The sequence below is a fragment of the Mobula birostris genome, chromosome 2 (genome assembly GCF_030028105.1).
Source record: "Mobula birostris isolate sMobBir1 chromosome 2, sMobBir1.hap1, whole genome shotgun sequence".
NCBI classification, from domain to species: domain Eukaryota; kingdom Metazoa; phylum Chordata; class Chondrichthyes; order Myliobatiformes; family Myliobatidae; genus Mobula; species Mobula birostris.
The window spans coordinates 149,671,260-149,815,438 of record NC_092371.1 but is presented as its reverse complement, the minus strand read 5'-3'; the positions used below and the strand labels follow the sequence as shown (position 1 = coordinate 149,815,438).

Here is a 144,179-nt window from a genome sequence, read left to right as displayed (position 1 = left end):
TGCTCTTGGTTAGTGGACTGTGCATGTGAAACGTTGTTCATGCAAGCAAGAACACTGCAGTCAAAATGTTTTTAATTTTATGAAGTGTTTCAAGATATTTCAATGCAATTTTTTAAAATTACGACAAACTACATACTAGGAATCTGAAATGAAAAGCAGAAATTATGTAAGTGCTGTACATAGGTCAAAGACATTTTACCAGTACTGATAAAAGTTAGAGCTAAACAAGAATTAGAGTATAAATAAAGGAGGAGTGGAATAAGAAAAACAATGACTATAATCAGTTAGATCTTAGTTATCTCTGCTTGAAAAGTATTATGCAGCTTACATAGGAGATTTTTATAATTGTTCTTAATAAACACACAATGTTTTCTGATTGATATCTTATTTTGGTTATCAGAGAAAATATAGCAGCAAAGCCATTACACCACGTTTCACAAAAGCCAAAGATGAAGGCTGGGTTGGCATTCTTGGGGAAATAGACAAAAAGGAATTGGTGGCTTTGAAACGAGTAGGATATGTTCGAAATCAAAGCACTGTTTCTCTAGCCTTCTACACACCTGAAGTCACTGGAAGGTAAGATCTTATCACTCATTACTACCACTGTCAACTCACATCTATGTCATAATTTTAACATTGTAAAAATATTTAAAGTACTTAACAAAACATGAAAAATTGATACTGGGCAACAGATGGAGATGTTAGCATATGTGGCAAAAATCTAGTAGAAGAGGGAAGATTTTAAGGAGGGTTTTGACAGGATAGAGGGAAACAAAGGTGAAAGGTATGAGAACCATGTTCTAGATTATTGACAGGTTAAGGGTCATCACCAATGCACGTATAAATGTTGTGGAAGAGGGGATGTGATGGCAGCTACATGAGAGGCTGGTGAGAAGTGCAGAAAATCCAGAGAGGAACATGAATTGGAGGTGTTTACAGAAACAAGGAGGGCCAAGGTCATAGACAGATTTAAGTTCATGAATAGGACTTGTAAATTTGAGAAACTTGGAGCTAATAATGTAAGCCAGAAAATCAGGAATGAGGGACAAAAGGAACCTGATCGTAGGGAGAGAGGAGGTTGCATATTATAGATAATGCTACTATAATTTATAACATTGCCAAGAATCATCCAAGATCTGTACATGTTTTAAATACATTTTAACAATAAGATAATACAATCAATGGTATTCTGACTGACTGTTATACCAACATGTGAAATAGTGATATCTCAGAGTTACACCTGTAGAGACAGATAGTGTGAATTAATTTGATCTTGTCTAAGCTTACAGAAATAACATTGAAGTGCTCATTGTTTAACGCCTATATTCAAGACTGATCTCACTGTAAATTTAACCTTAGACAGCTATAGAAAGCAGTTCTTAAAGTGAAATATTAGGTTTCAAAATAATTATGAATGCAGTTTTCTGTAATCTGGTTTTACTATAAGTGAAAGCTCCATTTGTTACAGCATGGGAGTCAAGGCAGACTTCAAGTATTTAATCTTCAATTGTCTTCTACTTTTTAAAACTAGCCAAAGGACCCTCGAAATTACTTGAGAAATAAAATATTTGGATATGGTCTGGGTTAACCTGCTGTATTTTTATGATCTTCAATGAAACAAATACCTCCATGTGCACTGCACTGTTATGCACAAGATCCTTCCGATGAGGAGTCTCTGTATGCTTCTGTTATTCAAATGTCAATATTAAAGCTAAATTATAAACAGAATAGTAACTCATAATTTTTGCCCAGGATTTATAAATTTATATCAAAAGATATGACCATTCATCCCATAATCTCTGGAAGCTGGATATTTGAGCAGTCAAAATAATTCTTAGAACCTGTTAGAAAGCCACAATGATATGGAACTGGTGTCTCTTATAGGCCACAACCAAATGTGGGTGGCAGGTTTCCTTCTCAAAAGACATTATTAATGAAAATGGTTTTAAGTTCAAGACTTTTGTTTAAAACTTAATTCCCTAACCAAATGAATTGGTATATTCCTATTTACCTCTTCAAAATCTGTCAAAATTTTGAAAGATTTTATAAAATTTATGAAACTTTCTGCTGCACTGTTGATCGCAAATCTATCTCAAATATTTCCTCATGACCACATGGGATTACATATCAACACAAAAATAGACTAGTTCAGACTGGTGTTTGTGACACACAATATAGAGCTGAAGTGTGATTTAACTGATATCTAAACAGGTTGAACTTGACTTCCTACTTTTCAATTATTTCACTCCAGAAATAAAGCACTATTCTCAATTTGCATTCCTTATAACCTTATTAAACCTTTCCTAGCTTTTAGTGAGTTGAGTGTTCTCCAAGACACATACCTGCAAGCAATTCCTCATTATTTTTTTCAATCTGGTACGCTTTGTTCCTGTTCGGAAAACTTCAACTTCTGCAAGGTTTTAACTAAAAAGATAAGTTATTACATTATCTTAAATACTAGTAGTGGCAGTATAAATACAGGATGCTCCATATTTTCACTCTAAACCGAATAAAGTTTCAGCCGTACTGTTTTTGATGATAAGACAATACCTTTGTAATATTGGTATTAAGGTAAATTGCATATCATCAGTTTTGATAATATTAAGGAAAGGGTGCAAAAGTATGTATTTTAAGGTATAATGTAAAATGCTGAAAATGGCAAGTGTGCAAGATCTGCAATTAATTAATCTGCATTATTTGTTCTTTTCAAAGTGGAGGAGGCGTTTAAATAACTGCACCATTCTTTTTATTTGCTTTCAGGTACATCTACACGTTCTATCTAATGAATGATAGCTACCTGGGGCTGGACCAGCAGTATGACATTTATCTGGACGTGATACCAGCAAGTATTGCTGCTCAGGTCAACATGGAGGTCTCTGATGCCATGAATGACCTGGCTGTGGCCTGACGTGGTGGGTTTAGTGCTGGAAAAACCCAGGAGCAGAGATCCTGCAATACAGATAGTGCTGGAGGGCTGGAGCCGCACTGAAATTCCATGTTATTTGCCTTAGTAGATGCAACTTCTAACCTCAGATTCAAAGGAAATTACAAGTGGCTGCTGAAGGGACTTCCAGCATGAATCTTCTACACAGCCTGGTGGCCTTACGTAAATTTGTATTTTAGATTACTGCTCTACCAAGATCATAAACCTATGCACCAGGGAAAAAGCTGAAAGCTACCATTAAAAGTCACAACTTCCTTTAATAGTACTTTATATTGGTTATGTATTTGTTGTAGAAGTCATTGGCACTTTTTTTAAAAGAGTATCTTATTATTAATTAAAATCACATTCATTCAGTGAATACAAATTTGCCTCTACAACTGGTGTTGGTCAATGTGATTACCTAAATGATAAAAGAAATCAACCTACAGTTTTCTTCATAACTAATAAAGCATGGACTTTATATAGTTCTTGTAATTGATACCAGAGTGTTTAAAAGATTATTCTATATAGTGTAAGTTATTTTGAATGAAGATCAAACTCACCAGGAATATCAGCAGGGCAAAATAGAAGCCTGTACAATCAGTATTAATTTTCTATGAAATAGAAGTATATTTAAAAAAAAAACTATCTGTATGATGAGAAAGAACATAAGGTAATATAAAGGCAAGTTGTGATTGAAAATTCATTCCCATATCAACTGAGTGCAAAGGGTATTCATTTCCATGGTAACATGAAGGCTAAACTTGACACATTCAGAACTATGGGGTCAGGTTAAACCTAGTAACCTTTCTCTGCAGTGAGAGCTGCAGCACTTCATTTGTCAATATCAATTTAGTTGTATCTGTAAAAATTAAGTTGTGGAAAAAATAGTTACTACCACAAGAAAAATTTGATCATTACTGCCAAAAGGGAAACTGGCATTCAATATAAGTTTACAATGCTGCTTGCAAATGTACAAAACTATTAAACTTTATGCAATACCTATATCTGTCTTGTCCTGTTTGTTATATTAAAACACAGTTATTGAGGGATGTATTATAGAATACTTCAAAAGATGCTAAAAGAGCCTCCTTATTTTTTGTCCTTTTTCTGACGAGAGATGTTTTGTATTTCATCCATCCTTACTAAGTAATCCCTTAGTAATAAATTATTTTTTGTTATTTACCAATAATATAAAGGTTGGATGATACAGTATAACTGATTCAACTAAATGAGTTTTCACTGAGTTTATTCCATTGTTTATACAATTCAATACTTCTTTTAATGGAGCAGTTTGTCCAGTGTCTCCCTGTTATTTGCTTGTTATAAAGCAGGATAATGTGAAATCCTTTTGATTGACATGTGCAATAGTAGGAAGGAATAGGCAAAGGAGTGAAGTGTACTTTGAAATAGTTGCTTACAAAATTGCTATTATTGTGGATGTAAGATTCAAATTGCGGAACAATTTTTTAAAGTATAAAATGTCAAATGAGTGAGTAGCAACTGCCATTGAGCGTTAACTGCCAGTAAGACTGAACATAGGTAGGTTAAATGTAGTCGCCATGTTTCTCCTTGATTGTATTTTCAAAGCAGCATGGAATATGATACCAGGAGTAATAGTTCATAGTCTCATCCATTATTTTGTCTAAAATAGTAAATGAGTTCGCTTGAGTTAAGTTTGTAGTAAGTGAACAAGCTATAGAATTTAACGTTCCAGGAGTAAAATGGTTATTTTAAGTGATGCAGTAACCAAGTCAGAAGATTCTTGTTGCTTACCTGAACTGTAACGTTACCTGACATAAGCATAGACAGATCTGAATGATTCTTCCCCTGCTGCGGACTTTGGAAGAGATTAGATTAATAAGATAATTACTAGTGAAAGTGCATAATGTTGAGGTACTCTTTGCAAGAAAATACATTCATTATTATCTTATATTTTAATATTCTATTTAGTGGTTTAGTCGACTGCTTATAATTGCTATTGATAAATCCTTTTATGCAGCATGTGGTTTTTTACCTCCTAACTATTGCATAAAAGGGAATCCTATCAAGTCTGTACAGCTTGCTCTCTGTGAATTATTTAACTGATTTTCAGTGGTGTAATGAAATGTTGGCTCTGAAGGATTTCATTAAAGTATAAGTAATGGTATGGCAGAATGGTAACTTCCTCAGTACTCTGTTATAGACCAAATCAGGGCATCTGTTAGAAGTACTGTCTTGCCCATAATGCAAATGTGATTATACTCAGTGGGTACTTTATTAGGTACACCTATGCACCTGCTCATTAATGCAAATATCTAGTCAACTAATCACATGGCAGCAACTCAATGCATAAAAGCATGCTGACATGGTCAAGAGGTTCAGTTGTTGTTCAGATCAAGCATCAGAATGGGGAAAAAAATTTGATTTAAGTGACTTTGACCGTGGAATGATAGTTGGTGCCAGATAGGGTGGATTGAGTATCTCAGAAACTGCCGATCTTCCAGGATTTTCATGTACAACAGTGTAGAGTTTACAGAAATTGGAGCAAGAAAAAAAAAATCCAGTGAACAGCAGGACTGTGAATGAAAACTTGGGAATGAGAGTGGTCAGAGGAGAACAGCCAGACTGGTTCAAGCTGACAAGAAGGCAACAGTAGCCAAGCATTACAGCAGTGTTGTCCAGGAGACGATACCAGATTCCACTGCTGTACCTAATAAACTGGTCACTGAGTCTATATGTGAATTGAATGTTTGCATAATCTGCCAACCAAAAAATTCATCAAGATATGAATTTTATTTTTAGAACTAATTTCAATCTATCTAGAGATCAAAAGCAACAAAACCAGTTATACGTTTTATATCCTGTTTGTTGATTTTTTTTAAGATTAATGATTTGTCTCCTTATTAATGGAACAGACATAGTGAGATACAGCACACAAACAAGCCATTCATCCCATTGGGCACCCCTTTACAGTAATCACATTTTACTCTCCACTCACCCACTCACTCCCATTAACATCCTTTAAATGTTACCGCTCTTCAACTTATTAAGGTAGTCTACCTACCAACCCCCACACCTCTAGGATTTGGGGGGAAACCAGAACATCCGGAGAAAACCCACAAAGTCACAGGAAAAATGTACAAACTGTACCCGAGATCAGGATCGAACCTGGATTTCTGGAGCCGTGAGGCAACACCTGTACTGTGCCAAACAAAAAATTCACGATAAATGAAGTCAATGCATTGAAACGCAAACAACAGGAATTCTGCAGATGCTGGAAATTCAAGCAACACACATAAAAGTTCTGGTGAACACAGCAGGCCAGGCAGCATCTCTAGGAAGAGGTGCAGTCGACGTTTCAGGCCGAGACCCTTCGTCAGGACTAACTGAAGGAAGAGTGAGTAAGGGATTTGAAAGTTGGAAGGGGAGGGGGAGATCCAAAATGATAGGAGAAGACAGGAGGGGGAGGGATGGAGCCAAGAGCTGGACAGGTGATTGGCAAAAGGGGATACGAGAGGATCATGGGACAGGAAGTCTGGGAAGAAAGACAAGGTGGGGGGGGGGACCCAGAGGATGGGCAAGAGGTATATTCAGAGGGACAGGGGGAGAAAAAGGAGAGTGAGAGAAAGAATGTGTGCATAAAAATAAGTAACAGATGGGGTACGAGGGGGAGGTGGGGCCTAGTGGAAGTTAGAGAAGTCGATGTTCATGCCATCAGGTTGGAGGCTACCCAGATGAAATATAAGGTGTTGTTCCTCCAACCTGAGTGTGGCTTCATCTTTACAGTAGAGGAGGCCGTGGATAGACATGTCAGAATGGGAATGGGATGTGGAATTAAAATGTGTGGCCACTGGGAGATCCTGCTTTCTCTGGCGGACAGAGCGTAGATGTTCAGCAAAGCGGTCTCCCAGTCTGCGTCGCGTCTCGCCAATATATAAAAGGCCACATCGGGAGCACCGGACGCAGTATATCACCCCAGCCGACTCACAGGTGAAGTGTTGCCTCACCTGGAAGGACTGTTTGGGGCCCTGAATGGTGGTAAGGGAGGAAGTGTAAGGGCATGTGTAGCACTTGTTCCACTTACACGGGTAAGTGCCAGGAGGGACATCAGTGGGGAGGGATGGGGGGGACGAATGGACAATGGAGTTGTGTAGGGAGCGATCCCTGCGGAATGCAGAGAGGGGGGGGGGGAGGGAAAGATGTGCTTAGTGGTGGGATCCCGTTGGAGGTGGCGGAAGTTACGGAGAATAATATGTTGGACCCGGAGGCTGGTGGGGTAGTAGGTGAGGACCAGGGGAACCCTATTCCTAGTGGGGTGGCGGGAGGATGGAGTGAGAGCAGATGTACGTGAAATGGGGGAGATGCGTTTAAGAGCAGAGTTGATAGTGGAGGAAGGGAAGCCCCTTTCTTTAAAAAATGAAGACATCTCGCTCGTCCTAGAATGAAAAGCCTCATCCTGAGAGCAGATGCGGTGGAGACGGAGGAATTGCGAGAAGGGGATGGCGTTTTTGCAAGAGACAGGGTGAGAAGAGGAATAGTCCAGATAGCTGTGAGAGTCAGTAGGCTTATAGTAGACATCAGTGGATAAGCTGTCTCCAGAGACAGAGACAGAAAGATCTAGAAAGGGGAGGGAGGTGTCAGAAATGGACCAGGTAAACCTGAGGGCAGGGTGAAAGTTGGAGGCAAAGTTAATAAAGTCAACAAGTTCTGCATCCCCTGCCCTCAAGTTTAAAATGAATAAAGCTTTCTTACTCATTAAATATTTTTGTTCTTTAACAAAATGGGAGAATTAATTATTAGAGTCCAGTTTAAACAAATGACTAATGTTGTTTATTGACTACTGTTTATATTTGATGTTCTCAGAGAAATGTTACAATAGAATATTGATCAAATTGAAAATAGGCAATGGAATAGCAGATGGAATTTAACTCAAACAAGTGTGAAATGATGATTTTGGGAAGTTAAACCAGACCAGGACAAGCACAGTGAATGGCAGGTCCCAGGGGAGTTTTGTTGAACAAAAGAGACATAGCGACGGGTACATAATTCCCTGAAAGTGGCAAATCAGGAAAACAGAAGTGCCTTCATTGCACATGGCATTGAGTTACAATAATGGGGATAGCATGTTGCACTTGAACAAAATTTTAGTTAGACAGCACTTCAATTCTGATAACCATGCTACAGGAAGGATATGATTAAGCTAGTGAGGATGTAAACTACATTTACAAGTGTTTCCCAGACTGGGGTCCTGAGATTTCTTTCTGGAGTAAAGGAGACTGAGAGGTTAGCTCTTACAGAGATTTATAAAATTATGAGAGGCATGAATGGGATAGATAGATACAGCCTTTTCCCCAGCAGAGGAGAGTCTAAAACTAGAGGACTTAAGTTTATGATGGGAAGGAAAGATTTGTAGGGGACCTGAAGGACAACTTTGTAACAGAGGCATATAAAGTTACAACATTTAAAATCCTTTGAACAAATACATGAGTGGGAAAAGGTCACAATATACACAATGCTGGGGGAACTCAGCAGAAGTCCTGCTGAAGGATCTTGGCCAGAAATGTTCACTGTACTCTTTTCTGTAGATGATGCCTGGCCTCCAGCATTTTGTGTGTGTGGCTTGGATTCCAGCATCTACAGATTTTCTCATGTTTGTGAGTACGAAAGGATTAGTGGGATATGGGCAAATGGTATTAGCTTTAATAGACAACTTGGTCAGCATGGATAAGTTGGGTACAATGATCTTTCCATGCTGTATGACTTTATGAATCTAAATATGTCTTACCTGCCGTCAATAATTTAAATATAAGACTTGAAAATTCAGCAGTGAAGTTTGACGGTAGTTTTTTCTTGTTCATAGAAATTTCTTCTTGTGCCAAACAATATTGAAACAAAAGTTGTTTCAGAACGTCTGAAGAATCAATATCAGATTTCTACAAGGACTGTGTGAATCAGGAGTGAAAGGGAGGTACCTAATAGTTTAAATCTATGTTTTTCCTCAATTTCCAAAACAATTTGAAAATTTGAAGGCTTTCCCCGCCACTACCACACTCTCCAAATCTAATAAAACCCAATACTGGCAACTTCTTCCCTCAGGAATGATTTTACCATTCTTGATGTTTATGGGGCTTGTTCCTGAGAAATCACCTATCTTCCCAATATAGAACCATAGAGCATTACAGCGCAGAAACAGGCCTTTTGGCCCTTCTTGACTGTGCCGAACCATTTTTCTGCCTAGTCCCACTGATCTGCACCTGGACCATATTCCACCATGCACATCATGTACCTGTCCAGGTTTTTCTTAAATGGTAAAAGTGAGCCCACATTTACCACTTCATCTGGCAGCTCATTCCACACTCCCACCACTCTCTGTGTGAAGAATCCCCCCCCCCAATGTTTGCTTTAAACTTTTCCCCCTTCACCCTTAACCCATGTCCTCTTTTTTTCTCCCCTTGCCTCTGTGGGAAAAGCCTGCCTGCATTCACTCTATACCCATCATAATTTTATATACCTCTATTAAATCTCCCCTCATTCTTCTACGCTCCAGGGAATAAAGTCCTAACCTATTCAACATTTCTCTGTAACTCAGTTTCTCAAGTCCCGGCAACATCCTTGTAAACCTCTGCACTCTTTCAACCTTATTAATATCCTTCCTGTAATTTGGTGACCAAAACTGTACACAATACTCCAAATTCGGCCTCACTAATGCCTTACACAACCTCACCATAACATTCCAACTCTGATACTCAATACTTTGATTTTTAAAGGCCAATGTACCAAAAGCTCTCTTTGCGACCCTATCTACCTGTGACACCACTTTTTATCTTGAATTTTCTCTATCACCCAAAACTTCTCTTCTATACTCAAGCATTCTGAAACTATATATCTGTTCGTCCTTGATCTCAGAAACATTATCGGTGTTGGTAGACCGGGACATCTCTCTCCATTTCTTTTAATTTCTAGAAACTCATCTCCAAGACAACCCAGAGGCCATAAACAATTACTGCATTTTCTGAACTTAAGGCAAACTTTGTAAACTACATCCCAGTCCAACTGGATTTCCAAACATTTCTTTATCCCCATTGTTAAAGTCAGTGTTGTTTGGTATCAATTTTTAATAACCTCTGATTTGCCACAATCAGAACCAAAGAAAATCACAATAAAATTGAATTCAGACCCTTCAGCATGTGTCACAATACAAATGAAATACATCCTTATTTTAAGGCTTCATGCTTTCATACACCACAAAGCTGTATCTTTAGCATCCTAATTATAGGTCATTAGGAGTTATGAAGGATTCTGTGATTATTCTTGTTCCGTTACCTTTTGTATGGTGCAGCTGACTAAAATTGGGGAAGGAAAGTGCAAACTGTTTTAAAGTGCTAGAATTTTTTGCATGGAATTCAGTTTAAAATAATAATGACTATATATTGCTACAGTAGCTCCACTCGGCAAGAATGCAATTTGTCCAAGTTAATATCTTAGCTGGGTTTTTTAAGCACACTGTGAGGAATTGTAATCTCCCACCTGCTGATGAACACCTGGCTGCACTCCACCCCACCCCACTCACGTCCAGAAGCCACACTCAATATCGTTTCCATGTAACAAATTTAAATGCATTCATACTTGTGCACAGACTGAAAACTTAAATCGTAATGTTTCAGTTGAATTTATGAGAAGCCACAGATTATGTTCCTCTGCTCATTAGATGGTACAACTTAATATTTTTATCTGGTTACAGATGTCATATCCAATTTACCTGCTCCTCTTTAATGGTTTTATCAACAATAGCAAGTATTCTTTTTATCCTTACATCATTCTCAGATAAATTAATTTGCATATTCATCATGCCATGCCTATAGAAATCATATCTTTAATATATGTCTTAATTTTAAATCTAGACCAATAAATCTTGGGGCAGCTTAGATTCCAGTTTATCTAATTGTGTGATGGTTTTAAGTAAATTAAATAACCTGCTTTTTTCACCTTGTGAATTTTCTTTGAAGTATTATAGTTTAATTCCTAGCCCAACTGTCTAATTCCAATTATGAAATGAATTTCCCTCTTTATTTTACTTTCATTGTCTCCATACAGAAAATTTATCAGGTAATTGTTTGTTTAGCATCAGTCTCAGATTGAGTCCACAGCATTCTTAAGGGGAAGGTGAGCAGGCTGAGTTGTGGTGCATATTGGTACCAATGACATAGCTAGGAAAAGGGATGAGATCCTGAGGAACATATAAAGAGCTAGGTAGGAAGCTAAAAAGCAGGACATCAAGGGCAAAAATCTCTGGATTGCTGTCTTTGTCATGCCCCAGTGAGGATAAGAATAGGATGATTTGGCAGATGAATGTGTGGCTGAAGAACTGGTGCAGTGGACACAGTTCCAGAATTGTAGATCATTGGGATCTCTTTTGGATAATTATGGCATGTATAAAAGGAACAGGTTACACCAAATTCGAGAGACCAATGTGCTTGTTTGTAGGTTTGCTGGAACTGTGAAAAAGTGGAACAACCTCCACATTTCCTCGTGGAAGTGTGAAGGTTATTCAGGGAGCACTTGCATGGGATGCTGGACGGATGTGCCTGATTGAGCCAGGGAGGGGATGGTAGGGCAAGAGAGCCATGGTTGACAAGAGAGGTGGAACATTTAGTCAAGATGAAGAAGGAAGCATACTTAAGGTTTATGAGGCAAAGATCTGACAGGGCTCTTGAGGGTTATAAAGTAGTCAGGAAACAACTTGAGAAGAGACTTAGGAGAGCTAAAAGGGGACATGAAAAGGCCTTGGCAAGTAGGATTAAAGAAAACTCCAAGGTACATGAAGAACAGGAGGATGAATATAGTGAGGGTAGAACCAATAAGGGACAAAAGTGGAAGTGTGCCTGGAGTTACGGAAAGTAAGAAAGGTCCTTAATGAATACTTTGCTTCAATATTCATCAGTAAGAGGGCCATTGACAAATGTGAGACAGCATAGAACAGGTTAATATGATGGAATATTTTGAGGTTAAGAAAGAATATGTGCTGGAAATTTTGAAAAACATTTGGATAGGAAAGTCCCCAGTGCTGGATTGGATATATACCCCAAGTTACTCTAAGAAGCAAGAGAAGAGATTACTGCTACATTGGCAATTACCTTTGCATCCTCAGTGGCCACCAGTGGAATAGTACCAGAAGACTGAAGGATAGGAAATGTTATTTCTTTGTTCAAGAAAGGTAATGGAGATATTCCTGGGGATTATAGGCCAGTGAGTCTTATGTCAGTGCTAGACAAAATATTGAATTATGGAGAGGATTCTTAGAGACAAGATTGACAAACATTTGGAGAAACATAGTTTTATTATTTTTTTTCTTTTTTTTTTTATTTTGCCCAGGCCTGTGCCCTGGAGAGTGAAGACTTTCCAGGTGCAGATCCATGGTCTTGCAAGACTAACGGATGCCTAAAAAAAAGTTTCATTGGGATAGTATGGCTTTGTGAGAAGCAGATTATGTGTCACAAGACTGATGAACTTTTTCAAGGAGGTGACAAAAAAAATAATGAATATTGAGTGGTGAATGTTTGTATATGGATTTTAGTAAGGTGTTCAACAAAGTTCCCTATAATAGGCTCATTCAGAAAGTCAGAATGCATAGGATCCAGGGAATTTTGGCTGTTCAGCACTAGCTTACCCATAAAAAGCAGAGAGTGGTAGTAGATGGAGTGTATTCTGCTGGAGTTCCATGGCCAGTGATGTTTTGCAAGGTTCTGTTTTGGGGCCCCTGGTCTTTGTGATTTATATAAATGACTTGTATAAAGAAATGGAAGGTTTGATTATTAAGATTGCAGATGACATGAAGGTTGGTAGTGCTGTGGATAATATAGAAAGTTATCATAGGTTACAATGGGTCATTGGCATGATGCAGCCTGGTCTGAGAAGTGACAGATGGAGTTCAGCATGAAAAAGTGTGAAGTGTTACACTTTGGAAGGTTGAACTTGGAGGAAGAGTACAAGGTTAATGGCAGGATTCCTGGCAGTATGGAGGAACAGAGGGATCTTCAAGTCCAAGTCCAGAGATTCCTCAAAGTTGCCATGCAAGTTGATAGAGTGTTTAAGACAGCATATGGTGTGTTGGCCTTCATTAGTTGGGTGGCTTGAGTTCAAGAGCCACGAGGTAATGTTGCAGTTCTATAAAACTTTGTAAGACCACACTTGGAGTATTGTACTCATTTCTGGTCACCTCACTATAAGAAGGATGTGGATACTTTAAAGAGGGTACAGAGAAGATTAGTCAGGATGCTGCCTGGATTGGAGAACGTATTTTACAAGAAAAGGTTGAGCAAGCTAGGGTTTTGGAGTGAAGGAGGATGAGAGGCAACTTGATAAGTGCGTATAGGAGACATAAGTAGATTGGACAGCCAGCGCCTTTTCCCAGGTTGGCAATGGCTAATATTAGATGACACACTTTTAATGTGATTGTAAAAAATTATAAGGAGTGGGGGATGTCAGAGGTAAATGTTGTACACAGAGAGTGGTGAGTGAGGTAGTAGAGCCAAATACATTAGGGACATTTAAAAGACTCTTAGATAGGCACATGAAAGAGAAATAGAGGGTTATGTGGGAGTGAAGTGTTAGATTGATCTTGGAGAGGGTTAAAAGGATGACACAGCATTGTGAGTTGGCCCCTGTACTATGCTATGTTGTTCTATGTTCTATGCAGATAGGAGATGCTGAATTAATAGCTCCAATTTATATTAGTTTCTTTCTTACTAAGCAATTCTTCATTTTTAAATGGTGACATTTCACCTGTTGGTGATGTTAAGTGAAATCCTTCGCTGTCTTTTGAAGTTTACCTGAAAACTGCAAAGTTACTATTCAAAGAGAAGGGAGCTCTTCTGATGCCCTGGTAATTTTGTTGAATCTGGCTGTGTGGAAATTGGCATGTTTCGTTTAATATCAATGATGACTAGAGTTCAGATGTAATTAATAGTTTAAAACAAAACTGTTACTGTGAATCTAACAACGTTAGTATGCTGAGTGAATCTTCCCAAAGGCATCAATAGCTAAAGAACTGCAGAAGCATGAACAATAGCCTTCCTTGCATCATCCCTTTCTTGTGATTGGTACAAGTGAGAAGGATAAGTGGCAGCATCCGGAAAGCTACTATCATCTCAGTATACATGTGTTGCTTGAATTTCCAGCATCTGTAGATTTTCTCGTGTTTGCATTTATCATCTCAGTATGTTGTGTCATTCAGACACAGACATACACCATCATTTATCATTTCTGAGTTAATGTTCTGGAAATTCCTATCATGATCATGGAGCCATGCGGCACAGAAACAGGACCCACAACTGTGGCCATCTGTGTACATGTTGACCACGAGCGCCCACCTATACTAATCGCACTTACTAGCACTTGGTCTCTTGCCTTCGATACCTTTATGATGCAAGTGCTCAACCGGATACTTTGCTCATCACTGCATCCAATGCAAAAATTAATATTGAGGATAAAAATTGTAATTGAAATATATTCACTATCCCACATGCTAGCCTTCTAGCTTATAGCAGAGATCAATTAATTCAAAAGCTCTATAGTAGCCAGGCTAAACTCAACATTGTAGAGATAATATTCTTTCCCAAAGGTTGATCATTAAATATAGATGATTGATTCCTTTTGATTGCAATTGTGTTTGCAAGATTATTCTACCAAATTATAGATTTAGAGACTAAGGTACACAGTTAGTTGCAAATTTCTGATCAAATAAATTGTCTTTCTGTCAAACGAAGCCACAGTAACTGGAATTAATTATATATATGTGTGTGTGTGTGTGTGTGTGTGTGTGTGTGTGTGTGTGTATATGTATGTATGTATCATGCAGGTTGGATTAAATGATCCTTGATTCAGCTCCACCATTCAAGATCATGGCTGATTTTGTGCCTCATATGTTTCTTTTTACTCAAACTCCACATTCTCCTCTTTAGTTGGAAATATTCATCATTTGAAATTGTTCTGGGTTATATCTGAAAAGTTCCAATGTGTCTTACACACAATGTACACTGCCAATATACAGGATTGGAAAAAAGCTGCAGAGGTTTCTAAACACAGCCAGCTCCATCATGGGCATTATATTGTGGGGGAGGTGGTCATCATGTCTGATCATTTTGGCTGACCAAGGATTTCCCTAAATGTACCAACAGTATTAAGTGTTGACCTTTAAAATATATCCTTCTAGCAAGTACATTTGTCCCTTAATTGGCTTTGGAATGAAGACATTTATTTAAGCCAAGAACGATCAGCAAGGATGATACCCAAACCTATTCCTGAGGTTCCTAGGTAGGGAAATTCTCCCACAAATGTTATTTCTTTTTGTATAGCTCCCGGAGCTAGCTGGATTCCAGAAAATAATAGAAAACATTCATGAGTTAATATCTGAAATAAAGACTTTACTTGTGGTGAGCATTTGAAAAATCAACCAATTTGCATTAACCCTAAACTGTAATACCAAGATTCAAATAACATGCACTGTTGGCAATTCAATATTTCTATGTACCCATGATACAATGAGACAATAGAATTAATTGAGTTTCCTTTTCTTTCCTAGACTCCTCTCAGTGTTTCGCTCTAATTGATTAATAGGTGACCCTTCTTTATCTCTTGATAACTTGTGTGTTATTTTGAAAATCTCTTCTCTTAATCTGGAGACTACTAAAATGAAAATGAGTAATCTGATTTAGACCATAAGATACAGGAGCAGAATCAGGCCATTTGGCCCATCAAGTCTGCTCTGCCATTCTTCATGCCTAATCCATTTCCTTCTCAGCCCCAGTCTCTTGCCTTCTCCTGTCCCTTCATGCCCTGATTAATTAAGAATCTATCAACCTCTGCCTTAAATATATCCAATGACTTGGCCTCCACAGCTGCCTGTGGCAATGAATTCTACAGATTCTCCACTGTCTGGCTAAACAAATTCCTCCTCATCTCTGTTCTAAATTGATATCCCTCTATTCTGAGACTGTGTCTTCTGGTCTTAGACTCCCCCACCATAGGAAACATCCTCCCCACAACCAGTCTTATCGAGGCCTTTCAAGATCCGATAGGCTTCAATGAGATCTCCCCTCAGCTTTCTGAATTCTAGTGAGTAGGAGCCCAGAGCCATCATACGCTCCTCATATGATGAGCCTTTAAATTCTGGAATCATTTTTGTTAACCTCCTTTGAACTCACTCCAATGTCAGCACATCCTTCCTTCGAAGGCCTCACCGATGCATTATAAAGCCTTAACATTACATCCTTGCTTTTATATTCCAGTCCTCTCAAATTGGAAGCTAACATTGCATTTGCCTTCCTCACCATCAATTCAACCTGCAAATTAACCTTTAGGGAATCTTGCACAAAGACCCAAGTCCTTTTGCAACTCAGATTTTTTAAATTTTCTCTCCATTCAGAAAACAGTCTGCCCTTTTATTTCTTCCACCAAAGAGCATGACTATATACTTCTTGAAACTGCATTCCATCTGCCACTTCTTTGCCTATTCCCTATGTCCACACTACGCCGGATAATTTTGAAAACAAAGCTTTTTCTCTTCATTTTGACTCTTTGTGCACACTAAAATGGCGTTTTCATTCCCCGAAAACGAAGATTTTCAGAAATGGTCTCCAGAGTGAATAAATCTGAAAATGCCTAATATCCGTTGCAGTGTGTACGGGGTAACCAGAGCTTTTTAAAACTGCTGTCATGATGTGCCGGAACAGATGGCAGCTGCACAGCATTATTATTATTATTATTATTATTATTATTATTCTCCTCCTCCTCCTCCTCCTCCTCCTCCTCCTCCTTTATTGTCAACAAACAATTGATACTAGAGTGTACAATCATCACAGGAATATTTGATTCTGCGCTTCGCAGAACCTAACCATCTCAGAACAGACGGCAATGAGACTGAAGCCAGAAGAGTTAGAAATGTACTCACTAAATACTTTGACCCATAGCTTACTGAATAAATAAGTATACTCTCTTTGCCCTGTTTTCTGTTCTTGCTTGTATGAAGGTGGTTTACCTATTTATGCAAGTACTTCTCTGACAATAGATGTGTAACAGCTTGTATTTCCATATAATGTAACATTGTATGGAAATACAAGATAACACTGATGCAGACATGTTTTAGACATTTAACAAGGTGCTTTATTAATGCAACAGAGTTAGTCAGTTTTTTAATGTTCGTCATCAGCTAGGTCATACGGTCCGTGAACTCCCTCTCAGTTGCCTCCATACGCTCCAGTATTTGTTTTTTTTTGTTTTAAGTCCTCCTGTGCAAGAGCCAAGAGCAATTCCTTTTAAGTTTTTCTACTCTGTAACTGGACCAACGCGCACCAAGTATACCGTTTCCTCTTCACTTGTTTTCTGTGTGTCCTGCACGTGCCCAGTGGAGGTGATTTGCCCAAATATCTGTGTTAGTGTGGACAGAGATATTTTGAAAAACCTTTAGTGTGTACGCCTGTCGTTTCTACTCGAAACCGGCGTAGTGTGGATGTAGCCTTAGTCTGTCTAAGTCCTGCTGTAGCCTTTCTGCTTCCTCAACACTACCTGCCCCTCCACCTACTTCATATCATCTGCAAATTTTGCAACAAAGCCATCAATTCCACTAATTCCAAATCATTGACAAGTAAAAAGAAGTGGTCCCAATGCAACCTCTGTGGAATAACACTAATCACCAGCAGCCAATGAGAAAGCGTTTCTTTTATTCCCATTTTTTGTCTCCTGCCAATCAGCCAATGTTCTATCCATGCTATAATCTTTCCTGTAATACCACGGGCTCTTAACTTGTTAAGCAGTCTCATGTGTGCCACCTTGTCAAAAGCCTTCTGAAAATCAAGTACACAACATCCACCGATTCTGCTTTGTCTATCCTACTTGTTATTTCTCAAAGAATTCCAAAAGATTTGTTGGGCAAGATTTGCCCTTAAAGAAACCATGCTGACTTTGTCCTGTTTTATCTTGTCACTCTAAGTACCCCCAAAACCACATCCTTAACAATCAACCCCAGCGTCTTCCCAACCACTGAGGTCAGATTAATTAGCCTATAATTTCCTTCTTTCTGCCTCTCTCCCTTCTTGGAGTGATATTTTCAATTTTCCAGTCATTCAGAACCAAGCCAGAATCCACTGAGCCTTGAAAGATCATTACTAATTTCTCCACAATCTCTTCAGCCATCTCTTTCAGAACTCTGGGCTGAGGCCATCTTTTCTACCTCCAGACCTTTCAGTTTCCCAAGCATCTTCTCCCTAGTAATGGTAACTTTACTCACTAATGTCCCCTGATGCTCTCGAACTTCTGGCATTTTGCAAGTGTCTTCCACAGTGAAAACTGATGAAAAGTAGTTATTTAGTTCATACGCCATTCCCTTGTCCACCATCCCTACCTCTCCAGCATCGTTTTCCAGCAGTCTGATACCTACTCTTGTCTCTCTTTTACACTTTATATATCTGAAGAAACTTTTGGTATCCTCTTTAATATTATTGGCCAGCTTACTTTTGTCTTCCATCTTTTCCTTGTTATTGACCTTTTTAGTTACCTTCTGTTGGTTTTTAAAAGCTTCCCAATTCTCTATCTTCGCACTAATCTTTGCTCTATTATATGTCCTCTCTCTTGGCTCTTATGCTGGCTTTGACATCTCTTGTCAGCCATGGTTGTGTCATCCTGCTTTTAGAATACTACTATTTGCTTGGGATGTAATTGTAGGATAAATTCTATCATATTCTGATCACTGGTGCCAAAGTGTTCCTTCCCCTTAAGCTCTCTAATCAATTCTGGTTCATTACACAACACCTAACCCAGAATAGCTGATCCCCTAGTGGGCTCAATGATGAGCTCCTCTAAAAAGTTTTCTCATAGGCATTCTACAAACTCCCCCTCTTGGAATCCAGTGCAAACTTGATTTTCCCAATCAACTTGCAAATTGAAATCCCCCATAATGATTAGAACATTGTCCTTTTGACATAGATTTTCTGTCTCCCATTGCAATTTAGACCTCATCTTTGCTTCTGTTTGGGGGTCTCATCTCTCCCATTATAACTCCCATCAGAATCTTTTTACCCTTGCAGTTTCTTAGCTCTACCCACAACAATTCCACACCTTTCGATCCTATGCCACTTCTAATGATTTGATTTCAATTTTACTAACAGAGCCACACCAAACTCTCTGCCTACCTCATGTCCTTTCAATACAATGTGTATCCTTGGATGTTAAGCTCTCCACTATAACTTTCCTTCAGCCAAGATTCAATGATGCCACAATCTTGTACATACCAATCTGTAACTGTGCTACAAGTCTATCTACCTTATTCCGTATACTGTGTGCATTCAAATATAACACCTTTGGTCCTGTGTTCATCACCTTTTTTTAATTTTGTCGCCTTTCACACTGCAACTCAACCCGTTGACTGCAATTCTGCCCGATCATCTGCCTCTTCTTCTTAGTAGTCCCGCTACACTCTGCCTCAGATTATAAACCAACTAACCCATCCTCAGCCCTATCATTCTGGTTCCTATTCCCAAATTAGTTTAAACTCTTCTAAACAGTTCCAGCAAACCTGCCCGCGTGGATATGGGTTCCCCTCGGGTTCAGGTGTAACCGTACCTTTTGTACTGGTTGTATCTTCCCCAGATTGATCCCAATGATCCAGAAATCTGAACCCCTGCCCCTGCACCAGTTCCTCAGCCACACATTCATCTGCCAAATCAGCCTATTCTTACCTTCAGTGGTGAGCCGTTGATCCCAGGGGACCATAGGTTTGCGCCTCTGGTGGACTGTGTCCTCTCCTGGGTGCAAGCCTGGGTGGGAAGATTTGAAGAATTGGCTGTTGCCCCTGCAGTGGGTTCCCCCTCTCCACGTCACTGATGTAGTCCAAGGGAAGGGCAAGTGCTGACACAGCTTGTCACCAGTGTCATCACGGAGGTTGCCAAAGTGAAGTTGTAAACAACATCAAACGGTCCTAGATACCCCAACTCCGGATTTCTTCCTCGGGGTTTACTCAAGAAGCCTTTCCCATGGGTAGGTATGGCTGCAAGGCAGCGGAGGTTTAAAATCAGAGTTTTCCTTCTCCTAGGCAGCCTGCCTTCCAAGGCTGATGAGCCCCACCTGCCTAAAGCAACTGGTTTTGAGGTGTCAGTGGTCCACCTTTGCCCCTTCTCTTGTCAGTAGAAACCGTTCCATCAGGTCTAGCAGCTAAGCCACAGTGAAGGCCAAGAGCTTTCTACCTAGCCCCCTAAAATCTCTCTTCAGGACCTTCTCGCCTTCCTTACCTGTGTTAATGGTGCCAATGCGTTTGAAGTACAGAGTACATTTATTATCTATGTATGTACACATTATACAACCTTGAGATTTGTCTCTTTGCAGGCAGTCACAGAGCAAAGAAACCCAATGGAAACAGGACTTCTGGCTGCTCGCACTCCCCCTTTTGAATGCCATGGATCCAATCTGAGACATCCCTGGTCTTAGCAACTGGGAGGCAACATACCTTCCAGATCCTCTGTCACGCCTACAGAACCTCGTATCCATTTCTCTAACTATGTAATCTCCTATCACTACTACAGTCCTCCTGACCTCTCTTCTCTTTTGAACCACAGCACCAGAGACCTGATCACTGTGGCTCCCTCCTGGTAGGTTGTCCCCCTGATTAGTATCCAAAGTAGCATACCTATTTTTGAGGGGAATGACCACTGCGGTACTTTACACTGACTGCCCATTTCCCTTCCTTCTCCTGACAGTCACCCAGTTACCTGCCTCCTGCAACCCAGGGATGACTAACCTCCCTGTAGTTCCTATCTACCACCTCCTCATTCTCCTGTATGAGCCGAAGGTCCTCAAGCTGCAACTCCGGTTTCTTTGCACGTCTTCTGAGGAGCTGCAGCTCAGTGCACCTGGTATAGATGTGGTTATCTGGTACATCGGAAGTCTCCAAGAATTCCCACATCTCACACACAGGACAAAACAGTACCCATGAAACCATGCTCATTGCGCAAACTGTGCCCTAACAGATGAGGAATGAAGGAGGAGAAGAAGAAGCTTACCAGACACTTACTTCACCCGAGCCCGATGAGCCAAAGCCACTCCAACACTGGCTCACTCACACCATGTCCATTGATACAAAATGATTAACAAAGAGACAAAAAAAATAATGAATGTAGACGTAACAAGATATAAAACGTACATTTCACAACATTGTTAATGATGGGAAATGCTTTATGAAATTATGTATAATTGATTATAGATTTATAAGAAACTAAATATAAGGTGCTAGGGAGACTAACCAGGGAGTTACAGATTACAGGGATGGACATGGCAGAGCCATCATGTAATTTAATAATAATTTCAAAGCTGAGAAAAATGAGGATTGGAATTAGTGTGGAGCAGAACAGCAGATGGACAAATGAATTTTGAGCAAATTGAAGTTTTTAACGGGTATAAAATTGGAGCTAGTCAAAACATTAGTTAATTCTAGAGGTAGCAAAGTAACAGATTACCTGAGCAAGGAGATCTGTTTCAACCTTAACACGGTAAGACAATAAGACATAGGAGCAGAATTATACATTCAGCCCATTGCGTCCACTCCTGCCATTCCATCATGGCTTGTTTATCATCCCTCTCAACCCCATTCTCCTGCCTTCACCCCATAATCTTGGATGCACTGGCTAATCAAAAACCTATCAAGCTCAACTTTAAATATACCGAACGACTTAGCTTCGGTGGCGGCATGTAGCAATGAATTCCACAAATTCACTACCCTCTAGCTAAAGAAATTCCTCCTCATCTCTTTTCTAAATGGATGTCCACATATTCTGAGGCTGTGGTCTCTCATCCTAAACTCCCCCGCTATAGGAAATATTCTCTTCGTATCCACTCATTTCTCTTTTAACAAATGTTCGCAGGATTTTCTGTATGACACTTCTCCACAGAGCTGTATGGTAGATCAGAAGGGTTTTAAGACAGATTAGTTTCACAATGGGATTTGAATTTGACCTCTGCATTGTTAATCACCATAAATGTGTCCTTGAATAATCAAAGCTTCTATCAGTTTACATTTCTTCAATTTATCCTAATGTAAGGATTTTGAAACCCTTTATAGAAATAATAACTGAAGCTTTTCCAGTCTTGGTACCATTCTGGCAAATATCTTTGCATCTTCTAATTGGATACTATATGCAATAGGGGCCTAGTGCACAGAAGGAATGTAGGGTATAATTTCTGAACGTTAGCCCATACAAGAATCAATTCTTTTATTCATTGACAGGGTTTTGATAAAGCCAGTGTTTATTAGCCATGTCCAATTGTCCCTTTGAGTAGCTGATTCAGCCATTTCAAAGGAGAATTGAGAAGCAACCGAACGGTTAGTTTTGAATCATGTACAGTCCAGATCCAGTCAGAAAGGGTTCACAGTTTCTATTGCTAATATTAGCTTTTTATTCATTACTTGACTTTGAAATCCATAGCTCTCACACCAGGATCTGATCTCACATCCCCAACTCAAATTTCTAGAAACTAATAACAAGATACCAGTCATTCTCCTCTTACCATGATAGTTTTGAATATTATTTTCCTGTTGCTTGATATACATAATGTCTTTTGACTATACAGTCAGTGACTGTAGAGAATAGTGCATTTCATCAACCTATTAAAGAAAAATTGTACTCGTGGGATTTTAAATTAGAAAGAAAACAAAGCAGTGTTTAATCAGTCATTGACACAAAGTGAAATAAATTATCCTTAAGCACCAGAATGTGTTTTCACATTGGGGAAAAAATACATTTTTCAGCACCTGACAGGATTGCAGAAGCTACCATTTTTCTTTCCTTTTAAAGATCCACAGAACCTGCTCTTTCCATTAATTTCTCCTTTTGCTGTCAGTACCAGCAGCAGCAGCAGCACCCAAAAAGCAATTAAGTTTCCAAAGGTTTCCAGGAGAAACTGAGGAAAATATATTTGCTACCCAGGTTTGTTGGAATACAGGACAATACACTTAGATTTGACTTTGAAGATGAAACAGAATTATCTAGAAATTCAGATTAATTGGTGATTTTTGCTTGTTACTTTAATTAATTTATTGTGTGTTCAACTTTCTATATTTTATCTTTAGAACTATACAGGAAGATCCAGGCCAAAGAAAACAATTATTATTAGCTGATCACATGCATTGTTACAAATGAGATCAAAAACATGTTTATTGCTGTACTGTTGTGAACGAAAGCCAGTGCGTTATGGACTACTGGGTTTTGCAATTAAACCACAGGACATCAAGCGAGTAAACAGATTACCTTGTTAGTAATGCCAGGGAGCAAATTAATATAATAAAAAATAAGAAATTATAAGTGGGAGAGACATTGGCTTACTTTAAAGCTGACAAAGCTTTAACGTAAAAAAAAACCTTTTCTTAATGATTGACAGCATTATTAGCTATTCAAAGTGAATGCCATAATGACCCTATCAGTCCTGTGTAATAGACTGAGGGGAAAGTAGTCTTATCTATACTGTGAGAATTGTAAACTCTCAGAGTGACATTGCACTCTGTGAGGTGCTGTCCACCTGTGTCAGATTCATAAAGCGGCATTGATGAAAAAGAGGAATCTGTTAATATTGTCAAGTTTTTCAATCAATGACACAAATGAAATATAGCAGCATTTTAGTTAAAAGCACTAAGCCTCAGATTTCAACACACCTGGACTGCAGAATTGTATTAGAAGCATTTCTAATAAGCATTAATTGATGTGTGAGTAAGTTCAATGCATTTTAAGAGTTAACTAATGGGTCTGTAATAACTTTTATATATGTGTGTATACATATGTTCAGTGAGATCCAAAATAAATTTTGCCCTTGAACTTATTTCCAAACAACTAAATGTCATGATGTTCTAAGTGAAAAGTAACATTCTAATGTTAGGGTTGCTAAGAGGGCTACAATGTTCTGTACTTTATCATAGATATTAATTGCACTAATATAAATGTTAAATACGGAATTCCTTTACCTGCATCTCCTTTAGAAAAAAATATTGATATTCATTAAAGGTGAAAAATAATGACCCCCTAACAGGAAAAAGTGACAAATCAGTACTTCACATTTTAATTACATTAAATGGGCAGGGTTTGCAAGAAATAAATCTAAATACAGAATCAGAAGCTGTCTGCATGAGTAAGTGAAAATGTGGATCTTCAGAGCTTAAAGAAATATTGTGTGCAACTTTAAAAATGTATTTAATCAAAGGTATTCATTTTTTTGAAAACAAGTTATTGTAGATGCTAGAAGTCTAAAATAATACCGCAAATGCTGGAACTATTCAGCAGTTTAGACAGGACGAATGAAAGCTCATCTACCTGAAACTAAATAAATTTTAAAAGTACAATTGAAAAAAGATGAATCAGAATATTTCATTCAGAAAATTCCTGGATTTAATATACTTATAAATATAGTGATGACGGTGCTCATGGCCAAAAGTTAGATGTTACTTCTTAACAATGACCTTCAGGTATCTGTTATTTCTCATGTTCAATATCTCTAATCACTGATCCCAAGCTAATGCAGAGAGAAACTGGATACACTGCAAAGCAAACATTAGACTTTGTACCAACCACCAATTGTACTTTGGGAAAGCTAATGATGCTCTGACATGTGAGCAGGCTGAAAATGTATTTATGTCAATAGTTCAGGAAGATCTTTGGTGTCTTGACAAACTGTGGCAATGTTGTCCTCATATGAATGGCTCCATGTTTCTTTGAAACCAACAATATTACTCCTTACCAGCATTCCTGCAATATGCAACCTGTCAAAAGTATTCATAAGAGCATTCATATAGGAGCAGAATTAGACCACTTGGCCTCTCGAGTCTATTCCACCATTTAATCAAGGCTGATTTTATTTCAACCCCGGTCTACCACCTTCTCCCGAAGATCCTTAACCCCCTTACCAATCAAGAACCTCTCAGTCTCTGCCTTAAATACACTCCACGACTTGGCCTCCACTACTCTTTATGGCAATGAATTCCACAGATCCATTTCCATCTGGTTGAAGAAATTCCTCCTCATCTCAGTTTTAAATGACCATCCCCTTATTCTGAGGCCATGCTTTCCGATCCTAGAATCTCCTACTTTCACTGGACAACAATTTCTTTCTAAAGTATTGCTTCCTCAGAATTTCATTTTTGCTTGTGATAGACCATGAAGCTGAACACAAATATAATTTCAGAATACTTCTATCACATAGGGATTTAAAGAAACAAGACACTAACTTTTATCAGAATTAATGTGTTTAATTGCATAATGGTGCTGATGCTTTGCAATGGTTCAACAAAGCTAAAAATATTTTGTTGATGATTTTTGTTTGTACACAGTGTTTGAGGCTTCCACCTTAAGTGTCCAACAATAATCAGCCTGCATCAATGGATTGCACTTTCCCTTTTATTTTTTTCTCCATGATCACAATGTCCTGGTTAAACCTTTCACCATGCTCATCACTGACAATGGGAGGTAATCTAAATGGGAATACAGAAAAATGAATCTTCAGTGACATGTTGGATTTTATGTTTTTTTTATGATTGAAGCATGTTATCAACCAGCTGAACATAGATTGGTGCTTTGTAGATGCCACAAAATTTTTCAACAACATCCTTGAATGCCTTCCATGAGATTTTCTCCAATCTCACTAGAAGCTCTTCGAATTGCCTATCATTGATGGCCTGTTTGATTTGTGGACCAGCAAAATTGCCTTCATTAATCTTGGCATCAGTTATTCTAGGAAACTTCTGTCTCAAATACCAGTCCTTCACAGAAATGTATAGTCTGTCCTGCTGTGGAGCTTCTGTCCTGCCTAAACATGCCCAAGCATGCCTGGACAAGATAGAAAACACTTCAGTTTATGCTGTGGGCAACATTTTAATTGATTTGTATTATGAATTTGAATAACAAATGTAGATGATTTCAAAATAATGGTGCTTGATAGGGAAATTTCATGATTTTTATGATCAGCAGTTCAAAATCCATAAGACATACCCAAAATCATTCAGGAAGCAAAATCTTTGTTGTCCAGTGCAATGAAACATCCTCTCCACATCCACTCTATCCAGACCTTTTATTATTGAGTAGGTTTCAATGAGATTCCCCACCTCATCCATTGACTACAGGCTCAGAGCCATCAAACATTCTCCACATGTTAAGTCTTTCATTCCTGAAAAAGTCCTCTTGAATGAAGGAAATGTCTGTACTTAATCTTCATCTTTTGCACTTCAATGTTAGAAAATAAAATGAGAAATTAATTTTTGCCAATTCTTTGCATTCTGTAACATGATTAGCCAGTGTCCCTCCACACTGATCCTAGCAGTTATCCCTGCAAGTGTGACAAGTGCTACACCTGTCCCTACACCATCTCCCTCACCACCATTCAGGGCCCCAAACAGTCCTTCCAATGGTGGTGGCTGTCCTTCCAGTTTGTTGCTGCTATCTATCGTACCCAGTGCTCCCAATGCGACCTCCTCTATATCGGTGAGACCCAACGGAGACTGGAAGACGGTTGTCAAGCACCTTCGCTCTGTCCCGCAGAAGGCAAGATCTGGTGCCTATCCATTTCAATTCATCTTCCCATTCCCATTCTGACATGTCTACCCGTGGCCTCCTCTACTGCCGCGATGAGTCCAAACTCAGACTGGAGGAGCAACACCTCATATTCCGTTTGGATAGCCTCTACCCTTATGGCATGAACATCAATTTCTCCAACCTCCAGTAAATTCTTTCTCTTCCTTCCTTCCCTGTTATTTGTTCCTCATTTTGGTTACTCTCTCACCCCTTTTCCTATCCTCATCTGCCCTTTCTTCCTAGAACAGTGTCCTCTCCTCTTAGATTCCTTCTTCTTCATCCCTTTACATCCTCCACACATTCCTTCCCAGATTCTTATTTCACTGCTTGTCCCCCACCCCCCACCCCCATCCCATCTTCCCTCTCACCTGGCCAAACTTATCACCTGAGAACTTGTATTCCTTCCCCTCCTTCCACCTTCTCATTCTGACTTCTACCCCCTTCCTTTTGAGTCCTAATGCAGGGTTTTGGCCCAAAACATTGACTATTTATGCCCCTCTATGGATGCTGTGTGACTTTCTGAGTTCCTCCAGCATTTTGTGTGTGTGTGTGTTGTGAATGAAGGATAGAATAGCATTGGAGGCAGTCAAAATGAGATTCTCTGGGCTAATTACTAGGATGAGACGGTATCCAATCGAGAGAGGCTAGACATTGAGTCTGTATTCCTTGGAGTTTAGAATAATAAAGGGCAACCTTATATAAGCTTGTCAGATCCCAAGGTGGGTTGACAGGGCAGCTGTTAACATATTTTCACCAACAGAAGAGTCATGAAGATGACATAATTGCACAATAAGGGCAAGTCATTTAAACCTCAGATGTGTTGAATTTTTTTCCCTGAGATTAGTGCATTTCTAGAATTTGATGCCCTCACAGGTGGCAGAGCCAGAATACTACTAAATTTGAGGTGAAGGTGGATGAATATTTGAAAGATCAACATATTGAGTCCACACTGGACTGGACAAAAGAGCAACTGAGGCTAGCATAGATCAGTGATAATCATATTGAATAGTTGGGTCAGCTTGTGTTTGTGTGTTTATGTGTGTGTGTGAGGGGGTGGTGGCAAGGGGAATGACATTGTGCAGATGGAGTTGTTGATGAATTCATTCTGGAGCAAGCACAAAGCTGCACACAGCAAGGATAGCACATTTAGTGAGCTGGTCACCCCCAAAATCATTTGTGGCATAGGCAAACCAAGATATTGCAATAGGTACAGACAGGGAGTGCAGGATCCCCTTATGGACATTCTCCTCTCAAATGGAAATACCATTGTTGGATATTCCCAGGGAGAGCAACAGCAGCAACCAGGTCTGTGACTATTGAGCTAGCGTGGCTGTACAGTAATAGGGTGGGGTGGAGGTAAAGTCTATAGGAGGTATAGTGATGGGGATTTCATCAAACAGCTGTTTTGTGGCAAGAAACAAGATTTGTGAATGGGATGAATGCCAGCTATCCACGTCAACAATGTCTCATATGGTAGGATGGGACCTAGCAAATGCAGACGTGGAACTGTTAATTGCAGGTGAATCTACATTTGACAGATGGGAGCCTTTTAAAAGTAATATAATGAAAGTTCAAGGCCAATATGTTCCTGTAAAGGTGAGAGGGTAGGAAAGGCAAGTCTAGGGAATCCTGGATGTCAAAAGATATTAATTGTTTCGTTGAGCAAGAAAGCATGTGAAAGATAGAGAAAACAAGAGAGGTCCTTCATGAGTCTAGAATATGTACAGTGGATGCATATTTGAGAAACAAAATTAGGAAGGCAAAGAGAGGGCATGATACATCACTGGCAATCAATATTAAGTAAATTCCCAAGTATTCTAGGGACAAGATGGTTACCAGGGAAAGATTAGAGAATAAAGCAGCAATGTATGTGTAGAGGATGATGTCTTAATTGAATATTTCTCATTAAGGAGAGAAACATTGTAGTTGCAGGTTTCATGGAGCTGGTTGTAGATATTCTAAAACAGGTTAAAACTATGAAGGAAAATGTATTAGATATCCATTGGACAGAAAGATGGGTGAATCCTCAGGGCTTGTTCAGATATATTGCAATTGGCAAGCATGGAAATTTTTGAGGCCCAGAAATATTTTATAAATCTTCACTGACCAGATGACTGGAAGGAAGTTAAAGTAGTACATTTACCTGAGTTGGGCAGAAGAGTTCAGCTAGATAGCAGGCAGTGAGTCTCACAACAGTGGTAGACATACCAGGAAAAGAAGTTCTGAGGAAGAGGGTTAATCATCACCTGGAAAGACGAGGGTTGATTAGGGATAGTCAGCATGACTTTTTGTTGGGTGATTCTGAGTGACAAATTTGACCAAGTTTATTATGAAAAGAGCAACAAAATATATTAGTGAAGGCAGGATGTTTGATGTAGTCCATATGGAGTTTAGTAAGATTTTTAACAAGGTCCTATATGGAAGGCTAGTCAGAACATCAGAGTACATGGCAAATTAATAACTTGGATACAAAGCTGTCTTTGTAAGAGGAGACAGAGGTTAATTATGGAGGATTGCTTTTGTGATTGTAAGCCTGAGACCATAAGGACAAGGATTGTTACAGAAACCTTTGCTGCTTGTCATATATTTTAATTATTTTGAAATGAATGTTGAATGTTTCATCAGGAAATTTGCAGATAGCATTGTTGATAGTGAGGAGGATATTTAAGATAACAGAATAATGTTGATCAGCTGATAAATTGGGCATAGCAACGGCAATAGAACTTAATCCTGAGGTGATACATTTTAGGAGGTCTAATAAGGGTAGGGCATACTACCTTTGAAATATTAAAGAACAGAGAGACCTTGAAAGTGTTGAGGAACAGAGATCTTGATATACAAAAGGTGACAATACAGTACTGTATTTGTCAACGCGGAGCAGAGATCGAGTTTGTAAATCTGGCGGGAGCAAATCATGTTGGGAATGACGAGGGTGGAGTGACACAGGAGGGGTGTGAGACAGGTGACAGAGAAGGAGTGCTTGACGTGGGGGTAGCACATGTGCAGACACACTCAGCCCAGAGACATCAGACAAGATTGCTTGTTTCCAGACAATTGTTTTATTGATCATTATAGAAAGTCTCTCTTCTGCTTTAAAGGCACATATCATTACTCACGTATGTTATGAAATTTGTTTTTCGTGATAACAGTATAATGCAATACATAAAATTACTACAGTAATATGCAAAAGCCTTAAAAGGCTATATATTGTATATGTGCCTTTTGCACGGTGCTGTATATAAGCTGATGAAGAACTTTGACTAAGCTCAAAGCAGATTAGTCAGAGTAGTCTTTGCAGACCAGTTGCTGGTATGATGTGAATGGACTGGAGAGGGTGTAGAGGAAATTTACTATGAAGTTGCCTGGGATGGAACATTTCAGTATGAAGGAGAAGGGATGTGCTCAGTTTGTTTTTCTTGAGGTAGAAAAGGCTTAAAGGCAAGTGGGCAGGGAGGAAGGTGGGACCTGACTGTGAGAAGCAAAATTATGAGGGGTATAGCGAGGGGGTATATTAAGAATTTTTGCCATATTATGAAAATGCCTAAATCCAGAGGGCATAACTTTAGGGTGAGAAGAGAGTTGGAGGTGATCTATAGAACTTTATTTTCACCTGCAGAATGGTTGTACTCTGAAATATGCTGCCTGAAAAGGTGGTCAAGGCAGGTTGTTAAAAATGTTTACAGGAGAGTGCTTGAAATGCCAAAACATAAAAACTACGGACCAAATTCTGGTTAAAGATATTAGTACAGCCAGATACTTCATTGAGACCATGTACACGATGGGCCAAAGATACCTGTTTCTTTGCTGGTTGATTTTATGAATTGATATCAATGATTGAGTCTTAAGTGTGAGGGTCATGAGTAAGAAGTTTTCAGAACGTGTGCTTGGTAGAGAACTGTAGACTGCAGGCAAGTAAGTGATGTACTGTTCAAATGCGTAAAGACATAGTAAATAGAAGTAAATCCAGTGTGAGATCCTGTATATTTGGAGGAAAGGCAAGGCATGAAGGCATGAGAATGCATGTTAATGGTGTGAAGCAAGAGAGAGTGTCCGACCTTCGACCTTAGATCTTGCATCTGGTAGCACAGGTAAATAATCTACAGGGAGCACTGCCTCGGGAAAGTAAAATCCATCATCAGGGATCCCTCAGCATCCAGGCCATGCTCTCTTCTCACATCTGCCATCGCAAAGGGGTACAGGAGCTTTTGGTCCCTCACTACCAGGTTCAGGAACAATCATTACTCTTTAACAATCAGGCTCCTGAACCATTGTGGATAACTTCACTCACCTCAACACTGAACTGATTTCATAACTTACGAACTCATTTTCAAGACTCTACAACTTATATTCTCAGTATTTATTTATTTATTTGTGGGGTTTTTTTTGGTATTTGCACAGTTTGGCTTATTTTGCATGTTAGCTATTTGTCAGTCTTTGTGTCTAGTTCTTCATTGATTCTATTTTTTTTTTGCTTACTGTGAATACCCCCAAGAAAACGAATCTCTGGGTATTATGTGGTGACATTATATGTATTTTGATAATAAATTTACTTTAAAATTTGAAGAAGACACGCAGGATACTTTATTGGCGGAGACCCTGTATGTATAAGCAGTCAGGTTGTGGTAGATTGGTATACAACATCAGCTAAGCTGGAGTACACTTCAGACCACAGGCTGCGGGGAGGACTCAGTCACAATGGAGAGGGCTCAGAAGAGAGTTTCATGAATGTTGCCATGGATGCAGATTTCTACTTACTAACAAAGATTGATTAGGTTGTTACTATTTTAATCGGATTAGAGGAGGCTGAGGGGAATGTCAACTGATTTGTAGACTGAACCAGTTCTGTAACTGGACACAATTTATTTAAGGTAAGCTTCCCTTGGATTCATGGAATTATGTAATGATTACAGCACAGAAGGAGGCCATTCAGTGTGTTGAGTCAATAAAACACAAAAAATATAACCTTAAGTACGTAGACGGATTATATATACATAAAGTGACACTAGGTACAGGAATATCGGTACATATGGTGACTGGCAGGAGATGATGAAATAGTGGGGGTGGGGTATGTGGTGGGATGAGTTAGTGGGTGGAGATGTTGATCAGCCTGACAACTTGGGGGAAGTAACTGTTTTTGATTCTGGTGGTCCTAGTATTGATTCTGCATAGCCTCTTCCTTGATGGGAGTGGTGGAACCAGTCCACAAGCACGGTGAGTGGGACTTGTCATGATATTGTTGGCTTGTTTCCGGCACCTTTATATAAATAAATGTCCTTGATGCGGGTAGGCTGCTGCCGGTAATGCATTGGGCATTTTTAACTACCCATTGTAGAGCCATCCCGTCTGCTCAAGAAAAAAAAACATCTGCTGGAGGAAATCAGCGGACGAAGCGGCATCTGTGGAGAGCGGAAGTGGGTGGAATTGTTGACGTTTCCAAATGAAACCCTGCATCGGGACCTGACTCTTGGTCCAGATTTAAAGTTCTCTACCCAAAATAACGACTACTTCTTTCCTTCCACAGCTGATGCTCAACCTGCTGAGATCCTCCAACAGTTTTTTTTAACTAGAAAATCCAGCATCCTAAATGTCGTGCCTCCTTAAGACGTTTACCAACTTGACCACAAGATAGAGTATTCATGGATAAATAACTTGTCCATGGCTTGGCATCGTGTTTGGGGCAAACACGAAGTGATGTTTTACAGAGGAGTCTGTTTTCCAGGTGCCAAATCCCATCCCTGGAAATGAGGTCATAGTACCAAACCAATAGCATTGGCCAGAATAGAGGTGGTCGATTTGGGGCAGCACGGTAGTGTGGTGGTTAGCACAACGCTTTACAGTACTAACGACCTGGGTTCAATTCTCTGTACATTTATGTCCTTCCGTGACAGTGTGGGTTTCCTCCAGGTGCTCCGGTTTTCTCCTACCGATTGATAGGTTAATTGGTCCTGTGATTAGGCCAGGTTGTTGGGCGGCGGCGTATCTCAATAAATAAATATACGAAAACGTGAAAATTTTGTTAAGTCGCCAGCAGATCGCATGCATCAACACTGCCCAGTAATACACTCGGGAGGTTAATTTTAGCCTTTGGTTATTACAATACCGCTTTACAAGGAACTTCCGCACTGAAACGTTCAAACGCGCCCTAAAGTTTAACAGAAGAGTAGGTGCCATTTTCCGAATTACTACTTAATATCCCAAGCGACATTACCGCTATTCGCTGAAATGTTCTCCCTGGTTCTGTTCACTTGTGTTTCGGGTAGATACATATTTTTTCTCTCTCAAGTAAAGATGCCAGTCTCTGGACCACTTAGAGAAGTCTTCATATTAAGGCCCATTTCGGTTTCGAGCTTCAGGTCAGCGTTATGCATCCAAACTGGAGCAATACACTTGTCATCGAAGATAAGCGATCATGATTATTTAGGAAAAAAACTGTCCACATCAAAGTTTTCCATTGATTTGTAGATGGATTGCCAACCGAAATATTGAAACTATCTAGTGATCGTGTATGTCACCCCTTCACTCGAGTACTGAGGTGTAGCACTTATTTCCATTGTCAATATCCTCAGAGATTCGGCTTCCCTTTGCCAGTCCGTGCCCATCTACAATAGCGACCCGAATGCAGAAATCACAGAATGTCAAGATGATGAAATATCATTAAAAACAACAGTCTCATGTTAAACAGTTTGAAACTTCTAACTCAGGAAGTGGCGTAGACGTTATGCTCGGAAAGTTTCGCAGAATTCGCTTCTGAAATGCCTTCAATAAAGTGCATCTCGCAAAGTCAAATGCTCAATACTTTGACCCTGACGTTTGTGTATTAAAAGATAATTTTCTTCCGAAAAAAATGCAGCCACGAATACTTGAAGGAAAATGAATAAATGTTCTGTGAGCGAGAGCGGGAGAGTGGCCAACTCTAGTAAAAATCAATACAACTCGGAAGGTGGTATCGCGCGAAATCCTAGCGGTCTTCATCTGTCCAGGATGCCTTAGACATGGCCTTTACAGTATAACCGTGCAGAAAATAACTAAATATGGAAGCTTGGGCCACATTGAGCATCCTGCTCCTAGCAGCCTGTTTGACAGTGTCTGTGCTCGTATTGAGCATGTTTCTCCCCTCTCCTACTCGAAGGTGAAGCATGCTTATTAGAATGATATTGAAATGGGGGATGCCATCCCATTTTAGTATTTTGAAGAAAAAAAGTATGGGTACATTATTCGCTATTTCTGTTATTAGAAGTCTCTCTTTGGCCAACTCCTGGCAAAGAAGAACTAACGGAGCAAGACCAAAATCCAATTTGCAATTTTCCCACGGGTGAGATTTAGATTAGTAACAGAGACGGGGGATGGGTAATCGGAAATATAACATTTTAATTGCATGAGGGTGAACTTCAAGGGGCTGAGAGAAGCTTTGACAAGGGTAAACTGAAACCTAAGATTAGTTGGTATAGTGCGACAGAACTATGGGTGGTCTTAAACTACAGCCGTCTCTAGTGCAGGCTAGGTACATTTTCACCGGTGGAAAAGAACACACAAACACAATAAGGACAGCAATAGGCCGCCCAACCTATCAAGTCTGCCCAACCATTCAATAAGATCATGACTGATTTGCCCCAGGCCTTAATTTCTTTTCTGTTCTAAAGCCTTCAGTTCCCTAATTTTTCAAACGGTACCTATAATGATCTAGTCTCCGCATCACCCATCTGTAAAGAATTCCAGAGGTTCACCACTCTCTATTGGAATACACATCAGTTCCTATGCATCTCCATCACCAATGACCACGGTCGTCACTTTAACTATGTTTCTGTGTTCGAGGCTTTCCCATAATCAGAAGCATTTCAACAGCTACCATGGGATGCTCTCCTAACACTGGCCGTCGTTCTTCCAAACTCCAACGAAATACGTATCTAAACCGCTTGAGCTGATAAAATCGTCCTCTCGTTCCAGGAATCATCCCAGTAAATCTCTTCTGTGCTGCCCCCAATATTATTATACTGTATCCTTTCTTAATTAAGGGAACTGAAACGGTGTACTTCACTCTGTGTACAGCCGCACCAACACCTTGCACAATTAAAACAATGCTTCTCTATTTCTAAACAAGAACGTCTTGCATGTATTCAGTTATTTTTAGAATATCCTTGTGTGAACACCCTCCTTATCAATCCACCCCCCCCCCCCCACCACCACCACCACCATCTGTTAACTCCGTTGCTTCCAGCGGTCTTGAAGTTGGGTGTTATCCTGTTCTTTTCGTAAGCAGGACTGTATGAGGTCTGGACCGCTGCCCAGTTCACTGCCTTTGCCACCAGTCATAACAGTAATCTGATCTCGGTCAACCTAATTGATAAGGAAAAGGTTCTCAAGATGATGACTGTGCTAAAAGTAAATAATTAATTGGGTGTATGGAGAATGTTTTCAAATTACTGAAAGAACAGGGAATGGAGATTATATAAAAGATTGCCATTATCATCCGATTTGCTCTTGATGCAAGAAAAGATCACTGAAGATTGGAAAGTTTCAAATGTGATGCTCTTGTGGCACAAGGTGTGTAATGATACCCTCAGAAATTGCAGTTTAGCTTCATTGTTGAAGAAGACGGGGGGGGGGATTGAAAGCACTTAAGGGAACATAATCCATGAGTTAAGGATAGTAAGGACAGAACAGGAATGGATCTGATTATCTTATATATATGGGGAACCAGCATTGGGTAGGCACGTTGAATGCTGTGGCATACTGGTTCTAAGAACCATATTCTATCAGCCATAGCGCATCTTAGGTGGTGCCTGCTTCGTCAGTTAAACATAAATCAGACCAGGCAACGTTTGTGGAGGAAGAAACGGAGTTAATATTCAAAGTTAAATGTACAAAGCACGTGCATGTCACCATATACTATGTGGGCATTCATAGAAGACACAACGAAGCACAATAGAATCAATGAAAAGCTACACGCAAAGACGGCAAATGAACCAATGTGCAAAAGAAGACAAACTGTGAAAATGCAAAATAATAATAATAATAATAATAATAAATACGTAATGCATAATATTGAGAATTGTAAGTTTCAGAGTCCTTGAAAGTCAGTCCATAAGTTGTGGAAACAGTTCATTGTTGGGGTGAATGAAGTTATCTACGCTGGTGCAGGAGCCTGATGATTGAAGGCTAATTATTGTTCCTGAACCTGAAACTTTCAGTTCAGTCACTTATTATCGGAGCCGAATTTCTCTCTTCATATCTGCTGCCTGACCTACTGAATGTTTCCAGTACTTCCTGTCTTCTAAATATTGTTAACAGGCGTGTCCTCTCAATACCACATCACAGTCTCTCAATAAATCACCATCTGTCTCAATGCCGACACCAAAAAAATTGCGTATTTATTAACTAGAAGTAGCACAACACACAAATATAAAACACCACGAGGTAATGCGTTTAACAAATTTTTAGTGTTTAACTACTTAGCAGAATGTGACAGAGAATTGATAAAAAGATATCAGCGAAAAGCAATAGCATTTAATTAACTCACCCGCGGCAGTGTCTGTACTATGGTTAATACGTTAATCAAAATAACTAAACAGATAATTTTCTCAGCTCGTGGAATAAGTATATAGGCTGGAGATTAATTATTGTTTAAGGTTATGTTGTGGTGTAAGAAACTCTACCAACTAAACCTCTCAGGTTAGTCAACGCTGCGAAGATATGTGGGTGAGCTAGCAGCGAAAAAAATACATCAAAAGCGTATTTACTTTCGCCCTCAGATCCGCAAAATGCTCAGTGCAGTGACAGGATTATATTTCATATGGAAAATATCTTTATTAGCTAGCCATCTCTCCAACTGGCTTAAACTGCAACGTGATAAACGAACCTTCAAAGATAGTTCGCGGCAACGATGAAAGTAGCTTAAATTTCTTACTTGCGCTGTTGTGTGAATAACATTGCTGATTTCACTCACTTACACTCAATTGCGTCGGCTACTTTCTCATCGGTACGCCGCAGCGACCCATACTGTTTCACTTTCACCTGTGGTCTGCCGCTGCATTCGATTTTATTTTAACTAACATCTGTTGAAAGTGCAATAATTCAGCTTTGTTCTCTCTCCGTTCTAAGTTCAGGGTATCAAAGTTATGCAATATGGTAAATCATTTATTAGAAATTTCCCGAATTGGCCTGCTACTTTAAAATGTAACGTTAAATGGTTCCACAATTTGCAAGTGTCAGATTAACCAAGACAAAGCTTCTTGGCGATCGAGAGTTTCAATTTACAATGACTGGCGTATTGGTCACGCTTCGAGACTACGGCGAAGAGAGACTTGGTCAGTCATACTCAGCTACTAGACTATGTACCCGAATGGCTGTAGATTTCAAGTCGTCAGTCCCTACTTGTTTTTTTTTAAGTGCAAATGTTTATTTACTACTACTCTGTCAATATTTTAAATGTTTAACGCAAGCTGGCCAAAACATAATTGGCGGCAGGAAATAATGTGGGGATGAAAATTGCAGATGCTAGAAATCTGAAATAAAACATAAAATGATTATTTATTGATGTTTTGACGGAAAATGATACTACGACAAGGACAGGAACCAGAGTTAAATCTATTCAAACGCGTTAGATATGAAAAAGGTGTCTAATTAAAAAAAAACAACGATGGCACTTAAATGTCTTAACCGCTTTATATCACAGAATAGTTTAGAGGGCGATTTCACACACTACTCGAGTATTCAAAGTAACCACAAGAAGATTCTGCGAGGCTGTACAATGAATGGCCAAGGAGCTTCTGAAACTGCGAGCAGCACCGACCCTTGGGAGAGAGGAGACCGACGGTGATTCGTGATGTGCTGCGGTCAGGCACGATGGTCTCCACTCGTAAAATCAAAGCTCATTGCAAGGTCCACGCCCTTCCCATCACTCGTCAGCGCATTACTGCTCAAATCAATGGAAGGCGATGGCTAATTTTAATTTTTTTTGCCGGTAATGTCCTGCTTTGGACATTAACTGACACAGAAAGCATCCCCACCCACTTCCCCGTTTCCCCGCCTCGCAATTTAGCGCTTGCCTGATAAACAATGGTTGAAGTGAGTGTCTCCTGGTGTCTGGCCGTGCTGGCCAGTCGAATGGCTCAGGTGACTGCAGAACGAATTCAATTCACAGGGTTGTTTTATATGTATGGCCAAATAAATATCTGAATTTCCTTACCACCTAACGCATGTTTACGACATTGGATACACCAGTAAGCAGACAGTGCGTTGTCAAAACGTGACATGAGGCGATGTTTTCAACCCCCGACACCTTAAAGAAATACGTATTTGAAATCAGGAAACTTCGGTTCGACTGTAGGGTAGAACCCATGAGCAATCAAATTCATTAATTCACCAAGTTATATCCATTCATTAATTATTCTTTTATAGAGAACATTTAAAAGTTATAGTATTTAGGATTTTAAAAAAATCTTTGTACATTGACTAAAGTGATGTTGTTGATGCGACTACAAGGAAATCTGCAGATGCTGGAATTTCAAGCAACACACATAAAAATTGATGGCGAACACAGCAGGCCAGGCAGCAACAGGACGAAAGATCTCGGCCCGAAAGGTCGACTATCCCTTTTCCTATATTGCTGCCTGGCCTGCTGCGTTCACCAGCAATTTTTATGTGTGTTGTTATTAATGCGACTGCATGCCTTATCTTTGTCTATATACATCAATGCGGATAATGGTGGTTTTACAAGCCGGTGGGTAAATTGCCAATAAGTTTTCTGACCCCATATTCTTGCTGGCATCGTGTTCGAAATCAGTTAGTTTAATAACCTTGAAAATACTTAAACTCTTTTTACATAACTTTAAGGAATTACTCCGTATTTGCAATAACTGTTATCGAAAACACAAAGAAATAGAAGCAGGAGTTGGCCATTCATCCCCTCCTGTTTGTTCTGCTATTGAGTTGGAACATAGCTCATCCTTGGCACCAACTTCCTGCAGTAATTCGAATGGCTCTTGGTTATCTTGATAACTCAAAATCCATCCATTTGTTTTTCTCTTTCCTCTGTGTGCGTGTTTATGTGGTAAAGAAGATTTTTCGTGCACTTTGGAAACTGACAAGTAGACCCGTGCTCCAAAGTTCCCTTTCACTGTCTCTTAGGTAAAGAAGGGTTGCTCAACCGAAATCGTGCTGTTAACGATTCGCAAAACTTAAGGCTTCGCTTCCCTGAAGAAGTATACGACCGTGGACTGGTGGATTTAAATATCTCACTCATAGTTTAAAGGACTTGCTGGTTGTCGTCCTACGTATTTATCGTTGTTTTTCAACTAGCTATTTTCATTGTTAGAAATATCACATCACCGTGAGCTCTTCGCGTATACTTTAGGGGTAAGTACAGTGCGTCTGTACCAAGTTATTTATTTACATGGAATTTAAGTTTATTTCTACCTCTTCTATTCAAGAACACTGGCAAGCAAAAGAAAAGTAGTGGCGTTTAAGACAAATGCACATGTTTTTTTAATCCTCGAATGGTCAAAGAAAGCACAGAACTTGAAGAAGTTCTGGTTGCCATTTACTTTCTTACAGAATCACATTGTTTTCAATTGACATTAGCCTTTAGAAATGTTTTTTGTGTTTTTGGTAAGATCATAAATTGTTCCTGATAGCATTTTTACAGCATGTATCTCAGAGGTCACTTTAACACTAATATTAAGGTTCATAGTGGTAAGGGCCTGATTTCACAAGGTCATGAAGTTAGACACTTATCATTCGCGTTTTAAGAAACTTTTACAAAACCTTGTGTTTAGTACATCAAAGGAATAAGCACTGGAATTAAAACTGCAAGATGTCTTTCTCTAATAATATAATAATTAATTACATGCCCGCGGGATATCCGTTCAAATTTATTGAGGGACAGAATTATAAAGGGTTAAAAGTAAATTTACTTGTGTGTATGTTGGAATTAAGAGCCCCTGAAAAAAAAACTCGAGATACCTGTTCATTCTACTAAGTATCAATTGAAAATACTACTAGAGTTTTAACGTGTTTTATTTGGTGGCTAAGATTGACTTATACGTTCATCTTTAAAATGATTTTGCAGGCTTCAGTGATGAACAGAACGTGTCTAGACTTTTGTTTCATCGTGAAACATTAAAACCGCTGTTTTGTGATTAGTCTTCATTAGATGAGGTCTCATTAAAGGCATCTTTACTATCACCTTCAAGCTACAGTGTGCCAATAACATGTGTCTTCTATTAGCACTATAAATAAAACAGTGCTTGTGTGGGAAATTAACGTGCAGACAATTATGGAATATGAAAAATGGAATTTATAGTTCTACTTCCGCACACACTCGGGCTGAAATCACCATATTCGCACTGGTGTGTGGAACTTATTTTCACATTCATTCAAACCCGATGGCGAGCAATTAAAAAAATCTGAAACGGTATCTCCGCGATCATCAATGAATGAACGGTGAATATCAGACATCAATTTCCCCCTCTGTTTTGGATCATTTAAGGCGAGGGGGTCACATAAGTTAACGGCATCGCGAACACTTTAGCTTCTGATACTTTGGAATAGTTGGATTGGTTATGTAATTAATAAGTTTTATTAACTCTGATTGTGTAATTGATATTTTGCTCCGGTTATTTTAAATGTGATAAACAGTATTTCATTCCTAAAACTCCAATGACAAATTATAATTGTGATCTAAAGTCACTTGTCGTGTTATTATTCCATTCAAGAAACCAAAAATTATGGTTTTATTTAGCTGTACTTATATGCTCTGTAGGAGGGTAACGCAAGATCGCAATAACTAAGTTTAATTAAACTTTCCTGCCTTACTGTATCTTTATCACTGATGTGATGCGTTTGTCATGTACAATGCTGCAAATTCACCAAATCAATGCAATAGTGTTCAGCTATTCAGTATTTTTATTTAGTTTCAATATTCAGGTATTATTTAGTGAAAAAATGATGTCTTGGAATTATTTATTCGTAACTTGTTTACAATTATGTATTTTATACTTGAACAACTTCTACACTGGGGGAATTTATGATTGTCCTGAACGACAATTTTCTCAGATGCACGGTCATTTCAATCTATTCTAGCCTGGAAATATATATAATATCCGGATGGTCAGGAGGTTTATAAATATTGTATTAGCTCTAGATATTTTCTTATTCATAATTATTTTTACGAAGGTAAATTATTAGGAAAGGAATCACTTTATTATACGTAATCCGTACATAAAAGAATAACTTAATTCTCAAATATAGAAAAAAATGCAGTTTGAGAATCTGTTACAGTCTCAGATTAGTGCGAGAGCAGCAACGTTTTTGCTTTTGGACGAGGTCGGAGGTCAGAATCGACGTCTACCTCTACGCTTCGCGTAAACAGCCGCAGCGGGCGCGTGACCTAAACGAGAAAAGTAGCCAATGGGAGTCACACCGGAGGTGAATGATTGACAGCTGGGCGGGAGCGGCACGCCAGGGTGGCTGGCTGCAGACTGGGAAAAGGCTGGCGGTGAAAAGTTGCGCTGCCCACTGCTCGACAGGCAGCCAAAGTTCAGCGCAGCGAGCAGTCCGCATAGCAGCAGCGGCCCGCCACCTCATAACAACCGAAAGGGAGGGGGAAAAAATAAAGCACAACAACCTGAGGACGGTATTGCCTTTGGCCACTTTCCGACCGTTTGCTGAAGATTGCCCAAGTGCCCCCGAAAATGCAACTTGACTTTTAATGAGTAATCCAAGGTGAGCAGCAAAGACACATGTGGGCAAAAAAAAAGTAGCCATCAGTAAATGCTGTGGTAAAAGTGAAGTAAATAATCTATGAATTGAAACAAACGAACACATGTCGAATTGCAAATTTGGAGGCTTCAATAAAGATAGGCACTGCCTGCAACAGTAATACATGTTTTGTTTGCGTTACCATTTCGTTCACATGCTTATGAATTAAGTTGCAGTTATGCTGAGAATGAAGTCATGAACTACCTGATCGTCGGGCACAGATTTCCTTTTGCTTTCAGACTGAAACATGGTGCCTTTTCGTCTTGTAATGCCTGTGCCTTTCTGTCTTTCTCCAGACCTTTGCCACTTGCGGATATGAACGTGAAGCAGCACTTTGACACTTGCAGCTGAAATAAGAAAGGGAACTTTTGAGGCTGAGGCTGTCTGGATTATGGCACCTTCGCTGCAGAAGCAATCCCTCTCCAGGTATAAAAAACACAGCAGAGAGCGCTTGGCACGCCGCACCACCAGCACAGTAATGACAAACCTTCTGCGAATGTCCTGATCTGCATTGGATGGCTTTCAAAATCTCATAGTCTTACATATAAAGTACACTGACTGCTGCACGACTTTCACATGTCACAGATTTGAACACAGGTTTGGATGTTCTTGAATGTATCGGCGTTAATGCTTTCTTGTGTAATGTTGGTACATTTAGTTTAATTGAAAAGAGGGAGGATAGTTATTCACCACCCCCTAAAAAACAATTTCGATTTTTTTTGTGCTGGCTTCACACGTGGTGTTAAAACCACAACCATTTCTTTTCTTGGGGGAATGAACCTATGGCGGCCGCGCTGTAAGAAAAGGGAAAAGAAATCGAGATGAAGGAAAAATCAAAAAATGCTGCCCGAACGAGACGGGAAAAGGAAAACAGTGAATTTTATGAACTGGCTAAATTGCTGCCACTGCCGTCTGCAATAACCTCACAGCTCGACAAAGCTTCAATCATAAGGCTGACAACCAGCTACTTGAAGATGAGGGTGGTTTTCCCTGAGGGTAAGTAACTATTAAAATTGGTATTCGTCAGGACAAAATCGCGGTTGTTTACAGGATTGAAGTTTATGATTAGGCATTGTATGCAATAAAATGATGTATATATTTAAAAATGAAACACGCATGTTAGGGCATTTGTTGATATACCAGGTGAGCAGCATACGCGGTAGGCAAGTGTCGTTTGGTTAATCGCGTGCTTTCAAAGTCCTAAAGCTGATCATGCACAGTAGGAAACTTGAACGCCATTTCATCAGTAATGTAATCAAGTTTAAATAAGAAAAAGTAACATGAAAACAATATTGTCGGCCATTCCAGTATCTAGGATGTTTTTGTGTTATTTTGTGAACAACGGGCCATCAGTGAGTTTTAAGGGAACTACTAGTAATTAGTGTTAAATTTTCTTACTAATTCATATACGTTTACGACTGTAAAGTTGTAATGAGGTCTGGAAAGCATCGTGCTACCTCATGTTTTCAGTGATAAGTTTGTTTAATGCAAATTGTAGCAGTCAAACGGTTAAGTACAATGATTATGATATAATGGAAATTGAAGAAAACAAAAATAGTAGTTTCATGCACCCTGCTTTAAAATAATTGCATTTATTCATTGGAAATTGCACTGACAGGGTAAAATCACTGGTCAATTCTAAGCAGTTAAAAGAGGAAAAGATCAGGACAGAATGTTAAAGTCCAGTCGGACAGAACGTTGTTTCTGGATGGGGTTACAGCTACAAGAATACTGGTATAGTTATGGTGAAGTGTCATTAAAAGAAATGCATTGTATTTGTAGGTTTATCACCTCGAAATGACGTTACAGCCACACAGAGGTTTATTTTAAGAGACATTTCGACCGCAGGATGTCTCGGTGGTTGAATCCCATAGTCAGCCGTGGGCCCACGATGACTGCATGCCATTATTGTTTACATTTTCGTGTGAAATCTGTTCGTTGTAACTCATAATTAGGATAATCTGCAAATTGTGAGTTGGCGAAGTGTTGGCAGTTACTCAGTTAAACATCGAGGATGCTGCTCTTGTGTGGCCCTGTACTCAGAGGAAAAGACATAATGCGAGGAACAATATGAACATTGGCTTGTAGTTTTTAACACAGAGATTGTTCCAGGGATTGCAAGCTCTGCTAATTATTCAACTGTTTCACATTCTGGCTGTTTCAATATAAAAAAAACGCTCGATTCCACCCCTCCCCCTCCCTTTCCTCCCCAACACACTTCTCTGAGATGATTTACCAGCCCCAATGGGCTACTTTCCTGCGTGCTTTCAGGACAGACTTGTCAATTATGTTTTTGCATATCTGACGAGTTGTTTGATCAGTTGAAGCATATGGTGCTTCTTGTAAGGCGCCGAGTAATCTATAAGGTTTCAGAGCGAGAGAGAGAGAGCGAGAGGGGGAGAGAGAGAGAGAGAGAGAGAGAGAGAGAGAGAGAGAGAGAGAGAGAGAGAGAGAGAGAGAGAGAGAGAGAGATTGAGTCTATCAGTCAGCAACTCTCTCTGAACAAAACATTTTAAAACCCTGGGGAAGCTCGAGCGCAAAGTGCAGTGTAGAAACAACTGCTAACCGAGCGGCGCCCTAACGGTTAGGAAATAACGTGTGTTCGACTCTCGCCTTATGCACTGTCTATCCCAACCGTCCTTTCGTGTTTTAATACACGCCGCGTGTATTTTCGTGTCAAACGCAATTGTCGGCCGACACTTCCAGTTCTCTTCTCGGCTCAAGGTGATAAGGGGCTGAGCTGTACTTGTGTATTGTCCGATATCCCTTCAAAATTATTCGCGCCCACTGTAATACTTGTGCTCTTGCGAGACTTTCGCTTCAGGATTGAGAGGGATTGCCAAATCACCAAACAATATGAAACATTTATTACTCTGATAGCTAAGATCCTCGCAGCTGAAGCCCAGTGTAGATACCACCATTGTCAATACCGCTGATGAGAACTGTAAATTCATTATAACATTTTAGGTGTATAACAGATCCGAATGGATTATGAGCGAGGTTATTTTCTTGTGTGATTTAAAGATATGTAATTATAGGTCGCAGAGATTCACCCTTCAGCAGAGATTATTGGTCCTCCACAGTGCCATACTAAAACAGCAATTTTTGCAAGTACATCGGAGCACAAATGCCTTAACTGTGAGATCGAAATGTGCTCACCCTGTTTTGAAAAGCTCCTGAATATTTGGCACAGCTTAATAAGATGTTTAGTTTTTCCATGTACTGCTGTATGGTTGCTGAGGCAGGGGGAAACAGCACTAAATATAATTTCATTGTGACGCATTGTAGAAGTATTCAGTACCCAGCCATTAAGGAACCTTCTGAGGTTTCGGAGGCAGTTGCTTGAAGCGTTCCATTAGTCTTGTGTGATTGGTTTGCCGTCCAGATACAGTACTCTCAATAGCTCGGTTCCCCTATAAACAGTTCATTTCATTTTGAAGGCTGGTTTGCGGCATGAAATGGAAAGGGAGAGCATTTGTTTAACATAGAGAGAGGGAGAGAGGGAGAGAGAGAGAGGGGGGGGTGAGAGAGAGAGAGAGAGGTATTTTTTTTTCAAAAGATAATTTACTCAAATGCAGGCCGACTGTTTAGAAATCTTAACAAGATTTTTGGGAATTAAACCAGCTCTATAATGTAAAAGATAAAATATATGAGAAATATTTGATGAAATAAGCGTACTGCCCCAAATGACATTGGGACGACACCGATGGATGTATTTAACCTGAAACAACTACAACGTATAAAACTTGGTTGGCTTAGAGTTTGGCTCTCTGAACTGCCTTTAATTTAAATCTAAGTGAAAGCATTGATTACCCTGCACTCACCCACCCAACGACTCAGTATCCGTAAGCATGCTAACGAAGCAAAAATCACTTTTGACCAATGCCAGTACCAGGCGGGACAATTCGTGTCCAGTTCGGGGGGTGGGGGGCGGAGGAGCGGGAGATTATATTCAGGATTAATTTTAAAAGTACTCAGTCAAAACATGACGGGAATGTAGCTTAAAAAAGAGGCTTGTAGTCGACGTTTGAAAGGCCAACTCAGTTCTAACACCCGGAGAATGTATATCTCCAAACACTAAACAAGCTCACATAATTAACAATTGTAGGCGTTTTGACATGAAAATGAACAATGTAGTATTGCTAACGTCATCCTTTCCTCATAACATGATGGATTGGAGATCCCTGCCGCGTAATGTACAGACATTCCCCACACTCTGGGTGTGGGCAATCTGCAAGTAATGTAAGACTTCAAATCCTGGACGCTTCAAACCAGCTCTCACCGCTGCACTTACAAACTACAATATTGCAGTCTGATAAGTAAACAAACACAATTGTATTTGAATACAGCTTCCCTGAATTATAGCTATCGAACATGGGGAAATGCATTATTAGTACTAAATTGTAAACAAGTATAAATTGATAATCCTGACAATGGCAAATCCGCCTTCACCTCCAATAAAAAGAGAGATATTGATTTACAAAAGAGTAATGGGGCGGGGAGGTGATTCTTTGGTCGGGGAAACTGGCACATGAAGTCTAAATTTGCTGCTTTCATTAATCGCTAATCAGGAAACCACCCCGTTCAAGAGCTCTGTTTTCCTTAAGTTAACGCTTCGTTTTAAAGGGTCGCTGACCGCTTTAAGACTTCAGAGAGCTTTTGTTTACCAATTCACAATTTAGTTGACGTTTACTACTGATTGTGGGGCTCACAGATGCCACTATAATTTATCAAGCGACGGAGGCGAAATGCGCGGTACAGTACCACCTTTCCTCCGAACTTTATTACAGCCGAGTTGGAATGAAACACAATACGAGGCTGGGGGCTTAGAAGTCTTTTGCACAGCGAATGACAATCTTTACCTGTCTCACGGCTCTCTATCCCGTAATATTTTAACGTGTAATATAGACATGTGGGCATTTCAGGTTTATATTGGCAGTATCTTTAATATATTAATATATATCGACGTTGTTTACTCTCCCATGTGATGCCGGTGTGGAAACTGTTTCAGAACATACTGTGGAGAATAGTATACAAATACAACAACAGGTCCTATTACCAAGTTTTAACCAGGTTCCATTGCAGGTTTTAAAACTTTCAAATGCTCCCACATCTGGGTGGACGGGCTCCAATTGCAGACATGCACACTAGAGCACAGCCGGACAGTAAAATCTGGCACCTATCGGTTCAGACACCTAGTCGGATCCCAACTACACACACGTCGCAGATACTGTATGATTGATATGTAGGCCGGGTAGAATCGGGTGGACTCGAAGTAAGATCCGGCATATTCACAAGAGCTCCGCGCGGTCAGAAGAGAAGGCGTAGATTTTGTCGTACAAACTCAGACCGAGATTGTCACCTCACGTTCAGACACACATCTGAACAGTCAAGGCGGCAGTTCAGGCACTGTGTCACGCTCTAAACACTTAAAACAATTTGCTTTGCTTTTTGCATCCAATGGCATTTGTAACTGTAATTTCTCATTTGATCAAATCTACTTATGCGAATGTGAAACAGAGTGGGTTGGCAACGGCTCACACTTAACAAGATTTTATTCAGCCTTTTAATAAAGAAAAACTGAGTTCTCAATATCTGAACAGTTTTGTGATTTAAAAACTATGGTCTGTTCCGCTTTTCAGTGTGGCGCAGGTAGAGAGAATTGTGTTTAGATTGGTTTGGATTTACCTCCCCAAGGGTGGGGGAACGATCCAAAGAACCTGAGAAGTAAAGAAAGACTCGCCTACATCAAGTAGCTATCAGAGCTTCACTGGCACATCACCAGTCCCCGCTGTGTTCATGCTATCAAACGTGTCGGGTCAACCAGGTGCTCTTTCTCCCTGCTGCACTAAAGTATACCAACTAAACAGACCAGGCTTCCCCGAAGTTCTTAACACAGCAAAAGACTAAACGTATTTTAGCGAACAGGTTTAGACTTCCTTTTACACATTGGTTAAATCGGATTGGTATTTAAGTGTATGATGGTTCAAAGCATATTTAGTATTGACTGAACCTGATGCGAATTGATTCAAACTTATTGTATCGGCCAGGTTGCCGACATGAACCATTTTACTGTGAGTCTCAGTTGCGTTGTGGCTGTATTTAAACGCGACTCGATGCACCGTTCTTCTTTCTATGATATTTTTAATAGAAGGGTTCTGTGCACTCAACTCCGTGTACAAAATTCGTTCTGCTGTTTTACGTTGATCGAGTATTACAATGCCGAAACCGTATTTCTGCACGTTAATATGTCTCAGAGCTGTTTACATTCTAATTAATACCACCAGCACCTCAGAAATAAAATAGACTTGAATAAATGGCGTGGCCGGGATCTAGAAAACCAGTTTATATTCCTAACGGCGAGGTTTCATCTATTCCTATAAAGGAACAAACACAAGTTACAATAATCGATTGAATTTCCTATTGAAATTGGATTCCAACCGCTTAGGAATTCGAATTTAAAAACGGCGGGGTAGTGAGATTTCTTTCGCAAACGCTATCTTAACAGATTTTCTTATGTCTACGGTTAATTAGCACCAGACTAATCAGAAATGGAATAAAATGGATGCACATTTTTAGCATAATTTGCACTCACTATATGTTGGTAGTGCCAGCCAAACTTCAGAAAGTGTAATTAACCGGCTTGCAATTTTCATTATGAACGTATTGGTTCTGCTGTGCACACCTTATTCAGGGCTGTGGACAATATTTGCTGCATTCGTCCCCCACCCACCCCTCCATTTTCAATGTATACACACGCATATTTATATTTAATAATGTAAAGTTGGGAAGTAATTCTGTGAAACTTGGATCGATTGTTTTATTTGGATAGCGGAAAGCCCAGCTGGAGAACGAGCCGAGCTGAGCACTGATTAGAAACATCGTTTTCCTCGCCAAGAACTGCCTTAAACGGCACCTCTGGGATTTAGTCAATTTTACTGGATCTACTTCGCCTCATTTGGTTACTAATTGGTTTCTTGTTTTATAAATCGAAATCTCATTTTCAGGAAATTACAAAACACAAGCGTCCAGTCCATTGAGGTAATCCGGGTCAGTGGATATTTAAATGGAAATGGGCCTTTCAATGCATTAATTCCGCTGTGGAACTGTTGCGCGGAAACTTTTTTTGTCCCCTGTGTGCGCGTAGATGCCTCACTTAAAATTGGAACCGTTTTAGCCACCAGTTCCCGATTGCTTAATGTCACTTTCACCTCCACGACTATTTAAAATAGAAGGTAATAAATCAAGTCTTTTAACGCCGAAAGGCTAATTTGAAGGTGTTGGTGGAATCCTTCCAGTGTAGAATATAGCTCTCTACAAGTCTCCGCTAGCTGGAAAACGCTTCATCTACGAAAGCTTTAGATTTCAGCACACAAAAGCGGTTTGTTACATCTCAAGCCTCTTCACCTCATAAGAGTATTTTTATCCTAGCCTTGTTTCCAGACAGACAGACAGACAGACAGACAGACACAGACACACACACACACACACACACACACACACACACACACACACACACACACACACACACACACACACACACACACCCCTCAATTTCTGTTCTGTTCTGTTGGCGTGTCCGGGTTCTCGGTGGTAGGTCAAGTGCAAAACTCACAACTTTAGGCCCCAGACTTGAGTCGTCACACTCAAGATTAATTCCTCCAGTGACTCTGTGATTTTAATTGAGTTGGTTCAGTTTAGGAACCCGCTTACATTCGATGACTCGCACGGATCAACTGTTTCCAGCAGATACAAAGCCGTTGAGAAAGGGAACTTACTACAACAATTTTTTTTTCTTTTACGGTGGATGTTGAAATAGACTTCTGTGGATTAGAGGCGGGCCTTTCATTTAGTGGGTACCGCTGCCAGCCATCATAATGAAAATCGTGAGGTCCAGTTTCTCAAATTGATCTGCACAAGAGCAAAGGGTTTGTTTTGCTCCACTCCTAATAGCCAAACAAACAGAAGAGAAAATAGGCGGAGCATGCTTCCCTTTAATATCTAGGTGCATCTAAGGGCCACGGTAAATCACCAAATTTCACATTTAGTGTTCTATTTAAAGATAATCATTTTAAAGGGAATAATACATTCTTAGCGAATATATTACGACATTGAACAGTTATAATATTATATTGACACTTAATATTGTATTGTACTCTTCTAAATATTACAAATTACGCTGGCTGCAACTCTTCAAAACGTGTTGGATGTCGGGGTGTTAGTGTGGGTGGGACTTTCTAAACGCAATGGACTTGTCTATTTAAATCTCCATGCTTCTTGTGGGGCGCACAAATGAAGCTGTTATTGACGAAATCCCTCTTCACCCTCAAAAGCACTCGCCATGTAAGGAGGCCACTAGGTTCCCCACACTCGAAGGGAACGATCATTTCTTGGCTTTCTCACACTTAAGTGTAACTTATTTACGGATCCGCGTCTGTAAACTCTCTCACTCATCGCGTTATAATCCCAAATAACCACACCAGGATCCGCAAAAGTCAGAATAGACTTTGCTTAACCCTCTGAGCACCGGGAGCAGGCACAATGATGATAATGGTCGCATTGTGGCTTCAGCAATCCTTCACAAAAGAGTGTGTTAGTGCGCTTTTGTAGACACGGGTCTATAATTCGCTCTCCGTGTGAGGTTGACGGCACAAGTGCTTGCTGGAGTCTCGTTTATTTTGTTGTCCAATTTGCATCACATCAGTCAAACCATCCAGACGAATCGTGCCCTGCAGCCATCGGCAGTTAACTTTATACTCTTAGCAAGAAAAGACCCAGACCTGTATTTTGTTTGCCGACCGTCGGACCTTCAAACTGCCAGCTAAAAATCAGTTGACCATGCAGTCAAGATTCTATATAAAACCGCAGAAGATTTGAAGGATAAACAGGGTGCACGAATGTCTTCAGAAAACCGACTCGATGCAACCTCGTGAAATTGTAGATTGAAGGAACTGGTGGTGCAATTTTTTTCTCGGACAAGCGTAATAAATTTGGCTGAAAGGAGGGGAAATAAATTTGCTCCAGGAGGCAACCCTACGCATCAATTTTTCCACGCTTTGTTAGAGTTATAATGATAAGCAGTATCAATCAGATTTAAGGTGGTGTATTTAAGATATCTTCAGTGGAAGAGAGCGTTCCATTACAAATTATGTGGAATAACCTCGGTGACAGTCTTGTCCAAAAGCGAAAAAAAGTGACCTCGAAACTAGGAGTCACAGTGGATTGCTTAAGGCCGATATTACGTTATCTGGGACATGATCCAACTCAAACCCAAAGATGAATCGCCCAAATTAATTCATGGTAACGAAATTTCAATTTGGGAAGAGAAGATTGTTTATAATAAAGTCGTACAGCTGAGAAAATAAATGTTTTAGTGTTTAATTGGAATTATTCAAGTTTGTAAGAGAAAAAAAGCAGTCCACTCGAAAGTTTAGCAGGGTTTTCCAGTTATGTTCTCATCAAAATCAATAGAAATTTGGATTGAAACGAATACAGACCTCTAAAAAATAACTCCACTTTGCCCACACATGTGCACCCTCACATGTCAAAATAACAGTTTCAGTGACAAATCGGGCTATAATGTAACGTATACTATTCCATTCATTCAAATACTACTACTGGCTGCATTGGAGTAGCTTGTTCTAGGTCGGCCTTGGATCCGCTCCTATTTTGGTGTGTATCAAGGGCTTTCAATCTTTGCTCACGAATGGCGTTCTTTAATTATAAGCCGTTCTATTGCAACGGATCAAGTAATCTGGAAGACCAGTCTGCAGCAAAGCCACAGGCTGACACATACAGTACGCATCTACACACTTTTCTTCTTTTACCCTATTCACTTCCCTCCTCTTTCCGTGAGTTGTGCAGTTGGAAGATTATAAACGCCGTAAAGAATGTAAAAGGGACTCCACAACATTCTCGTACCCTTTTTTGTGGTTTCTTAGGGCTTGGTATTAAAATACCAGGATAAATCACCGGGAGGATGAATTGATTGCATTAACAAGGAGAGCTGTCAATATAAATGAAGCAAATCTTTATTCTAATAATTCTCTAAATTGCTGACGTTCATTAAGTTGTACGCAATTCTTATTTCACATAATTTTGTTAAATATTAAATACGATTTTGGGTTGACTATCATGTATTCTTTCGAAAACAGGTACCGTGTTACACTGGATTACCGAAAATAAGTAAAAACGTTCGTGTTGATTTGTTTCTGTATAAATATAATTTTTTAATCATATAACTGCGTTCATTCAATGCATTCACACAAACGAACGAATTATTGCCGAATGTGTACGAAAACATTGCTTCCCGCAAAAAAACTGCCTGAAATAAAAATAGAATCAATTATGTTAAAATAAATGCGGCTCCAAAACTGCCCACGCGTTAAGTCAAACCATTTCAGCGGTTAAGAAATAAGTGGTTCTCACCGCTTCCTGGGACGCGGTGATAAGCGCGGAGCGTGAAACTTGGCATCTATTCCTGTTCGGTTTCTTACAGTTTTCGTACATTTTAGGACTAGGAGAAGCCTGGGGCCAGACCAGTCGTGCCGGTCACTTGGATAATGTCGGCCGGGAACTGGGATCTCATCTGTTACAGGTAAATCACCAGGAAATTTAAATGTTCCTCGCGCTTTGGACATTGCCTTAGCATGCATTTCTGCGGGAAACGGGAATACACGTCGAATTACCCGCTCACCTGCACACAAGTAGACACATAATAGCCTCACAAATAAAACAAACAGCACCGAGGCAGCGTAGAGTCTGGAGCTCCAATTTTATACTTATAGCTGTAAAGTCAACACATCAAAGCCTCGTACTTTCGAATTGCAGCCAACGCTCTCAGATGGCTCATGGCGCCTTTTTTTTCCCCGCGTGATAGTAAACACGGCCTCTTTCCTGCACCTGACGCTGCTTCCAGTCAGTCTGTGAGAGTAAATCTTGCTAAGCCGCTTGGTGTTGACAAATGACAAAAGGGCTTATTGATATTGCTAAGTTAAAATAAATCTCATTGAACAAAAGCAACCCCGGATGTTATTAATTACTGTCGAAATGTTTATGTAAATTTGATTTTAAAGCAACATTTTTAATTAAAACATGGTAGATTATGTTTCTTCAAGACAAGCTAAATGCTGCCTTAAAGTAATCATAATTTCTCTTTTCAGGCATAGTTACCGTCACCCTGTAATGATTCTATAATTTAAAATAATCCAATTCAATTACTTGTCAAATTATCTTCTGATCGCATTCCCACTTCTGATATTGTGACAGAATTACTGCCACTAATACAGGCTGGTAAGGGGCCTCTGGAGCCTGAGCTGGAAAAAGACATTATCTGAGTTACAGTGTTTGTAAATGTTTAATGGTGTGTGGAATCATACAAACAGATACTTTGTGTTTCTAAAAGTCAAAAACAGATAAGTAAATCTTAATTTGTGTGTTGTTTTTCTCTCTCTCTGCAACGTAAAGAGACCCTAAGTAAATGAATGACGCATCTTTCAGCTCGGTGCTTTTTTAAAAAAGCATTTTAATCCGGTGAAGAGTTCAACTAAATAAATTCGATACATCTCAGTTTTACCCCTTGCTACTTAAGTAATAAGTTATACAAAAACAGTCCGTGCGTTTTTTTCTCTGGAAATTTTGCCATTAATCCGGCTAAGAACGGGCAAAGAATGAAGAAAGGAGTAAATATTTATTGTCGTACTCAGATCAAAGACAGAACTTATGCAGCCAAACAACGATACATGTTTCCTTCTTCTTTTCCCTTCCATCCAGACACTGGATGGTTTCATCTTCGTGGTTGCCCCTGATGGGAAGATTATGTACATCTCTGAAACGGCGTCAGTTCATCTGGGACTTTCACAGGTAGGACACAGATTGTTCCCCGCCATTGCTGTCCTTTCCTTGTATATGCGGTTGCCTCGTATAATTTCTGTTTACACGTTAGTAAAACGTGTAGCCACTTCTACTATTTAATGAGGTATATAAACTCACACAGATTAACATTTGCATGTTGGTATTTATCATGTATGTTTGAACTTCAGGAAGACCTGATTGACTGACACATTCAATAGGTGTCTTCTGTCTTTTGTGGTGTCACGATTGATCTTTTAAGACAAAACATATTCGCTCTGTTTCTATGGTGTGCTCACATCATTCAAAATTATTTCCTCAGACTGAACAATGATAAAATTCACATGACCATTGTTTGGAGTGTGAGACACAGATGTATATACTTTGAACACTACAAGTCATGATTAGAATCGAAGATTCACAAAAATGACACAGAACACCCCCCCCCAAACATACATACATACACACACACACACACACATACACACACACACACACACACACACACACACACACACACACACACACCTTATAAAGATAAAGCTAGGATCAAAGTGGCACTATGATTTTATAGTTGTTGCATGCTCTTTGCCAAAATAATAATTTGATTGGCTTCATCCTTACTTTAAGAGTTAAATCCAAACCAGACTGGCTTAATCTTTCTCCTCTGAATGTTTTCTGTGCTTGCATACATCCACCTACAACTGAACACAACAGCTCTTCTGTGATTCTATGATCTATCTACATTAGTTAAAATTATTATCTGTAAAAATATACAGAAAAGTTAGACCAATGTTACAAATACAACACATCATGTTTTGTAACTAGTTAATGGTCATATAACAATATAAACATCTTACCGACTTTTATTCATTTCAAGTTTTTCTTTAAATGGGAAGAGCCTACTTGATGTTAAAATGTGCCCGAATTGATGTACATCAGTCTCTGCTATGGACTATCCAGCAATTCATTTACCTTTTTTTTCTAAAATTTTTGTAATGCTTAAAATTCTGCTACAAAAATGTTCTGCTTAAAGTTAAAATATAGTGCACCAGATTTGACCGACTAGAAAAATACAAATTTTTTAATTTAATTATGTAACGAATTACAATTTCCTAGTTTTGAGAATCATTACTTGCATTCTTGGTAAAAAGTGCATGCATTGCAAAACGGGGAAAATTTTAATCCATGGTAGCGTATGCAGAAGCTGGTAACTAAACATTTATAGATCATCAGATGAATGAGAGCAATTTTGAAATTTAATGTTCACTAAAATAATTTGATTTCAATTAGAAGTGTAATAAATAGCACAAATTTTATAAACTCTAGTTGTTATGAAGTCCAAGTAGGTGGACATTTGCAATTCAGAGCATACTACTCATGCAATATAAAATATGTTTATTTTTTTTCTTGAGGACTGCAGTCCTTTTGAATAATAAGGATCTCTTTTAAAATACTGTCATAAACTTAAAGGAATCTAGAGCTTTATTGCATTTGTGACTTCATCAAGTTTTCCCATATCACTGTTCAGATAATGTTCCTGAACATTAATAGCACAGCAATATTGTCATGTTAATGTGACAAGTAGATATTTGGGAGTGTTTTGTGCTTATATATGTAAATTGTACAGTGATTTATAATGGAAATATCCACAGGCTTGTATGACTACTTTTAAAAAATTGTAGAAATTACTGAATATTTGTTTGAAAAAAAGTATTTTTCAAAACAATAGCAAGCAATTTTTAATAGAATAACAAATATGATGGATGTAAATTTATTTGAGGTCACAAATAAATATGGGTATATGTAGGAATGAATTGTATTTCTGATTTTAAAAAATCAAAATATTATTACATATGGATCCTTTCAAAGGGAGTAAGGTAGCATAGTATTCCACAGGTAATTAATAACCATAGCTATAGGTCATAAAATGATAAAATCAGGTACATTGAGTGACTTCTATTAATTTACTCAAAATGATCATATTCGTTATTCTAGTAAATGGTTTTCATTTCCCCTGGTGTGGCCTCTTTTGGAGAATGCACATGTGATATATCTATTTCAATTCAAAACTGTTTCCAAGTAACATTTAAAAGTACTCATGACGTTAACAGGTAGAGCTGACTGGAAATAGTATTTATGAGTATATCCACCCAGCTGATCACGATGAGATGACTGCAGTTTTAACAGCTCATCAGCCCTACCACTCTCACTTTGTTCAAGGTACATCAGATCTATTCTCATACATTCTCATTTGTGTTAATATTTTTCATGGTCACAATATCTCTGCTAAAGCAATTACACTCTTTTGGTCAAATTTTGACAGAATATGAGATTGAACGGTCATTTTTCCTGAGGATGAAGTGTGTCTTGGCGAAGAGGAATGCAGGCTTAACCTGCGGCGGTTACAAGGTGAGTTGTACTCACCCTGATGTGTGAACACGTAGGGGCTTTCTCTCTTACACCTTTCCTTTCTCTTTGAAGCAATCAACCAAACAGATATTTGTGTATTTTGAAAATAATGTTTAGTTTACAAGAATTACATCATCATTCCTTTTTTTGCACTATTTATTTTGAAATTCATAGTAATTTTTATGTCAATGCGCTGTCTTGCTGCTTCAATATAACATGTTTGACATTATTTAAGCAAAGATAATAAACCTGATTTTGATTTCAAAATCCTCTTCTTAGTCATAAACATATGAGGCAAAATCATCTCTGCATCATATCTCCCACTCAAAGAGGTTATGTTATTTCCCCTGTACTTATGCAGAGAGACTTTTAAATAATCAATATTTTGATAGCAAAAAGCTAACTAAAGAGAAGGTGAAAATGACTTATAATGGAAATTAAATCCTAAAAAAGAATTAAAGTACATCCAGTGGCTATTTTATTAAGTACACTTACTCATTGATGCAAATATCTAATCCCCAATCTTATGGCAGCAACTCAGTGCATAAAAGCATGCAGATATGGTCAAGAGGTTCATCTGTTGTTCAGACCAAACATCAAAATGGGGAAGAATTGTGATTTAAGTGGTTTTGACCATTATGTGATTGTTGTGCCATACGGGGTGGTTTGAGTATCTCAGAAACTGCTGATCCTTTGGGCTTTTCATGTCTCTGGAGTTTAAAGAGAATGGTGTGAAAATAACCCAAAAAAAAAACATCCAGTGAGCAGCAGTTCTATGGATGAAAATGTCTTGTGAATGAGAGAGGTCAGGGGAGAATGGCCAGATTGGATCAAGATGACAGGAAGGTGACTGTAACTCAAATGGATTACAATAGTGTTGTACAGATGATCATCTCTGAATGCCCAATACATTGAACCTTGGGCTGCAGGGGCAGAAGGCCACACAGTGTTGAAAGCTGCACCTAATACAGTGGCCACTGAGTGCATAATTTCTTGTAATTTGCCAAGCTGTGGAACTCATTTCTAAATTGAGATTGGGATATGTGCGTCACAGAACATTGAATTGACCATGTCGTGCAGGACGGAAGTAAGATGCAGGGCAGACTTGTTAGGTTGCCTTTCATGAAGGACTTTTGTGAGCCAGTTTTGATTTTAATGAAAGAGCAGCAGGTTTTCACAGTCAATGTTTCTGCACATTTATTGAACAACTTATCATGGAGGGATTTGAATTCCCAATTTCAGTCTATAACTGCTATACTACCATTTCCTATGCACTCAGTCATTTCAACTTACACATTGGAGGATTTCACATAAATTGATATTTTCCACACTGTCAAATCCAAAAGGAGAATTTATATCAAAGTAATCTGGTACACAGCATATCTAAAAGGCCCACACAAAGCTGTTTGTGGATTATTCAGTTGGCTTGCTAATAAAATGTAGCTCCATTACAGTAAAAGTATATGCTTTATATCTTACATGAAATTCAGTGAAGTCATGAGCTCTAATGCACTAAGTAATACTTCTGATGGGTTGCCAATTCCAAGACAACCTGACAAGTAATGACGTCTCACTGGGGAAAAAATATTGCACTGCTTACTTTCCTGATGAAATCATGACTCATGATCCCAAGCTGCATACATTCAGGCACAGGGAGAAACTTAGCATCTCTTGTGCCAGTCACAGGCTGATCAAACGTGAAGTAACTGGAGGGGGAGTTAATCGAAGGGACGGCAAAGTGTCACAACGATTCCATTCTGCTGTCCTATCTGGGGACGCTGGCATTCTTCAGGCATCCTAAAACCAAAGTTGAAGTTGGAATGGCAATTAACAGTAAAACTGGGTCCTGTAGGGAAACAGTTCACGGCCTTAGTTGGCCATTGTGTGATGTGTCCAATCAACAAGCTAGGGAGGGTACACAGAATGACCAAAACCTGACTCACAGACTGATGTAATTCATTTAGTAAATCGTGAGCCAGGATCTCAAAGTTATTGAGTCAATGGTGTTGTTGAGTTACACTCTTTCAAAGCAGTGCATCTGTCTCTTGCAGGTTATCCATTGTAGTGGCTACCTAAAGATACGCCAGTACAGTCTGGACATGTCGCCATTTGATGGGTGTTATCAGAATGTTGGATTGGTCGCAGTAGGCCACTCATTGCCCCCCAGTGCTGTGACAGAAATTAAACTGCACAGCAATATGTTCATGTTTCGAGCCAGCCTTGATATGAAGCTTATATTCCTTGATTCCAGGTAAGCCCTTTCTAGTGCCAAGTAAGTATTTTGCCGACAGAAAAGAGAAAAACATCAGATGCTGGAAATCTGAGCAACACGCACAAAATGCTGGAGAAACTTGGCAGGCCAGGCAGCATCCGGGAAAAAAGTAAATAGTTGATGTTTCAGACCGAGACCCTTCATCAGAACTGGAGAAAAAAAGGATGAGAAGTCAGAATAAGAAGGTGGGGGGAGGGGTGGAAGAACTACAAGGTAGTAGGTGATAGGTGAAATTGGGAGGGGGGAAAATGAAGTAAAGAGCTGTAAAGTGGATTTGTGAAAGTGATAAAGTGCTGGAGAAGGGGCGATCTAATAGGAGAGGATAGAAGGCCTTGGAAGAAAGGGAAGGGGGAGGAACACCAGAGGGAGGTGATAGGCAGGTAAGGAGATAAGGTGAGAGAGGGAAATGGGAATGAAGAGTGGTGAGGGGGGGTATTACCAGAAGTTTGAGAAATTGATGTTCATGCTGTCAGGTTGGAAGCTACCCAGACAGAGTATAAGAGTTGCTCCTTCAAGCTGAGTGTGGCCTCATCATGGCAGTAGAGGAGGCCATGGATTGACATGTCGGAATGGGAATGGGAATGGGAAGTGGAATTAAAATGTGTGGCCACTGGGAGATCTCGCTTTTTCTGGTAGATGGAGTGTAGCTACTCAGCAAAGCAGTCTCCCAGTCTATGTTGGGTCTCACCCATGTGCAGGAGGCCACAATGGGAGCACCAGATACAATAGATGACCCCAACAGACAAAAAGGTGATGTGTTGCCTCACCTGAAAGGACTGTTTGGTGCCCTGAATGGTAGTTTGCTTCAACGGAGGTCTGTCAATCAGTTTTTAACCAATGCAAATATAAACTTGTCTGGATTAACATGGCAGTTGGCTTGAAAAGACTGTAGCTAGCTTCTAATTTTAGAAATACAAAGAACAAATTGGAAATCAGCATCTGTGAATAGAGCTGAACTTACATGAGCTTTTATATTGATAACTAGAATTATCATTTGAAAGATCTTTTAATCTTTTAATTAATCAGTGAAAGGAGTGGAGTTCTAGATAATCTGTGGAAATAAAATCAGCACAATGAAAGGACAATGCAATTTTAAAAAATGCCAACAGATGGGATTGTAGAACATAACACGAGATTAAGGTAGTGAGAGAAAGAAGAAAATAAAGGTTAAAGGTTTTGAGGGCTTGAATGTGCAGTGTCAGAATATTTATAGTTAAATATACAATGCTTTTGAATAGATAATGAGATGGCAGGTAGTAACTAAAATACTATGCATTGTACCAGAAGCTTGATCTTTCCCTGGTTGAATTCATTTCACTATTTAAACCTTTGCTGAGAATTGCCAAGAATAGTTTGTGAGTCAATCATTATTTTCAAAAGATAGAAGTATAGTCACCTCCACATAATTCTAAAAGTAATCAACATCTATTAATATCCTGGGAAGTAACCATTGGTTGGAAGTCAAGCTGCATCGGCCACAGGAATACTGTGGTTCTAAGTGGAGATCAGAGGCTTAGTATTCAGTGAAAAATGACTCCCCATAATCTCTCTGCCATTACAATGCTCCTTGGGCATTGTGATAGAATACCCTCCTCTTGCCTGGATGAATATAATCCAACATCACTTCAGAAACTCACTGCCTTCCAGGACAAGGCTACCCACCCCACTGAAACCCCATTTACTGTACCAATTTAACTCTCCTCTCTCTCCATTACTGGAGGTTCAGAACTGCAGTGCATGCTGTCTCTGAGATCAGCTGCTGCAAATTGCCGAGGTGTAATTGACAATATCCTCTAAATGCACAACACCAGGTGCCCACTTTCATGAAGATAAGAGCACTATCCACAAGTTGTTCACTGTTCATTGCTGTAGAGTAGTAATGGCGGCACCTCAAGCTTTCGTGACCTGACCTCCTGTTAGTCCTGACGAAGGGTCTCGGCCCGAAACGTCGACTGCACCTCTTCCTAGAGATGCTGCCTGGCCTGCTGTGTTCACCAGCAACTTTGATGTGTGTTGCTTGAATTTCCAGCATCTGCAGAATTCCTGTTGGTTGTGTGTGACCTGACCTCCGGTAGTTTGCATAGTCTGCTTGTGACCACATGTGTTTCCTCCAGGCCTTCATAACCATTCCATATCTCAATGATGTGCTGGTTGGTAGGTTAATTGGTTACTGTGAATTGCTCTGGTGCGGGAGGTTAGTAGGAGAGTCAAAGGCTTACACAAAAAAAAAATAGATTCCAAGAAATTAAATGGGAGAATGCGATTGATGAGGTTGATCTGAGAGTTGGGATGGATTGATGACGTGAAAAGCCTCCTTCTATTTGTTAAGGAAATATAAAGTAAAGTCATTAACATACCTGACTGAAATATTTAATATTACTGGATCAGAATCCTGGAACATCCTATGTAACAGCATTGTGGAATTACCTTCACTATGTGGACAGTTGTAGTGCAAGGAGGAAGCTAGAGATCTTCTCAAAGCTCCTGGGGATTGGAAATTACTGCCGGCCTTGCAGTGGCACACATACCCTTATGGTGAAAGTGCATGGTTGGTGGTCATTGTGGACTCAGTGGGGGGCTGACATGTTTCCTTCTATACTGTACCTCTCCATGACTCTAAATAGTTTTGTCTGGTACTCTATTTATACCAGGTGGATCCACTTATCTTAAATTATTTACAGTTAGAAGTATGTCTCTGCAATTTATCAGTGTGTAGTGTTGTGCAGACCAATGGCGAATCAAAATAAGATGCAATAAGACCATGGCAGATTTGGTTATTGGTCTTGACTTCAGTTTCCTGACTGAAACTATAATCTTTGGTTCATGGTATGTCCAGAAATCTATCTCAGCCTTAAATATATTTATTGACCCAGAGGCCGTATATGACAGTTAAAAAAAGGGAGTCTTTATTCTTACTTACCTTCCTTCATCTTCCACTGATGAAGGTAATTTTGTCATAGTGAGAGAAGGGAAATCAGGTAGTAATGATTTAGCACATTCTTTCATGTCTACTTATGCAGGTTTCTGTCTTTCTGATACAGGGTAGCTGAACTGACAGGTTATGAACCTCAGGATTTAATTGAAAAAACTCTCTACCATCATGTTCATGGGTGTGATACATTTCACTTGCGCTGTGCCCATCATTTGTGTAAGTATTTTTCCATGTTGATTATTTTTTCAGGAAAAGGGTCACTCTCTTTGGTCATAGCTCTGAAACTTTTTGGCACTATTCTCATCTGAGGATACTGATATATAGCTAGGATACTGGGACTTTTGCACAGTAATTTGGGCCGAGACATTTGTCAGCATCAGAGAGCGAGTTTGTAAATGTGGCGGGAGCAAAGGATGTTGGGAATAGGGAGGGTGAGGGGTGTGAGTCAAGGTGGTAGAAAAGGAATGCTGGTGTAGACACATCCAGCCCTGAGACACCATGCAAGGTAACATGATGCCTCTCTGTTGCAAGGAAAGGAATGCCTCTCTGGTGCTTCCCTCTCCCTCCCCTCTCCCTCCCCTCTCCCTTCCCCTTTTTGCAACCATGATTCTCCTCTCCCTGCCTCCTTCCCATTCTCAGTCAATAGTGACCCATATCAGAATCAAGTTTATCATCACTCACATACATAATGAAATCGTTTTTTTTTATGATTCTGTGGAAACGTCTTGGGCACCCTAGCTATATATATGTGCCTAAGACTTTTTTCAAAGTACTGTAAAGAAAATCTGCTGCTAATCTGCTTCCAGTGCTGATTGCCAAAAATGGTCAGCCCTCAAGAAGCTAGTATAAAACAGCCCTGGGGCAGAATAAAACAAATTGGGCCTGAGTTGTCTGGCCAAGATGCCAAATTACTTTACTTTTGGAATCAAAACTTGATCTTGATTGCTTGAAGAGTATAACTTGGGGGAATTATAAATACATTCAAAGTCACTCTTGCAATCTTAGAAACAGTATTAAAACAGGATGTGCATTGTGTTCTAATGTTGTGAACATATTTTTATATAATGCTAATTACATTTCCTTTCTGTTAACAGTGCTTGTCAAAGGACAGGTAACCACAAAATATTATCGCTTCCTTGCAAAGCATGGAGGCTGGGTCTGGGTTCAGAGCTATGCAACAATAGTCCACAATAGCAGATCCTCCAGGCCCCACTGCATTGTCAGTGTCAATTATGTTCTTACGTGAGTATCTAATTATCTCCTAATAATATCTTTAAATGCAGTTTCCCCAGCACTATAGTAAGCAATTTCATAAAACTGACCTGCAACACCAGAACAAAGTGCACTTAAAAAATGACCGAGGTTGGATCGTGATTATTTTTGGAGCTGTGCTAAACAAGCTTTATTTTCAATAAACAATGTTAATTCTGGTAGAGTGAATGGTTTATTGACATGAGATATTAATGTTCATATGGAGAGATGGAGGACAGTTGTTACTTGTGCTATTTATAACCTTCATTTCCATTCCAATCAAAGCTTTGAAATCAGTACAGGTTAGTCTATTATTTTGCAATAGTTGGATATGTCCCAAAGCATTGATGTGGTTTGTAGACAAGAACATTACACTACAATGAGGAGCTGGATTGTGGTTGAAATGGTTCACAGCTGGTATTGGTCCTCCCATTCAATAATGATCCTAGTGGCTACATTAACCTTTCACTAATCCCTTGATCCATTTGATCTTAAGACCTAAAGTCAGGGCCATCCCATGATGTAGAGTGGTCTGTGAATGGTGACTTTGCCTCAGGTGGTGCCTCCTAAGTCCCCATCCCTGGAGCACTTTGAAGGCTTGTCAGTAAGAGTCCTTTAAAAACTCTTTCTAAACATCCCTGATAATCAGAAACACTTACATTCAATTGAAACTATTCTAAAAAATTCAAGACATTAAAAATTACTCTTTAAAAATAAATTTATTGAAAAACTTGTCTAAGTGAAAGAAATAATATTATTGATTAAAAAATTAAAACCCAAATTGTTTATTTGACATCCAGGTCAGTGACCCCCATTCATTTGATTGGCGAGTCATAGTAGATGCACAAACCAAGACCTTGTAGGAGTGGCGACAAAAATTGACACGAGTGTAATTACTTCTAATGTACACTTTATTTCTCTTGCCAATAAGTGTCAACATTGTGTGTGTATATATATATAAAAATAAAATAAGGCATCTGTTAGTCTTGCGAGACTATGGATCTGCACCTGGAAAGTCTTCACTCTCCAGGGTGCAGGCCTGGGCAAGGTTGTATGGAAGACCGGCAGTTGCTTATGCCGCAAGTATCCCCTCTCCACGACACCGATGTTGTCCAAGGGAAGGGCAAGGGCCGATACAATGACACCAGTGTCGTCGCAGAGCACTGTGTGATTAAGTGCCTTGCTCAAGGAAACAACATGCTACATCGGCTGGGGCTCGAACTCACGACCTTCAGGTCGCTAGTCGAATGCCTTAACCACTTGACCACGTGAATATATATAAGAAAAGACCCTGCCACCCAAAAAACACAATAAAGTTCAACGTAACACATAACATACGTGGCAAACTTAACCCTTAACGGTCTAGGTGAATTCTGCCGAATGAACTTAAGGAGTCCTGCAGCCTGCGTAAACACGAAGGCTAGATTTGTATATCCAGCCTCTTAGCTCATTACGACTTAGAAACAGTTTACCACTCAGTGCTCAATCTGATAGTGCAGGAGAAAATTGGATGCACTAGAAGCTGACCTTCAATGCCTTCTGTACTTACACGCTGTAATGCATGAGTGTGGGAGTCAAAACAGTTCTGATGTGTAATACTTTCAGCCCACTGGTTCTCTGCAGAGCTGCTGGCTGAAAAGAAACCCAATCCAGGCCCTAAACTATTTTTGTGTAAATTATTCTGTGGTTTTAAGGCAACAATGTCTATTTGAGATGGATTTCTCTAAGACACAACACGGTGGTAAATTAGGCCATGGTTATTTACATTTATTCTGAGGCTCACAGGAAGAGAGTGGCTTCCTTTGATCTTTTTTCTGAGTATGATTGCTTTATTTCTGAAAATTCACTTTGAAGATTGATGAATTCAAATCTTTAATACTTATGGCATTGCAGGTTCGCTGAGAAGGTACTGAGAGTGACATGTCTCTCTTTTTTACATTAATTTGCTTGCATCAGCTGTCACTGGCAGTGCTGATTGGTGATTACAAAAGCTTTCAACACTGCAGTTGTGAAGAACCATATGCAAAGCCTTTGGCCAAGTGCCCCCATTTTACCAGTGACTTTGAAAATATATTATTTTGAAATTATGCACAGTGTCAATACGAGTGACTGTAGACCATTGACCAGTCTGCAGCCTTTGATGGAGTTCGCACAAAATCCTTTCCAGCAGGTCTTCTCTGTTAATTGAGAGGTATTTTACTCACCTGCTCACATTCTTATCTATCTGTTCAGAGAATTTCTCACAATGCCTCAAAATGCCGTCACTAATATTAACCAACATTATCCATTAAGAGAGCACAAGGTTCCATAACTTCACCTTTTCTTATTTGGTCATGAGTTGTGGACATCATTGTTAAGGCTAAAACCTACTGTATAGTTCATCTCACATTGCCTGTGTGATTTGAGGAAGAAGTTAAAAGCCTATCACAATTCTTTACATATATCAGTCACTATATTTAAAAGATATTTGAACTCTTGAAAAGGCAAGGTATGAGATACTGTTCTAATGTAGGTAAATGGTATTAATGTAGCTTGCAAAATATTGGCATGGGCACATTGGGCTGATGGGCTCATCGCTATGATGTTTGATTCTACAATTCTGTGACATAGGCCAGACTTGGTATGAGTGTCAGGTTTCCTACCCTGAAGAACATTAATGAAACCGATGGATTTTTCAAATAATCTGGTGATTTTGCGCTGACTGATACAGAAACTAGGTTTTTTATCCATGATAGTACAAAATATAGTGTTACAGTTACAGTTACTGAGAAAGTGCAATGCAGGTAGACAATAAGGTGCAAAAGCCACCACAAGGTCGAGTGAAAGATCAAAAGTTTATCTTTATTGCACAAGGGGTCCAATCTAAAGCCTTATAAACAACAAAATAGAAATTGTCCTTGAGCCTGGTAATGTATGTTTTCAAGTATTTTTATTATCTTCTGCCTAATGGAAGTGAGGTGAAGACAGAATAACTGGAATGGGAAAGGCCTTGGATTATATCGGATGCATTTCCTGAGGAAGCAGGAGGTGTATAACTGAAACACGAGGAAATCTGCAGATGCTGGAAATTCAAGCAACACACACAAAATGCTGGTGGAACGCAGAAGGCCAGGCAGCATCTATAGGAAGAAGTACAGTCAACGTTTCAGGCCGAGACCCTTGGTCAGGACGAACTGAAAGAAGAAATAGTAAGAGATTTGAAAGTGGGAGGAGGAGGGGGAGATCCGAAATGATAGGAGAAGACAGGAGGGGGAGGGATAGAGCTAAGAGCTGGAAAGTTGATTGGCAAAAGGGATACAAGGCTGGAGAAGGGAGAGGATCATGGGACGGGAGGCCTAAGGAGAAAGAAAGGGGGAGGGGAGCACCAGAGGAAGATGGAGAGCAGGCAAGGAGTTATTGTGAGAGGGACAGAGAGAGAAAAAAAGGGGGGGGGGGGATAAATAAATATATAAGGGATGGGGTAAGAAGGGGAGGAGAGACATTAATGTAAGTTAGAGAAATCAATGTTCATGCCATCAGGTTGGAGGCTACCCAGACGGAATGTAAGGTGTTGTTCCTCCAACCTGAGTGTGGCTTCATCTTGACAGTAGAGGAGGCCATGGATTGACATATCAGAATGGGAATGGGCCATGGGATTAAAATGTGTGGCCACTGGGAGATCCTGCTTTCTCTGGTGGACAGAGCGTAAATGTTCAGCGAAACTTCCGCCACCTCCAACGGGATCCCACCACCAAGCACATCTTTCCCTCCCCCCCACCTCTGCTTTCCGCAGAGATCGCTCCCTAAGCGACTCCCTTGTCCATTCGTCCCCCTCAGCCCTTCCCACCGATCTCCCTCCCGGCACTTATCCTTGTAAGCGGAACAAGTGCTACACATGCCCTTACACTTCCTCCCTCACTACCATTCAGGGCCCTAGACAGTCCTTCCAGGTGAGACGACACTTCACCTGTGAGTCTGCTGGAGTGATATACTGCGTCCGGTGCTCCCGATGTGGCCTTCTATATATTGGCGAGACCCGATGCAGACTGGGAGACATTTTGCTCAACACCTATGCTCTGTCTGCCAGCGAAAGCAGGATCTCCCAATGGCCACACATTTTAATTCCACATCCCATTCCTATTCTGATATGTCTATCCACGGCCTCCTCTACTGTAAAGATGAAGCCACACTCAGGTTGGAGGAACAACACCTTATATTCCGTCTGGGTAGCCTCCAACCTGATGGCATGAACATTGACTTCTCTAACTTCCGCTAATGCCCCACCTCCCCTTCTTACCCCATCTCTTATTTATTTATTTCCCCCCCCTTTTTCTCTCAATGTCCCTCTCACTATAACCCCTCCCCTGCTCTCCATCTTCCTCTGGTGCTCCCCTTCCCCTTTCTTTCTCCCTGGGCCTCCCGTCCCATGATCCTCTCCCTTCTCCAGCCTTGTATCCCTTTTGCCAATCAACTTTCCAGCTCTTAGCTCTTCCTATAGATGCTGCCTGGCCTGCTGTGTTCCACCAGCATTTTGTGTGTGTTGATGTACAACTGAGCTATTTTGTGTGATGGACATTAAAGTTTCCAACTGACACATATGATGCTAAGGAAAATCAACAGGTCAGATAGCATTTGTGGAAGAAATGGAAAGTTGACATTTTCGGTCAAGACCCTTCATCTGAACCAGCCGAAGAGTCTCAACCGAATATGTTGACTGCCCATTTTCTTCCATAGATGCTGCCTGATCTGCTGAGTTCCTCCAGCCTCTTGTATGTTGTTCTAGATTCTAGCATCTGCTGTCTCCATTGAACTTCCCCACTCTGATGAGAGTCTGTGTGTTTTTGATAAACACAAGAGATGCTGCAGGTGCTGGGAATCCAGAGTAGCACATGCAAATACTGGAGAAACTCAGCAGATCTACGGAAAGGAATAAGCGGCTGATGTTCTGGGCAGAGAAGGCACAGTAGCGGGCAGCACAGTGGCATAGCAGTTAGTACAACACTTTACAGCACCAGTAACCCAGGTTCAATTCCTGCCACTGTCTGTAAGGAGTTTGTATGTTCTCTCCATCACTATGTGGGTTTCCTTTGGGTGCTCTGGTATCCTCCCACATCCCAAAGACATACTGGTTAGTAGGTTGCTCATTGGGCTAGAAGGGCTTGTTATCATGTTCTACCCCTAAAAAAAATAAATTAGATGTTGCCTGCCTTGCTGACTTCCTCCAACATTTTGTACGTGGTAGTCTGTGTGTTTGCCCCTCTGTGTATTTGAGAGGGGACAGTAGATGGTAATCAGCAGGACACTTTCTTTTATCCATGCTGAACCTGACGCCATGCGGGCGGTCTCCATGCCATTGACAGCCACCTGCCCACCACTATGCTACCACTGCTGGTAGATCTATCCTGCCAGTGACCCAGGATTCTGAAATATTGCTTGAAATATATGGTCACCTTGATTAGGCAAAAGAATCGTCTCAATCCAACACAAATTCCATTGTAATAGGTATGATACTCAGCTTCCAAGCAACAAGAAGTACTGAAACAAAGACAGTTCTAAGCCGTGTTTTGATAAACGTCTGATGGTTTTCTTGTTGTTTTGGAATCATGTAATGCTGAACTATCGCTGTGCACCTAAATGTTTTATTACATCTCATCATTCACACTCTGCAATTGCCTTTGGCACTTGCACTCACCTGACTGAACTATGTTATGCAAGATAAAGGAAAAATACTGTTAGCATGAGAATGCTAGATTAATACCTGAAAATGGCAAATAGCTCAGCAAATCAACAGAGACAGAAATAAGGTTCAGTTCATGTATTTGTCCATCTTGAGATTAGAAATTTAACAATTGATTAGCTAGTGCAGAACTCAGAACAAGCCAATCAATCCATCGTACCTATTCCAGCTCATTGTAAAATTTATTAAATTTGTTCCATTCCTTTCCTCTTTCCCATAGCCCTGTGGTATTTCCCCCTTTAACAGTAAATTATTTTTTATTCCTTCATCCCGATTTTTGTATTTCCTTTCCATCCATTCTTGTTCATCATTATTAGTGGACCTGCTGGACCTTCCTCATGCAGTTCTCTACACGTGCTTCCAATGCATGAAGTTTTGCACCAGATATATAAATGAATTAAATTGACCTTTTAAACCCTGTTGGTTTTGTCTGGTTTTACAACAGCAGGATTGATATAAATGATTGTCAGCTTTTCATTTCTATCAGTGTCCCCAAGGCAGCTTTTGAAAGGAGTGCTTGTGGAAGTACTGTACATTCTGCTCAAAACTAATTTGATTTTTTTTAAAGAAACAGGTGGTGCACCTATAAGTGTGACTCCTCCAGTGTTTATGGAATGGAATCCTTGAACCCATTCAATTACAAACAAAATATGCATGAAGTATTTTGCACTAAGAACAAAAAATTATTCAAGCCTAAATTTTAGGGGGCACTGTCTTCGTGAAAAGATTGTGAATCTTAAGTCTGAAGTGTATTTACTGTATGTAAGTGTGGATGATCTTTGCACAAATTTAGAAAATATTGTGCTGGCACTGTTCACAAGACTTACCATCAGAATTTCTGCCAATTTTGGGTTCCTGGAAAGTCTTTGCAGGACAAGGGATCTAATAAGCACGTTTTACATATTTGTTTTTAAAATGTATTAATGACCCCCAATGTTACCACTAAATAATTTTGTATCATTTTAAAATTTCATTTAATTGAAATCAGTATGATAGATTCTACTTTTGCTGAGATGCACATCTGTGTGGGAATACGGATAAAAAGAGCACTTCTTAAAATGGAACTCAGCAGGCCAGGCAGCATCTTTGGAAAAGAGTACAGTTGACGTTTCGGGCCGAGACCCTTCAGCAGGACTGGGGAGTCGACTGTACTCTTTTCCATAGATGTTGCCTGACCTGCTGAGTTCCTCCAGCATTTTGTGTGTGTTCTTGGATTTCCAGCATCTGCAAATTTTCTCTTGTTTGTGATTGAACTTCTTAAAATTGGGATACTTTTGGGTTGTAAAACTTTTAGGCAGTTTATTATAAATTTGGGAAGGGAGAAGGTGCTTTCTATACTCCAGTTAAGTGACATAAGTCAAGATCTAACTTCCCTTATATTGTTAATACATGAAGTAAGTGCTTGCTTGGAAGATAATCATCTATTCCCAATGACTATAGTCTCCACTTGTAAGCTCCTACTGTATGTATGTGGGTCAGATGCAGAAGGTAGGCTGAGCACATTCCTTGTATCCATGAGGCATCTGGCAAGGTGAGTGGGCTGTAGAGTCAAGTGATAGAGCACAGTGGCTAATGTATTGACATCTGTCAGTAAATGTCTCCTGAATTTACAGTGGGTCAGTGTAAATCTGAGATCTATTTCTGTGGCTGAATGCAGAATGTCACCCCCCACCCCCAGCCACCGGCAACAGTTAGTTCAACATTGTAAAAAAAAATTCATAGGTTGGTTGTTGAAAATGGTAAAACTTATGCACACAAATGCCCGGGAAAGATGTTTCAGCTTTCGTCTTACCCAAGCAGTGAAGTGCTGCTTTACTCAGAGTTAACCTCACCTGAAAGTATTGTGTGATTCAGATTTAGAATAATGGGATTAAACAAGCAATCAATTGAGAATTGGCAATCACAAAGCTGAAAATACATGTTTAGTCAAGCACTGGTGTAATAGTAGCTTAAGCAGATTAGTGCAAAATAAATGTAAATAATGTGCATGCCACAGAAATGGGATGTCCAAGGAAAACAAATGAACCACACAGGAGCTGTAATGGAACTGTTAATTATTAACCACTCTCTACTCTTCTATTCTCTCTCTCTCTCTCTCTCTCTCTCTCTCTCTCTCTCTCTCTCTCTCTCTCTCTCTCTCTCTCTCTCTCTCTCTCTCTCTCTCTCTCTCTCTCTCTCTCTCTCTCTCTCTCTCTCTCTCTCTCTCTCCCCCCCCCCCCCCCCCCCATACACACACACACACACACACACACACACAAAGAAATGGAGCACATGTCCTTGCCCTGAGATTCTTCTGATTATTAACTGTTTCAGAACATATCCATTCATGTACCTCTTTTGTGATTTAATTATGGCTCTGTAAAATGCTTATTTACTTTCCATTAGCAGACTGGTATTAGTGATGACCTAGGAGTGATTACAGGCAAGAAAAGTTCTTCACTGAACTGAACTGGCCTGTTACTTCTCAGTGCAGGGAACAGCAATTCACGTCTACTGTGAGCGAACCTCATTCCTCACATGTCTGAGGACACACAATTTGCTTTTCCATTTATCAGTTCTCATTTCACATATTCATTGCTTGAAGTGCACTTCCTTCAATTGATCAACAAAGGAGACTGTTACTTATATTGTACCTATCATTTCTCTTTCAACCAATGAAATGTGTTTGAAGTGAATTTTATGTTGTAATGTAGACAGGAGGTGGTTAAACAAATGTTGCAATTGTGATGAAAGTGGCATGATTTCTCTTTGATAATCAAAACCAAGGTTATTACGTTCAGTGAAGTACCCCTGTCCTATTTGTGACCATTTAATACTTTTTTATACTTTATTGAATTAAAGGCTATATAATATATATAATACTTTTAATGTGCAATCAGGGAAGAAGCTGATTATTATTCACTTTTAGCAGGGAAGAAGATCACTATTGTTAAATGGCTTTGTAATTATCAGCATTTGTACTTCCCTCTTGACATTTGCTTCTGTTGAGTTCAATGGAGTCAGTATCAAGAGATGGACAGTTTTTTCTCCAGTTAGCACATGACAAGTTTCTTGCCCAATGTAGTTTTTAAAATTCTGAACTTTTTCTCATCAGTTACTACAACATATAAAAAGAGCTGACAAATTGAAATAAGCAGGAGTAAATTAAATGCATTCCTATCTTGGTTTTAAATTTTCACATTTTACCATTTGTTATAGGACCTTTTCTCATCTTGAGAGTCAAAATTATTTGCTTGACTACCTCTTGTGTCAGGGCAACACTACATTATAACATAAAATTCACTTAAAACACATTTAATTAGTTGAAAGGGAAATGATAGGTACTATATAAGTAACAATCTTTTTTTCCCCTCTGCTTTCTCATTTATAAACCAAAGGGGAAATTTTAACTGCTTCACCTAAATGGAATGAATCATGTCAGAGGTTAATACAGATTTCTATTCCATTCTTCTCCTGCAGCACATTTTTTCAGGAGGCTCTACCTGCCAACCATTGCATTTAGTTTTGCACAAGAGATTCTGCAGATGATAGAAATCCAGAGTAACAAACACAAAATTCTGAAGGAACTCCATAAGCCGGGCAAGGTTCAGGTCGAGATGCTTCAATGAAGGTTGACTTTTTATTCCTTTCCATAGATGATGCCTGACCTATTGAGTCCATCTACATCTGGAGACATTTTAACAATGCATTGGGCACCATATCTATGAGTGACATCTTAAACAGGAGACTCTGTTGAAATGGAAGCAAAAATTTCAAAGCACATGTAGAATAGCCCTTTGGTGGTGTTAGGTCGGTTGGTGGCGCAGTGAGATCAGCGCCGGGCTCGAGAATGGATGTTCCTGAGTTCGATCCAGTGACAGACCGCCCCCATGCGCGCTCTCCATCCGTGCCGGGTTGATGTCGAGCTCGCAACTTGGCCTTGTAAAATAATACTGTGAAACGTCTGTGCGAGGAGTGCCGCCCCACACAGCCTTTCAAACTGCACCTTGTAAGGCATGAAAATGCCCGATGCTGGCCTCTCAGTCTGAGTCGATGTCATTGTTGTAAGGCCTGCATGTTAGCAGCCTACACTGAGCTTGAACTTCAAGTGTTACTGAATGCTGCAGTGACAGGTCTTTATGGAAAATAATCTTTGGCCTACTGCCTACATACTTTTAAAATACTTTATATGTCTTTTGTGTGTGTGTGTGATCATTATCATCATCAGGTGCCATGCCTAGCTTGAGCTTTGAATGCCATGGCCCATACACTCCTGTTTTGGGTCAAGTGGATCAATTCATTGGTATTCATTTCCAATTCTCTGGCTGCTGTCTCCATCAACATTTCTCTTTGTCTTCCTCTTGCTTTCTTCCCTTCAATCTTTTCCATAATTACCGTGCATTCTAACCCCTTTTCCTAATCACATGTCTAATGAAGTCACATTGCCTTTTCATGATCTCATACATTATTTCTCTTTTTGTGTTTGCTCTCTTCATGACATCCTCATTAGATATTCATTTCGTCCATGATATTCTTTGCATCCTCCTCAAAAGCCACATCTCTGCTGCTTCAATTCGTTTCCTCATGTTACTAGATATTGTCCAACATTCTGGGCCATATAACATAACTGGATAAATGTAACATTTCAGTGCTCTGAGGCGGATTGTCATGCCTAGTTTACTGTTAGTCAGTGAGATTCATTTCACCGGGATGCAGCAGTGAGCGTCATGGGAAGTCATTCCTGGTCCTGGACTTATTTCTGTCTGGCATAGTTTACATATTATTATTTGATTGTTTGTGGTTTTGTATTGCTATGTTTGTACTCTGTTCTTGGTTGGTGCAACTGTAACGAAACCTAATTTCCCTCGGGATCAATGAAGTATGTCTATCTATCTATCTATCTATACTCTTCATTCTCGTAAAGGTGTCTTTTGCCATCCCTATTCTTCTTTAGATGTCTATGTCGCACCTGCCATCTGATGTCACCCAGCTTCCTAAGTAGCAAAAATTCTGTACTTGTTTTATATCTTCTCCATTTATTCTCAGCCTGCAGTTAGGATTCTCCTGCTTTTTGGATATCACCATACATTCTGTCTTTTTGCAATTGATAGATAGACCCATTTTTGCACTTTCTTCAACAATTATATCAATTAAGTTTTGTAGTTCTTCCTCTGTACTTGCAATTAACACAGTGTTATCCGCAACTCTAAAATTATTGATGTTTTCACCGCCAATTTTGATACCCAAGATGTCTCTTATTTTTTGTAATATTGTCTCACTGTGCACATTAAACAAGTCAGGGGAGAAAACACACCTTGTCTAATGTCGCTCTTGATTTTCGTAAACTGACTCATTTCTCCATTTATTCTTACAGTGGCAGTTTGTTCCCAGTACAGATTTCTGATTAGGTAGAGGTCTTTCAACTTTAGATCTAGAGTTTTCTGTAATATTTCAAATAACTTATTGTCCTTCACCTAATCAAATGCTTTTGTGTAGTCGATAAAACAAACAAACAAATCTTTTTGCACTTGACTGGCTCGTTCTGATAGTATCCTTAACATCAGTATTGTGTTTCTTGTACCTTTGTCTTTCACAAAACCAGATTGTTCTTTACCTATTTCAGCTTGTATCTCACTTTTAGCTCTTGTCATCAAAATTCTTAGAAGTATCTTAGTGATATGACTCATTAAACTCAAACAACAGGAATTCTGCAGATGCTGGAAATTCAAGCAACACACATCAAAGTTGCTGGTGAACGCAGCAGGCCAGGCAGCATCTCTAGGAAGAGGTACAGTCGACGTTTCAGGCCGAGACCCTTCGTCAGGACTAACTGAAAGAAGAGTGAGTAAGGGATTTGAAAGTTGGAAGGGGAGGGGGAGATCCAAAATGATAGGAGAAGACAAGAGGGGGAGGGATGGAGCCAAGAGCTGGACAGGTGATTGGCAAAAGGGGATACGAGAGGATCATGGGACAGGAGGTCCGGGAAGAAAGACAAGGTGGGGGGGGGTGGACCCAGAGGATGGGCAAGTGGTATATTCAGAGGGACAGAGGGAGAAAAAGGAGAGTGAGAGAAAGAATGTGTGCATAAAAATAAGTAACAGATGGGGTACAAGGGGGAGGTGGGGCCTAGTGGAAGTTAGAGAAGTCGATGTTCATGCCATCAGGTTGGAGGCTACCCAGACGGAATATAAGGTGTCAGTCCTTCCAGATGAGGCAACACTTCACCTGTGAGTCGACGGGGGTGATATACTGCGTACGGTGCTCCCGATGTGGCCTTTTATATATTGGCGAGACCCGACGCAGACTGGGAGACCGCTTTGCTGAACATCTATGCTCTGTCCGCCAGAGAAAGCAGGATCTCCCAGTGGCCACACATTTTAATTCCACATCCCATTCCCATTCTGACATGTCTATCCACGGCCTCTTCTACTGTAAAGATGAAGCCACACTCAGGTTGGAGGAGCAACACCTTATATTCCGTCTGGGTAGCCTCCGCTAGGCCCCACCTCCCCCTCGTACCCCATCTGTTACTTATTTTTATGCACACATTCTTTCTCTCACTCTCCTTTTTCTCCCTCTGTCCCTCTGAATATACCTCTTGCCCATCCTCTGGGTCCCCCCCCACCTTGTCTTTCTTCCCGGACCTCCTGTCCAATGATCCTCTCGTATCCCCTTTTGCCAATCACCTGTCCAGCTCTTGGCTCCATCCCTCCCCCTCCTGTCTTCTCCTATCATTTTGGATCTCCCCCTCCTCCTCCAACTTTCAAATCCCTTACTCACTCTTCCTTCAGTTAGTCCTGACGAAGGGTCTCGGCCTGAAACGTCGACTGCACCTCTTCCTAGAGATGCTGCCTGGCCTGCTGCGTTCACCAGCAACTTTGATGTGTGACTCATTAAACTTATGGTCCTATGTAATTCACATTCTATTACTCCAAGTTTCTTAGGAAGAGTGATAAATACTGATTTTTTTTATCTCTTCTGGTATTATTCCAGTCTCATAAATGTCATTGATTAAACCAGTAAGATTTTTCAAATCCATAATCTTCAAGGGTGATAACTTGTTCTATTACTAATTCATCAGCACCTGCTGCCTTTCCTTTCTTCATCTTATTTATTGCATTATGAACTGGGTATGACTCTAAACTGCAACTGGTGATGAGGCTCTGATTGGGGAATTTCAGAGTTTTGGGGAAAGTGGAGTTACCCCTTAGTCATTCATTGCTCCCAGGGCCGCCCTGACCCGGAACGGTAGAACCTGCAAGGGTTTCTGCTCAGGATACGAGCAAAGGCCAACAGTGGATCCGGCAAGTTCAGCAACTGAACTTATGCCAGAGAAGGCGGATGACCTAGGATCTCAAATGTCAACAGCTATAGTACAGGCGGATGAACATTTGGGAAGGGAAATGGTGAATTTCTTTAGTTCGCCCAATGGAAGGCAAATAGCAAACCACTGTTGCTAGATACTAGGTTTCCTAGAATCTATTTGCTAAGAAAACTGTGGTCAAACTCACAAAACGTATCGCACAACAACAGTGTCAAGAAGATCTTCAAGACAATTCCAAAGATGCTTCGCTCAGTAGGGTTAATTCTGGGCAGCAGGGGATCCCCGACCATCATCGAGCTACAGCTCATAAAGTTCAAGTAACACAAAAGAAAATTATTGCCACTTGGAATGTAAGAACCCTATATCAAGCAGGAAGATTGGACAATGTGATAAATGGAAAGACGAAAGATTAGCATCATGGGAATTAGCGAAGTTCGTTGGACAGGTGCTGAAACATGTCAGGATAGAAAGAGGAACATCCCATACTAATGGAGTAGGAATTCTTATGGACGAAAACATGGCAATAAGTGTTTAGGACAGTGGTCCCCAACCTCTGGACCACGGACCGATACATTGCCGCGAAGAATGCAGTGGTACAGCGGTAGCTGGAATGCACCCAGCACGTCTTTAAGAAAAAAGCCGAAATAAACAACCTAATTAATTAGGTGCCTCCTGGCACGTAAATGTCAGCCCAGATCAGAGGCGATTGCTGGCTTTTTTCTTAAATATGTGCTGGGTGCATTCTGGCTATCGCTGCACCGCTGCATTCTTCGCGGCCCGGTATCGGTCCACGGCCCAGAGGTTGGGGACCACTGTTTCAGGACATTGGGCAATATCAGAAAGAGTACTCCTTGTTAGATTCAGAGGACAACCATTTGATTTAGCAATTATACAGGTATATGCACCAACAACAGATGGAACAAATGAGGATACAGATAAATTTTATGAAGAGCTTGAACAAGCAAAGAATGGATGCAAATCTCAAGATATTGTTGTTGTCATGGGAGATCTAAATGCTAAAGTAGGACAAGGTGCTGATGGAAATACCACAGGAAAATTTGGACTAGGGGAAAGAAATGAAAGAGGCAAGATATGAGTAGAATGGTGCAAGATCATTATGAATACCTACTTTAAAAACCATTCAACACCAGAAATCAAATTGACTTTATTACTGTAAATCAAAGATTTAGAAACTCAGTGACACAATGCAAAACATAGCCAGGTGCAGACTGTAATAGTGACCGTAACCCAGTGACCATAATATGTCATGTAAAAGTAAAACTTAAAAAAACTAAAGAAGCAAAAACCTGAACAATCCCTTGACCACCTGCAATTAATTAAAGAAGAAAACTTACGACAAAAATTTACAATTGAAGTAAGGAATATATTTCAAAGTCTAGAAATAGAATCTGTTGAAGATGACAGCAATCATGTAGAAATGAAGTTTAACTCTCTGAAGGGTGCCTTGGTAGAATCAGCAAAGTCAGTGATTCCTAAAAAAGAAAAAAATACAAAAAATAAATGGATGACAGATGAAATCAAGGATCTAATGGAAGAAAGGAGATGGAAGAAAGCAAAGCCAAGAGAATATAAGTCCTTAGATTAAAAGAAGTTCAAAGCTTATGTCAAAAAGCCAAAGAAGAATGGTTAAACCAGGAATGTGAGCAATTAGAAAAAATTCCTATTACAGGTCTAAAAAGGTTATATCAACAAATCAAGAATATCACTGGTAAAGAGCTCTGTTCTTCAGGTGGATGTTTATAAGCAAAGGACAGTACCATTATCATGGAAAAGGATGAGATTATGAACAGATGGACTGGGTATATTCAGGAATTGTTTGAAGACAATCAAGTGTGTGTACACACGTGTAAAAATGCATTTGTTAGTGTGTATACATACATGTGTAAAACTATAAAATGTATGCATTTACGTGAGGAGCTGAATGACTGCAGTCAACAGGTAAAATAGGGTTAGGGGATAGTTTTGCAACACAGTTGTCATTTTACTGCCTTACTTTGTGTCTGATGATTGAAAATGAAATATGTTCACTCTGGGAACTTCTAGCCATCTGGTCTTCTGGTTAACTTTATTGCTGAGAAACATCTACAAAACTATCCTGCTTTCCTTCACTGCAGGTTCAGTAGACACTCCACTTTAAGATCATGTTGGATTTCTCCCTTACTTCTAGGGAAGATAAGACCATAAGGCCATAAGACATAGGGGCAGAACAAGGCTATTCAGCCTGTCGAGCTTGCTCTGCCATTCAGTCATTGTTGATTTTCACTTTCAACTCCATTCTCCTTCCTCTTCTTTGTAACCTTTGAGCGAACTTCTGCTTTAAATATACCCAATGACTTGGCCTCTACAACTGTCTGTGGCAATGAATTTCACAGACTTACCACTCTCCTGCTAAATAACTGTGGTTAGTTATTTCATTTTAAGTCATAATATTAAATCAAATTATTATAATTACTGTACAGTATATGACCAAATTATAACTCTGTAATTTGTGTACACTCAAGACCACTTACTCACAGTCCTCTCACCCTGCTTTAACTGTAGTCAAAACTTACTCAACCCTCCTTATAAATATATCCATTTTCCAATTATATATACATAATTATAAAATGATGCACCCCCGTTATATAAATTGATGTTCTTAATAGTTACTCCATCTGAGAAATGTGATTAAGGTAATGCAGGCTGATCTATGCATTAAAGATATCATCATATTTACCATGGCATCTCAGAAATGCATGATTGTGATGAAGAAAGCTTGTTAATTCATTTTTTCTTTATTAGCTAAGCCTATGCTAAGCTGCTTTGGGAGACTGTAACTGTGGCAGCTGCACGAGTCTAGGATTAGAATGTTTAAAAACTCTCTGATAATTGCTACTCAACTCAGTCTGGCTAAATAAAAGCAAACACAGAAATTTATCAAACAATGTTATACAAGTACCGATTTCTTCAACTTGTAAAAACCTTATAATCAAATGAATACATAAATTTAATCAATGCTTTATGCAACGGTGTCAATGATACTTTGGAAAGGATCAATATTGACCTGGAGCTATTGGACTGACAGCTCTGTTTTTCAGCTGAACATTTAATGCTATCTTACTTGAGGCAGACACAGTTAATATTTTATATGTGAGGTGGATATTGGACTTTAGTACCATGTATGCTTCATGTATTCTACATGATAGGAATGAATGCAGATAATCTGATTATGATGTGTCAAGTATTTATGTATTATGACATTTAAGGCTGCTTCAATGACCCCATGTGCAAAGAAAGAAATTAAATGTCTGGCCGAGTATGATTTGGTAATTCATTAGTGCATGGAACATTTAATTCTTCAGTCCTCCCATAGTTCAATGTGTCAATGACTGCCATAATTTCTGCAAGACCTTGGGCTGTTTTGACTAACGTGTAAGGGTGCTTTCATCCGAGACATGACTAACCTGTCTCAGAATGACATGAGAAAGATGCTTCTCAAAATCTGTTTTCTGTAAACATGTGCTAGTGGAGGAAAAGCAAGGATGGGACTGAATGTTGGCGAATGCATTTGATGCAGATTTCCATAGTTGCAATGGTATGTGGATTAATATTTATCTAGGAAGGGGTAGGAACGTGAAATGTGCTACCACATGGAGCACTGCAGGCAAATACCAGAAACACAGTTAATAGAAAGCTACGGAGGTCCATGACACGGACTCAATAGGTGGAAGGGCCTTTTGCTCTGTTGTATGACTCCACAATATTCTGTGATAGGGAAATAAATATAAGAATTACAAATGGGATTAAATAAATACAGTTGAGAAGATTCACCTAGAGTATTAGCATAAACATAAGCTAACTATGAATTTGTGATTAGAGTGGAGTTGCAGGGAGTACATGCAAAAATTATATATGGGAAGGATTTTCTGACTGGGATAGTTATTCACATTTGTTGATGAGTGGTGATGGCCTTTACTTTTTTTATATGTGCATTTTAAGTTTCAACTTAGAGATGATGACAAGGAAGTGGTCAACAGCAGTCAATTGATTAAGATATTTAGAGTGGTAATATAAATGATCACAAGAGTGATATAATGTTATTGGAAGTCTTCAAATGCGAGTCTGTATGTTCATATGATTGTGGTTGTGTGCACGTGTGTATGTGACATCTATGTATTGAACCTAACAAGATTTGCTGCTTGATTTCTTCTAGGGATGCAGAATACAAAGGGTTACAGCTATCACTGGATCAAGTAACAGCAGCAAAACCATCTTTCCCATACTCAAACTCAACCCCAACCATCAATGACTCAAGGAAGGCATCCAAATCCCGTCTTAACAGAACAAAATCCAAACCAAGAACATCACCTTATCCTCAGGTAAACTACCTCTGCTATTGTCAGTAAACTTGTTGACAACAGAGACACTGCTAAGACATTGTGTTGGTGGGACTTATGTTAGAGCTTGGGCTTGTATAGAAAATACCCAAAACTGCTTTTAACAGTGGCAGAAATGGGTTTGCCCGGCTTTAACTCAATGTGAGTTTGTTTACCACCAAAGCAGTTCCTTTAATAATTTGATATTTTTTGTGATAATGTAGGAATATACAGATAATTGTTTTGGTTGCTTGTGGTAGTTGCACAGATAAGAAATGGGAACTGGGGAAACTCACCTTTAAGCATTTGAATCCAACTATATTGACAATTGTGGGTGGTGATGAAGTTCATTTGCTTGTTTTGTTGTCTTTTCCAATTGCAAATCTCTGGAGGAACTCAGCAGGTTAGACAGCGTCTCTGGAATGACATGGATTATTGATATTTTGGGTCAGGATGAAGGTTTTCGAACAAGAACATAACTACCATGTCTCTCCATAGATGGAGCCTGACCTGCTGAGTTCCTCTAGTATTTTGAGTGTCTCTGCAAATTCCAGCATCGGTAGTGTCTTGTATGGAAGAATTTAAGGTGGGGGCTTATATGGGAGGCAGGGTTTGAGGGTCGGCACAACATTGTGGGCCGAAGGGCCTGTACTGTACTGTACTATTCTATGTTCTATGTTCTATATTCCCAAAGGCAAATCTGTCCTCAGTTGGTTTAATGACATGATACATTAGAAATTACAATACACAATAATGTAGGCACATATCTCAAATGAATGCCAGAATGCATGAGCCCAGAAGATCAAAATTCTGAAGTGTTCCTTACTTATCTGCAAGAATTGTGATTGCTTCCATTACTTGGAGACTGCAAACTGTAGCATAAATTGCTAGTCTGAGGCATGAATGCTTTCAATGTTAAAATCTTCATTTTTCTATAAATTGTGGATCATCTAGCCAGTGACATATTAAGCATTCACAACAATTACACTCTGTGGCCAGTTTATTAGATACATGTGTACAGTTGCACGCTAATGCAAATATCTAATCAGCCAATCATATGGCAGCAACTCAGTGCATAAAAGCATGAGGTTCAATTGTTGTTCAGATCAAACGTAAGAATAGGGAAGAAATGTGATCAAAATGACTCTGCCGGTGGAATGATTGTTAGTGCCAGATGGAGTGATGTGAGTATCTCAGAAACTGCTGATCTCCTGGGATTTTCATGCACTACAGTCTCTGGAGTTTACAGAGAATGGTGGGAAGAACAAAAAAAAAGCATTCAGTGGGTGATAGTTCTGTGAGTGAAAATACTTTGCTAATGGGGGAGATCAAAGAATGTTTAGTCTGGTTCAAACTTCCAGTAAGATGGTGCCTATAGGTGGTGACTATTTGCCTGCAGCTCCGATGGGAATCATCAAATATTCCTGTTTAGGACTACTACAGCTGAAATCCATTTACAGATATGGGTACTTCAGTAAGCAGCATTATTTTAAGATGTGTAAAAAATCTGTCGATACTCAAAATTGCCAAACCTCAGACACCAGATTGGGTTTCAAGTGCAGTTTCCCTTTAAGAATACGGAAACGGGGACAATGCACCAGTCTACAAGTACAATTGAAATACTGAGGCCTTAAACCCTGCATTCCTGACTATCTGCTAGTAAATGTATACTAGTAAATTGAAATAAAATTGAAGATCTTAGAGCAAGATTGCTGTACCAGAGGAACTTCAAGGACTGCTGTGTAATTTTCTTCATGGAAACATGGTTATCATGCACCATTTTGGACAATGTGCTGCAGCCTGATATCTTCACCATTCTCTACAAAGACCGGTCGGCTCTGTCTTTTAAAGGTAGAGGAGGTGGAGTATGGTTTATGATTAACTCATCATGGTGCATAAACATGGAAGTTCTTTCTCAGACCTGCTCACTAGACCTGGAAAATGTAGTGGTCAGATGTTGTCGTTTTTTATCTGCCAAAGGAGTTTTCCACCATCATCCTGATAGCAGTGTACATTCCACCTCAGGCCAACATCAAGCAGGCACTGGAGGACAGAGCATTATAATCAGTAGGCATGAAACAGTGCACCTTGATCTCTTCTCTATCATTGTGGGGGGATTTCAACCAGGCTAACTTGAAGAAGTCTCTGAACAACTACCACAACATATCACCTGTGGAAGCAGAGGAGCCAACACACTTGAAAACTGTTATACTACCATCAAGAACCCTTACTGTGCCATCCCACACCCACACTTTGGAAATTCTGATCACCTGCCAGTACTTCTATTCCCAGTGATTGGACAAAGACTAAAGACTGGACAGTAGCAATGCCTATGTCACGCTGATGTTTACTGATTACAACTCAATATTCAACACTTAGTTCTCAGTTCTAATCAGAAGTTACAAAACCTGGGCCACTGTACCTCCTCTGCAACTGGATACTTGACTTCCTCACCAGGAGATCACAGACTGAGCAAGTCGGAAATAACATCTTCACGTTGCTGACAATAAACACTGGTGCATCTCAACAATGCATGTTTAGCCCACTCTACTCCCAGGACTGTGTGGCTAGGCACAGCTCCAATGCCATCTATAAATTTGCCGATGACACAACTATTGTTGGTAGAATTTCAGATGGTGATGAGGAGGCATACAGAAGTGAGATAGATCAGCTGGTTAAGTGGTGTCACAACAACAACCTTACACTCAGTGTCAGTAAGATCAGGGAATTGATTGTGGACTTCAGGAAGGGGAAGTTGAGGGAAAACACACCAGTCTTCATTGTGAAATCAAAGGTGGAAAGAGTGAGCAGCTTCAAATTCCTGGTGTCAACGGCACTGAGTATCTATCTTGGGCCCAACATATTGACGCAATTTCAAAGAAGACACAACAGGGGCTATATTTCATTACGAGTTTGAGGAGACTCGGTATGTCATCAAAGACACTCGAAGATTTCTACAGATGTACCATGGAGAGCATCCTAACTTGTTGTATCACCGTCTGGTATGCAGGGGCCACTGCACAGGATTGAAAAGAGCTCCAACCTAGGCACTATCCTCCCTAGAATCGAGGACACCTTCAAAAGGCAATGCCTCAAAAAGGTGGCATCCATGATTAAGGACTCCCATCACCCAGGAAAAGCCTTCTCATTACTATCAAGAAGGAGATACAGGAGCCTGAAGACACAAACTCAATGTCTTAGGAACAGCTTCTTCCCCTTCAGCATCAGATTTCTGAATGGACAATGAATTCCTGAACCCTAGCTCACTACTTTTTCCTCTCTTTTTGCACTACTTATTATAATTTATAGTTTGTTTTATGACTGTGTATTACAATGTACTACTGCTGCAAAACAACAACAAATTTCACTGTATACGCCATTTTTATTAAGCATGATTCCTGAATCTGATTGTGAGCTACATACAAATAATGCTGGAGGACCTCATCAGGCCATGCTGCCTGGCCTGATGAGTTACTCCAGCATTTTGTGTGTGTAGCTTGGATCCAGCATCTGCAGATTTTCTCTTGTTTGTGATCTGATTGTGAGCTGACAGGAAGGCGACAGTAACTTAAATAATCACATGTTACAATGGTGTTGTACAGAAGAGCACCTCTGAACGCACAACATGTCGAACCTTGAAGTTGATGGGTTACAGCAGCAGAAGACCATGAACATACACTCAGTGGCCACTTCATTAGATACAGGAAGTACCTTATAAAGTGACCAGTGAGTGTTTGTTTAGCTTCAAAAGAGCTCATGTAACAGACTAGAGGTCAAAATATTGTAAGAGTTACTTTATTAAGCAAGAGCTGATAATAAGGTTTGTGGTTCCTAAAGTACTGCAGTGTGACATATGCAGGCATTTCGTATAATGAACTGAAGAAGTGTACCCAGGACGCATTGCATACAATGTCCCAAAATGTTGATCCTGTCTGTTGCTGGCATTTGAAGTCTGTGCATGAAGATTGTTAAATCTACCAATTTGTATGCAAATTAGGAACAAGTCACATAATACACCAACCGTAGCTGAACAGCACTCCAGATAGTAGGTGGTTTGTTTGCAAAGGACACTTCAACAGAGACCTTTATTGCAATGAATCCTCTGCCTTGAAGGTAGTCCTTGGCTTCACAAAGAATCACTGATCTCCTCTCCCAGAGGCTCCAATAATTGATTAGTGCATTGGGCAGGAAACTGTGCAGTTCTTAACAATAGCATATCCTCATGGCAACTGGCAGCCCATTAACAGCTTGTGGTGTCTGAAAACAGGCTTCACATTGTCACAGAACTTGAACAGCTAAACACAGTGACTTTCCACAAATAGGTTAAATGAGTTGATTTTGTGATATGGGGTACCTCCAACACAGCAAGTAGCCAGTATAGCAATCCCAGCCATACTTTATACACACCTTTGAATAACATAAACATGTTACACAAGGTAAAGTCCTGTTATGTTGTGTTTTGTTGGATAGAAATAATGACACTGGTAAATGCCTTGAGTTAAATAAGAGATATGCGTTAGACAGCAGAGTACTCAAATCAATTTTAATCAAGATCGGCAAATATTTGAGGAGCTCTTGAGCTTCAGAGCTGAACAGTTTTCATCTGTGATCAGCGGTATAAGACTTGCTTTAACTTGTAGAAGGAGAGAGAGCCTTAGCAGATTTCTAATGTTATAGAAATGGAGCAAAGGTGGCTCTACTTGTGACATATTGCGCAAAGTATAGGTGTGAACCTCATTTGAAACGAAATGGAAAACTGCAATATGAAGTGAAACAGGTCACCGTAAATTTTTCTTCTATCAGGAAGAAGTGGGGTATTCAAGATTGTTTATTGTCATTCTTGAGTACATGTGTGTAAAGGGGAATGAAAGGATTGTTACTCTGGATCTGATGCAGCATTAAAAACACAATAAGCATAAAATACACATTAAATATAAATGTAAAAGTGATCATATAAAGCACATAATACAAGTAACTGTTGAGAATGTGATTGTGTGTACAATACATAGGATAATTTTATATACATAGACTGATTAATGTACATAAAGCGTGTTGTAGTTGGGGTATGGTGGAGTTAATGGGTGGAGGTGTTGATTAGCCTAATGGCTTGGGGGAAGTAACTGTTTTTGAGTGTAGTGGTTCTGGCATGAATGCTACATAACTACTTCAATAACTTATATCTGGATATTAGGAGTTATTGATAATATCCCATCAATGGCTCCTAATATTGGTGTATTTGTGGAGTGTACAGTACAATCATCAGTGCTCCTCATGCACATTAATTATTGTACGTTGCTTTATTTTTCCTAACTGGAAAAGGGTGGATGAAACAAATAATGTTTCACATCCTTATAAAGAGTACCAACATTAATTTATTGCTTGCTGTACAAAAATACAACACTGGAATTATTTCAAGCACCACACACAAAATGCTGGAGGAACTCAGCAGGCCAAGTAGCATCAATATTTCGGGCTGAGACCCTTCATCAGGACTCAAGCTTTGAAAAGGAGAATAAAACTACACCCGTGCAAATCACCTGCGGCATCTGCTGACCCTGTGATTTCTGTCTTGGAGGCCGTTATCAGAGCGTTTTTCAAGAGGGTGATGCTAGATGCTGCCATAGATGCAGCCTGTCCTGCTGATTCCTCCAGCATTTTGTGTGTGTTGCTTGGATTTCCAGCATCTGTAGACTTTCTCTAGATTGTGACTGAAATTATTTCCTGCAGTTTTAATTGTGTTATTATCAGAGGGGTAATGGCCTAAATATTTTTGCATTGGTTGCATAAGTGGCTTTGAGGAAGCTGTAAATGTTTTTTCCAGTTCCTTAGTTCCACTCTTCCACACCCATGATATGTTTTGCTGTGCTAATCTGCTTGGTCAAGCAAATCTCTTCTGCTAACACCTGGTGACAGAGAGCACTCGGTAAATGCACTCCTTACACACGCACACAAACATTGCCTTGACATTCTGCTGTCGTTATGCTGAGTGTACGCACCTCAATGTCTTCCCCGGTATAAAGAAGCTTAAACCAAGCTGATTCGCTTGGGTTAGTTTATGGTGCCTTTCCCACCATATACGGTGGAATATTTCACTCCTTTAGTAATGGGGATGTGTAAATGTGCGTGTGTTTTTTTAAAACTGTATTTAAGGTAGATATTTCTGTTTATTTTGTAGTATGATTGTGCGGTGCATCATATTGTAATTCTTACGTCTTAAGTTAACTTCATTGTAATCAAAGATGGTATGTCCTAGTGCCTATAAAAAGGAGCTCATCGCTCTCAGTGAGCGAGAGGTAAGGGGCTGTCAGGAGTTCACACGGAACCAGAATAAATATGGAGCTATTACCGTACTTTCTGGTAGATATCTTTTTGAAATATTGCCAGTTTTCTTTTCACTATTTTCATTACATTTTGATTTTTGATGCACCTTATAAATACCCTTGCAATAAATTGCTAAATACCTCCAGCCATTTTGCCTTTGGTCATAACCACATGTATAACACACCTGCTTAATCTGAGGTGTTTAAATTTGGCCATGTTAGTTCGATGTTAGTTCCAAAGAAGTACAGTAATGACTGCTTTGAAGTTATAGCTTTAACAGTTGTCAGCTGCTTCCGAACTGTGATATAAGATTCCCACCAAAATTTACCTTAAACTTCATGACCATGGAGCAGAAAACTGTGCCCCATTCTCGAATAAAGATAAGTGATTGGCAAAGACCAGTCTTAAAAACCTGGAAATAGAAATTCAAGACATAAAAGGGCATGCTTGGAACAAGTTACCCAGTCTAATGCAAGATTCAAGATTCAAACTTGTTTAATATCATTTCCTGTGCCCAAGTTCAAATTTCAAAGTAAGTTTATTATCAAAGTACATAAATGTCACCACATACAACCCTGAGGTTCTTTGTCTTGTAGTCATATTCAGTAAATCCAAAAATCATAATACAATGAGAGGCTGCACCCAACATGACGACAAACAACCAATGTGAAAAAGACAACAAACTGTACAAATACAAAACAGAAATAAAACAAAATAAACAAATAAATATTGAGAACGAGATGAAGATTCCTTCAAAGTTGTGGGAACAGTTCAGAGATGGGGCGAGTGAAATTATCCGCACTGTTTCAAGAGCCTAATGGTTGAGGGGTAATAACTGTTATTGAAACTGGTGGCGTGAGTCCTGAGCTTCGTGTTTCTTCTTCCTCATGGCAGTAGTGAGAACAGAGCATGCTCTGGGTGGTGGGGGTTCTTGATGATGGATGCTGCTTTCTTGCGACAGTAATCTATATAGATGTGCTCAATGGTGGGGATGGCTTAGCCCATGATGGACTGGGCTGTATCCATTACTTTTTGTGGGATTTTCTCATCAAGGGCATTGGTGTTTCTATACCAGATCGTGATGCAACCAGTTAATATACTCTCCACCATGCATCTGTGGAAGCTTGTCAAGGTTATAGATATCATGTTGAATCATCATAAACTTCTAAGGAAGTAGAGGTGCTGCTGTGCTTTCTTTGTAATTGCACTTAAGTGGTGGGGCCAGGATAGGTCTTCTGAAATGTTAACAACAAGAAATTTCAAGTTGCTGACCCTCTCCACCCCTGATCCACTGATGAGAATTGGCTCATGGGCCTCTTATTTCCTCCTCGTGAAGTCAACAATCAGCTCCTTGGTTTTGCTGACATTGAATGAGAGGTTGTGGTAACACAGCCAGATTTTCATCACCCTCTTATATGCTGATTTGTCACCAATAACGGTGGTGTTGTTGGCAAACTTAAACATGGCATTGGAGCTGTACTTTGCCTCACAGTCATAAATATAAAGTGAGTAAAGCAGGGGGGTAACACGCTGATGGAGATTGTGGAGGAGAAGTTATTGCCAATCTGAACTGACTGGGGTCTACAAGTGAGAAAACTGAGAATCCAGTTGTATGAGGAGGTACTGAGGCCTGAGTCTTCAAGCATATTGATCAGTTTTGAGGAGATGATAGCATTGAATGCTGAGTGGTAATTTATAAAGAGCATCCTGATGCATGTACCTTCCAAGAGGACCACAGCCTTCTCATGGTTTGGCGGCTTGCGTGTCTCAATGACCCAAAGAGCTAGGTTGGCTGGAGTTGGAGTTTTATGCTTTGGCTTTTGGTAGGGTCACCCATGTCAAAGGATAGAGGCTGGACTAAGAGTAGTCCAAATATCCTCCAGGTTTGGGGGTTTAGCTCAGGGCTAACAACCATGACTGGCAAAACAAAATTATTATGGAAGAAGCAATTAAGAATTCTTCTACATCTGAGTGCAATGGTATTCCTGAGTCTCAACATGGAACTTGCATAACTGATAGAAGTGAAAACCGAGAGGAAACTTCTGACATGATGAAGGAACCCTGAACACGATCGGAGATAGAAGGCCATCATTGCTGCCCTAAATGCCAGTGGTGTAATTGGCTGTAAGGAAGTGATGCATGTATCTTTGCTGTCCAGATGTTCCAGGCTTGAGTGAAGAACCAGTGAAATAGCATCTGCTCTGCATTGTGCTTGTAGGCAAATTGGAGCAATTCCGAGTCATTTCTCAGGCAGTTGATATGTTTCATGACCAACTTCTCAAAGCACTTCATCACAGTGGATTTAGGTGCTACTGGACAATAGTCATTGAGGCAGGTTATCATGTTCTTCTAAGGTACCAATATAATTGAAGCTTGCTTAAAGCAGGTGGGTACCTTGGACTACCAAAGTGAGAATTTAAAGATATTGGTGAACATTCCAGCCAGATGATCTGCACCTGTCCTTAGTACTCAACTAGATACTCTACTTTGGCTGGGTAATTTCTATGGGTTCACCCTTCTGAAGGATGTTCTTACATCCACCTCAGAGACTGAAATCATAATGTCATTGGCGGCAGTGGGAGTTCATGAAGGTTTCGCCATGTTGTGAAGGTCAACGCGAGCAGAGAAGGTATTGAGCTCATCTGGAAGTGAAGCCTTGTTTTCACCTATGTTGCTTGGTTTCACTGCATAAGAAGTAATAGCATTCAAACCCTGCCACAACAGTCAAGCATCCTTCAGTGATTCAAGTTTAGTCCAGAATTTTCACTTTGCCTGTGAGATGGCTTTCTAGATACCATACCTGGATCTTGTACCTTACTTGGTCACCAGAACTGGATGTCACTGATCTGACCCAAAGCAGTATGCAGATCTTATGGTTCATCCAGGGCTTCTGGATGTGTCCTTGAACATGACCTAGTTCATCAACTTGAAGTAATCCCATAGTCGCTCCTCTGCCTCCTGCGACCACCACTTTTTGTCCTTATCTCAGGAGCCTCTGCCTGTAAGCAAGTAGGAGAAGGACAGCCAAGTGATCAGATTTCCCAAAATGTTGTCTGGGAATAGAATGGTAGGGATTCCGTATTGTAGTCTGGTGTATTGGAACCTTGCTACAGCAGGTTATATGCTAATGGTAATTGGGAAGAAAGTTCTTCAAACTAGCCTGATTGAAGTCCCCGACTATGATATGATATGCATTGTGATGGACTGTTTCTTGTTTGGTGAAGGCAGCATTTAATATCTTGAGTGCCTGACTATGGCTAGCTTTTGGTGGTATGTAAACTGTGGCCAGGATCATGGAGGAGAAGTCTGTTGTTAAGTAGAACAGTCGGCATTTAATCATTAGATGTTCCGGCTTGGGGGAACAGGAGTGTGACAAAACCACCATATTTGAGCTCCACAGACAGTTTATCATGAAGCACAGACACCCTCAACCTTTTGCCTTCTCCAAATCAGCAATCCGGTTCATCCTGTGTGTTGAGAAGCCTTCAGGTCTGATAATCCTGTGTGTTCACAGTAAATAAGAATGAAATACTTCAGATCTGATGCAGCACTAACCCCTCCCCCGCCACAAAAGATAAAGAGCACAATAATAATAATTTGAAAAACACACAATAAATATAAATGCATAAGATAGCTTATATACACAGATTGATTGTACAATATGTTAATAAAGTGATGCTAAACTGTGCATAAAATGGAAAATAATAAAGTAGCTACACACATAAAAGTTGCTGGTGAACGCAGCAGGCCAGGCAGCATCTCTAGGAAGAGGTACAGTTGACGTTTCGGGCCGAGACCCTTCGTCCTGAAATTCCAGCATCTGGAGATTTCCTTATGTTTGCGATGATAAAGTAGCTGTAGAGTTAGTGGGTGGAGGAGTTGATCAGCTTTACTGCTTGGGAAAAGCAGATGTTTTTGAGTCTGGTGGTCCTGGTATGGATGCTATGTAGCCTCCTCCCTGATGGGAGTGGGACAAACAGTTCATGAGCAAGGTGTATAGGATCCTTCATGAGATTACTGCCCCTTTTCCAGCACCTCTCTGTATATATGTCCTTGATAACAGGGAAGCTGGTGTCAATAATGTGTATTGATTAGTTTTGTAGAGCCTTGCTGTCCACTGCACTGCATTTTCCATGCCAAGCAGTGTTGCAGCTTGTTACGATGCTCTCTGCTGTGTATCTACAGAATGACATGAGTATAATGTGTGAAGTCTGGCACTCTTCAGCCTCCTCAGAATGTAGAGGCATAGGTAAGATCTCTTGACTACATTAATCCATTTATTGTTGAATATGGTGAGAGGTTTTGCCTTCACCACTCAGTCAGGAAGTAAGTTCTAGTATCCCCATTATACTTGGGGTGTAAAAACTTCTCCTTAATTCGCTTATGATCCAGCAACTTGGTTGAATCTATAGGTCGTGGTTATTGAATTCTCTGATTAGGGAAAGAAGAACTTCCCATGCAATTTTATACTCTAACCTGTGCTCAAGTGCATTTATCATGACTAAAATTCTCCAGTTCTGACAATGTCTTTGTAAATTACCATTACATTATCATTCCCAAGCCATATTCCAGTTTGCGGAGGGAGGTTGAAAATCTGACCTGTTACTCAGTGTCAACAAGACCAAGGAGCTGGTTATTGACTTCAGGAGAAGCAAACCAGAGATGCATAAGTCTGTTTGGAGGACCTATCCTGGGTACAACATGTAACTGCAATTACGAAGAAAGCATGACAGCACCTCTGCTTTGGCGTTTGCGAAGATTTGGCATGACATCTAAAACTTTGACAAACTTCTATAGGTGCATAGTGGAGGGAATATTGATTAGCTGCATCACAGCCTGGTGTGAAAACATCAGTGCTCTTGAATGGAAAATCCAACAAAAAGTAATGGATACAGCCCAGTCCATCACAGGTAAAGCCCTCCCCACCATTGATCACATATACATGAAACACTATTGCTGGAAAGGAGCATACTTCGTCAGAGACTCCACTACCCAAGACATGCTCTCTTCTCACTGCTGCCATTAGGAAGAAGGTACAGGAAACTCAAGACACATACCAGCAGGTTCAGGACAAACCCTCAGCCATCAGGAACCAAAGGGTATAACTCAGTTTTATTGTCCCATCATTGAAATGTTCCCATAACCTATGGACTCACTTTCAAGGACTCTTCATTTCATACTCTCAATATGTATTGCTTATTTATTTATTTCTTTTTGTATTGGCACATTTTATTGTCTTTTGCACGCTGGTTCAATGTCCAAGTTGGTTCTGTCTTTCATTGATTCAGTTATGGTTCTTATTCTATAGATTTATTGAGTCTGCCCATCTGCAAGACAATGAATCTCAGGGTTGCATATGGTGACATATATGTACTTTGATAATAAATTTATTTTGAACTTTGAACTAATACAATCTTTTCAGGGCTATAATTAATCTTGATTATAGATTCTTCTCCATAACTAAGACTTAGAGATTCAATGAAATTTGTTGGATTAAAAGGGAACTGTGAGAAGTTCTTATACCTCAAAAGTGATGAGGAAGCTGGAACCTATTTCACGTGCGAGTGTTTGAGCCAGAACCTCTCACCACATTTAGCAATATATGGATATGCTGAGTACCTACTTGGACATGTTGTTCTCCTGTGTCTTTGAGTTTCTGCTTCGAAGTTTGTAAAGATGGTCTTTGTATTCATTTATCTTTTCTGCAGAATTGGTTAATGTTTTCTGTTCAGTGGTCACAAGGTTCATACTGAATCCTAAACTATATTGTGATGAATAGTTCCTTACCAGTGCAAAACATGTTTCTAAAGAACTCATATTTTAATCTAACAAAGATGGATATTTTATAGTATCACGTAATTGCTTGGGCAAATTTTCACATATCTTAATTGCTACACCTGACCAGCATTCAGAGCCTCAAACAGCCCTTCCAGGTGAGGCAACACTTCACCTGTGAATCTGTTGGGATTGTTTACTGTATCTGGTGCTCCTGATGCAACCTCCTGTACATTGGTGAGATCCAATGTAGTTTGGGAGAATGCTTGGTCAAGCACCTTTGATCCATCTGCGAAAAGCAGGATTTCCTTGTAGCCATTCCATTTTAGATTCAATCCCCATTCCCATCCCAACATGTCAAGCTATGGCTTTCTCTATTGCTCCAAAGAGGAACTCTCTGGTTGAAGAAGCAACACATGTTCTGTGTGGGTAGCCTCCACCTTCTTCCATTCCCTACACCACCTCCCCTCTTGCCTCCTCTTTTCTCATCTGTCTATCACCTCTCCTCAGTGCCCCTCTTCCTTCCCTTTCTCCCATAGTCCATTCTGCTTTCTGACCATATTCCTTCTTCTTCAGCTTGTTATCTTTTCTACCTATCAACTCCCAGCTTTGCACTTCATCCTCCCCCACCCCCACATCAACCCTGACTTCATCTTTGAGCCTGTACTCTCCTCCCCCCCCCTCCCCCCACATTATTCTGGCTTCTTCCTCTTTACTTTTCAGTCCAGGTGAAGGGTCTCAGCCCAAACTATTGATGGTTTATTCATTTCCAGAGATGCTACCTGACCTGCTGAGTTTCATCAGCATTTTATATGTGTTGCTCTGGATTTCCAGCATCTACAGAATGTTATGTAACTTAATTAACCTTTATTGTTCAAAATTATTGTTTCTCTAAATGAAATTCAGAGGCTTGTATCAGGCAAGAAAATTAAAGTCTGATACAAACATTGTGTACATGTTTTTTCATTGAGAAACCTTTATTAGGTTCTGCAGAGCAGAATGCCAGAAAAATTGCAGACAGACCATAGTGGTTTAGAAGCTGGTAGTCAGAACAAGATGTGAGTAGCTCAGCTGTGTGGAAGAATGGAAAACAAAGTGATGAAGGCAGACTTTCAAATAATAGTTGCCCTGATAAGGAAATGTACAGGAGGAGTTTGTTTAGCATAATGCTTCAATGTTGGATTTTTAAAAAGGCTGCCTAGCTAATCCTGTATTCTTAACTAAGTTATATTTGAAGATTATCAGAAATAAGGATGAATAAAACTGATTTTTGCAATTATTTAAGATTAGCTAGAAATAATATACAGATTTATGATCCTTTTCATAACTTTTTTTCCTCTTTTCTCTTACAGTACTCTGGATTTCACACTGAAAGATCTGAATCTGACCATGAGAGCCAGTGGGGAGGAAGTCCACTAACAGATAATGCTTCCCCACAACTGCTGGAGCACACTGAAGGTCCACAGCCCCATTCCCAGCATGATATTATCTCCTGTGCCTACGGACAGTTCTCTGATAGAAACTCTCTGTGCTATGGCTTTGCCCTCGAGCACTCCAGATCGGCGGAGGAAAGGCAGTCACATTTCCATGTGTCGGCATGCGAGGGAGGAAGGTGCGAGGCAGGCAGATACTTCCTTGGGGGTTCACAGTCTTCAAGAGAAAATTGGTGGAGCTCTTCCCGTATGACACTGGCTCTGGCAAAATCATCTCCAGAGAGCAGAGAGGGATATGAAAACAACATGCCACACATTGCCACGATTCCCAATATTCATGGTAAGACTATCATAAAGAAGTAACTAGCAACCAGAAAATTCACATTTCAGGAAGCAGTCATTTCTAAGGAGATTGCTTTCAGATTGAGTAGGAAAGGAAAGCTGATTTCATAAGTAGTTGAAGCATTAATATGCATTTTTATTGTAACTCACTAAAGTGAGGCATGATATGTGAAACAAATAGATTTCATATGGCAAGCTGTCAAATGCAGAAGTCTTTACAAGGCAAATCCTCTCCAAAAACATATAGGAAGTTCCCTGCACTGGAACATATTTAGCAACTTGGAGATGTAGGAGACTACGAATGCTGGAACCTGGAGCAACCCAGCAAAAGCTGGAGGAACTTAAGACATCAGGCCCATGAAGGGAAATAGACAGTCGACATTTCAGGTCAAGACCCTTCATTTCAGATGACTGTCCATTTCCCTCCGTAGATAATGCCTGACCTGCTGAGTTCCTGCAGACTTATTGTGTGGTGTTATGTTTTGTTACTCCAAAACATAAAACTATTTGAAAGAAAAACATGGGGGGACTAGGATAAACATGTACTCTTTGTTTTTACCTCTAGTGAGTGTGTCCTTATGATGTGGTGGCATAAAGACGTATGCCATTTACGTATTTTTACATATAACCCATAATGAATTATTTAAGCAAACAAATGCTTAATCAAACAATATATTTACAATATTACTCAAATATTACTGAAATATTAATTACACAACACTCCTTGCATGGCTATAAACTCCAACTCAATATAGAATGTATTTCAACTACTACACATACACAGCATACTATATAATATAACTACTATACAGACATCCACAACATAGTAAATTTTAAATTGTTCCATTCAGGCCTAAAGTTTTAATCGCTGTGGAGGATTTCTTACTTCTGTGGGTTAACGTCTTTGCTGGCAAGGGTCATCATTCTGCTTGGCAGGTGAGACTCATGACAATGAAACAATCACAGGGTCTGGGGCCTCCACCATGCTGTTTGTAGGTGTTTGACTCTAGGACTGCAGGAAGTGATTCTGACAGCTCTGGGCACTTCCTTCTGGATGTGTGGCAATTCAAACAATGCATGGCAAGTTTCTCAATCTGCTGATTGATCCCAGACCATCAGACAGCTTCTAGCCAGGTTATCTTTTTAACCACACCTGGATGACTGGCCTGAGGCTCCTACAACAATTTGGCTCTCAGCTTGGCTGATACAAGAACTCTCAATCCCCACACAGGGCAACCTCTATCAAGGGCAAGATAATCCCAGCACTGCTAAAAGTGGGGAAACAGATTTCTGCTGCACATTCCATCCACTTTGTGTTGCCATGCAGACCTGAGACAGTGTGGAGTCTTTTCTGGTTTCCCTTTGGATCATTTCTGCTGTGTTAGGGAGACTTTTGGTTTGCACTGGGGAGAATATATCAAGAGGAGTGTCTACTTATATAAACTGTTCAGTTATTTCCTTCTCCAAGGGTAAATGGGGCAATTCATCAGCATTTTCATGGTTAGTCATCCTCTTGAATTTGATCTTGTGATTGTGTCCTCCTAGAAACAGAACCCATCTGTTCATTCCTGCTGCTGCTGTTAGTGAAGCACCCTTCGGTGGATTGAAATTGGACTCTGGTTGTTGATGGTCAATAATGAGGGTAAACTCTGCCCTATACAAGTACTTGTTGAAACAAGAGTGTATTGATCTACTTTCAGTACAGGGTTGACAGTGACTTTAATATCACCACAGATCGTGACAGATCCATTTGTCTTAACTACTGGGACCACTGGTGTTGCCTGTGGGCTCCACTGAATGTTGGAAAGAATTCCTTCAGCCTTCAGGCACTCTAGCTCACGGGCTGCTTTATCACAGAAAGTATAAGAAGCTAGACAGGCTTTGTAAAACTTAGGTGTGGCATTTTCATTTAACACTATTTTACCATTGATATGTCTAAGTTTTCAAATGCCGTTATTGAACACGGCTGTGGTATCACCCAATACCTGGAAATGGTGGATGAATCTCCAATCAAGTTGTAGTTGTCTCAGCTAATCACTGCCTCGCAATGTTAACACTCCTGTTTTTAACACAAACAAGCCCAATGTGGCTTGTTATTTGTTGTTTTTCACTGTTACAATGGTCATTCCCACAAGAATGATCTTTTCTCCAGTTCTTAATTGGATATCTGCAGGCTTCAGTTCAGTATCTTTGAAATAGTGTTCAATCTCATTTTGTGGAATATCTGAAACCACCAAGCCAGTGTACAATTCCATTTTAATTAATTTGTCGTTCAATTCCAGTGTAAGCCATATTGCTTGTCTCCTGTTAGTTTTCACATTGTAAATCCAAGGCTACTCACTCTTATTGTTACCAGATTTTTCATCAACAGCATGCAGATTAGTGCTCTTTTTGAAACTGCAACTGGACTTTTTATCTTTTTCTCTTCCCCCGTGCAGCCCCTTTCTTTTTGTCTACCCAATATGCTCTTTGTATGTGTCCTTGGTTGCATTTTCTGCATGGTTAATCTTAAAACCTGCATTGGTCTGGTGTTCATGGGCCCCTGCCATAACAGTAGCACAATGCATTAGGCCAGGCTGTTTTCTGTTTAGGCATTGCAATTTTCTTCATGCTCACTTTCATTCAAAACTGCAACTGCAATGTTTCCATTGATACAGCGATTTCAGCTGCTGTTTTAGATGTAAGTTTTGTTTCAGGTAGGAAACATTTTTGAATCAAAAAAACACAAAATTGCTGGAGGAAGTCAGCAGGCCAGGCAACATCTATGGAAGAGAGTACAGTCAACATTTCAGGCTGAGACCCTTTGGCAGGACTGGAGGAAAAATGCTGAGGAGTAGAGTTAGAAGTTGAGGGGGAGGGGAGACAGAAACACAAGGTGATAGGTGAAACCTGAAAGGGGAGGGATGAAGTAAAGGGCTGGGAAGTTGATTTGTGAAAGAGATACAGGACTGGATAAGGGGGAGGCTGATAGAAAAGGACAGAAGACCATGGAAGAAAGAAAAGGGGGGAGGAACACCAGAGGGAGGTGATGGGTGGGCAAAGAGATAAGATGAGAGAGAGAAATGGGGAATGGTGAAGGAGGAAGGGAGGCATTACTGGAAGTTTGAGAAATTGATGTTCATGCCATTAAGTTGGAGGCTACCCAGACAGAATATGTGTTGTTCCTCCAACCTGAGTGTGGACTCATCACGACAGTGGAGAAGGCCATGGATAGAGATATTGGAATGGGAATAGGAAGTGGAATTAAAACGAGTAGCCACTGGGAGATCCCGTTTTTCTGGTGGATGAACATAGACGTTTGCCGAAGTGGTCTCTCAATCTTCGTTGGGTCTCGCTGATATACAGGAGGCCTCATCGGGAGCATCGGACACAGCATATGACCCCAACAGACTCACAGGTGAAGTGCTGCCTCACCTGGAAGGACTGTTTGGGGCCCTGAATGGTAGTGAGGGAGGAAGTGTAGGGGCAAGTGGAGTACTTGTTCTGCTTGAAAGGATAAGTGCAAGGAGGGGGATCAGTGGGGAGGGACAAATGGACAAGGGAGTCATCCCTGTGGAAGGCCGAAAGCTTGGGGAGGGAAAAATGTGCTTATTGGTGGGATCCTATTGGAGGTGTTTTGGAGATTTATGTGCCGGATGCGGAGGCTGGTGGGATTCTAGATGAGGACAAGAGGACAAGAAAACCCTACCACTGTTTTCCTTTGTTACTCCAAAACATAAAACTAATCGAAAGAAAAACATGAGGAGACCTACATAAATGTGTACTCTTCACTGTTACTTTTAGCGAGCATGCCCTTAGAACACAGTCGTGAAATGACATATGCCATTCACCTGCTTTCACATAACACCCATAATGAATTAATTAAATAAACAAAGAATGTTTAATCAAGCAATATATTTACAATATTACTCAAATATTATTGATATACTAGACAACGTGGTGACCCGTTGGGGCACCCTTTGAGAGAAGGGTAGTGTAGTTTGATGTGACCAGAATGAACATTAAATTTTCCTGAATGCTATTGGTATCGCTTTGCTTTGGAAACTGAAGTAGAAAACCTCAGTTTATTAAAGAAGGACGACATGTAGCAAAGCAAATATAACTTCTCCTCGTTTAACTGCCACCCTTGTGCCTCTTGTTGTCATTCTGGAGACGTGCAGTCCTTTCATCCCCCGTCTCTTCACCTCTTCTGCTGTTTGTTGTTTGTCTCTGATCCTGGAGTTGTGCGGCCCTGACCTCATCCGATTCTTGTTCTCTCCCTCTCCTTGCCGCTTCCCGACGACGCTTGGTGTCATCCCTTGACCATAATGTCCCCCTACCCTTTCCACGCGGCATAATTAGGCTGACCATTTTTTTTCAACCATAATACTAGATAGAAGGTACAAAGCACTGACACCAAAGGATGCTGATTATTCTTGATGATGCAGTTGACGCTCTCCTAAATGAACGTGATATAGTCACCGCTGTCCCTTGACAGCAGCAAAGGGTTTTATGGGTGTCTCGAAGTGCGTCATTACAATAAGATTTAATTATCTCTTATTGATGGGTGGCAGTTAGATCTGTCCCGATCCTGCACATGCTGATGGTGATTAGCAGAATGTGACCCCTCAAAAAAGAGTTGCCCTGCCCCTTTGCACCGGTAGGTGCCTCTGCTGAGGCTGACCGTGCGCATGCGTCAGACTGTCGCATCCCATTTTCCATGATGGCCAATCGGCTCTCGGGTGAAAGCCAGCCTGTTGATTTTTGGCGAATGAGCAATCTTATATGAATATATAACCCTGAACTTTGGCTGCACTCTGTAAGTTAGCGCATTTTAATTTGTTTTAGCCAAAAAAAAGTGCCGCTGTAATGCATCATTTCGCTATTTGGAGGTCACAAACAGACAGACAGACCGAGCATGAGAGTTTTAGTAGTATATAGATTAAGTATCAATTTCTGGTACTTAGCATATTGCTCGGCTTCTTTTGTTTGAAACATGCATAAATTTTGGATTTCATCAACTGTGCAGTAGCTTTGTTAAATGTCAATTAGCTTATAGCTGGACTGCTGTGTACAGTTTTGGTCACTACGCCACAGGAATTACATGATTGATCTGGAGCGGGTATGGAGGAGATTTGCCAAGATAGAGCATTTCAGCTAAAAGGAGAAACTGGCTGGACCGGAATGTAGATGCTAGAAGTCTGAAATATAAGCAGAGAATGCTGGTAAAACTCAACCAATCCAGCAACAACGGTGGAAAGGGAAACCATTAAAGGTGCAGGTCAGAGATCCTTCAGCAGAAGTCGGATAGGGTTTGTTTTCTTTGGAGTGATTGAGGTTGTAAGCTCACCTGATGAGATACACAAAGTCGAAGAGCGTGGATTGCACGAAGAGTAAGAAACATTTCTCCATAGTAGAAGTGTATAAAACCAGTGGGCCTAAGTTTAAATTTGAGGAACAGGTGAGGATCGAGGAAGAATTAGAATCTGAAACGGTCTGCTTGAGCGTTTGGTAGATGTAGAGACATTCACAATACCTAAAATATACTCAGTGGCTACTTCATTAGGTACTGAATCTCCTCTGATCCCTCTCATTAGCAAGACATTTTTGCTCACAGAACTGCTGCTTACTGGATATATATATCTATTTTTTTGTTTCTCTGCAAACACTAAAGACTATTGTGTGTGAAAATCCCAGGAGATCAGCAGTTTCTGAGATACTCAATCCACCCCCTCTGGCACCAACAATCATTCCAGATCAAAGTCACTTAGATCACATTTCTTCCCCATTCTGCTGTTTGGTCTGAACAACTGAATCTCTTGACTACGTCTGCATGCTTTTAGGCACTGGGTTGCTGCCACTTGATTGGCTGATTAGATCCTTAAATTTATGAGCAGGTGTACAGGTGTACCTCATAAAGTTGTCACTGAATATATATTTAGATCATTACATTAATCATCAAGGCATAGAAGACTATGGACCAGTTGGTGGAAAATGGGATTAGTATGGATTAGCACTCTCTGATCATCATGGACCTGGTGCACTTAAGGGCCTGGTTCTGAGCTCTATGACTCTAGAAGTATCCTGACAGAGTCTGTCATTTGCCAGTTGTAAACCTTGTCCAATTTTCAATACATTATTCATATATCAGTCAATATTGTGATTAACTAGGCATTTATCTGATTTTTATCTGTGAGACCATACATTATGTAAACAAGTTGGTATATTTGCTTACAAAGGAAATTGATAAGATTTCAGAAGTAATTTATAGGCTGTTATGTGCTTTGTAATGCCTTGGGAATCTAAGATTTTTTTTGTATAAATGCAAGATATTGACTCGTACTTGAAATTAAACATCTGGATAACTTTGCAGTTTTCTTAAAAACAATGGTAATGGCTTTTAGATATGTGATGCTGATATTACTGCAACTAGTTGGTGTAAAGTTTGCAAGCACCAGGAGCAGATCTTTGTTTACAGTATGAACTAAAGAAAATCAAAAATCTGGTCTTATGTTTTCTTTGGATTCTGCACAAGGAAACTGGTCCTGTTCTCCCAGGATCGGATCTGCTGCCACTCTTTTAAACTGGCACAGTATTTGGCTGACTTTCACACCAGTTGGTTATGGCATATTTTCATACTGACTCTGTTTTGCGTTATCTAACATAATGAACACTTTCTGGTTCATTTCTACTTAATTAATAATAAGGCTGGATCTCTTCCAGATCTGCATTGTTGTGGCTGAAGGCCATTTCCAAGATGATGGAAATGAGATGTTTCTGACCGACATAAATCTAGATATAACAATTTGTGATTGACATCTTTTCCTGCCATTCACTTGATACAGTAATTCTCATCAAAATGTTGACTGGATTTGATATTAGAATAGGAACTCCTCTAGTCATTATGTCTAGTGATAAAAAGAAATATACACTTTATACACATGTTTATGATTTTGTTGCATGCACTCAGAAGTGGAAGCTTACATAAACAATATCACCACAGAAAGTGACTGAAGGAAAACAATCCATTATTTTGATGAAATGCCAAGAACTCAGTTCTCCACTCTGTGTTATTTACTACTTAGAACAAGTATTTCCATTGGTACTTTCAATTTAACTTTTTTTAGATGCTGATCTGTTAGATTATCCCTCTTGTAAATTACCTGTCAGTACATGGAAGCTTAGCCTGCTAAGCTCTACACTCCTCTACTCTCTCTACTCTTACAACTATGTGGCTAGGCAGAGCTCAAATGCCATCTATAAATTTGCCGATGACAAAACTATTCTTGGTAGAATTTCAGATGCTGATGAGGAGGTGTACAGGAGCGCGATAGATCAGAGTGGAGTAGCAACAACAACCTTGCAGTCACTGTCAGTAAGGCCAAGGAATTGATTGTGGACTTCAGGAAGGGGAAGAAAAGGGTATACACACGTTTTCGTCAAGGGATCAGCAGTAAAAAATGTGAGCAGTTTCAAGTGTCAACATCTCTGAAGATCTATAGTATCTTGGGCCCAACATATTGATGCAATTACGAAGAAGACACGACAACAATTACATTTCATTAGGAGTTTGAAGAGACTTGGTATGTCACCAAAGACGCTCACAATTTTCTACAGATTTACCGTGGAGAGCAATCTAACTGGCTGCATCACCATCTGGTATGGAGGGGCCACTGTACGTGATCAGAAAAAGCCGCAGAAAGTAGCAAATTCATTCTTGATGGGTTCTGGCCTCCTGAGCATCGAGGTCACCTTCAAAAAGTGATTCCTCAAAAAGGCGACATCCATCACTGAGGACTTCCGTGACCCTGGACATGCCCTCTTCTCATTGCTACCATCAAGAAGGAAGTACAGGAGCCTGAGGACGCACTCAATATTTCAGGGACAGCTTCTTTCCCTCCACCATCAGATTTCTGAATGGATAATGGATCCATGAACATTAGCTCATTACCTTTTCCTCTCTTCTTGCACCACTTACTTAAATTTTAAAAAATATATACTATTTATTATAATTTATAGTTGTTTTTGTTGTTCTGGATTGTAATGTACTGCTGCTGCAAAACAACAAATTTCACGACATCTGCCAGTGATATTGAATCTAATTTTGTTTCTGATTCTGAAGCTTGTTGCGAATTTTTAAAGATGGGAGGATTCAGGGTGGAAATACATCAAGATTCCCTTCATTGACTGCAGCTTGACGTTCAATACTATCACTCCATCAAATCTAATCACTAAGCTTCAAGACCTAGGCCTCAATACTTCTTTGTATTGCAGTTGCAGATCTCGGTCACTTTGGATTGCCCAATATCTCCTCCACAATCTCCAACAGCACAGGTGCACCACAAGGCTGTGTGCCTAGTCCCCTACCCTACTCGCCCAATAGTCATGATGCTGAGGCTAAGCACAGCTCCAGTGCCATACTTATATTTGCTGACAACACCACTGTCATTGGTCAAATCAAAGATGGTGACAAATCAGCATATAGGAGGGAGATTGAAAATCTAGCTGAGTGGCACCACAACATAACCTCTCACTCAATGTCAGCAAGACCAAAGAGTTAATTATTGATTTCAGGAGGAGGGAACTAGAAGTCCATGAGCCAGTGCTCATCGGGGGATCAGTGGTGGAGAATAACAGCAACTTTAAATTCCTGTTATCATTTCAGAGGATCTGTCCTGGGCCCAGCAAGTAAGTACAATTATGAAGAAAGCTGGGCAGCGCCTCTACTTCCTTAGAAGTTTGCGAAGATTCGGCATGACATCCTTAACTTTGACAAACTTCCATATGTGGCAGATAGTATATTGACTGGTTGCATCACAGCCAGGTATGGAAACACCAATGCCCTTGATTGGAAAATCCCACAAAAAGTAGTGGATACGGCCCAGTCTATCATGGATAAATTCCTCCCCACTATTAAGTATGTCAACTCAGAGCACTGGCACAGGAAAGCAGCATCAATCATCAAGCACCCCCACCAAACAGATTATGCTTTCTTCTTGTAGCTACCATGACTTACACCACCATGATCAGGAATGTTTATTACTCCCTCGACCATCAGGTTCATTCAGCTTCTCTTGCCCCATCATTGAACTGTTCCCACAATCTATGGGCTCACTTCAAAGGACTCTTCATCTCTTGATATTTATTGCCTATTTATTTAGGATTGATTATTTTTCTATCTTTTTGTTTTTGCACAGCTTGTTATAATTTGCGCATTGATTGCTTGTCCCAAGCCCGCTTTGGAACCAGATTTTAGTTTCATAATGACTGAAAAAGAAACACTGAGTACTTTACTCTTGAGTCAAGTTAGCTAACGAAATCAGCTCACAAAATACACGAAGGAATAACAGCAAGAACATAAGAGATTACAGATGCTTGAATCTGGAGAAAAAAATCAAATCGTTGGAGAAGCTCAATAGTGTCAAGCAGTATCTGTGGAGGGGTATGGATCGTGGACATTTTGGATCAAGGGCTTTTATTTTGGACTGAAAGTTAGAGGGAGGTAGCCATAAGTAATGCTGTTCTATAAGGCATACATAATTGAAGAAAATTTAAAATAGACAGTTATTAAAGGATAAAGAAAATAAACTGACAAAGATAAATGCAGGTATATTGACAAAAGCTATTTTGCAATTCTTTTTAGCTAAAGAAGATACTGAAATAAGTAATTTACTAGAGGATATTTTGAAAGAATATTAATTAAGTTGGTGCAGAAAAGAGAAAAATAATTGACAAATTGATAAAAAGTGAAAAAAGTTCAGACCTACATCAGGAAGGTATTGACATAGTAAGTGAGGAAGCCATGGAGAACTTCTAGCAGCTAACCTATTAGTTTGTGCACAGTAAGTATATAAAAGTACAATCAAAACTGCGATTGTTACAAAGGATGGGTGCACAGCTGATGTGATTCCTGTATACAAAAGGGGAGGCAGAACTACTAGGAATCCAGATGTGCCAATCTGATAGATCAAGTCACATCTAATCCGATAAATTAATATTTAGCTAGGGGGTGGTAAAATTGTGGAATTCAGACAGCTGTGGAGGCCAAGCCATTGGATATATTTAAAGCAAAGGTTGATAGGTTCTTGATTAGTAAGGGTGTTAAAGGTTATGGGGAGAAGGCAGGAGAATAGGGTTGTGAGGGATAATAAATCAGTCATGATGGAATGGCTTGATATGTCTAATGGCATAATTCTGTTCTTATATCTTATGGTCTTGGAAAGTTTTGAATAGTCAAGGCACCAGATATCCAGTGGTTGGATTTTTAAGAAAGGTTTTCATTAAGAAGCTATATATCAGCTCACTACTAAATTAAGGCAAGTGGAGTAAGGAGTGTTATCAAACTGATTAACAGAATAGCAGGGAGTAAGGGTAATTGGATTGGCATAAGGTAGCAAACAGTATTCTGTAGAGGATGGTTCTGGGACCACTGCTTTTCATACATTACATTAAAGATTTGGATTTTGGAACTGTAGCTCAGTGGCAAAGCTTAGAAATGATAACAGACTTGGATCTGTAGTTAACATGAGGGAAAAAAAGTCAGCATGGTACAAGAGGATATTAGTAAACTTTCAGATGGGCTGCTAAGTGGTATATTAGCTAACTACGCACTTTAATGGACGAAGCAGCAATGCCATCCAAACATTTGCAAATAAGAGCAGAACGATCCAGAGTAAACAAATCTGTTTGTGTGTTCAGTTTTACCAGGGTGAGTTTCTAAAGAGGAGATGGCCTTTGATGGTTCCCAAATTCATTTCCTGCCCTCATTACCACCTCTGTGGACACTGAGCGATGTTTTACTAGTGCTTCAGATCTGCAGGTTGTTGCCTTTGAAAAGTGATGTCCTCAGTCTCATACATTGGCAAGTGTTTGCTTTGAAACTGACATTTGCTGACATTTTCCATCATTGTGCTCTACAAGATGAAAGTGTAAGTAAGTGAGTTAGAAGGGTATTGGCAAGTGTCTCCAATGAAATAAATGTAAAGTGGTCTTAAGAATTTGGACATTAAGTAATGGCTTGAAATTAGGCTTTGAGTATTAACAGAAGTACTTAACAGCCAAAATAAAGTTATTTTATTCTACTTTAAAGGGACAGTGGCCCATTTGAAATAATTTGAGGGATAGGTTTCAGTATCGGCACCACGAGCCTCACCCAGGGGCAGTACACTTGGCGGTACACTTGGAGGCATAACCAAGTTCTCAGTCAGCTGTCATCAATCTTTGAACAGAGGCGAATCATCACAAATGCTCTCCCACAAACATCAGCAGGAAATGTCCACATTACAGGATTTGTACCAGCAGGCCAACCTCCAGAGCATCATATAACATCAAAAGATGTAAGCATTCTGCAGGTTGCTCGGGATTGGAAAATGGACGTGGACTTGGAAAAAAAGCTTGTGTTTCCTCCAGACATTGCAGCTACAACACTCCAGCCAGGCATGATCCTATGGTCCACAACATCCAAGCTGGCATATGTTGTGGAATTGACAGTACCATGGGAAGATGGTATCAAAGAAGCTTATGAGAGGAAAAAGACCAAGTACTCTGAACTGGCAGCTGAAGCTGCCCAGAATGGCTGAAAGACCAAGATTTTCCCTGTAGAAGTGGGATGCAGGGGATTCGTTGCTACATCTACAATCAGTCTATTGAAGAAGATGGGGGTGAGAGGTCACTCCCTCCAACAAGCAATCAAATCCTTGTCAAATGCAGCAGAAGAAAGCAGCAACTAGATTTGGATTAAAAGGAAAGACAACAACTGGGCTTCAAGATGAAGACAGGAGGGTATGGAACTGAGGGGGGTGTATCTGGGACACCAGGTAGCACCGTTGAGTCCTCTGGCGATGTTGTGGGCTTATCAACGAAACTTCAAAGAAGGAAGTTGCCCACCTGATGACCCCGATGACGTACCTACCCTCCCTCCTTGTCACCACTCCAAACCCACTGCCAACATCGAGAGTGCCAACTTACCATAGGGATTGAAACATCAAGTCCTAGTAGCTCTACTAATCTACTATGGGATCATAGCTTGGAATCTGATCATTCACAATCCTGAGAACAGAAAATAATGAAACAGCATATTATATTTATATCTGAAGTAAGTTCTAAAAGAGGAATGAAGTTGTGCCGGGGAATTCTAGCCCAGAGTAGTTGCTAGGAATCACCATACAGTCCCTGCGTACCCACATTTGACTGGGCTGGGTGTAGAGGACCTATCTCATTGATCCTAACCCCACCCAAAAACACTTGATGGTGTCTTTTAGTCAGCATAGCTGCAAATCTAAATTTGCCAGCAGTTAAATAACTAAGCCAATTTATATTTTCAAAATAACTGAACATGAGTGATGTGAAAAAAATTGTTAATTAAAAATGACACCCATAAATAATTAAAATATTAAATGAAAACAAAATGATTTGATAATAGTAATTTCCTTTCTTCTCATTGAAAGACCTGCAATTCCCATTGAAAATGCAGAATCACAGAATGGTTACAGCAGGGAAATGGCCACTCAGCCTGTCAAATTCATACTGGTTCTATGCAAGAGTTGTTCAAACAATCTCACTTTCCCTCATTCTCATATTCTGCAAGTGGTTTTCTTTCTCAGTACTGTGCAAAAGTCTTGGGCACAGTTATTTAACTAGGATGCCCAAGACATTTGCAAAGGGCTGAATTTGTCAATGTGGAGCAGGGAACAAAGCAAATCTAGTGAGAGCAATGGATGTTGGGAATACCGAGGGTGGGGTGCTGTGGGAAGGGTGTGGGACAGGTGGCAGAGAAGAATTGCCAGGGGTGGAGGGTAGTGTGGGTGCAGACCCACCCAGCCCTGAGACACCAGGCAAGGTAATTTGATTCCAAATAATTGACTTACCGATCACTAATGCTCCCAGCCCTCTCCCTTCCCCTTTTCCCAGCCATGATTCCCCTGTTCCTACCATCTTCCCTCTCTCAGTTCAAAAGGGAGATCCATATCAGAAACAGGTTTATCACCACTCATACATGTCATGAAATTTGTTTTTTTTTGCAGCAATACAATGCAATACATACATAAAATTACTACAGTACTATGCAAAAATCTTAGGCATGCTATTTATATATCTATATATGTGTGCCTAAGATTTTTGCACAGTACTGTACATGCTTAACCAGCTCCCTTTTTGATAAGATAACTGAATGTCTCCACTAGTACTCTGTCAATGCACTCCAGACACCCATTGCACATTATGTGAAAGTTATGAATTGAGTCTTATTATTTCTTCTCTGTCACTTTTAATTGAAGTCACCTGGTTCCTGATACTTCATTTATATATATATATACCTTTGATGATCTTAAATAACTCCCCAATGCTTCTAATGAGAGCACTCCAGTTTCCCAGTTTATCCTCATAACCTAAATCCACACTCCTGAAATTATTTTCATAGATTTTTTTCTGGTTCTCTTCTAAAGCTTTCACACCTTTCTGAAGGAGTAAGCAGAACTCCAGCTGTGGAAAGCAATTATCTTGTGCAGGTTCATCATGACTTCCTTGGTTTTGGAATTTTTTCCTCCTTCTATTTATGAAGCCGAAGATCCCATTTGTTTTTTAACTACTTTCCAAATAACCTATGCACATCTATTCCAAGTTTGTCTGTTCTAGCACCCCTTTTATAATTCTCTCTTCCAAATCGCACAGTCTCTTTTGTCCTTCCTACTCAAATGTAAATTCCTGCATTATTAAATATAGTGTGCTGTCTATCTGCCCCGTGTCTTCTATCTCTTTGAAATCAATTACTGTCCTCCTCACAATTTGCTCGGTCTCAAAGTTTTGTATCATTTGTATTTAGATTCCAATTACAACTCAGCAATTTATTTTAAGGAAATCTATAGGTGGCTGGTAGCACAGTGGATAGTGTAACATTTTACACTAGTGATCAGGGTTCAATTCCCGTCACTGTCTGAAAGGAGCTTGTATGTTCTCCCTGTGACTGCATGGATTTCTCTGATGGGCTCCACATTGCAGAGATGCACAGATTAATAAGGGGTAGTAAGCTGTGGGCATGCTATTTTGGCGCTGGAAGCATGGTGACACTTGTGGGCTGCCCCCAGCAGATAGTTGGACTATGTAGGTCGTTGACAGTAACAACACATTTCACTGTATATTGTGATGCTTCAGTGTACAGTACATGTGACAAGTACAGCTAATATTTGATCTTTAATCTTAATCTTTAATGCTGACTCCTGAGGAACTATAATGTATACTTCCCTTCTATCAAAATCACCCTTTAATTACTAATTCCTGATTCCAATTACTTGGCTAACTCTCTATTTGTGACATTACAGCCCCATTCTTCTATGAATTACAATCTTGATTGCAAGCCTATAATGTGGCAACTTTAGAAGTTCATTAATACCACGCTTGCTGCTATTCCTTTATCGTTCCTCTATTATTTCATCAAAAAACCTCAAATTAGTTATGAAAATTAAAAAATGCATTGAAAATAATAAAAACCTTTCAGTCCTCAAAGTGTGAAATAAAAACAGAAAATACCAGGCAGTATCTGAAGAAAGACAAACAAAGTTAATGCTTCAGGTTAAAGATGATGTTTTAATGAAGTCTTCAACCTGAAATGTTAACTCTGCACCGTTGTCCACAATTGCTGTTTCCAAGATATGTGAAACTATCAGTAGGGTTTCAGATCTTATGTCAGGTCTGATGGTGCAGGATCTGGGAGATAAGGAACACCAGCACAATGCTGATGATTCCTAGCAAGAGTAAGTTCTGCCAATAAATTGCATGTAGACTTCTTGGTGATGGGTTCAGCCTTCTGCATCTGTCAGTGATGGAGCAGACAGAACTGCTGCCTTTCAGGCCCCCTCCCCAACCTGGATTCATTCCTGCTCACCCCACGGTGCGGAGTTTGACCCCAGCACTTCCCGCATCTCAAAGATGTCTTGTTTGGTAGGTTAATTGCCCACTGTAAATTATTCCAAGTACGTGTGGGTGGTCGGCGAAGTGGAGAAAGCTGATATGCATGTGAGGAAGAATAGGTGAATGGAAACTAAATGGGGAATGAGACTGGTGGAAAGCTCTAGGAGCTGGCACAGACTCAGCAGCCCAAATGGTCTCATTTATGTTGTGAGGGGATGTGAAGAGACTGACTCATTCCATTGTGTACATGCAGATGTCCAAGTCTTCCAGCCACTCTAGTGATGCATGTTCCATTTGGAACTTCCATGCAAACCTCAGCATGTTCTGAACTAATGTATCTTTTTTTTTTACAAAACCAGAGTTGAATCAGTTGTAGATGCTTTCAATTCAATTCAATTAGCTATATTTTTGATGTTGATAATAACATTCAGTGGCCACTTTATTAGGTACAGGAGTGGAACCTGGTGCACTCTTCGGCTGCTGTAGCCCTATCCACTTCAAGGTTTGACATGTTGCGCATTGAGGGATGCTCTTCTGTACACCATGTTGTAAAAAGTGTGGTTATTTAATTTACTGTCGCTTTCCTGCCACCTCGAACCAATTTGGCCATTCTCTGACGTGTTTTTGCCTACAGACCTGCCGCTCGCTGTTTTTTTTTGTTTTTTGCACCATCCTCTGTAAATTCTAAAGACTGTTGTGCATGAAAATCTTAGCAGATCAGCTGTTTATGAAATGCTCCAGCCAGCCCATCAGGCGCCAATAATCATTCCAAGGTCAAAGTCACTTAGATCACATTTCCTCACCATTCTGATGTTTGGTCCGAACAACAAATGAATCTTTTGACCATGTCTGCTTGTTTTTATGCATTGGGTTGCTGCCATGTAATTGGCTGATCAAGATTTGCATTAATGAACAGCTGTACAGATGTGCCTAATAAAGTGGCTACTGAGTGTATGCAAAATTTCTAGCACGATTGGGAACCTAACAAGCTTTACAAATAACATATCTTGCTCTGCACTCATTTACATGGAAGGTTAGATGGGGAAGTGACTGCCATGATATGACTGCAGTTCTGGTTTTCAAGCATCCTGCTCCCGTCCAATTTGAAACCTTGAGCTGTATGCTAGAAATCTGTCAGTACTAGGGGATTGTTGAAGCAAATTCACCTCACCAGCCTCTGAACCATTTCTTTTGGAAAATATTGCAGGAGACAGTTCATAGGCTGATGATTTAAATTAATCTGTCATCAGACAATTAAGGTGCATTTCATCGTGAGATATAGCTGTCTTGAAAACATGAGTAAATCAGCAGAATTTACATCACTCAAGATGAATCATTTTTATGTACCAGTACAGACTAGTTTATCAGAGCTGCTGGATGGTTGGAAAACAGTAGTAGAGCATTACAGTGTGAAACCACAGAAAAGGTGGGGAAAAAAGGCATCTTGAAAAAAACACTTAATGATTAATACAACAAACTGGCCGAGGTTGTTGTCTGGCAGAACACCCTGAAACTCACAGTCTTCCATCCTGCTGATCAGTATGCACTCTCAGGCCACTGGTCTTGTGCAGTTTTCTCTCAATAACACTGTGATAGCACACCATTGTCTGGAGGTTTGGAAGAAAACCACTGGCAAGGCCCTCTGTGGTTCAGCGGGCGGGTGTCCATCTCCATGCCCATTTATTCCAGTGCAGATGTATGAAACACACTGGGTTTCAGAACCAATGAATCAGATCTCTGCTACTGGGTTCACAACTGAGACTAGGAATGGTTACAATCACCCTTAGCTGAGGGGGCTAATTCTGCATCAATCATCTTGGACTAATGTCAGTTTAAAAGTAAATGGAGCTCAATAGATTCCTCTTCCTTTATCTTAATTAATATTTCTGTTTTTAATTAGTTTACCTCAGGGTGCATGTTGATTACGTTTATTTTTGTTGTTGTTTTAAATTACTTAATTATACAATGCATTCTCAATATAACAAAGGTGTGGGGAACAACTTCTGCACTTGCATTGCAAGATATCTGCATTGCGCAGAACCAAATATCACTGTGATGATTTGTACACTCTAGTATCAATTGTTTGGCGACAATAAAGTAAAGTTATAAGTGAAACTAACATTTATCTAACCTTTGTGTTGTGGCAAATGATGATACTTACTGTAGATCTGAAATCATGTCATAATGAAGCTTGTTACACTATAATTTGACTATTTTAAAATAATTTTATCAGTGGCATTTTATAACAGTTGAAAGAGCACATGCCGCAGTGGTTTGGGGTAGGCTTCAGGTCTCACCACCTGAAGCCCTGGTACCACTCTGTACTCTTTGCTTTGTAAGGTGGCTGAGATAGCAAGGCTTTAAGTTTGGTAGGAGTCATGCAGGCCAAATGGTTGGTGTGGTAATGGGAACAGCACATTATTTCCTTATTAAACTCTTCTTAGCAATCTCAGTAATATCAGCGCTGAGTGAATTGTTTATTGTCAACTGTCATCAATCATGCTCTCTGGTTTAAAAAGTAAGCAACTTAATTTGTCAGGTCTGGCTAAACGAATTCAGTTCTAGTGATTTAGAAGCAGCCAAATTTTAAATTATTTGTTCCTTACTGTTCTTTCTGCCCCTCCCCTCCCCCATCTCAATCTTCTCTTTCTTACCTAACTAAATGACTTCTGAATCCATGTTCTTGGTCACTCTCGGCCCTACCCGTGGCACTGCATTGCAGCTGGTAGAGCTGCTGCCTCGCACCTCAAGCAATGCAATGCAGGTTCAGTCCTGACCTTGGCTGCTCTCTGCTGCAGTTTACGTGTCCTCCAGCTGCTCCGAGTTTCTCCCACATCCCAGAGTGGTGGAGGCCAGTAGGTCAATTGGCTTTTATAAATGGTAGTGCAGGTGAGTGAGAGACAGGGTGTGTTGTAGGGAATGTGGGGAGAATAAAATGAGACTGCTGTAGGATTGGTGTAAGTAGGTGCTTCATAGTCAACACAAACCCGGTGGGCGGTGGACCCTGTCTATTATGACTTTGTGACTGTTAATGATCACTCATTAAGGAGACATGCTGTTCTTTGATTGCATATCAATATTTACAATAATTGACACATTTACAATAACCTTGAGGTGGCAGAAACCATTCTAGTGATGGTAGTTCATCTTGAGATGGTCTACTCCAGGCAATTCTGAGACCAGATGTCTTCCCTCGAATAATGTTGAGGCAGCCTTCTGCTTGCATGGTAGTATCAAATAGCAGAGAAAAATCTGGCCCTTATTAACTTCTACCTTTCAGGTGACATATCACTAATTATTAGACCCTCACTGGGTTAAATGCATTCAGGAAAAGCATATTTGAACATCTGTTGGTGAGTTAACTGGATAAATATTTCATGTCCACTACTTTAATATAAATAATTTAGCACATTTGTTAAAATAGTAGAAAGAATAAAAAGCATACTTCCTTTTGGTGTTAAATGTTCTTTAGCTGATACTCCTTTATTGCTATCTGAGTTTATTCTGGAGAAATGATATATTTTGCTGTTTTTTTGTCCTTTAATGCAGGAAGAGGACACTGGGATGAAGAGAGTGTAGTCAGTTCACCAGACCCTTGCTCTGCCAGTGAATCGGGGGATAGATACCACAATGAGAGGTATCAGAGCAGTCCGCACGAGCCAAGTAAGATTGAGACTCTAATTAGAGCAACACAGCAAATGATCAAAGAAGAGGAGAACAGGCTGCAAATGAGAAAAACTGCCTCAGAACATCTGCAATCTATGAACGGTATGGGCAAGGTCCACACCGCATGCTTTAATGTGAGCTACCAGCAACAACAGATGACCAGTGTTGTGTGCCGTGCCCCTCTGATGACCAACACCTCTCCTTGTGACCACCTCCAGCAAAGAGAAGGCAAGATCATGAGCTCTCATGAGAATGAATATAATAGCAGTCCAGTTTCACTGTCCAGAATAAGCAGCCCAAGTTCTGACAGAATTTCAAAGACAAATGTAGCCTTAGGTAAGGACTACCTCCCTTCTGACTTGTCCCCTCATCAAACAGGGGGAAACTGCACATCTTCCCCAAACTATTACTCCACCCATCACCGGCAGTACTTCGATAAGCATCCATACGCACTGACTGGCTATGCCTTTGAGCATCTGTATGATACTGAAGCCATTAAAAACTATTCATTGGGCTGCAATGGCAGTCACTTTGATGTGACTTCTCACTTCCGAATGCAACAGGACCCAACCCATGCACACAAGGGCACTTCAGTTATTATCACCAATGGAAGCTGATGTTTCATTGTAATAGTTTATGGTGAAATGTAGTAAGCAGAAAGAATGCAGCAATTTGGACATGAAGAAAATGTTGAAGCTGCACTTATATTCTGAGTGCCACCACGCATTTATAAGCGCTAAACCGGGTTTACTGATCCACTATGTTTGGGAACTGATTCACAGTTAGTACTGTGTGCCGCTACTCCAAATGCACTGCAAGGTAGAAAAGATTAATCACTAAAAGGGTGAGGGAGATGGGTTTAATTGGGAAGTTTTCCTCTCTGCTTGACATAGCAAAATCCTACCTGTGTTCTTTGTCAAGCAATTTACAATTTTGCTTCACGCAGAGTGCAAATAAAATAAATTCATCCCTGCTTCTGCCCTGGCTCAGAATATCATCCATGTTAAGTGACTAATCAATTGCAACGAAGTTAAATATCAATCAGGGCATCGTTTCCTTTTGTCCTTTGCATTTCAGAACATTCAATTAGCAGTTTTTCTAAAATATTAAAAAAGTTGAGAAATCTGGCAGTGAAGTTAAGAACAAAGTAAATAATATAGCCTTCTAAACCTGCATGAGTAACTCCTTAACAAAATAAGGTGTTGGCTGTAATAAACCAGGAGAGTGGGAATTGCATTTAGCGGAACAGCCCAATAGTAATGTGATGGCAACGCAGTGGGCTGGCAGGTGGCTCTGTAAAATAAATTTGTTGCTGGTCACTTAAGGTGAACAGGAAATGTAGCACTGTCTACTCACAGCACTCTATTTCTGAACTTCAGTTCGATTGAGATAAATGGAATTGAATTAAGGAACCAGAGCACAGTGCAAAGTTGGCACTCTATATGCACATATCATACTAGTGACAAAAGACAGAACCCAGTAGTATCAGTACACACATTGGTATGTCTTAATAACTGAACTATTGAATTTAAATAGCTGAATTATGCTGTACTGGCAACATCATGCTTGAACAGACAAGAGTTCACATGGAATTATGAAAACTTTCAACCATAAAATCCCTAAAATTAAAGCTCATGCGAGCAATGGAGTCTTGTTTGCTGTTTGGGCTTGAAATTAATATGCAGCCTCTAATCATGTTTCAGTTGGTTCAAAAATGTTTATTTATGAGGTAACAAACTTCCCATTTGCAATTAGAGAAACAAATGCAGCGAACTGAGGAAATCGAAACTACGTCAAAGACATGTGGCGCACAGCAGGTTTTTATGAGGCATTTAACATGTTTTACAAGACAGTTGCTTTATTTTGCTGGACTCCCTTCATGGAGAGCACTGTGTGGTTCTATCAGTTAGCAAAGGAAGCCTCAGAACAACATGTAAAAACAGATTATGTATATATTTTGCAAGGTTTTTTTTGCTGATGTTGGATGTTTTTGAGATATTGAAAGACCTGCATCAACAATTCTATTTCTTTTTGTTCCTATTACAAGTGCCTGTCCACATGTTTCTACTTCCCGTAGGTACACACGCCTAAATATGCATTTGCAAAATACATTTTCAAAGAGAATTTCACCTCTATTATAAAGTGAAGGGTTACTCATAAACCTAATCTCGGTCAAGTTTTTCAACGCACACCTTGCTGCGTATATGAAGTCCAGTTTGTAATATTTGATAAGTTATGATTTGCCTTCCATTAAGCAACCTTGTGATAAATTTGCCAAACCTTTTCTTTAAAAACAGTTGGCCTGATTGACAGGACTGCCTGGTTGCTGGGAACAGAGCTTATTAGCTGGTGCTTGGGAATAATATGCTCCATCTTTAGGAGTGTCCACTCAATTTGGCATAATAGGAAGCAAGTATGTGTTGAGAAGGACGTAGGGACTAACTGGCGTAAGGAAATCCCTTTTGTTAGCTAGTACGCTGTACACAGACTTCTGATTCTTAAGTAAAATCTACAAAGCCATTTATATTCAAGGATCAGAGGAGCATTTTGAAGGATTTTGGTTTTAACAGCAGCTGATTTTCCATGCCTGACAGAAGCTATTTTGAGTTCCTGTTATGAAGCAAATGAGTTGGACCATGCCACCAATATTCCTTTACGCAATCAAAAATATGCTTGAGAATATGATGCTTTCAATTAAAAAAAGATCCTATTGAATATCTTTATTTTGGTTTTTTTATTTTACCAGGTTCCACTGATCAGCTACCTCCATGTCTTGGCAGATGTTCTGCCTTTAAACTGTACAGTTGCTGGTTTGTTCCATCACTGTTTTAATAGACGGGATTGTAAATAAATGAGTACATGAATTATGAGATCACAGCTATGTTCAAAGCCCAGAAAGCTTGACTTTTTGAACTGCCAATGATAACAAAAAAAACAACTGGAACTCTGAACTAAAACTGGAACGAGATGTATGCGATTAAATTATTGTTCAACCGCGAGTTCAATTTCTCACACAATTAATTTCTTTCTAGCTCAGTAACTAAACAAAGACTTGCTTTATCAACCCTAAGCTACAGCAGGTCACAAAATACTGCACAAAGGGTGACAAGAAATCACATGTCAGGAAACCTGGACCATGTAACAGCCCTTAAAGCACTAGTCGTGGCATTTGGTGTTCTGAACAGTATTGAATTTCTATTTTTTCAGGAACGTGGGATGATTGAACCCAGATAGATGGAGACTGCCTTGCTTTCTCTGTCTTCATGTCCTGATTTGGAAAATCTGTTGGAGATGTTTCTGTTCCGACTAAATTCTGCCTGAACCCTCACATTTTACAATGTACAGTTGTTGGTAGCATTATAGTATATGTTGATGTGAATACAATTTGTAAAATGGTGCCAAGTTTCTTTTGTGTATTCATATAGAGGACTATGATTTGTATAGTTAATCCCCATGATCCTGTAAAGTGTTTCCTGTTAGATTTATTTATATTGTACATAATTCTGGCATTTGAAGTACATGTGCATATAATGTATTTATTATGTGAAGAAAGAATGTTTTGGTTTCAAAATATAGTTACAATTAAACAGGTTTTTGTTTTTACAATCCTATTCTGGGTAGTGTTGGCATTGTGGGTGATGTGCTAATGGTGGTAAAGGTGGGGAAAGGAATTAACTGTGCAAAACTACATTTTCTGGGAGGACTAAAACAATGTTCAGTTCTTCTGTGAGGGTAAATTTAATGCTCATGAAGTATACCATGTCTGGAGAATAAGCACCATCAATACATTTATAAATATTCACAAAATTGGGCACTATAGTATGATTCATTAATGATGGAGCACGCGTCAGCTTCATTTAGTGGGGACATCCTGAAAAGCACATCCATTCAAGTAATATAGGTAGAGCTCAGGAATGAGAAAGGTGCAATCACTGTGGCACAATGTGAGGGTTATATTATCAGCCTGCCAATAGCCACTGGGAGAAAAAGGGATAGATGAGGAGGCACATTATGGAAAGCTGTAAATGCAGCAGGATTGTCATAGTGGGTGACATAGTGTGCTGCCAGGAGAAGCAGGTATGATAGACATGTTTAAGAGTCATTTAGACAGACACATGAACAAGCAGGGAAAGGAGTGCTATACACCACGTGCAAGCTGATGTGCATTTTGAATTAACTTCATGGTTGACATGAATATTATGGGCTGAAGAGCTTGTTCTTTTGCTAAACTGTTCTATGTTCTAGCTGAAAGTCTCTTTACTGAGTCTCTGACGTATTTGAATGGTCTGACCCCAACCCCAGGAAAACCTGCATCCACTTCACAAGGTAACTGTCCCTATGGAACATAATTAGACTGGTAATGGATAATGAAAATTTTAGAATTGTTTATTCTGTTTGCAAACATTCTGACAGGACAGGTTATTTCTAATTTAGTTCTCCTTGTGAAATAGTTAATGTCTTCTCAGTCCAGATTCTAGGGTGTATGATCCTGAAAGAGTCTCTAGATTGGTAGTAAGGAGACCAGAAAATGTCTTGGATGGGACATTTTGGTAGACATTGTGTATCCTTCTGATGTTTAGATGGAGAAAAGGGAACTGTTCATCTTCCCATTCTGGGTGCACTGAAGCATGACTTCGCACCTTGAAGAACATTAAATTTTGCAGCAATGTACCATGGTGCAACTAGAATGTTATAGAAACTATGTGGGGTTCTATATCCAGTTTGTTATATCCAGTTTAGTCTCTATGTAAATTTGAATCCAGAGCATGATGGATGTTTTTGAATTTTCTGCAGTTCAAGAGCAATAAGGAATGCTAAGATATTGAATACCTGCCTTGTCAGGATTTGGACAGCACACAGAAGTGAAATGGAAATATACGTTACACCCGTTAAAATAATACAGTTTGATGTTGAGCAAAGTGTTAATTCATATTTTTCTATTTTCTCCCAACACTGAACACTAATTCATCCTCAAAAATCTAATAATAGCTACGATGAGTTTAACTTCATGCCACACCAAAGCAGCCAATTCCAAAATATAATATAAAAGTATATTAAATTCCTGTGTCTTTTTCCTGCACATTGACTATAATGCTGAAGAACAGAATAGAAAGCTATAAATAGTTGAGACAGTCAGATGGATCTCATCACATCAATGTGCCTCAAGTTCTTTCTACTTACCCAATGAATGCTGTCTCATTAGTTCTTCACACACAATACAAGATTCCAGATTGTTTAATGTCATTTCCCGTATACAAGTGTAAAGGAGAACAAAATAATTGTTACTCCAGATCTAATGCAGCACAATAAAAAGCATATTAAGATAAAGAATACAATCAATATAACTACCTAATATAGCTTATATACACTGTATGCCCATAAAGTGATGTTAGGCACGGGAGTGTCTGTACTTAAGGTAACTGACAAGAAGTGATAAAGTGGTGTTTGTGGGATGTGTGGAGAGCATGGTGGGGTGGGTAATTGGGTGGAGGTGTTGATTAGCCTTCTTGCTTGGGGAAAGTAAGTGTTTTTGAATCTGTTGGTCCTGGGGTGGATGCTACGTAGCCTCATCCTTGATGGAGTTTTGAAATGGTAGCTTTCAATACAGTGAAAGCCACCACTTCTCTTTACTTAGCACATTTATAGGTCTAATAACATGTAATATTGAAATCACCTTAGTGTTCAACCCTGCTCTTAGTTTCCTCTCCGTTATAGTCTACTCTGGTTTTTCTACAGATGGTTCTGCCTTTGCCATCCCTGGAGAACAGATTTGCTGTTCAGCTCACCTAAGACATCCATGGGAAGGAACTTCAAAATTATACTGACCATTAATCTGACTGAAAACTGATGCCAATTATGGTAGAATATTGGCATGGGTCATAAACATAAGTGATCTAAAGATGCTCGAAATCCAGAGCAACACATACAAAATGCAGAGGAACTCAGCAAGTCAGGCAGCATCTATGGGGAGGAAACAAGAGTCAACATTTGAGGCAGAGACCCTTCATCAGGTCCTGAGTCATCATGGGGTCATCTTTCCTGCATTTAGACTGTCCAAACTCATCAGGATTTCATAAGCTTCAATGATATTCCCTTTCATTCTTCTAAATTCTAGTGAAAATAAGCCCAATCATCCCAAGTTTTCTTTATATGCCAGTCCTGCGATCTTAGGAACCAGTCTAGTGAATCATCTGAATTCCTACCATTGGAAGACTTGAAAAGGATACTGAGATGAAAACTGCACACAGCCCACAGGTTGTGATCTCACCTAGGCCCTGTACTGCAAAAGTCTCCTGTGCTTCTATTCCCAGTTCCTCTCTCTATGAAGGCAAACATACCATTCGCCTTCTTAAGTGCTTGCTATACTTGCATGCTTACTTTCATTGAGTAGTGCTCTTAGATACCCAGGTCTCACTGGATCACCCCATTCTAAATCTCTCATTATTTTGAAAAGAATCTGCCTTTCTGATTTTACCACCAAAATGTATAACCATAAATTTATCTAAACTACGGTGTGTCTGCATATATGTGCCATCTGCTTAACTTGTCAAACAGACTAAGGAGTACCATCCTTACAGCTCAAGGGCATACACCACTTCTTTGTTTACAGAAAATCCGCAGATAATACATTAAATTCTCTGGTCTAAGGCACATTTAGAAGACTTAGAGAGGTACATGGGTGAAAGAAAAATGGAAGTTTATGGGCTATGTAAAAGAGAAGGGTTAGATTGATTGTGGAGTCGGTTAAAAGGTCAGCATTAACATTGTGGGCTGAAGGGCCCACGCTGTGCTATATTGTTCTATGTTCTATGTTCTATGTTTTATGCTGTATGTGTAGATTATGGACATCCATGATTAGAGTTATATTCTTATCACTCTAAGTTCCTATTTAATGCCATTCCCAACATCATCACTATTGTATCTGTAAAAGTATTATTGAATTAATTTAAAACACGTGAGAAGGCAATGATTAAGGAAGGGACTTGCAATGATTATATGGCTAAGTTACATAAGGCAAATGGATTTTAACATGGATAAACTTGTGTAAGGCATATAGATGTATAGCAAATAAAGGGATTTGAGAATATTCATCATCATTTCCTGGAAGTACCTGCTCAATGTGAAGCAGTTATTAATAAAAAAAAGTAAGGCCACCAAAGTGCATTTAATTACAGGTTTAAACAAATTGACATTGTACAAATTAAAGGTTACCCTAACTTAATAAAAATATAGAGATACATTATAGACTAGGATAACATCATATTAGAGATTAAGCTTTGAAAATTCAAGCAGCTAAACTTATTCTTGCTCAAGAATATTAAGATGCTTAATTCCTGCATGGTCGTCCCAATCTTTTGTTCAGGTGTTGGCAGCAGATCAATCAAACCTAATAGGAAATTAGTTGAAATAAAAATTTTTAGCCATTGACACCATTTCAACAGAGGTTCCTGCCAAAATAAAACTAGGTAAGACCTGCAGGCTAAGACTCAGAGAAGATTGTTCCAATATAGTGTATTAGGTTGAGGTAATTAACAATTATATCATTAAAAAAGACTTTAACAAAAAGCTCACCAGAACAAGAGTTTCAATTTTGTTTACTTTTACAAATTATTTTGCGAACACTAGACATTTGTAATCTATCCCAATGTAAAGTTTCTGCTAAAGATTAATCACATTTCTGGTACCTGAGAATTACAAGGTTAAGAAGGATTTACCATTGTATACTAATTATCAAGTCCTAGTATGTAAACATTGTGATAAAGCCATGTAAAACAATAAAAGTTTAAGAGGCAGAGGAAAGAATCTCAGTAAATTTTGGAAGTAGTTTCCAGACAAGCTATTGTATTAACATCTTTCCATTCCCTATCGGATACAAAGGTAAGATTACTGGCTAAGGGTGCCAGCTTTTTTTACATACAATTTAAAAATACTGTTCTAATGTTTCTCATTCACTAGACTGGCAAGACCTCTGGTAAACATTTCTCTTTTATTTAAAGATCCAAATATTATGTACGTAGTCAAATACTCCCTGATAAACTCACCACATTAAAGTCAGGGTTTTTGGGCTTGTTCAGATAAATTCTTTAACAGAATGTGGAATACTTTTTGTTCCAAATTTGTTTGTTATAGAAACCCATGTCAATGACATCCATTCTTGACTTTCTGGTTTAGCTCATCTCAGCAGCTCCCTTGATTCTATATAACTGGTGTTCCCTATTTTTCTTTTAACAAAACATAAGCTGTGGAAGATAGAGGAAATTAGCCCAATATGGTTCCTATTGTAAAGTGAACAGGATGCAGCCAGACACCATGCTGATGATGGAGATCAAGTTGGTCATATTAGTCCAAACAATTTGCAGTCAGTCTGCAAATATGTCTTACAATTGGTAGGTTGGGGAGCAGATTAGTTGTGGGGAGTTAGTGGAAAATTCATGGAGGTGGGCATTGGCCAATAAGCATCATACTTCTACCCTACACTTATAACAAGAGCAGCTCCTGATGGAAATTATTAACTGTCCTTTTTAAGGGACAGTGTCTATTTGTCAGCACTTGATCCATACCATCAGTTTCACACACATGCATTGGAAGTCACTGGATTCCTATTTAGTAATTGCAACATTCTGAAGGGAGATATGACATCGCAAGTTGTGCAATGAATTTCTTCCTTTAAATATGTCTCCAGACATATATATGCACCAGACTCAGTATTGGAACCTATTCAGCACCTTTAGCAGACCCAAGCCAGCTATCCAAATAAAAGGAGAAGTGAAAATCAATTAATGCTGCTTGGTAGTGTGCATCACTGTCTGGTATGGACCCTCCAATGCACACGTCATAAGAGGCTGCAGAGCATTGTGGACTCATCCAGTTCCATCATCAAGGGCATCTTCAAGAGGCAAAGCCTCAAGAAGTTGGTAAGCATCATGAAAAACCCTCAATATCTGGGACGTGACATCTTGTCAGTACTACTACCGAGGAGATGCAGGAGCCCGAAGACCCACATTCATTGTTTTTGGAATAGCTTCTTTCCCTCCATCACCAGATTCCTGAACAGAACCAAGAACCAATGAATGCTACCTTGTTATTTGTCTTTTGCACTATTTATTTATTTTTGCATCTTACATTAACTTTTATATCTTACCCTCTACTGTTGCTGCGAGCAGCAGATTTCATGGCATATGTCAGTGATAATGAACCTGATTCTGATTCATCTATCTTGACCAAGGTGTTTATTTGAGCCAGTCCCATTTCTGTGCAGTTGGCCCATATCATTCTAAACAACTCTTCTCCATGTAGTATAGAAGAAGAGGCTGATGGACAAGTTGCAAATCTTTTCACACAATAGTTATCAGTCAACTCAGATGCACCCGTGTGTCAGCATGGAATTAAAACAGAAAATGCTGGGAATACTCAGCACGTCAAGCAACATGCGTAGAAAGAGATAATGCGCCCTTTCTGAAAATATATGGAACACCTACTGTTATCACCTGAACTGCTAAGTATTTTCAGCATTTTCTATTTTCATTTTATTTCAACCTTCCAGAGATTGCATGGTTCCTGTTCATTTTCATTTGCTGTTTGGAGCACGTTATGATCCCTGAATTCACACTAAGCTGGATTCTGCCAGTTGTCAGTGGGGTTGCTGCATTCCTTTTGACTTACTTGGATTCTGGCAGAAGTGGAGCATTGGGCTTTGTCATGTGGGATGTTATCGAGCTGGACATAACTTGATGGTTCGTGACATGAGTATCACATGTCCCAGGCAGTAAAGCCTACAAGCTTCAAATTTTACACTTTGTATGAGAGAAGAAGAACATGAGAAAATGTTCAGAGTAGACATAGGAGAAATGGTTGATGTTGTGTATTTGGATTTTCAGAAGGCCTTTGACAAGGGGTTACACATGAAGTTGCTTGACAACCTATGAGCCCCTGGTATTACAGAGAAGATTCTAGCATGGATGAATTACTGGCTGATTGGCAAGAGGCAAAGAATGGGGATAAAGGGGGACTTTTCTAGTTGGCTGCCAGTGATGCGGTGTTCCACAGGGGTCTGTGTTGAGACTGATTCTTTTTACATTATATGGTAATGATTTGGACGATGGAATTGATGGCTTTAATGCAAAGCTTGCAGACAATATGTATGCAGGTGGAGGGGCAGGTAGTTTTGAGAGGTAGATGGGATCACTGTTTTAAACTCCATTTGTTTCCATGCACATTGTTTAGCAGGTGAGACAAACACACTGAGGATGTGCATTGCACATAGGGACTGGAATAACAGAAAATGGACTGACAGTTCAATGTTCCAGGATACTGATGCTTCGGGCATGACAGAAGAACAGGTAAGAGTGAGAGGGAGTTGCCTTTTTGATAAGGGAGGACATAACAGTGCTTAGGGAGTATATTCTTAGGTAGAACTTCGATGTAAGAAGGAGGTAGTCACCTTGGAAGCACTATTGTTTAGATAACCCCATTACTCAGTGGAGGAGCAGATGTGTCGATCAATTGTAGGTACTTGTGAGAATAGTAGGGTAGTGCTAATGGGAGATTTAAATTTTTCCAGTATTGACAGCATCACTCAGAGTGCAAAGGGCCTGGACAGGACAGAATTTGTATGGTCCAAGTTGGTTTCCTCATGTAAATTGTCATGTGTCCAGCAACAATAGATATGAAATGAGTCAGGGTTTATAAACAAACAACGACATTTATTGACCTCTGCTCAAAACATCAAAAAGTAAACGAATGACTAACTTAACCGGAAGTTAACAGTTAGGCAACTATGTCGAACAAACAGTCAAACATATAAACTGTTCTTAACGAGTTCTCATCCAAGCACAGAATTAAAGTGGTAAATTCAAAAGTCCATGTGATTTATACAGTCATTAAGGAGAGACTTCCCCAAAACAATGATCCTTCGAAGTAATGACGAATCTGCCGACCACAGCTCAGAGATTCCTTGTCCAAAGGAATCACGAGGAAATACAGGAACTGACCTTTTGACTGGATGGTGGTGACTGCACAAACCTTCCTGACCTTGCAGGGGTTTAACTCAAACGTGCAAGCCACAATTCCTGAACGAATTCAAAAAGGTTGATCATTCCCAAGACGCTGAATGACTTTAACTTTACCCAATCCTTTGCTCGGATAACTCTGGTAATATCTTCACTCTCCGATACTGGACTGTAAGAGAAAAATAAATGTGCAACAAACAAAACCAGTGGTGTCTCCAAACATCCGACCGGCAACTATGCTGCACTAAAAGTAAAAATGAGAACTGCGTCACATTGGCGGGCTTTGTTTAAATACTGTTTGGAACATGCCATCACGTGACATAACATCACCCCACGGTCATGAGACAATTACATCATGCCCATCACGAGATAATGACATATTGCTCACAAGATAATTACCTCATGCTCACGGGATATGTAACAAAATACATAGAGGAACCTACTCAGAAAGGAGTAAATCTGGACCTTCTCTTAGGGAATGAGGTGGGTCATGTAACTGAAGTGGCAGTTGGGGTCCAGTGACACAATTCTATTAGTTTTAAAGTAGCTCTGGAAAAGATAGAACTTTAAAGTTCTGAAATGCAGCAAGATCAACTTTGAAGGCATTATGCAGGATTTTTCTGGGGTCAACTGGGTGACTCTATTTTGGAATCAGAATCAGGTTTATTATCACTGGCATGTGATGAGAAATTTGTTAACTTCGCAGCAGCAGTTCAATGAAACACATATCTAGCAGAGAAAAAAAATAAATAAAATAAAACAATAATAAATAAACAAGTAAATCAATTACTGTACGTATATTGAATAGATTAAAAATGTGCAAAAACAGAAATACTGTATATTAAAAAAAGTAAGGTAGTGTCCAAAGCTTCAATGTCCATTTAGGGATCAGATGGCAGAGGGGAAGAAGCTGTTCCTGAATCGCTGAGTGTGTGCCTTCAGGCTTCTGTATCTCCTACCTGATGGCAACAGTGAGAAAAGGAGTACAGTAGTGGACAAGTGAGAGGATTTTAAAGAGTCATATCAAGAGTTCATGGGCAACACGCTCCTGTTGGGTGATGGGTAGATATACCAGGTTCAGTGAATCATGGCTGATGACAGATATCGAGGCCCTAGTTGGGAAAAAGAAGGAAGCATACATTGTGTTTATAAATGAATCTCTTGATGAATATAAAAAGTTTCAGATCAGGCTTATGAGGGAAATCAGGATGCCAAAAATAAAGTAGGAAATGGATTTGACAGGCAGTGTTTAAGATAATCCCAAGAGGTTTCTCGAATAGTAACGGTAAAAAGGTGATAAGAGAGACCAGGTCCTCTAAAGAGCGCATAACTGCCTATGTGTTGAGCTGCAGGGAATGTCTTTCTCCTCGGTGTTTTCTAAGGAGAATATTATAGATGCCAAAGAAATGAGGGGAATAAGTAGGGGTCTTGGAACATATGGTTATTACAGGGAAGAAGGTTTTTGCAGCTTTAAAGCACATTAAGGTTGGCAAATCCACAGAGACTGTGTAAGCGCGCCCCCAGACCTTATAGGGGGTCAAGGAAGAAATTGTGATGTCCTTTGCTGCTAACCATTCATGAAGTTCCAGAAGACTAGATGGTGGCTAATGTTGTTCCATTGTTCAAGAAGAGTAGCAGTGACATATCAGAGAAATACAGGCTAGAGGGCCTGATATCAGTTGCAGGTGGGAGGTCATGTATAATAAAACTTTTGGAGGAGATAGATGAAGGTAGGGCAATGGATGTTGTCTATATGGGCTTTAGTGAGGCCTTTGACAAGGTCCCACATGGCATGCTGATCAGGTTATGTTGCATGGGATTTAGGGGGAGCTAGCAAGGTCGATTCAGAACTGGCACGATGACAGCTAGTAGAGGGTGATGGTTCAAGGTCAATTCTCCAACTGGAGGCCTGTGACTAGCGTGATGTCCCAGTGGTCAGTGTTGGGACCTCTGTTATTCATTGTTTATGTAAGTGATTGGAATATGAATTGGCATGGCTTGATTAGCAAGTTTGCTGATGAAACTAAATTAGGGGACTTGCTGAATGTGAAAGATCTTGATCAGTTGGGGAGAAGGGCTGAGGAATGGCAAAGGGAATTCTACTTAGGTAAATGCGAGGTGATCCATTTTGGGCAGACAAACTGTGAATGGCAGGACACTGATAAGGGTATTGGAACAGAGGGACCCTGTAAGTACAAGCACACAAGTAAACAGGATGGTAAAGAAACTGTTTAGCACACTGACTTCATCAATCAAGGCATCAACTTTAGGAGTAGGGGCATTATGTTGCAGTTGGATAAGTCATTGTTGAGGCCCTTTTATAAGAAAGACATTGTCAAATTTCATGGCGCGCAGAAGAGATGTACAAGGATGCTGCCAGGGCTAGGGGTCCTGAGTTAAAGAGAGAAGTTGGCCATGCTGAATCTTTATTCTCCTGAATGAGGGATGACCTCCTAGGGATATGGATATGATGGACTTTAATAGTCTTTTCCCCAAGGTTGGCAAGTCCAAAACTAGAGAACACGGATACCAGAGGGCATGGAGTTAAAAATGACCTGAGAGGTTATTTTTTTACACAGAGATTAGTGAATACCTGGAATGAGCTGCCAGAGGATATGGTTGAGCCAGGTACAGGTGCAACACCTAAGATGCATTTGGATAGGTACGTGGAAGGGAAGGGCTTGGAGGGTTACATGCCGAATGCAAGGAACAGGGACTAGCCAGAGAGGATGGTGTGATTGGCATGCACCTGTTGGACTTAAGGGCCAATTTCCATGCAGGCCTTTACAGTAGGAATAGACTTGGTTGTGGAAGGCAGAGGGAAGTGACAGATGGATGGGTAGAACCCTGAGTAGAACTCTGTAACCAGCAGTGTATCACAGGAATTGGAGCTGGATGCTTGTTTGTGATATATATTACCAACTTAGAGTGTAGGAGTTGTGATTCAAATGATGATATGAAGATTGGTAGTGGTGTGGATAGTGAGAAGGTTGTCTAAGGCCACAATACGATATAGATCAAATGGAAAGCTGGGCGGAAAATTGGTAGATAGAAATTAAATGCAGCAGTATAAAGTGATGCATTTGGGAAGTAAGGTAGGGGTAGGACAAAGATAATATATTACTTTATTTATGTTTTTAAATAAATGCTCAGATGCTGAAGAATGTTGATGAGCAGAGAGACTGTGGGTTCAAGTCCATAGGTCCCTGAAAATTAGATAGGGCGATATGGCATGCTTGTCTTCTTAGACCGGTGGGCAGAAAATAAAAGTTGCAGAAATATGGTGCAGTCTTACAAACTACTGGTTAGATGATGCTTCGACTGTGAATGCAGTTCTCATAGCCATACAATCAGATGGATATGGTGAAGCTGGAGAATGTTGAAGAAATTCACCAGGATGTTGGCTGGATTGGAGGACATCAGCTAGGTGGAGAGATTAGATACAGTAGACTAGGTTTGTTTTCCCTGGGGTAAAGGAGGCTGAGGGGTGACTTGGTAAGAGGCATGGATGGGACAGATAGTCAGATAGACAGATAGAAATTTTTCCCGTGGTAGGGCAGCAAACAAGAAAAGGACATAAATTTAAACTCAAAAGGAATTTTAAAAAGGATCTGAGGAGATTTTTTGTCTGCACAGATACTGGTTGCTATCTGAAATGTAGTAAAGAGGAGGTAGTGGAATCAGATTCAATCACTATGTTTAAGAGTCATTTAGACAGGCATTAAATAGGCAAGACATAGTGTGAGTTTTTGCAAATAAACCGAAGTGAGCAGTTTTATGTTTAAGAAAAACTGTAACACACTTCGTTGAACTCCAAAACCTGAACACAAAGTGTGCTCAAAGTACTTTACATAATTACGACATCATGTCAGACCAGCCTCTATAAGTGAAGCCCCAATTTAATGTGGGTGGTTGTGAATTATGTACATTTCCAACAGTTACGTTACCCTACAATAGAAGCACAAGGATGAATGTAGCAAATGGAATTTGTATAGAGACGACAAAATGTTGGCATGGACTCGGTGGGCTGAAGGACACTCTTTTGAGCTGTACAACTCTGTGACTTTGGCCCCCTTATGTCCACCCTCAGGACTCAACTAATCTTCTGTGCCAGCTTAATGTAACTCTGAAAGTTTAAAAAAAAGTTAATCTATGTCCTCTTTAATACCTCTAACAATCTAGCTTCCACAAGTCTGGAGCTGAGAATTCCAGTTTCACCACCCTCTGTTAAAAATAAATTCCCATGCATTAGAATTTTAATAGACAACCCCCAAACCTGTAACTATCTCTTTTTCTTCAAAATACTCTCACTAGTCGAACCATCCCAATATCTACCTTATCTTGCCAATAAAATCAGGCATTATCATTCTCCTAGAGCTTGTTGTACACCGGACAAGCTCACAACAACCTGCCACATTAGTCTTCAAGACTGTTTGACATGAGCTGAGCATTGTACTAAAACATAGCAGAAAAGGATTGGGAAGATTGATCACAGGAAGAGACGTTTGTCAGTTTAAAGACGGTTTTATTGGTATCAGCTGGGTTCCAAGGCGCTATCTCAGGCTGATAATCACTTCAATCAACATGCATCTTTAACACATACAATCATTTCTTCTCGTAGATGGCAGACACGATAAATGCTCAAGAATATTCCGAGGAAGAACAATTTTAAAAAACATTGTGCTATAATTTATTTTGGGTGTACAGAATGATATTCAGGTGAAAGGACTAACATTTGTGATAATTCTGTTGGAATATTCAGATTTGATTTATCAGGCCTAATGGGAATGAGAGGTGAGGCAATCACACAGCTCAGCTGCAGACCCCCATGTTGTATTCATTACTCATAACACTCCACTACTTCCACTCACTCTCCCCTCCCAGTCCCAGCCCACAATCAAGCTAGTCTTCCTGCATTGAATTTTATCACATCATTTGTCCTGCTCAAATACCTGTAAATAATTATATTCCAAACAGGGTAACATGTGTTAGCCAGAATGTTGATTATGCCATGACACTGCAAGGTTCTCCCTTGGAAATACACTCTATATTCAGCTGTTAACCCCTGAAGGTCAGCTAAAGCCAGCTATGGGCCTATTTCTTCTTTTGATTTTTTTCTTGTGTGAGAGGACTTAGAATGTTAGCCTTTGGTGAAGCAGATGTAGGAAAGTTAGCTGAACTGAAATGCAAAGATATACTTCAGAATATCTTTCTGAAGAAAGATATCTTTATATCTGAAGATATATTCCGAAGAATATTCTGAAGAAAAATATTCTTCAGAACATTTGTAAGTATTAACAGGGACTGGACCAAAGAAATATACTTGCATGGAAAAAATTAGTTTTAATGTACGTCAATATGTGCAAAGTATGCTTTACAAGTTCTCTATTTGTTACTTGTGATTTGATTAGCTGTGACAATTTTGAATGAAAACTTATGAGATATGTTCATTGATGTCTTTCACAACCTTTAGATATCCACAGGATTTTAGTAATGCAACGCCTTCAGAGTGTAGCCATGGAAATGATGCACACAACACCTTAGTTGTGGATAACAAGATCACATAATTAGAGCTGTGATCATGATCAAGATTATCTACTTTTGTTATGTTGATCAAAGGATCATTATTGACCAGTATCCTGGGAATATTTTCATGGTGCTCTTTGAAATAATGTGTTTACATTCACCTGAGAAAGCTGATAGGCTCTCAATTCAAATCATTGATATTTTACTTACTTTTGCTGGAAGATATTTTTAAGATTTACTCCACCATTCAATAATCTTGAAGAGTAGGATTATCTCCAGGCTGTTCTCCAGCCCTTTGCCTTTTCCATTTATCACCTCCCAGCTTCTTACTTCATCCCCTCCCAACCCACCTGGCTTTACCTGTCACCTTCAAGCTTGTCCTCCTTCCTCTTCCCTCATCTTCCTATTCTGGCATCTTCCCCCTTCCTTTCCAGTCTTGATGAAGGGTCTCAGCCCAAAACATTATTCATTTCCACAGATGCTGCCTGACCTGCTGAGTTCTTCCAGCACCTTTGTGCATGTTGTTTTGGATATTCAGCACCTACAGGATCGCTTGTGTTTATGGTCTGAGTTCACTCTACTTCCCTGTTTGCTCACTTATTTGATTTACTTGGAGCACGATCTTTTGACTTCTGTTTTGAATGAAGGCAGCAATGGAGCACACACCAATCCCTGGAGAAGTGAAAAATTAAAGATAGAAACATAGAAAACCTCCAGCACAATACAGGCCCTTCAGCCCACAAACTTGTGCCGAACATGTCCCTAACCTTAGAAATTACTAGGCTTACCCATAGCCCTCTATTTTTCTAAGCTCCATGTATCTAATTTCTCTCTGAGAAAAACAAATCTTTCTCTCAGTACTAAATGGCTAATCCTTTACCCTAACCTGAAGCTTCTTTAATTCTAAACACCTCAGCAAGGGAAAGAGTTCTTTCAGCTTCAACACTTTTGTTTCTCATTCTCATGCACTTTAGTCAACTCACTGGAGAGAAATTATTCCAGTGATCCAACCTTGGACCAGGTGACCAACAAGACCCTGAATATGGTCTCAAAAAAGCCCTATTCGATTCCACATATTCTTTCTTTTACTGTAACCATTTGCAATAAAGGACAAGAAGGTATTAGCCATTTTATTTGTTTGCCTCACCCACTTGCTAATTGCTCATAATTTGCACACAACAAATATCCCTGTTCAATTCCAACAAGTTCCTCATTTGTAAATATATTGAGATATTTTAATCTTCCTACCAAAGAAAATAACCTCATATCTTTTCCAATTTTCTATTTTCATGACTAAATGTTATCTATTCTCTTTCCTTGGTCTTCAAAGGGATCAGAATTACAGACAATATTCATCCTTTTGGAGATGAAGAGCAGTTTTTACTATTTATTTATATTCGTTGCTGGTTTGTTCTCATTGTTTAGTTCACTTTTTATCCAATGTTTTAGTCATTCTTTCCAGTCTCTAAAGCTTTCCCAATTCCCTGGCTTAATATTTGCCTTGGCAACATTGCAAATGTCAGCTTTTTAAAAACTAATTTTATAATTACCCTCTTTAGTTATCCAGAGTGATCAATTTTCATCTGGAGATTTTCATTTCTCATTGGAGAAGTTGTTGAGAAATATGAACTGTATCAGTAAATGGAATGTTAATTCTTACCCACCATTGCAATGTAACATTTAATCTATTTTTACAAAAGAATTTCATCAACTCAAACTAAAAAGACAAGATCCCTTTTTTTTTCCCTTTATGCTTTTCCTGGAAACTCTCTTGATATTACACTTATAAATTCGGTCTTCAAATTACTTTTGCCAAATTGCTATGTCAAATATGTCTAAAGGTTAAACTTCCTTTGCACTCACGACCTCGTTATGGCATTAACATTGTTAAAAGCTCATTTTATTCCTTGATTTATACCATGTTCTTCAGAGCAACATGTAATCTGTCCCACAAGTGTTTTCTGTCACTTCTTATTCCTTACCTCCATCCAAACACAATCCACTTTCTGGTTTTCTGAGCAAAGAATCCTGTTCAGTTTTGTCCTTGCATCAACCTTTATCATCATGAGTTTAATGTATCCCAGGAAGAAATGAGTTCCAGAAAGTTTGTCAGCATCTGTTGTAGTGCAATCCAGTTTAAGAAGTGCAGGCTGTCATTAAGAACAAGACAGCATTAAATAGGTAATAGTCACCAAGGACTGTGGACCCCTGACTTGACACTGCAATTGGTGCTGTCTACATGGAGCAAATACATTAATTAGCAGAGATACAATATATACGCTCCCCAATGCACCTCTTGTTCTCCCCCCATCCCTGCCAACTCTTCCTATTGACCCACCTTCCCCCTGCTTTCACTCTTCACCTTCCTTTCTTATCAAATTCCACAATCTGCAGCCTTTTTCCACAGTCCTTTTATCATCCCCTTTGCTATTTATACTCTTCTTTCCCCCACCTGATTCCAACCGTCAATTAAACCCTTTTCACCTGGATCCACAAATCGCTTACCACAACTTTCTCCTACAACCGCCCCCCCCCCCCCCACTGCTTTATACTGGTTATCTCCCCTCTACTTTTTAAGTCCAGATAAGGGGCCTCAACCCAATCGATGGCCAACAGTATTTCCCACCACGGATGTTGTCTGACCTACTGATTTCCTGTAGCAGCTCATTTTTGAACATACATTAGCAGGGAGTGCAAAGTTAGAGAGCTACCTGCACAGGGAAGAAATAATTCTCACTTTTTTGTGGGGCAGTCTTCTATTTAGTCCAGTAAATGATCAATAACAAAGTGCAGTGGTGATAATTAATGATTCTGAGCTAGGGGGTTTGGTGCTGTTATCAGCCAGAGGTTCCCTATGGTGTAATGAACTGTGTGTGAGGATGCATTTACTGGAGGCATGGGAATTGTTAATAGATGTTTAGATAAAGACAGTTCAGTTATTTACATCAGAGGCACAGGCTATAACTCCTGTAACGTTGAAAATAGTATTTTCCCCTTATCATTAAAGTACATAAATACCGAATTATGACTGGAAGGAAGCATTCTCTTATTCCTTCACCTAGTTCTTGAGGAAAGCCACAAGGTTTTGCAACAAACTTGTTTACTTTTATATTGTATGTTATGCATTTTTTGAAATTAATATTTTTACTCTAAGTGGTTGAATCTGAGTTGATAGCAAGAAAGAAAATGCCTTATCTTTATGTTTATATATTGCATGTTACAACCTCTCATGTCTCCACTCAATTCACAGCTGTTGGACTAAAACTGCATTCACTATTGGGTGTAAGGTGATTTGGGACAGGATAAAATCAGTGTGTGTTATATAAATATTGAACACATCTACATGGAGTGTTGCCACAGGAAAGCAGCATCCATCACCAAGGAGCCCCACCATCCAGGCCATGCTCTCTTCTTATTGCTGCCATTGGGAAGGACCTTTAGATCCCACACCACCAGGTTCAGGAACAGTTATTACCCTTCAGCTGTTAGGCTCCTGAACCAGCAAGGATAACCTCACTTTCCACAACACTGAATTGATTCCGTAACCTATGAACTAATTTTCAAGACCCTACAATTCAGGTTCTCGGTATTTATTTATTTATGGTTTTCTTTTACATTTGCACAGTTTGTTTTCTTTTGCACATTGGTTATTGTCAGTCTTTGTGTGTAGGTTTTCATTGATTCTATTGTACTTCTTTGTTCTACCATGAATGCCTGCAAGAAAACGAATCTCTGGGTTGTATTTGGTGGCAGATACATACCTTGATCATAAATTTACATTGAACTTTGTACTTTCTTTGACATGGATTGAGTTTGAAATACTTTGAAGAAGAGTAGAGGTGTTAGCTACAATGCCATAGGCACCATTTATCTCTCATCCTACACAAACACTTATACATTATTTATTCTTCTGAAAATTGTTGCTCTGATTTGTTACTTCTCTTCTTCAATATGTCAGCATAGTGTCCTTAAGGTATTTCTGAGAGCAAGAGTTCTTGAAGCACTGCTGCACCCCTCGGTTTGCTTGGGAGTAGCTGAATGGATCTTGTTAACATCAGACATGATTCCACGCAGTTGAAACTACTGCATAGAACCACAACACAGAAAGGAAGCAAAACAATGGATCGATTTATCAAATGAGAGAATAAAAACACCAGCTGCTGGAGGAACTCAGTGGGTCTGGCAGAGAGAAGTAGACGGCTGCCGCTTCTGGTTGTGACTCTTCATTTGAACATTCCCCTCTACTGATATTACCAGACCCAATGAGTTCATCTAGCGGCACTTTTTCTTTTATTCCAGATTCCTACAACTGCAGATTCTTGTGTTTCCAGATTACTGAAAATACCCTGTTACTTTCTTCAAACCGCCACATCTTGTGAGAACTGAGAAGAAGAAAATAAATAAGTTGGTGTTACTTTATTACTAATTGTAGTATCGGTCCTGTTAATTAATGGTTTCAAAACATGTGGGTACATGTCTGAAACCTGTTGAGCACATCTTACTGTACAAACCTGCAGGTTAGATGCACAGATATCTTGCATTTACCTTATTTTTATCTGTACGGATAAACTTGTGGATTGAGTGCAAGAGGGCGCATGGTTTAGTGAGGATTTTTGGATCAACAGGACATTGTGCAGTGTAATCAGGAGCTGTGGGTAGACCTGAACATGCATCATACGCCAAACAACTTAGGAAGCCAATGACAGTGGCAACGTTACAACTTCAACTTAGCTATCTGACTATGCTGTTGCAATGTGTTTGTAAATATACTGTATAATAATATGCTGAGTATATAAAAAAGAATATATCCTCAGTATATATGTTCAAAATAGCAGTTGTTTATTTACAAGCTACTTAAGCATACTTAAGGATTTTAACCTCTTAAATGCTGACTCTTTACATTCTTCTTCAGGAGGGTTCATTAGCAGCTAGAATCAGGAATGAGCAGAGTCGGAAACAGATACCAACATAATATTTAAAAATTATCTAGATGAACATTTGAATCACCAAGGCATGAAAGGCTATAGACTATGTGTTGAAAAATGGGATCAGTACAGATGGGTACTTGATTTTTATGATGGAGTTGTTGGGTCAAGTCGCTGCAGCTTCAGACTTTTCACACTGAATGTTATGCATTATGACATTGTCTCATGGTTTCAAAGCAAGCACAACATTAGGTTTTCTTTCCCAATGGAAATCACAGTTTGAATACCACATTGAGACAGAGATAGCATATTAACAATGCATTGCATCTGTCCAGAAATGGCTTTGAATATCTCTATCCTGCTGTGATAATCTGGATAATTTCTCTGTCAGCAAAATATTGTTATTCAATTCCAAAATGATGGAAGCATTGTCAATGCGCTACCAACCTCACCCATGCACCAACATATGAGAAAAATGCTGCAGAGGCTGAAATTCTAAAACAAAACAGAAAATGCTTGCAATACTCAGCAGACTGAAATGTAGGATTACATAGGATAAACACCACAGAATCAGGCTCATTTGATCCCCTTCCCATCTTTCTTCGTTTATATTTGTCAAAAAACATGAAAACAGAGTTCACCTTCCATGTTGATAAGCCTAGTCATCAACAACTTCCTCAAAGTTGATTGGTTTGGATTATGTCAGGAGTATGATTACTGATCTAACTACAGAATATTGATAAGAAAGGGAAGAAAGGTTTTTGTGGAAAAGCTGGAATGTGGACTTGAGCTTACAGTACAGTACGAAGGTATTAGGCATATATATATAACAAGGTGCCCAAGACTAGCACAATGCAGTATTTGTCAACGTGGAGTGGAGAGTGAGTTTGTAAATTTGTCAGAAGCAAAGGATGTTGAAAATAGCAAGGGGCAGTGTGCCATGGGAGGGGCGTGGGACAGGTAGCAGAGAAGGAGTGCTGAGGCAGGGTGAATAGCATGCGTGCAGACACATCCATCCCTCAGACACAAGGCAAACTTGTCTGATTCCAGACAATTGGTTTATTGATCATTACAGTATGGCTTTCTGGTGCTTCCTGCCCCATCCCTCCCTCTTTTCCCAACCATGATTTCCCCCTCCCTGCCCCCTTCCCACTCTCAGTCCACAATAGAGACCCATATTAGAAACAGGTTTATCATCACTCACATATGTCATGAACTGTGTTTTTTTCTGCAGCAGCAGTACAGTACAATTCATAAAATTGCTACAGTACTGTGCAATTGGTTAAGGCACAACCTAACTGGCAGAATAGACTTGAGGGGCTCAGTGCTCTATTTTTTGTTCCTAATTCATACTGTGTTTGTATTAATAAAACACTTGCCCATGCTAATGCCCTGAAAAGTAAAGAAAAATGTCACCTTCTCAATGGAAATGTAAAATAATGCTAAATGCTTTCCTTGCTGGCAATGTCCATGAGAGAAGAAAGGAAAATGGTTTCATGAAATGAAAAGACATGAGCGACTTTGGCTCAGTTTAAATCTACCTACTGCTTACTTTGCATAGCCTCCTTTTCACAGATTCCCTAATAAGGTAGAGATTACATTCATTCCTGTTTGTGTAATTTGCTTGTTGACAGATTTTATTGCCTTGACCTCACAAAGGAATGCAAGTGATTTCTTGAAAGTAGACTGGGCTAGAATTCAAAGAAAGTATGATATTCAACCCCACAACACAAGTCATCTTGTTGATATCTCATGTCAGAGAATTGAGATTATATAACACCTAAAATGACAGAGTGAAATGGGAAAGAATTATCTGTATTTATTTATACATCAAGGCTGAAATAAGAATTCAAATGTAAGCACTGCACATCATAAAGACATTCCTGACTTTATAAATATTGCTGGCAGAAAAATATGTTGCTTTTAAACTTGCTAAAGCTAAATTCAAGAAGATAAAGTTTAGCTGGATTAAAACCAAAGGAAAAGAATGCAAAATATTAGATTTTGTCCAAAACTTCCCTGTAATGTTATTCCTAGAAAATGAGATAATGGGGAAGATTTTCTGTTGCTTGGAACTTGCTGGCTGTTTGCCCTTGTGTGACATGCTGTTGCTCCAATATAACCCCAGATCATGGTCTTCTGCTGGGAGATAACTATCTACCTCCTCACCAGGCCTAGAGCAATAAGGTGGTGGACTGCACCAAAAGAGTTGTCTCTGTAAGCATTTGATGCACTTACAGAATAGTTTTCAATCACTGTCTCACTTCTGGCTCATTATCTGCTAAGCTGCCATTGAATGTTTCAGAAAAAAACCTTTGCAATGCCCTGGTTAAGAATTTTGCAGCTAATGCTGTAGCATATTTCATTTAGTAGCTTTCTGTAGAAGCAGTGTGACCTGCTGATAGCATGTTTGGGTTTCAGCTAAAGACAAGGGGCTATGATGTTCAACTTGGGGGTTCTGTGTCAGCCAGTCAGGATGGTGGAAATAGGAGAAGTTCCAGAGAAAGCTGGGTGGAGAGAAATTTGTGATGGACATTGGTGGGGTGTGTGGTCTTTTTTTAGCAGGAGCTGAAGGTAGGACAGGAGGATAGGAGGAAAGGTGGCTGAAGATGCTGTGGGAAGGAGTGCCCCTGTTGCTCTAGAATGGCTCCTAGGAGGAAGGGCCAATACTCTCTCTCTCGAGCCTATTTGTTCAAGATAGATTTTGAGCAAAGTTTGGAATGTGGTGCGTGCTTTCACATGGACTGTGGGTCCAGCACATGGGTAAAAAGACAACTTCAAGATGAGCTCCAACATTATGTGCACATTTAGACTGGTTTAATTGTAATAGGTCATTTTATTTTTTTCCCCTTTTCTTTTTCCTACTAACTGTTCGATAAAGCTGAAATTTGTAATTGTACTTGCTTTATAATTTTATGCGATGTACAAATTGCTATGGCTTGCTGACCCCAAAAATTGTGTATGGGCAGTATTTACACAGCATTCACTCAAATCAATGTTTCATTATCATGACGTTCCTGTTCGGTTGAACCCCAAATCATACCAATCCTAGATGCCTATTGTTTATACCATTGAGTCCTGTGGCCATTAGTGGGGCTGGCAACCAGCCAAGTTTCCATATGAGTCCAGTGAGGGGGCTGCACATTTAAAGTTAAAACTTCAAAAAATACAGAGGCATTTAAAATACAAAAACACACGGTATAAATGAATATAATTAAATAACAAATGAATCTGTGTTTAGCTTTTTCTATCAATTTCCCCAATTCAATCCCTACTTAGAAGCATAGAGAATGGAAACAACCTTTGGCCCAATACGTTCATGCCAAACATCGAGGTGATATTTACATGAATCCCATTTTGTTCTCCCCTTATTTTTATCACTTCCTTGCATATCCTACCACTGCTTTACTCATTACTTACAGAATTCAATTAACCTACTGACATTGTGAAAAAAAACTGCAGTTGTGGGAAATCTAAATCAAAAACAGAAAATGCTGAAAATATTCAGCAGGTCAAGCCACATCTGTGGGAAGAGAAACAGAGTTTCAGGTCAAAGACCCTTTGTCAGAACTTCTTCAATCTGAAAGGTTGGCTCTGTTTCTGTTCCCGCAGATGTGGGCTAACCTGATGATTATTTCCAGCATTTTCTCTTTATGTTTTAACCTACCTTTGGGATGTGGGAGGAAACCGGAAAGTATAGAACAAACACGTGAAAATGAAAATTTTTCAGTCACATGAAAATGTACAAATACTTCAGGTATTAGAAAGTGAAAGAACAGTAGATGCTGGAAATGTGAAATAAAAACAATGACGATGACTTTGGAAACCAGTAGAAGATTTGGCAGTGTCTGTGGAAAGAGAAAAAAGTTAATGTTTTCAGTTGAAGATTATTCATCAGAACTGAGGACACACTGCAATGCTGAAGCACTCTGCTGCAGAAAGTAAATCAAAATGGTGCCTAGCATTTTGAGTACATGATTGAAGAAGGTCATGCTCTAATGTCCTTTCATTCTTCAATAACATCATGTATCACAGAATGATTACAGCACAGACTGGACATTTGGATTGTCCAGTCTGTACCAGCTCTATGTATAAGTTATTTATTTATTTTTATTTAGCGATACAGCATGGTAACAGACCCAACGGGCCCACAGCACTCACGTGACCAAGTAACCTACTATCCCATAGGTTTTTGGATCGTGGGAGGAAACCAGAGCACCCAGAGGAAACCTTCATAGTCATGCGAAGAATGTACAGACTCTTTACAGAGAGCGAAGAAGTTGAACCCATTTCACTGGCACGGTAATGAAATTATGCTAACCACTACGTTGTCATGCAAGTTGGTCTCACCCCCCTGTCCGCTTCCTTTGTCCTTTCCGTGCCATGGCTTGCTGGGAGGAATCAGCGGTTGGTAATGGAGAATTGTTATGCAGATTTGTGGCCATTGACTAGTGGTGTGCTGCAGGGAATTGGTGCTGTGTCTGGCACTGTTTGTCATCAATATTAATGATTTGGATGACAATGTTGTTAACATACTTAGTAAGTTCATGGATAACAGCAAAATTGGTGGTGAGCTGTACAGAGAAGAAGGCTATCTAAGATTACATTGGGATTCAGAGGAGCTGGGGAAATGGCTCAAGAAATGACAGATTGAACCTAACATGGACAAGTGCAAGGTAGACAGGGTGGTGATGGTGTTAGACATGCTTGTCTTCACCTTCAATGCATTGAGTGCTACAGGTGGAGGATATCATGTTGCAATTGTACAAATCGGAGTGGAGTACCATGTGTAGCTCTGGTTGCTCATCTATAGGAAGGACGTTATTAAGCTCGAAAATGTGCAGAGAAGAATCATAAGAATGTTCCCAGGACTGGATGGCTTTATAAATGAGATAATGGAAAGGTTTGACTTTTATCCCTGGAACTAAGGAGGGAGGGGTAACCTTATAGAGGGATAGCTTTACAGGGGGTAACTTCCAGTCATGATTGCAGTGAGCTGTGTTCTCCATTGAGGTATGACCCTCTTGTTACGTGAGTTGGTGAGCCCGGAGTTTGAGGTCACTTCACTGGCAACCCTGGCGTTTAGGGTACATCATTAGAAAGACTCTGAATTCAAGGCCAAGAGTTTGGGGTCCTGTTATTGGAGAATCTTGAAGTTAATACCAAAGACCAAAGCCTGAAGATTGATTGGAAGTCCAGATGTTGAGGCCCAATGGCCGAAGCCCTGGGTCTGCGAATCCACTGGGGAAGTCGTAGGCCAATGTCTGCTCGTCCGCAAGTCCAACGGAGGCTCAAGGCGTGGTCTGTCCTGGGGCTGGGGAACTATTTGTGTGTGTGAATAGGTGTGGTGGTGGATGGGAGGAAGGAAAGGGACTTGTTTTGTTCTGTTCTTTTGCTGAGCATTATGTATGCAATGGTGGGACTGGAATTTGTAGCGATGCTTGCAGGCTGCTCCCAGCACATCCTTAGACTGCGCTGATTGTTAAGGCAAACAGCACATTTCACAGAATGTTTTGATGTACAGATGATAAATAACTGAATCTGAGCTATGTTGAATCACGAGAGACACAGATAAGGTAGATGTGTGCAGTCTTTTCTTGTCCATTAACAGAGGCCTACAGTACCTTCAAGGATCAGACACCCCCAATTATATGTCTAAATGGGGAAAGATTATTTTTAAAATTATTGAATGATTGCCAGATCTGCAAAACAACAGTGAAACATATATTTTGATAGGGGACTGGAGAAGGGTTGCAGGGTTGGGGGTTGGGTGGTTGTGCACTTGGTTTTTGAAGGTAGGTGTTTTACATAATGTGCTTCAGGTTTTAAAATGCTGTGCTCAGAACTGCAGAACCTATGTTGTAATTAGTTATTTAAAAGCTACAATGCTCATAAGTTATAGCAATATGCATGTTAATGACCTATGACAATATGTATGTGTAAATTAGATTCAAGGAATAACTTGCTAGGGGTGCTTTCAACATTCATCATGATAATCTTAGGTACCACATATGCATATTTACATATTTTAATGAAAGACAGGTCTGTACATTTTTTTTAACCATCTGGTATGAAGTTTTCTTACATTTACCTTTAAGGATAATAAAATTTTATTGAGAGGAATAGAGATTGTTGTTAATATAAAATAATGTGTAACACTGGCATGCACAGCAATTGAAGTTTGAACATATTCTAAAGCACCATGTTAAGCACACATGTTAGACACATACTTGGATATAAGTGCATCCGTAAGGTACTTAATATTATCAGGGGGGCTGTCTTTCTGTTAGGCACCTCTTGTACACTCAGTGGCCAGTTTATTAGGTACACCCACACAAGTGCATGCTAACACAAATAACCATTTGGCCAATCATGCTGACATGGTCAAGAGGTTCATTTGTTGTTCAGACCACATATCACAATGGGGAAGGAGTGTGATCTAAGTGTGACTTTGACTATGTAATGATCGTTGGTGCCAGATGGTATGGCTTAAGTATCTCAGAAACTCTGGGATTTTCATGCACAACAGTTTGTAGAGTTTACTGAGAGTGGTGTGAAAAACAAAAAAACATCCAGTGAGTGACAGTTCTGTGGATGAAAATGCTTTGTTAATGAGCGAGGCCGCAAGAGAATGGCCAGACTGGTTCAAGCTGACAGAAAGGCAACAGTAACTCAAATAACCACAGTTTAAAATAGTGCTGTGAAGAACAGCATCTCTGAATACACGATATGTTGAATTTTAGAGTGGATGAGTTACAACAACAGAATGTCACAAACATATACTCAATGGCCACCTCATTTGGAACAGATGGTACTGACTGGCAACATTGCAATAGAAATTTTTACTTAAGAGCTATGAAAGTAATCATCAGATTCTGAGGTGAAATAAAATCAGGCAAGTTAAAATAAAATAAATGTTCTCTGCAGTTAATAAGGCAGTGAAAAGATGTAGATATTCTGTTTTGCAACTTCATAAATTACTTGAAAGGAAAACAATGGAGCCCAGGGTAACTTGTGTGCTTTGTTTTATTTTTAATTTAATGAGACACGCACTAATGATCTGGTGGTGTGATAACGTGTGCCATTCACATACTTCTATATATAACCCGTAATGATTTACTTAAGCAACAAAGAATGCTTAATCAAATGATGTATTTACAGTATTACTAAAATACTACTGAAATATTAAACAGACAACACTCCGCCCTGCTTAGCTATAAATTCTAAATCAATTTCAAATGCGTTACAACTATAATAACAGTATATTATATAACTACTATACAGACATCCACAGAATAGCAAATTGTCCTATTCAGACCTAAAGATTTAATCATTGTGGAGGATTGCTGATCTATGTGTCATTTCCAGATGAAATCAGATGTAATCGCTGATGTCAGAACAAAGAGTGTAAGAGAGTGGTCCAGTTTAATCTTAATCTTTCCAATACCCACATTTGATCACCTCTGTAGTTTCTTGCCCGGACTGCTTATTCAGGAGTGAAACATCAAACATCCTTGTTCGAGGAGCCCTCAATTTGTCGCAGCTGTTTGTTCTGCATATTCCTGAGATTGGGTTTGAGGAGATCCAAGAGATAACCCAGGAACAGAATAGCTGGTGAGTTGTTAGTTGTGGAGATATGCAAAGAGGAAATTGGCAAGCTTCTGATTTAGTGTAATGTGTTCTGCTGACATTGCTCACAGTGAATTCTTTAGACTCTGGCCAGACCTTTCCACCACAAACAAGACAAAATGCTGGAGGATCTCAGCAGGCCATGGAGCATCTGTGGAAAGGAGCACAGTCGATGTTTCGGGCCGAGGCCCTTCATCAGGACATTTCCACTAAGCCACTTGTAGCTGGGTGGTACGGTGCAGGTGTCAAACATCTTATTCCATTCATTTTCAGGCATGTCTGAAATTATTCTGCAACAAACTCTGGTCCATTTTCACTAACTAAATGTTCTGGAATACTAGTCCTTGAGAAGAGTCTCCTCAACGCATCAATGGTGTGCAAGGCTGTAGTGGAGGAAACTGCATCTATTACTACCAAGAAATTTGTGCCTATGAACGGTCCTGCAAAATCCACATGTATCCTCTGCAGAAGCAATGCATGCTATTCCCAGAGATGGAGAGGCACTGCTCTTGACATTTTCTGGTTGTGTTAGCTTCTCAAACAGTGCATGGTGAGTTGCTTGTCTGCTGATCTATTCCAGGACACCAGACAAAGCATGACTGTTGATCCACAAACTAAATAATCTCTCAGTACATCATTAAGTCCATCATTGCACTGACAATGCTCAAAACATTTTCCAACTCTGCCACGTAAGCTGAAATGGTCTCCACTTCCTTTTGATTCCACTTATGAAACCTAAAGCATTCTGCAATCAACAATCATTTTGGTTCTAAATGTTCCTGTATTATGTTCCTGATATTAGCAAATGTCATTTTGGCTGGTTCAGTTGGAGCGGTTAAATTTCTAAGCAAACTGTATGCTCTTCCACCTATTTCAATCAGTAACACTGGCATTCACTTTTCATTGACCATTTCATTTGCTTCGAAATACTCATCAATTTGCTATGTATAGAATACCCAGTTATCTTTTGTGGAAGCAAACATGTCTTTCTTTCCATTGTAGCCAGATATTTCTGCTTATTTATTTGTTATTATTTTCACCCTGTATTCACTGTGTATGAACCTGTAAATTTTGTCCATTTTCTGCCTTTTTTTCAACCAGATTGTCTTTCTCTCTTCCCTTCTGAGGAGGAGACTGTGCTTCAACAAGTAGGTAGTCATCATTACTATTATGCTTTGTACCTTCAGAAATCAATTGAAAGAAAAACACAGGAGATAACATATATGGTTCATTTTTTACTTCCATGAGGCATGCACTTACGACGTGGTGGTGTAATGAAGTATGCCATTCACAGATTTTTACACATAACCTGTAATGAATCATGTAAACAAGAAAGAATGCTTAATCAAACAATATACAGTACTGTGCAAAAGTCTTGGGCACCCTAGATTTTTTTTAATGGTTTCAGACGGCATGGTCTCCACAAAGCCTTGATCTTAACATCATCAAGGCTGTCTGGGGTTACATGGAGAGACAGAAGCAAGCAAGAAAGCCAAAATCTGCAATAGAAATGTGGCAAGTTCTTCAAGATGTTTTGAACAACTTACCAGCTGATTTTCTTATAAAACTGCACAACAGTGTACCTAAGAGAATTGATGCAGTTTTAAAGCCAAAAGGTGGTCTCACCAAATATTGATTTGATTTAGTTTTTTACTGTTTACTGCTGCTCATAATGTTTTTTTGATATTTAAAAACTTTTCAATTCATTATTTTTGAAAGCTTCATCGCTTTACACTTTTTTATATGTGCCTGAGACTTTTGCATAATATTGTATTTAAAACGTTACTCAAATATTGCTGAAATATGAAATATGCAACAGTAAGTAGCTCTTATTTTGTAAATGCTGAAGGAAGTATATTGTGAGTTTAAGTATTCTCAAATAAATTTGGTTGAGCATTATGTTAACAGGTCTTATACTTTATTATAGTTCTAAAGTCTTTGATGAGAAATATCTTGGAATGGATATCTAATCTGACAGCATTCTGATCAATTAATCTTTTGAATTTTTAATGAAAAGCCAAATACTTATTTTACATAATTGGTTTTCAAAATTATATAATATTATTTATTTTTTTCAAATGTCTTATAATTATTTTTAATATAGAGTCCTTTGATGGATGTTTGAAGGTTTCTTCCTCTGTGAAGAAATGGTATAGACCCCACTTACACAATTTTTCCAGAACTGTGCTTGTAATCCTCACTTGTAAGGTCTTCAGCATGAGATTTGCTACACCAACTAGCATACAAAATGTATTTGAAATGGAATTTGACTCACTTTTCATTATCTCAAAGAATCTTCATAAATTGAGGAGTATATTGGCAGAGTAGCAAAGATTTGTAAACCAAGGAAGGCCAATACATATGTGAGGTGTAAAGCTGAAGGATTTGATGATAGACTGTTCTTTCCTGTTATTGTGTTCTTGTGTATATATTAGCATTTCAGAAGACTTGAAGGTAATTGAAATGAAATTATACAAAATAAACAATGCAATGCAGAGGTTGCATAGTGGACTAAAGATCCACAGGAATAACTTTGAGTGAAACAGCTTTCGGAGGCATATTTTGCAAATGATAAACACCTTCAATGATAACTATGTAATATGGAGTGTACTAAGTGCGGCTAAATTTAACTTCAATCTTGGTTGATGACATTATGGTAAATACTCTGATCAAGGACAATGGCCAATCATCCTTCTGTAGAGTCATCACAGGACTTTCTGCATTGAGCTGATTTTGGTGAACAGTGTTGTACAAGTATAGGAATGGAGCATATTCATATATTGTTAAGTTTCCTAGCCACTTTCACTGTCATAAATTGGTTCCCATAAAGTATCCGCTACAAATTAGTCACCTGCTGATAGCCAATTGCACACAGCCTTTTTATATTATAATCTACAACATTTCACCTACATGTTATGGCTGGTATCCAAGAATTCATTCTAATTTGGTTCTAAAACCAAGGGAATAATTTAAATTCCCACTTACAGATGACTTTGCCATAATTTTGAATATTTCAGGTGGTTTGTTAATAACAATATGAAGAGAAGTACAGTGAAATCAATCTACTTTTTGCAAAAAAAAAAATCCTCATTAGATGTTTTTCATGTTAAATAAAACAGACATTCAAGATTTAGCGCAATGTGGATTCTTGCTTTGAAAGTTACGATGTACCACGCAAGGTTCTTGCTAAGATATTTGTTGGTTCAGACCTTCAGTTTATAATGTAGGAGAACAGATAAGGAATAATTTAGAATGATCCAAGCATTGGTGTACACTGTACTAATAATTTTCCTGCCAATCATCCT

At 39.7% G+C, this 144,179-nt stretch overlaps 2 protein-coding genes and 1 long non-coding RNA gene across 5 annotated transcripts in view; 2 read left to right on the top strand and 1 right to left on the bottom strand.

Annotated features, from left to right (window-relative positions):
* LOC140192838 (uncharacterized) overlaps positions 1–2,420 on the bottom strand; it is a 16,467-nt gene extending 14,047 nt beyond the window's left edge. The window contains exon 1 of the long non-coding RNA XR_011884471.1: positions 2,343–2,420. This is a non-coding gene — a long non-coding RNA (uncharacterized lncRNA). The remainder of the gene's footprint in view (positions 1–2,342) is intronic.
* Positions 1–3,930, top strand: part of ascc3 (activating signal cointegrator 1 complex subunit 3) — a 387,895-nt gene extending 383,965 nt beyond the window's left edge. The window contains exons 41-42 of the mRNA XM_072250313.1: positions 401–576; positions 2,761–3,930. Coding sequence (XP_072106414.1) covers positions 401–576; positions 2,761–2,908 — 324 coding nt within the window. The 3' untranslated portion in view covers positions 2,909–3,930. The remainder of the gene's footprint in view (positions 1–400; positions 577–2,760) is intronic.
* A 37,050-nt stretch (positions 3,931–40,980) lies between these two features.
* On the top strand, positions 40,981–115,326 carry sim1a (SIM bHLH transcription factor 1a). 3 transcript variants are annotated; one of them, XM_072250287.1, is made up of 12 exons: positions 40,981–41,217; positions 41,550–42,249; positions 51,768–51,850; positions 53,026–53,115; positions 55,218–55,326; positions 55,430–55,515; positions 57,567–57,766; positions 60,829–60,935; positions 61,814–61,961; positions 79,203–79,368; positions 92,814–93,234; positions 111,669–115,326. In XM_072250287.1, the coding sequence occupies exons 2-12, from the start codon at positions 42,075–42,077 to the stop codon at positions 112,400–112,402; spliced, it is 2,319 nt and encodes a 772-aa protein (XP_072106388.1). In that variant the 5' UTR covers positions 40,981–41,217; positions 41,550–42,074; the 3' UTR covers positions 112,403–115,326. The 3 variants fall into 3 exon arrangements, with proteins under 3 accessions (XP_072106388.1, XP_072106398.1, XP_072106408.1); XM_072250297.1 differs by lacking the exon at positions 40,981–41,217 and having other exon boundaries at positions 41,670–41,679; positions 42,055–42,249; XM_072250307.1 differs by lacking the exons at positions 40,981–41,217; positions 41,550–42,249 and adding an exon at positions 50,310–50,553.
* Positions 115,327–144,179: the final 28,853 nt, after the last annotated feature.

Coding starts and splice junctions, on each gene's coding strand:
- sim1a (XM_072250287.1), top strand. CDS start 42,075: ATGAAGGAAAAATCAAAAAATGCTGCCCGAACGAGACGGGAAAAGGAA. Junction 42,250..51,767: donor GAGGGTGGTTTTCCCTGAGG/GTAAGTAACTAT, acceptor CGTACATTTTAG/GACTAGGAGAAGCCTGGGGC. Junction 60,936..61,813: donor GCGCTGTGCCCATCATTTGT/GTAAGTATTTTT, acceptor TTCTGTTAACAG/TGCTTGTCAAAGGACAGGTA.